Consider the following 140756-nt stretch of genomic DNA (forward strand, 5'->3'; position numbering starts at 1 on the left):
CCGTGTCCTCTGTTTTGACTGCAAAACAACAACAGAACATTACAGTGGTCTTATTTTTAAAGTAGCGCTCACAGCACCCTCTGCTGGACCACATGGGTATTAGTTCAGGCAGCCTGGTGTGCATCTAGGCTGCCGAGCTCATTTCAAAACATTCAAACTTGAACTCTTGCCACTAAGTTCAAACAGATATCCCGTCCCACAGGTCACTGCTGTTTTGTAGAACAGCCAGTAGGAGGTGCTCTCTCGCTCTCTCACCATACTGAGATCACTTGCTTTATGTTATGAGGGAAGGTTATTATGGAATTATTGATAAATAACAACAAACATATCTTACTTACATCATACACTTTGACTTGATTCTATCTATTAAAAAGGTCCAGCGTGTCATTTAGGAAGGTTTAAAGGCAGAATGGGAACGTACAAGCAATCATTATGTTTGTGTGAGTGTTTTTATAATGACTTGGGTAATGGGTATTGAATAGAATAAGCTGCCATCTTGTTTCTACAGCAGCTACTACAGACAAAGCAGAGTTTGGTGGACCATTAAAGCAGCACCTGAGCATGGTCACACTGGTGAAATTCCCATTAATTCCCATGGAAATGTTCCAATTTGGAATATTTCCCAAATTCCCAAACTAAAGATCCCAATCCCATATTCAATTTCTGGAAATTTACCACCCCTTTTCAACCCAATTGGTGTCTAGTGTTCAGTGTCTGTGTGTGTATAAAAAGGGGGCGTGGTCACAGACATGTAGCCAGGATTCTATTGGACAATACCAGCTGTCAATCACACTAGTGATTCCGCTCCATGTGCCGTGCTTTATCGTCTATTTTCCTCTAACTGGGAACATCATGTTCTATTGAAGATGAGATTGAGACATTACCTCCTCAGGAAAATGTTAGGTGTCGCAAAGGTGTGGCAAACTACCAGAACATCCATTTTTATATTTTATATAGTCCAGATGGTTTCACCAGGACAAAAGCAGCCACAGTGGCGAGAAGTTCAGTAGTGAGGAGACGACCATAAGGACTCAACACATCAGCAGAAGAGTCCTCACGAGCTGTGACATTTCCCAGGTAATGATTCCTCCCTACGCGGCTGCAGCCGCCCTGCACTCGAGACACATGATATGATATGAAAACACAGTCCCACTGTACGTGACGCTCTGCCCCCTCCTCCAGGAAACATCCCGACGCCACCGCCGCTGCTGCAGGAGACCCTTCAAATATTTGATTACAGTCCCGAGAGCACTCCTCCTCAGCAGCAACAACAGACGTCTGCTGACACATTTACCGCCTTTTAATTATCCTGAAACATCACACGCCCACTCCTCGACAGCTGCTGCCACCCAGGGAAGCCGTGGCAAAAACATTTCGCCGCATCTTATTATTACTGTGGTGGGAAAATGTCATCCCAGAGCTGCTTTCTCCGGGGGGGGGCAGACGTGTCGAAAAGTCAGGATTCTGCCCTGAAGAAAAAACAAAAAACAACTGAGCTGCTTGGTTAAACAGTGACAGAGGCTGAACTGAGACGTCAAAGGAAGTTTAATCGCCTCGTGCAGTGTGAAACTGTGGCAGCATGATGTGAAACGTTTCATTAATCTTCCTGAACGCCGCCGCCTGCCCTTTGGTCAGCTATCGTCAGCCATGACGGGAGTGTACTCCACATTTCATCATGCTTTCTCCGCCCCCGATCGCACCTCTACAGGCAGTTAACGCCGTAAAGGAAAGCTGACCCGGGACGATTTATCGCAGCTTTGCCACCTCTGTGAACGGAGTCTGTGTGAGGTTTGTCCGAGAACAATCTGAAGAAAATGCCGGAGCTGCACAGGCCTGAGGAGGAAGTTGTGGCCTCTTTTCAACAGAGTCTGATAATTCCCGTGTGGTGTCTGAAGGAAAAGTGGAAAATGTGTTGAATTTAAGTTCAAAGCAGAGCTTTGATTTCCCTCCCATCAGCGACAGCCGCAGTGGAAGTCGGCGTTGGGGTCCAGGAGGAGCTTCTTGCGGTCGACGTGCAGACAGTCTATGTGGTACCAGGCGTCGCACACGTCGCACTGGATCCACTGCACCGTGTCCTGCTGGGGCAGGCGGCACCGCGGCGCCGCGCACGGCTCCACCGCGCTGACCGACGACCCCTCCTCCTCCTCGTCTTCTTCCTCGTCCTCGTCGGAGGAGGACGACGAGGAGGAGCCGGAAGAGGAGGACGAGGCCGAGGAGGAGGAGGACGAAGACGAGGAGGATGGAGAGGGCAGGGAGGGCCGCGGGGGGAGGGGGTGTTTCCTGGGGCGGCCTCGACGCTTACTGAAAGATAAAAAATTAGAACATTAACAGAGGTAGCACTCTTGCCTTTGCAGCCAGAAGACCCGGGTATCACCCTACGTCAGCTGAGATTGGCACAGCACCCCCCGCTACCCCGTGTGGAGGATAAAGTGGTAGAAAATGGATGGATGGATTAACAAAAGGTGTAAAACGTATATGCCATCATCTTCCAAGCAAATGCTGATAATTCCACAAATAAAGTGAGGTTTGGTTGATTGTCTCACCTGGTCTGATGGTGAAATCTGTTGAACTGGACTCTCCCTCTGTCGTCCGTGCGGATCCGCACCGACGGCGAGGCCAGGCTGTAGTTCTCTCCTCCCACCACCAGGGGGGAGAACACTGGAGAGCTGTGAGCGCGTCGCCTGCCCCTCTGCGCATTAGGCGAGCCATGGGTGGGCTTCTGTTGGCGGAACGCGGCGATGTTGCCCTGCACCACCGTCTTGATGCGGTGCACTGTCTCCGCCTCCCGTTTGTGAGCGGCGGCGTTGCTGAGCGACGCCTGCAGCAGGTGGTGGTTCAGTCGACTGTTCGTCATGGCGCCGTGGAAGCTGCCGATGGTTCTGATGCCGACGGGGAACGGCTTGGCCTCCAGCGGTCGCCTGGTGTCGCCGTGGCTCTTGGGCTGCAGCGGCAGAGAAGGAGGAGGAGGGAGAGAGGGAGGAGGAGGGGAGCTGAACGTCTCAGACTCTGACCTGTAGAGACGTCGTCTCTTCTTTCCTTTCACCCGCTGTCCGTCCTCCACGGCTCCTGCCACGGCTGAACCACAGGGACATGGTGAGACAAAAGCAACGATCATCTCCGAGTTAAAATGAAATAACTGGACTGAACCTCACCTCCTCGACTCCTGGGCTCATCTGAGCTGTCGTCCTCCAGAAGCACCGTGTGCGCCGACTTCCTCCTGCTCCTGGAGGTCGACGGGAGGGTCTTGTTTGAAGGCACCGACGCTGCGGAGGAGAGCGACGGAGGGGTGGAGGGAGGTAGCAGAGTGGAGAAGCCCACGGCGAGAGGCGGCGTCGAGGAGGAGCCCGAATCCGAGACGGTTCCCTCGTGGCTGTAGCTCCTCTTGAAGGTCCAGGCGCTGCCCTTCATCTTACTGAGGCTGCCGATGGAGTTGAGGATGACGGTGGCGCGGTTGATGGACAGCTTGGACAAGTCGAGGTTGGGTTCCACCTTTGGATCGGGGTTGGTCCTGATGCGGTTCTGCAAGTCGGAGGAAAAGGTCCCCGCCTAGAAAACAAAATTTAAAACTATGGTTAGACATTTCCTCTCATTCTTTACCATTTTTTTATGATCATATTAGTTTACCAGCTCCAGACTTTTTTTTATCTGCTCACAATTTTGTCTGTGACTACTAATATTACGCCCCCTAGTGGACATTTCACTCACACCCCAAAAGTCTCAATGATTTTTCGTCTACAGTTGTCACCTATATTTACTTTCATTTACAGCAGCAGGATGTTTTATTTGAAATTCACTCAAACAAAAATCCAACATCTTTAACATCTAGAGCTCAAATAATTGACAGTTTGGTAAATTTGAAAAAAGAAGAAAGAAGTTGATATGAACCTTTTTCAGAGACGGTGTAAAAGTTTATCTTATACGTTTACTGTATATGGCATTTTTACAGAACAAACACAAACACTTGGAAATGCTCTTGTTAATTACTTTGTATTGTCAATTGGTATTATTTAATTTTGCAATAATCTTTGCAATGTCAACAGTGTAGAAAACAAATTACAATTATGTAAAATCTATGTTGTGTTAACAAAAATATTTTCCTAATTTGAGTTTCATGTATTAGTTTTATAGTTTTTGTTTTTTTTAAGTTTTGTGGTAAACTGATAGGAACATCTTCAATATGTTTATTTCTATTTCCGTATTTTACTCAGGGTTAGGGTAATCTTACATCCCCCAAAACACCTTTATCTTCAGGCTTTACTTAACAATGCCTACTGTACAATTTAATTCATCATCTCCCGTTGAATATTTAACCATTTAGTCATTGTATTTATAGTGGAAAACCATGCAATGTCTCATCATTGTCTCATCACACAGACATAAGCCTTTCAAAACAAGAAAGTGCAGACTGGTCCTTTAACCAGAGCCTGACTGAGACACACTGTGTTATGAAACGGTACAATCATGTCATCATATCTTCTACCTTTGGAATTGTGATGGCGTCAAAGTCCAGCGGGCGAACTTTGACCTTCTGGAAAAGGAAGTAGAACTCGGGACTCCTCGACGCGGAATGACCACCGAAGGTCAACGTGTCACCGTCTGAGAGTTCCCACTGGACGCCAGACTGGAGGCGGACCTCGTTGACCCAGGTGCCTGGCAACAGAAGAGGATTTATGATTTTTAATACCAAGTCCTTCACAGTTCAAACTAGCACAGAAATAGCTAGCACTATTTAAAGATGTTACAACTATATTCAATGAAATTAGTAAAACTATGCTTTGATGTAGTTTTGTTAAGATTCTTAACATTAAAAAAGATCAGCACTTTATCCCCAAACATGCACAAATATGGACAAAATGTCCCCTAAACTTACAGAATAAAGCAAAAACAGACAATCTGATGATAAAAAAAATTACAAAAACACCTTACTGACATTACTAAAAGGTAAAGAAAAATGTCACGAAAAATTGCTAATGTTACCAAAACATAAGAAATTTGATTGAAAACTAATGAATTTACAAAAAAGAAAAAAGACAGAAAAGGTTGCAAATTGTGATGAAATCACATCACCAACTTTATAAAAAGTAATGTAACTATATAAAAGTTCCCAACCTCCAATTTTGAAAATATCCAGTTTATTCCAGTTAATTCCCATGACAAGTTTCCAATTTTGACAATTCCCAGGAATTGTGAAACCTTAATAACATGACCGAACGGTTTAAAAATATTGAAATGGTGCAAATACAGCTTGTGGCCCTTCAAAATAAAACACTAAGACCATATTTCAGCCGGCTGGACAGCATTGTCTTCATTCACGATTGTCTCGATAAAGGATATTGACCACAATCTGTTTATTTTTAGTGCTTTTTAAATCATATATTGTCTTATTCCTACTCCTAAATTGAGTGAATTGTAGTGTAAGTGTAATATTTATTAACTTTTTTCTCTCTCTCTCTCTCTCTCCCCCGATTATACATGAAAGAAACACTCTGAATGAATGTGTCACATCTGTGCATAATTCAAAAGCTGCTCCAGAGACTCGTTGACACCTGAAACCTTTCAAATGATACTTACATAATCAGTTTGGAGAAGTGTCAAACTTCAACGTTAATTTTAATTAACATGTGGGGAGGAAAATGCTTCTTGCTTAGCATGGAAAATAAAAATGAACTCTGTGTGTGTGTGTGTGTGTGTGTGTGTGTGTGTGTGTGTGTGTACTTCTGGTGTAAAAGTCTGGACCAAAACGTGGTCCTAATGAGGCATAATCTCATTTCTGAGTTAACTGGTTAAGTTTAGGACTAAGATTTGAATTATGATTATGGTTAAAGTTGGGGTTAAACATTAACTGGTTATGGATAAGACTTTGTTTTGGCTGTCCAAATGAACAGAAGTCAATGTTATGTCCTCAGAAGAATAGCAGAAGAATGTGTGTGTGTGCGCGCGTGTGTGTGCGTGTGCGTGTTTGCAGCTGTTTAGCTGGTAGAAAACTGTGTGTGTAGCTGGTGTGAAGACTGCAGGTGTGTTTGTGTTTGTTTGTATCTCCACCACAGCATGAAACAAAAAAAGTCTGTTAGTGTTTTTCAACTGCTAAAAAAAAAAAAAAGGGTTTCCCCATCAGTGCCAATGTGTGTGAACACACACTTTTTATTGTTTCCAACGGTATCTTTGTAAGTAGTGGTAGTTAAGTTAGTGGTGTTTTTGTCTAAATTATTGTTGTAAGCTGGAGCACTTTGCCTCTTCTCACTTCCCTGTCTGTAGAGCAGTGTGTGTGTGTGTGTGTGTGTGTGTTATTCTGTATGATTCTGTGAGCCTGTTTTATGCGCATGTTCAGTTTTCACATAAATAAACTGACTGAAACAAATCCTGAAATACATAAGTCTTTCACACTCGAGGGACAATGCTGGTTAATGGATTATTAGATATTACACCCCACCCCCAAATTGTTCAGACCTATTGTCGTGACTATGTTGCCTTTCAAAGTAGGTATGAGCCATGAACCAACAAGATTCTCAGCTTTTGTATCCAAACACTGGCCGAGAGGATTATAAATTAAAGATTATTTTCATAATCGATTAATCTGTCGATTATTTTCTCAATTAATCGAGTAATCGTTTGGTCCATCAAATGTCAGAAAACGTAAAAAATAATTGTTGATCAGTGTTTGTCAATCCAGGAAATGTTGATGTTCTCAAATGTCTTGTTTAGTCCACAAACCAAAATGATTTAGTTTTTAATGATTTCTGTGTTATATTGAGCTAAGAAATGAAGAAAATAATCACATTTAAGAAACTAAAACAATCAGATATCTTGTTTTAATAATGAAAAAAAGCTACAAACCGATTATAAAAGCCGACGATTCATTTAGTCATCGATTAATAATCGATAAATCGTAATTATTCATTAAATAGTATATTCGATAAATAGTCATTTTTCAGCTCTACACTAATCCTATACTATCTGTGCATCCTATATATCAGTTATAATGAAAATAAAAAAGCTAATTTTGGATGTAGAATAATTGTTGCACTGTTGGATCTTTGGCTTTTTAAAATGGCAGACAAACATCTTCTTAGTTTCTTTAAGTAATTTAACACATTAAAAGACTGTATTGGGCAAATATTGGTATCGGAATATTCTCAATATTCTCATCTTCATTGTGATGAAGATGATGATGATTATGATGATGATGATGGTGGTGGTGGTGATGGATGTGCAACTCTCACCATGACTGCTCCGGTCCTTGACGTGAACCCTCCAGCCTTCTTCCTGCGGAGCCGCGTCCCCTCCGCTGCCCTCCCTCTCCGCCTGCAGCTCGGCGTGGATGCGCGACACCGCCGCGGAGTCCAGCGTGACGTCGCACAGCTCCGCCGCTCGGCCCAGGCGGAACACGCAGTGGCTCAGCGCCGGCCGGAACGTGTACAGGTCCCGCGACGTGTCGACCGAAGACGAGCCGATCCGCAGCAGCTGGAAGCACGGCTGCACGCCGGACAGCATGACTGCCGCGTCTGATTGGCTGCCACCACTCAACCCTCCGGATGGGGCCCCCACCGAGGCCTCACCTGATCTGTGAGTGGCCCTGGATTTACAGAAGGCCACCAGGCTCCATTATAGATTGTCACTATTGTGTATGTGTGTGTGGGAGTGAAATGAAATGTAGAAGTAAAACCCACTGTGGATGTTGCAGACAGGTGCAGCCTACTTAAGAAACAGGTGTTTGCATTGGCATGAGAGCTTGATGATTTCTGCCTTGCTGTGAATACATGAATAAATAACGTGAGCACAGAGAAGCAGGAGTGAGTAAAATACGGAGCCGCAGAGGCTACAAAACTCCAGATTAGAGGAGAAAATAAGCGGCCTGCGCATGTGTGCGTTTCACATGTGTTTGTAAGCGTCTTAAGTGCAACTTTCAGATGGAGTTTGGATGTTTATCAGTTACAGGTGTGAACAGCTGTCAGACGAGTGTGTGTGTGTGAGATTAAAATCCCAGACATCAGAAGACATTAGTAATCTCACATTGACAGCAGCTGTCTGATCTGTAGAGAAAGAAGAAAAAGGACTGTCTGAAAGACATAAACAGCAGCTCACACACGTTTTAACTTGACACACAAAAACCACCTTTAAATTACACTTGAACTAAAATGGCGTCAATGTGAAGCAAAGGTAAATGTAGAGACATTAAAAGTGTCACTGCATGTTCAGGAGACAAAGCAGGAGACAAAAAAAAACGACCGCAGCGTCAAGACTAGTCATCCTACAACTACTTGTTCTGCCATTTTTTGTCACAGCAAACGCCTTTAACGTCAGGTAGCATGCGTGTCTTACTTAAGTGAATATGGATTGACGTAAAAGTCGGATCGGAAACAACAGCAGGAGCCAGTAGCAGCGTGAAGTGGAGTGAAGTTTGCTGACAGGGTGAAAGCAAAAACTGCCACTTACTTTCACACACACACACACTCACAGTGTGTACGTGTGTGTGCTCGTCGTCCCGTCGCTGGACATAAAAAGACGCATAAAAACAAACTCCTGCACTCTCCTTCTTCTCCTTTCTCCTCTCTCTGTTTTTCCTGCATGGATTTGTCGCCTTTCTGCGGTACAGCGGACGCCTTTTCTCCTTCTTCTCCTTCTTGTTCTTCTTCGCCGTCACTCACTCACTCAGGAGGAGGAAGTCCTTTGAAATTTGGCGCGCCCAGTCCACAGGCTTCCGTGCGCGAGATCGTGCGTCACTTCCTGTCCCGCCCTGATTGGCGGAGGGCCAGGGCGCCTTTTGGCAGAGAGAAAGGACAAAACTGTATGGAAGCCCATATGGGGAAAAGCAATTCATAACCAAGTCATAACTGTAGTTTACTGAGTCATACTAATATAATGACATTATGACATACTAAGTCATATTAATGAGATACTAAGTCATTATTTTATTATGAAGTATTAACTCCTAATTTTGAGATTCTAAGTCAACATTTGAGTTAATATCCCATAATTGTGAGATGCTATGTCGTAATAATGAGATACTATTTCAAAGTAATGATAGTATCTCATTATCTAAAATTATGACTTATTATCTCATTAATATGACTTAGTATGTCTTTTTTATGACTTAGAATCTCTTTATCGCTACATAATATCTCATTTGTATGACTTAGTATTTCATTATGATGTAGTATCTCATTAATATGACTTAGTATCTCTTTATTATGACTTAGTATGTCTTTTTTTATGACTTAGAATCTCTTTATCACTACATAATATCTCATTAGTATGACTTAGCATCTCATTAGTATGACTTAGTATTTCATTATGATGTAGTATCTCATTAATATGACTTAGTATCTCTTTATTATGACTTAGTATGTCTTTTTATGACTTAGAATCTCTTTATCGCTACATAATATCTCATTAGTATGACTTAGTATTTCATTATGATGTAGTATCCCATTAATATGACTTAGTATCTCATAATTATTAGACAGTGTCTCATTATTATAACTTAGTATCTCATAATTGTGACTTAGCATGTCATAATAATTAAAAACTATAAAATGAAAAATAGGACTTGAGCTTCATAGAACAGGAACAGAAGGCAGCGTCAGCAACACAGGTTTGGCATATTGCTGGTTGGGGCTGGAAGTGTTCATTGGCTGCTTAAAATTACATCAGGGCTCGTCCAGGATTTAAACCCGGGACCTATCGCACCCTAAGCGAGAATCATACCCCTAGACCAACGAGCCACATGAAGTACTGTGATTTTTCACTTCACTGTGCTTGTAAAAAAGCTTGTGTTTCTCTGAAATGGAAGCAAAACCATTAAAACACACAGACACACATAATCTGTTGAAAATGTATTTAATTGGAATTATTCATTCGTTACAGAAAGAGAAGCTTTAGAAAAGTGTGTGCAGGATGCCCAAAGGTTAAATGTGGTATTAGAATATAAATAAGCACTGCTTTAGTCTTCAAGCACGAGAGGGTATATACTGTATATATGAGTTGCTTGTTCGTGGCAGTGCAGTGAAGTATTGTAAAAGTCGATGATTACACAGCTTTTGGCGAATGATTAAAAGAAGTCGGAGCTCTTAGAGAGTGAAAAAGTCACATGATTTCGTTTCAGATGAAAGCAGCAAATGTGAAAACAAACAAAGTAACCAGACCAGAATTTCAAAATACATGCAGTGACAGCTGAAATGATTATTTTCATGGTGGGAAATGTGGATATCCCTCAAACTACTTGCTGATTTAGTAGATTCATTGTTGCAACCTTTGCCACAATGTACAGTTCAACAAGAAAATAACACAGCACGAAGACAAAACCTTCCTAAAAAATTCACAATAAGAACATTATCGTGACATAAAAGAGACAAATTCAGGTAAAAAATGCAATGTGTTGTTTAGTTGTTTTTGTTGCTGTGATAGTAATATTGACAACGACAATACTTCGACTGCCTGAGTCACACACACATACACACACACGCACACAAACACAAAATAAAACAGCATTTAACCTGAAGTCACTCTGGAGCTGCTGCGGTTTCCCCATAACTAAAACATTTCAGTCGAGACAATATTTGAAATTTCATAGAAACTGTAAAATCACATCGAGTAGATACTGTATATAATATCATGTCATTCAATATTGACTGTAATATTTATCCCACATAATATAAGAAAAGCTGACATAAAACTGGTGGTGTTAAAGGAAAACTTATATTAGATTTTATGGATTTCATTTCACAGAAAAAAACAACAGAAATCAAAAACATTATGTTGTAAAGGGGAACAGTGGTATACTCCTTTAACTTTCAATGGAACACCAGCACGACAAACGGGAGAATGAAAACGGGGGAACCGGAGCCACGATAACATCCAGGACTGACTCAGGAGTCGAGCTGTACAGAAAAGTGCAATTCATATAATCATTATTATGCCTGCCGTCCCACAAGCAGTCTACAGATTAGATTAGCATGCCGCGCTTACACTAACTCTTAGGATTACAGCAGATTTAGGCTATTACTAGGATTATTATAAGAACAAATACTAAGCATGTGAGTAGCAAGAATAAGTCTTTTTGGTGCCAACAAAAAAAAAACATTCTGACCACGAAATGTACTCAAGCACATTCAGTCATTCATTCATTAATCTATTTATTTATATATTTGTTCATTTAATTTTATTTTTTTTAATGAATATCGCCTAAGGACATACAATTGTCCCAGTGTAAACATATTGGTAATATGAAAATTATATATATATATTATTTCTAGTAATACCGTTAAGTTTTTCTCCTGCTATAAAAACATTCACAGGTGCTGGGAGAGTGACAGTGTGGACAGATGTGATGTGATTATAAGACAGGATGAAATAAGGGTCTATAACTGCTTTCAGACATAATGTACGAGATTTTGATCCGGTATTTGATAACTGAAAAAATAAAATGATTGATAAATCCAACAAAGTATTTCTATTGTCAACCACATTTACTCACTTTAGTTTGAATGAACTGAACAGATTTCAGAGTTAGAAACTGAAATGATTATGCTTTTTTGTAGCCTTTTTGTACACAATAAAAACCGTTCTGCGACAAAAAACTAAAGTGGTTAAATACTTAATTTGGTACCACCTACATGAATTAAGTTGCTTTTACCAATTGAGGACTTTTTTTTTTAAAGTTTGTCAACCATCTTATTGTTTTCGATAGAGAAAGAAATTACCTAAATGAATGAATTAAATTCACTAAACAAGGAACATTTTGAGATTCGGTTGTTAGCAGTTGAAGTAGCCGTTTTCTTTTTTAACTTTTTATAACAATTTATTTTGTTGTTACCAACTCAGTAAAAACTGGTCTGCGCCAAGAAAAACGTAAGTGGTTGACTTTAAAAAACACTTAATTTGGTAACACTTACATGGATGAAGTTGTCTTTTCATGTAATTACCAAGTTAATTTATTTACGCGTTATCAATTTAGGTCATTTCTAGGTCAAGTTTGTCAACCTCTTTCTTTCAGAAAGTCTGGACATAAGAGGACGTCGAGGACTCGTCCACTTGTCTGAAAGCAGCTGGAGTAATTCACAACATAAAATCTCAGAATGCAGAGAGCAGCTGACCAGAGATCAGTTAAAGTTGAAGAGAATATGGACACGATTTGACATTGTTGAAATTAAAGGTTTTTATTACAGGAGCCAGTGCTCAAAAAACGAAGTCTGTAGATGAGTGGGTTTCAATTAATCTGCGATGAATCACAGATTAGTCTGAATCAAGTCTAATTGAATCCAGTGATTTGCACCGGAGTGAATAGAAATTAATTGACACGAGTTTCAGAAACTGCACTCACCAGCTCTTTTGATATTTCTCGCTCACCGGTATTAGAGAGTCACAATGCTGCAATTCTTTTCCCATTATATTCTTCATAATAGCGGAGAATAGTAGATTAACTGAAGAGTGAATCAGCCAGAACTGAGAGACAACTCTCTTTTTTTTTTTAATTAAATGAAATCTCCACTGACCCACACATGGATCAGCGCTTCTGCTGCGAGACTCTTTGTGAAGTGTCACGAAAACAGAGAACGGAACGAGCGGATGAAAGGCAAGAAATGAAATGACTTTCATAAAGTTCACATCAGCAGTGATCGCCCCAAACTATGGTTTTATTATCCCCCCCCTGAAAAAGTACCTTTAGAGAAGGTTTTATTATGTAACATTTCAACTTTAGGAAGTTTCTTTTTTTTATTAAACTTTTAAAGTGGAAGATTAAGACGCCATTTGAATAAAATCACTGAATTGTGAGTCGTGTAAACACAGGTTTTAATGTCCTCATTTTTCCATAAATGAGTTTAGTTTACTTTCTCTGTAAATACCTGCACATCATCTGCCATTACATGACTCTCATTTTCAAATTTACACCCAATTTGTACAGTCTTCTCTGTTTATTCTGTGTTTTAGTTGATATTCTGCAACCAGTTAGTGCCACTAGTGGGCGCAGTGGCACCACAAGAGTGACAGGTAGGGAGAGAAGAAGAATAAGAGCGGAAATTGTGTTCATTTTCTGTCAAGACTTAAAAACTGAGACGTTTCAGATCATGTCATTTATACTATGGTGTGTGCGATACAACATGAACGCAGCATCACCAGACGTTGAATAAAAAGGTAGAATTTTCCTTATAGCTTAGCTTAGCACAAACACTGAATACAGAAATAAGGGGAAAGCTAATGTAAATCCATCAACATTTCCTTCAAAGCTGCTTTTCTGTGTGTCAAATGCACATGAAGAAAACAGATACTGGGCCTTAATGCACAGTTAAACCACCATAATGACCCACAACATTAGGGCTAAGTACCTGCACGCATTAATAGGCCTTTCACACATTTTTGTGGTTGTGCTCTGTCATATTTCCCAAATAGAAAGCAAAAAGTGTTGCATTTCTTTATAAATGCGTTGCATGCAATGCATTTTCCTGTCCACATAAGCAGCCTGAACTTGGGTTAAAAGGTTAAAAGGTCTTTTTGACCACAATAGTTTGCCTTTTGATTGTGGGCCTAACTACACTGGTTTAAAAGGGAACTGGTGGTAAACGTGAACTTGAGATTCTTGTAACTAGTCGATGCTTTAGGCTCAACGTTAGCTGGAATATCTGTGCTTATTCCTTCTTTATTTGGACATAAGTCTTTACAGAAATGACAAAGTTACGCCATTACTACCTCGAAGCTGCTGAGGAGACTGAAGTTCCCTCACACCACACTAGAGGCCTTTCAAATATAATAATAATCAAGTAATGTGACTTGACGATCCAGTCAAGACGCAGGACCACACACTTGTGGTGTTTAATCAAACAATTTCAGGGAGGAGATTCCCAGGATTTGGGATCTCACAGATACCGTGATTTAACGTGACTTCAGAATATAGACAGACATGGAGGCGGACTGAGAAGACGGAATCAACTTGTACATCCTTTTCTTTCATCAATTAGTTCAGAATCCACAAAGACCAACTGTTTTCAAAAGATGTGCTGAAAGTTTTGAACAGTTAAATCTCTGCCCGACGCAGACGCCCACAGAAAAGAACGGTGCATTGTAACGGATGTGCATCGTAACAGCGTCGCTCACATTTGTGCGCGTGTCTGTGTGCAAAAGCTGCTGCCATGTGGACAACCTTGTGACATTATTGACTCTGCACTGCCATCCAGTGGACACATTTTCCACTCCCTCCTTCCAAATCCAGCTGAGGCAAACTTTGATGAAAGGATGTCACTGTGATTCAACATGACAACATGACATGAATAAAATGCAGACGTTTGAGAGTATAAAATCTTGCATAAGCCTTGCGGTAAGGAACATATTTCCACACTGTAAACATGCACATATATTAATATTTACATCAGAGAAAAAAAAGGGGGATGGGGGCACTGAGATGTGTTATGTCTGATTCCTCTGTGTGTCTGTGATGTTTCTGGCTGTTATAGCTAATATTGCTTTAATTTAATTGAAAACCCTTTGACCATTTACTTGTCATTAGCCCGTCCAACTGTCACTGCCCTGTGGCAACACTGATCGCTCACCGACTAAAGTATTTTACGCACTCATCATCATCATCCAAACTACTTTTTCCTGAATAAGGGAACTAGTTTACCTAGTCATTTTTTTGCATTATATATACACAATAGCTGCTACTTTTTGTTTTTTTAACCATTTTAAGTACACTAACTTTTTTTTGTTTCTTTGTTTCAACAGGATTACCTGTGTTTTGAATTTGTGCTTTTTGTTTTGCAGGCATCAAACATCTGTATCATATCAAAACACTCAAAGGTCATTAAGGTGATAAATCTTTCACTTTTCCCAAGTTGACATCAGTTGGTTTTTTTTGCAGCATGTAGTAGCCGTACAGGTGACGGCTGTGAGCGGCGACAACAATAACAACACTGACATCTGAATGGAATCCTTAGGAAACTTGTGCCTGGTTGTGAGGAAAACCACTGAGGCTTGACACGTTTTGGTGGGTGAACCCTGTGATTGATGTTGCCATGGATACTGCTCTGCTTACAATTGCACTCTTAAGCCCCTGGTATAGTTCTGTGCACATGGCGTATATCGCAGACCCTGGTATACTCGCGTGTCAGAGTCCTGTAGTATCCCACTTCACCACCCGGTGGCAATACAAGTCTAGACGCAGGGAATAGGACGCATTCCTACCAAAGAAGAAGAGAATGATGCTACAGCTCCCTCGGACACGTCTTGTTTGAGGAAGTATACCAGGCCCCTAAAGCTCAATCCTATTCTACCACTTACCCCTAAATCTCTGCCCTACACCCTCCATTTATATGTTCACATGTGGGCATAGCATTTCCTGACTCATGTTGAGGTAGCAGAAGAGCACAATGGGCTAATTAACTGATTGACTGCTATAGACGTCGATTCCATCACTGCTCCTAAAATGGATCGCAGCCAATGAGTTAACTTTTCAAACAGAGCTTATTTCAGGGAAACACTTTGAACTTCGGGCTGAGATATTTCCCAGATTAACTAAATAAAAGGAAACTAATGTTACAGCCATAAAACTAACACTAGTTAGCATGCAGTGGTTACTGTAGCTACACAACACGCTAATCAATATTAGCTTTTTGACAAATATCGTTTGAGGTCTCTTGTACCTGTTATAAACTGGTTCACCAGTAAGACATTTCCTGACACATCTTTAGTCCAAACTAGTGATATTACAACCGTTGACAACAGGGTATTTTGTTAGCTAGTTTGTTTTTGGCTATCACCACCAACCCCATCGTCAAAGCTTGTGATCTACCGGTCGATCTTCGTTTCTACCCTCATTAATGGTCATGAGTGATGGCTCATGACTGAAAGAACGAGATCGTGGGTACAAGCGGCCAAAATGGGTTTTTTCTCAGAAGGATGGCCGGGGTGAGAAGCTACTACTCAGAGTAGAGTGACTGGGTGCCTCCCTAGGGAGGTGGCCTGGCACATCCAGGGGACCTTGGGGCAGACTAAGGACTAAGTGGAGAGATTATATCCTCTGGCTGGACTGGGAGAGCCTAGGGATCCCCTCGTCAGAGCTGGATGATGAGGCCATGGAAAGGGAAGTCTGGGGGCCCCCTGCTAGAGCTGTTACACTTCCAAGGGGTAAAACTGAGAGATGGGATTGGGCCTTAAAGTGGCAAGAGTATCATAAAAGACACGTATCACAGACTGTGTGACATTGGACAAGGACAGGTTTGAGTGGTGTTTGTTTTTGCTGTGAGACGTGCCTTTCACTATGGTCCTTTGAAATGTCTTCAGCGTAAATTGACTTCCTGTGACCTGAATTAGCCCAAAGGCTCCTTCCACAGCAAGATAAGACAAGTAATTAGTCAAAAGCAGCCGTTTGCGCCGTGGGAGCGGATTTTAATTGAGTGTGTCCCCGCTTCTTTCTAAACATGTTTGAACGCTCTGTTTGTTGGCACTCCCTCCCATGTTTTTCTTTTGTCTGACTTTGAAATGTGTTTATTGCCATTTGAGCTACATTAACAAAAGTCCCTTTCAAAACAAGACAGGCTGGGTTTGTTTTTTTCCCCCTCAAATCATATCTGTTCAGTAATGGCAAGTGATCATATCAGATTTGCAGATAGAATGCAAGGAAAAATAGAAGTGCATCATCTCACATGAGTTTTTCTCGTGCGTCGCAGGGGAATGGTTTATGCTGCTCAAATAAAAAAGAAGGGAGTCTTCTATATCACACGTTCAGTGGCGTGTTATGTGCTGTAGTCACGGTCAGCTTCACTATGATACAAAGGCCCACAATGGTGATTCTGCTATGACTGACCTATTGAAAGATAATGATATAAAGATATGTCAGGAAATCTGTCTGACCAAAGAATCAAAATGGACATAAATGGGTAAAAGGGCAGGATTCGAAGGAGTTACGCTTCATTTTCCTTCTGTCGATTTATTTCTCAGCCAGTTAGATTATGTGGTGTGTGCAATTTTCGTCTGGAAATCTGATGAGATGACTGTTTTTGTTGGTTCTTTCACGTTAAAATATTGATATTTGATGCCCGTGTATCAATTATCAATGAAATTGATACAATGAGTTGCCTCACCCGTCATGACAACGACCTCCTTTTCTACTTTTCATCGGCCAAACAGACCCACACGGTGCGGAACATCTCCTTTGTCTTGCTCTGTAAAATACTCCACACTGCACACACACATACTCATAACCACTTCTCAGGCTCATTCCACCAGCGCCTCATAGGCAGCGGTGTTATCGCAGATTGATCCGACCGAGTCTCTCTCCAGCCTCTTCAATTTTTGGAGAAACAACCGGGCGACAATAATCGGAGTGCTCCAAGAGACGGATGGAGGCTGAGATGAAAATAGGAGGCTTTCAATCATGCGGGCCATTTATCTGCTCTCCTGAGTAGCGCCGTGTTCCATCACTGTCATCGTCCTTTTATCACCGCTCCTCGCTCTATATACAGTTTGTATATATATGTGTGGTGCCCATGAATCTGTCTGTTCGCAAATAGGCTGCGAATCCAATTACATTTTCCGGGAATTGTTCCAAAATTCCTGAAAGTGTTCAGAAACACTCTGTCACGACAACTCCACTAGTACGAAGGAAAAACACTTGACATTTCATCATTCTTGTGCGTGTGATGTTTCCACTTTTTGATTATGTCTAAACGACAACAGCCGCCCAGGACTCGCACAGTCGCGCCGATTCTCGATCTCCTGTTTTTACGGTGAGGGAAGTTTTCGTCGGTGAGTGAGTGCTGAGACAAGCACTTGTATCTGGAGAGACAGAGGCGGCTTTGTTTTGTTGTTTTTTTTGTTTCTGACATGCTTGTAGTGTTAATAATAGAGTCAGTGTGTGGGTGGGATGAAATGCAATCATCGCAGTGTTTATGTGATGCCGTGAAAGCAGACAAAAGTGCTGTCGGAGGCAACACGTCTGGTTTCAACCAGGGAGAGATTGTCTTTGCTGTTGTTGTTGTTGGTGGTCTTAAGTAAGTTGTGTCCGTTCATGTCGCTGCCTGTCAAATCTGTCAAACTCCGCAATAATGTATACATTTACTCGACGTTTTTCGCTAGGTGCTGACATCGTTGACCCCTAATAAGTGCTGAGTGTTTCACCCTTTTCACATATCCGTAACATCTTTCGGAGCCCGCTCTTCTTTCATCACATGCAGTCAATCTACTCTAATGGCTGCATCCTCCTGCAGCTCTGAACTATGACATCTACTTAAATGTTTAATTGAAATGCATGCATTTTACCATATGCACAAAACTGCATTGTTCTTCTTTTGATGGAGCTTTGGGGGTTTTACACTTTGCATATCATCTTCCAGTGCATAGTGCATTAAATTTCGCATTGCGCATTTTGTGCGACAGCCTTTTTGTTATTTTTCTCCTGGGCTGCAGTGACATCCAGCTCCAGGCATGAATATTTGATTTGTGTTGTTGTTTTTGTGACGCCATGATCAAGGACTTGTGGTGGTGTTTGGATATGATGAAGGTTCTCAGAAATGCCAGATGTGGATGTCATTACTGTGTACAGAGACACAAAATAGAAATACACCCTCTCAGGTGCTCTGAGCAGGTTCCTCTTTCAGCTCGGCTTCTCCACTCTCTCCTCCTTCTGTCTTGACTGAATCTGAGCCAGTGGTGCCCCTGGAGGCCGTTCCCGGTGACGCAGCTCCATGCAGGCTGCCGTCGGGGGTCGCGGCTGCAAGCGAGCGAGGGTTGGATGCCGGGCTGGCGCTCATGGCGGAGTCAGGGGTCCGAGTGGCGCTCAGCTCGCCGTCGGGGACAGCGGTGGCCTCCTGGCTGTCGGAGTAAACTCCTTTGGTCACGGCTGTGGGGGAGACGGCGTTGAGGAGTGGTTTGTTGGAGGCGTAGGTGATCGCGGCATCAGTGTCGCTGTCTAGTGGGAGACCAGAGCTGGTGAACTCCACACCGGAGTCACTCATCTCCAAGAAGTTGTCTGAGTTAAGAGCCTGGTAGCGACCTGGTTTGGACACTTCAAGGCCCTGGTTAAAAAAAAGAAAAGTGAAATAAGGAGGGATAGAGTGAAAAAGACACAAGTTTAACAATAAATGGCAAGAAAGAAACAGGGGGAAGAACAAAAGGAGGTGGAAATTATAGTCAGGCAAGAGAAAAGATGGAGGAAAAAACATTCCCCATGCAGACAAGAGGAGATGGAGGAAGGAAAAGGGGGAAAAGAAGCGATAAAGAAATTGAGGTCAGTGAAAAAACAATGTGAATAATTGATGCTCATGTTGCTGGGACATTTATAGATTTACTGTCCACTTACATGCAGCCAACACAACTAATTTCTCTTGTTACGTGGAGGCAACAGGAATGTATGTGAATGAAAAGCATAAACAGGCGTCTAGAGGAAAATCGATCAGATTTGTATAAAAGGTAAACACACACACGCACACACACACACACACGCCTGCTTTAGCCATTAAATATGGAGGCCACATCTATGTACAGAGGATGGATTGAATGTCTATGCTAGCTAGCATCTAGCTAGCTACAGCTTTGCCATATGGTCTTCAGACATTACACGTAAAGTCAAAGCACTCTGGCTAAAACAATTACTCGATCAATTGATTGTTGATCAACTATTTTGATATTTGTGTTTTTTTTTTCCCAAAGAATTAAAACAAGTTCCCAGACTTTCCAGCTTCTTCAAATGTGAATATTTTCTTTGCTCCGTATAACAAAGAAATCATTAAAGCTGAATCATTTTGGTTTGTGGACACAAGAAGACAGAGATCTGAGAAAATGATCATCATTTCCAGGTTTGAAAAACACTGTCCTCAATCCTTCAGTAAGAGCTGTGGTGTGCAGAACTTGACAAGGTCACTTTCTGTGCATTTAAAATTATTGGACTTCTCAATAGCACAATTGATTAGGAAATGATTGTATTGGATGGTAATAGGATGTTAGATTGTTTTTTTGGTTGTATTTACATTAATTTCACATTAAGCGTTTCAGCTGTAGACTACATTATGCATCTGTACTGTTATAAAACACCATTAGTGCAGTCAGCTCATCCATTTAATAGTTGATTCATAGTGGGACGATCTATATAGATATATTTATTAGTTTGCTATTTTATTTTGAAATACATTTTGATATGCATTTCTGTCCATGCGTTAACTCTGAAGCATTAGCTTCTTAAACTATGTATTGACACAGATTTGAGTGTATCTGTGTATGAAAAGTGCGATTGATTCGATCTGACGTTCGGAGCTCCTTCCAGTTAACTGTATTTATTCTTTTTTTTATCACTTGGTTTTTACTGGCTCCAGCACTGACCTTGATGGTGACCTCTGTGCTCTCTGTAGGCTGATCACACACAGACTGCGCCAGCGACTCCTCAGTGAACCTGGTGTACGCATCATGGACGACCTGCAGAGCCACACGTTCACATAGAACACAACACACAAGCACACAGGAGGACAACACACAAGAACGAGAAGAGACTTGTCAAAATCTTCCGTGTAACATTCTGCATTCATCCCATCATCAAAACGACAACGACACTGCTGCAGGGACATAAAAACACACACGCACACATTTAAAAGATCCTACACCTTCACAGAAATACACACACGATACGAGGACGACACTTGTCTGACGCCACCGTTTGAGAGACAAACAGTTTTGTTTGGTCTTCACAGTGAGGCTGGAGGTTGAGAGGAAACAGAGCCTAAAATCGTTTTTTTGTTTGTTTTTTTTCAATGTCGGGTCCTGTAGGAAAGATAAATGAAGGGAGGACAAAGAGGCAGAAAAGAGGAAACTTGAAAATTGAGATGGATAAGCAAAGAGAGTTATTAGTTGGAGAAAAAATGGAAAGAGACAGGCTGCAGATTTGCTTCATTTCAGAAAGAGACACAGAATCGTTCCCTAAAGAGCTATGACCATCATTTACCCTGTAATTACGATTAATAAAATACTAATAATGTGTATAATTTAGTGCTTCTTTCCTCTAAAACATCCAGTTTTTTTGTTGGTTCCCTGTCGTCATTAATTTTATCCTTCCAGTGTTACTTACAGCACTTAAGTAGCAGCAGCAGCAACTATATTACACTGTAAGTGTAAGTGTTTCATTTCTAAAAAGGTAAAATACCGCTACACTGTCTAAGAATCTGAATGGAAGAAGTAGCAGGGATCAAATGAAGCAGGGGAGTATATGTACTAAGAAAGGGTTGGGTATGACAAACATCAGGTGAAAACAATCAGGACGGGGTCAAAAATCAGGCTACAGGAAGTAAATGATCCGATATGAGAGAACAAAAGTAACACCAAAATAAAACAGGAAATCAATGAAAGAATGAATGAATATATAAAGAAAAGAAAAGAAATGAAAACATCAAATATATCAAATATAAAATCTAAGGGCATTCTCTCTAAACTGTGGAATGACATAATGAGCTGTTCAATTTGTATAAGGATAAATCCATAAATATTGGACATGGCTTTCCTGTTTAAAAAGTGAGGACAAGGAAGTCAGAGAGAAGCAGTTAGCCACCAGGGGGCGACTCTGCCTGTTGCAAAAAATAACTCAATGGTCAATGGGAATTGCTCAATCACTTATTTAGTTTCAGGTCATCTTGAATACAACATTGAGTCCGTTTTGTCAATTATGTTCTATTTAGAGGAAAATTGACAAGTTTTTACTGTTGTGGAAATTTTTTCCTAGTATATCGTACCATAGTTGTATCTCAGTATAATTTCTGTTATTTTGATGTTCTTTGTTGGAGTAGAGTATCAAGTATTCTGAAGCTGATTCTGATTTTAATATCTGACTTGTCAAATAGAAACAGCAACATCAGAGACTTCAAATGAAAGGGCCAAACAAGGAAAGCGAAGGCGTTAAGGGAAAGATAGTCAGCAAGAGCGGGATTGAAATCAACATAAGGTGGAGAGACATGAAGATACAAAGAGAAGGACTCGGCAGAGAGACAGAGGACGGACGGTGGCGAGGAGACTGATCTGAGTTTCGTGTCGGTCTCTCGGGTTACGTCCTGAAAGTTTGCTGACACGTGTTTGTCTGAACCTGAAATCCATAACGTGTCAGAGCAACGGACATCAGGGCTGACTGCTGTCATCTCAACCTCCACTGTCGATAAACACACACATACACACACACACACACACACATTATAGACACATGAACACAAACATAAGGTGTGTTGCTGTATTTAAGCATAAACACACACAAACAAGGACACACAAACAAACAGACACACACTGAGTTAGAATCTGTGTATAAACCTGCTGCTTTAACATTTATCCCAGTGTTCAGTGTTAGCCTAACTAGACGTTTGTGCTGTTCGCATGTTGAACTGGTGACAAGAAAAATAAATTATTAATAAGCTGTAGTGTAGAAAAGATTTAGTAATGGTAGTGAAGTCACCTCCTAATTGACAGCGTTTCTGTTGAAAAGTCAGAAAAACAAAACATGGACGCAAACGTGTCTAGGGCTAGCCTCTGTTTGCCAATGTTAGCAATAGCAGTGGATAGCAACACTCTGCACCGCATTCTGCGCACATGCAACATAGCAACATGTCCATGGATAAAACTACGGGTACGACTTACTTAATGTGACACAACATTAACAGTAAAAGTAAAAGTAGAAGAGTGTTTTTACGATTGATGTGACTGGCAGCCATTTTGGAAACCTATAGCTAAATCTGTCACACTCACATGATGAACTTGTGTTAATTTTCGAGTATTATTCTGTTTTATTTTTAAGTAAATAAACATTAAAAGCAGCTTAATTCTGGAAGAATAAATTGACTGTAGTCACTGAAATGTGAATATCTTTGGTGGCTATGATGACATTTGGAATAAGTGTAAAAACAGCAGGTGTTTTCAATGTCAGGTCACATGTTTCTCTTATCTATTTTTTATATTTGCATCATATAAAACATGGAGTACAACCAGACAGAAGGACACACATAAAAACATTGACAGCACATACACAGACAAGTAGTAAAATAAATCTACAAGATATTATGTGAACATCTTAGGTATTTTTGAAATGTGGTTGTATGAGGTACTGACATATGGTTAGGATTTTACAAAAATAAAATCTATAATCTCTCTTCAGTCTTTGATGTCTTAAGAACTTGGTCTGATAATTCATCTTGCTGTTTAACAGCCTTTTTCAACTGGAAAATTGAGTTTGTGTCACTCTGTAAACTGCTCACTCTCCCACACCAAAGTTCATTGCATAAACAAGTGATTTTACATCACAACAGGAGTTGTTGATCCACTCTGCCTCCATCAGTGACTTCAGTAAGTGCCATTTAGTGACTTCTGTGTTTGAAGTCCTTTGTTCAGATTTAAGTCAGAGACACAAACTTACCACACGAGGCAACAGTAGACCAGTTCTCCTGTGTCTCTGTGAGCTAAAAACAGTTTTTTTCTCTATGAACTTTGGTGTGGGAGAAAGGGTTAATGTATAAGGTTTAGTTTACAGCCAGAAAGGGCTGATTAACATCAAGATTAAACACTTAGTCACAGCATTTATGCATCAGTTCCTCATAAAACCATTCATAAAAACTTCAGACGTTGTTTTAACAAACCCACATAAAGCAAGAACGCACTGTACACATTAAATATTTACCCTATGAATCAAACGTCACAATAAAACAACACCAAAGTAAAGAAATAAATGTATTTATGAGCTTTGAGCTGACAAAGCATTACATTATGCAGCAGCTCTGATGTCTTCAGTTACCATGATGAGTAACTGCAGAGCTCGGTACTACTTCTATAGAAGAAGAGAAGAAGAGTCAAAAAAAAAGCTGCTAAGCCACAGAGAAGAGAGGAAAAGTATTGGCACAAATATTTCACTGATCTTGAGAGACACAAAGAGCCTCACATCAGTGTGACTTTCTCAAAGCTGCAGTTATATACACACACACACACACACACACACACCAGCAACAAAGAGGTTTAAACCATCTCAGCAGGTCTTTGCTGTTATTCAAAAAATCATAACTTCTGAAAGCAAGTGAAAAGAACTGACTTCCTTTCACTTGTTTTAACATAAACATACGAACTATCAAAAGATAGTTATTTGCTTGTATTCCTGGACATAAAAATTAGTTTTAGGGTTTGTTGTCTATTGGAAATTGCTGGTTTATCTATTTGAGATAAAATGAGGTGTTGACAGTTTAAAAAACAAGTCAGAAACATTATATAATGCACATATTTGCATGTCACGTTTCACGGTATATTGTGAATTGGGTCACCATCTTCAAAAAGTGGGTCCCCATATTAATCGTTTGGCAAATATGGGAGAAACTGACCAATCACAGGGTAATTTAGCGAGAGAGGGTGCTCTTATTGGCAGTGGAGGGTGAAAGGTCATAATTTCAGCATTTACAACAACTGTTGTAAAACAACCTGAAAAAGAGCAAGAGAGTCACAGTAGATGCAAGTGGAGGCTTATATAGATGGAGTGATTAAATTGATTGGGTTTCTCTGTGCTTACTCCTGTGGTCAGGACAGAGAGACGCAATCCTAAATGTTAGTATTTGATTTTTCCAGCAATTCTGCCGACAGCGGACTTAAGCACCAACATTTAATAATGTTAATGTCCTCTTGTGCCATTAATAAAGGTTTTAACAGTGATATTGATCTGTACATTAGAAAGCAATTACGTGTTTCCTTTAACTACTGCACTACCTTTTAATTTTGTTATCAAAATGATTGTTTTTTTAATTGAATATAACATTAAAGTAAAATTGCACTGCATTTAACGACTAAACCTTTGTTTTCACTTGTTGTGTGTGTATTAAAAGCTGAATTTGAAGTAATATGACCTTAGGTGATATTAAAATACTGTATAATTGTGTATATGTAATATACGTCCAGCAGAGCTCAGTCACATAAATGTTCAGACGTCTGTTAGGACCAGAGAGACAGTTTGTCCCAAGTCCTGGTGCCAGATTCACTTAACATAACTCATTGACTTTTTGTCAAATTAGATCTTTGATCAACTCCTGCTGGTTCATTAAGATTGGCGGCAGTTTCTCCTCAGGGTCCAGGGTTTACTTAATGGATCCGTATCGCCATAAACTTAGAAAATGCTGAGCACGTATTTCCGAAACATGTCGCCAATAATCTTGTCACGCACACAGCAAGTTGATCAAGGAACTGATTTGCCGTAAAAGCAGCACATTTCTCTAGACACCGATACAACGAGGGGAGGAACAGAGAAGCCACACGACACAATGCTCTCACCAAGAAGAGGCTCCGTGTGAGGCACCTTAACATGAGAGGGAGAAACGTAACGCACAGGCAACAGCGTTAGCTGGGCCGACACTCACACATGTCTCTGTCAACCTCTATTCCACAGCAGTGCAGCCATACAGTCAAGATGCACATCATCAAAACATCAGAAAGTGGACAAACAGTTATCATTTCAGGTGCCTCATTATTCAGATACTTAAATATTTAAAGTTGATACAAACACACTGTAGTAAGTCAATATAATATCTTACGAAAAACACTTTAACTCACAATCAGACAGCCTTTTCCAAAAAGAAACAGAAGGGTTTTTTTTCCTGCACCAAAGTCTATTGAAAAAATCTGCATTTTTATCTTGCGTCGACACAGCATTTATTAGTCTACTGAAAACAACTTGCATCCTTTCTCTCCACCCAACCCCCCCCCAAACACACACAAGCAGCCACACACACACCCACCTTCTCTCACACAAACACAGCCTTGCTGACCAACCACCCCCCCACGAACCCTCACACATGCAGCCACACACCCACCTTCTCAGACACACCCCTGCTGACCACTTTGTTTATTTGTTTACGCTGTGTGTGATTAATAGAAATAATGATAAGTCACGCTGTAAATGATGATAATGAGATGAGACTGATTTATCGTTACTCTTATTAAGCTCTTATATAATCAATCTTAGCATATTTCCTATGCCACTTTGTTGTTGTGTTGAACGACTTTCCACCGGTACACAGATCAATACCTGAGCTTGATGTTCAGGTGTCTCCTATAGGTGAGTCATCGGTTTCTAATGGCTTTTAAATTGCTCCATAAATTCAGTTGGTTAACAAATTCCCAACAGGGCCGGGCTTGATGAATGGCTCTGTGTTGACTGGAGGTTTGACTGTCAACTGGTCTAAATTATCCATTCAGTCAGTTAATCAGCAAGTATTGAGCCGCTGTATGGAGCGGCACTATTTTAAAAAATATGACTGAAGCAATCGATGAACATTTAAAAAAGAAGGAAAACCTTCATAATCCATTCAAGGTTAAAGAGCTTCATTGAAAACTGACTGAGTGAGGAGGACAATGTCTCACACCACGCATACAATTTACAAAAATATTAGAATGACAGTCGCTTGATATTTAATTTTAAAAATGAACAAGGTGTTTTCTTATCGTGGAAATATCAATTTGCTCATATGGAAGTAGTGATTTGTAGTTGTATGCACACACACTCTGCTGTGTTTCTGCACTGTCCCTTTGAAACTAGTAGCATTTATGACACAATAAAAAGTGTCAATAATGACACTTTTTAAGTTTGAGTTACTTAAGTAAACTTTTGTCCTTTTTTTGTCAAAAGTATTTTCTTATGTATGTGAGGACAAAAAGAGCATTTCTTTTCCTGGGAGGAACAACAGTTATGTGGACGTTTGTTTTGACATGCTGTTTAAAATTGTCCAAATTGTAACCATCCAGGACAGATCCAGCACTGTGGGGGAAAATGTCAGCCATCTGGCCAATCAGCAGCCACCGCCACCACCTCTCTATCATTTCCCCATCAACACACACACAGGCACACACACACACAACTCACTCTCCTCTCAAACCCACTGCTGCTGTGGCCCAACAACGTCCCTCCATCACAGAGCGATGCTAATGCCCCCCGGTGGGCGTTACCTGTCTGAAGGCGTCGCCGTCGCCCTTGCCCGACTGCTGAGCGATAAGCTCCAGCTTCTTGTTCTTCTCGTTCCTCTTGTGCACTTTGTAGAGGCAGGACAGCAGGCACACCAGCAGCAAGAAGGCGATCAGGCCCAGCATGGACAGGATGCTCACAGTGAGACGTGGCAGACGGTAGGCTGAGAAAAATAAAAACATGGGTTTGTCTCTTTTAAAAACTGAAATCCTGCACAGTACAGCTAAAGAAATTTATATTAAAAGTTGTTGGATAAAACAGCCTCAGATTTAAGAGTTTCCATTAATGCCAGGATCAGACTACGCAAATTCAGGCCGATTTTCAAGCGAATTGGTCAAGACCGACTCGATTATGTACGTTGGGAGCGATGAAGTGTAGTGTAACATATTTGAAGAACAGAGATTTGGCGTCTGGGACGCTCTGCGACACCCTGATGAGAAGTCTAACATTTTAGCATGTGCCACTGTGATTTGATTAATAATCTGACATGGCGACCATTGTGAAATTCAAAAATATAAAACATAATCTGATTCCGGCATAAGTCACAGTAATCATGTCACTCATTCATAAATATGGATGACAGCTTGACTGTGACACTTTTGATCCAAATATATAAAGTCCTTTTAAGTATTTTCTGAGTTCAGGTATTTAAAAATGACACTTTAATAAAAAAAATATATATATATAGATTTAAACGGTAAAGAAGGATTACAAAAGAAAACTCTACAGACCAAAGTCCATAGAGAAAAACAGTTTTTGATCCACTTCCGTCAGTAAATTCAAATGTGTTATTTTGTATTTTTGGTGTTTGAAATCCTTCATTTGGATTAATCTAAGTGACACAAACCGACCAAAGACGGCAGCAGCAGACGAGCAGCTCCTGTGTCCCCATGTGCTAAAAACATAGATTTTTTCAATGTTTTTGGTGCAGGAGAGTGATCGGTTTACAAACTACAAACTGGTTTTCACTCAAAAAAAGTCTATTCTGTGGCGAGATGAAACAGTGAGTATAAGTTTTAGAGCCAAATTATACCACTAACCTTTAGACAAAAACTTAAAACCCAAAAATAATAATAATACATCAAACCTTGTATTGTATGCGGTATGGAACAGGGAGCCAGTGGAGTTTTTTGAGGATTAGACGGCATCTAACGGCATCTTGAGGATTAAAAAACATCTACATACCCTCCACCTCTATGTAGACGTGAGCCACAACAAATCCAGACAGGTCTGTCACTTTGAAGACGCCACTGTCTGCCTCATGGACCTTCTTCATGATGAGCTTGGAGCCATCCACAGTCAGCCTGCCGTCCAGCAGAGGGTCCAGTGGTGTCACCAGAACCCCCTGGTCCAGAATAACCCGGTCCTGATTGTCTGCTTTGGGCCTGTAGACGACGCTCACATTGGTGTAGTGCAGGTAAAGTTTCATCTCCAGGTTTTTTCCATAGCCAAGGTGCTCAAATTCCTGGTGTTCTGTGGACACATTGTGAGGAGAACTGTGAGGCAGTTGGACAGATCACTTTGATGGAGGACGTTTCGAAAACGGTTGATGATTTTGTCCCATAAAGTTGTCCCAAATTGTTCTTGATAGGATTTATCTACAACCTATTCTTTCTTGCGGCACTTTATAGTTTCCCTAATGGCAAGTTTAAATTAATTTTACATGTATTACAGAGGCTTATCACCTCCTGTGAGATTAAGCCTTAATGGAATTTTAAGGGCAATTTGCTTAAGAATGAGATCATGACGTCTGATTAGTCTGAGACACACACACGCTCCACTTTGGCAGAACACTCAGTTAAAGCTTACTCACTCCTCACCTCTGACATTCAGACAGTTCCTCCGCCTGACTTTGCCCTCGCGGTCCAGCACAGTGAAGCTCCCCTCATCCATCATCCTCACGGCGTGCAGTGTCACCCGTTTCTCTGACACGCTGAGGCGTCCCACGTAATCGTCTGCCAACACCCCCGTCTGGTTGTACAGCAACACAGGCGGAGCCTCTGTGGTATGGTGGATCTCCGTTTGATTGACATGAACCGGACTGGGCCTTTCCACAATAAGAAAAACATATTAAATAGATTGGTGAGAATAGAGGGCATGTAAACACCTGCTGAGATGTAACTAACTTGAATAAATGCGAACACTGCAGGTTCAAAATGTCACGAAAAAACACGCAGAGGCTTTGTAGGGTAGTGAGTGACAGCAATAATGTTAAGGACGTAAAACAGATATAAAATGGAGTATAAACACAGGTATGCATAGCTTTAATGATTGATGGTGGGCAGGTCTGAGGTAACTACGGAACTACGTAGTAGTTAACGGAAGCGCCGCTAATGCTGCTAAAGTGACAGCGATGTCATGTTTGTTGTGTGCACTTTGTCTGACAAAAACAATTTGAATAAAATAAACATGTGGATGTAATTGGATTGGCTAGCGCCTGTGCTAGCATATTTGCATAACACTTACACCCCTGCAAGTAACTGACCCACACTCTTTTGCTCTACTGCTGTTATGCTAACCATCTGTTCCAATAGTTCTAACTTTTGGGAAAAAAAACACAGTGCTTCAGATAATATGTAAATCAGAAGTGGAAATAACATCCCTCTCAATTTAGGTACATTCCTGTTTTCAAAGAGCTTCACAGGTCAGCATAATGCTATAGCTAGGTTTGCTAGCAAGTAAACCTACATTGTTTGGTATTTCATACGGTACATAACAACACAGTAGCAGCACAGACATTGTACACACTAACTGGACACAAAAGGACAAAAAGAAAGCTTTGTTCATAAAAACAGTAAAAACTACATATATTTCAGCAGCCATCTTGAATAGTGCACTCAGAGGACAATGAATTTGAACTAGTTTTTGAATTTGTTGTCACATTTGAACTTCAGCAGGCCCTGTGACCTCCAATTACAATTGGAAGCGTAAGACCTGTGTTGCATACACAAGACTTGTATATACTGTATTTCTTCTGGGGCACTTGCACTGTGCCATTGTGCCATACCTGAACTCCAGGCTGATGGGGCCTTCAACATGGTTGAGGTGGATGTAGTAGGTATCTCCATACTTAACCACTTCCTCCAATGCGCAGTCTGATTGACATGGAGAGAGGAAAGAAGTAAAAATTGACTCAACAATGACAAACACCTTCAGTTCAGACCTTTTACCACATAATTAATCAGACATAATCATTTTTGAATGATTTAAATCGATACTTTATTTGCAGTTAGTGTGTTTTGATTTTGTGGTTCATTTTTGTTTGCTCCATTCATAAAGAGTTGTTAATATTGACACAATTTGAATTCCAAAGACATCACTCCCACTTCCGATATAAAAATAAATATAAAAATGTGGCTTTGCATTTGAAGTAATTGCAGTCAACATGGAAGCTGGGCGACACTTTTTCACAATACCACACAGAAGAGTGCTTACCCCTAACAGCGAGGGACAGTCGCTTGACCGGGTGGTTGCTGTTCTTGATGACGTACACGCCCTCGTCCTCTTCCTGCACGTCCTCCAGCACCAGGTGGCCCAGAGAGTTGAGATAACTCCGCGGGCTCACCACCTTGCCGGCTTGCATCAGAACCACCTCATTGGACTGATTGGTCCTGGGTTTGAACACAACCTCGCCGACCTTCCCGGGCGGGACGACCATGTGGATGTCCTCGCCGAAGAACGCCGTCCTGCGTTCCTCTTTGACTGGAGGAGACAAACAAGTTATTCTATTAAATATGACACATGAGCTTTAAAGGTCTTAATTTCTTTGTCTGTCCTGACTCTAAATTAATCACTAACTATTTTGATATTTTGATTGAATTAAGTAGATTTAAGAGAAAAACAGTGATTAATACACAACATTTCTATTTCTTATGCTGTCAAAATGTCCATGTTATGATAAAGTACAAATATGTAATGTTTTAAAAAGTGTATTGAGATAAGAAGATGTAATTAATTGGAATTATAAATAAGCAAATTCTGTATTTAAATACTGAATTTGACCTAATTTATATCAAGGCAGAAAATAACATTGGACATTTGAATGGCATTGATTACCAATAATAATTGGCGATGATGTTTACCTTTCAGAGACGCTGACACAACTGTGAAAGGAAAAAAAGATAAAAGTGAGTGCATTTTCTTTTTAAAACAGTTTTTGTTCTACATCTGTTGACTCAAACAAAGATCTTTAAATAAGTCAGAGTTCCTTTGTTCTACAACTTTACCTAAAAGTAGCAAAGTGTTTGAAATGTAAATGTCTCACACGATGACAGCTAAATATAAAACACGACCTGACGCCATGTAAGCAAAGAGAGGAAATTAAATACATCACAAAAATAATCGGCTGAAGCAAATATGGTTTCACAGGAAGTCATTTCTTTTGTTTCATTTATCCAAGTTCCTCCCAAGTGACTGATTATATTTGTGCTCACCGGTGCAGAACACGGCACTGAGCACTGCAGCGCTGATTACTTTCATCTTCAGTAGTTCTCTGACAAAAAGAAGAAAAAAGAGACACAAATAAACCAACAATTTGAAAAGTTTTTTTACAGAGGGGTTTTGTTTCCAAAGGCTGAAAACTAAATAAAAAAGACATATATAAAATAATAAAAAAGATACATAAAAGAAGTTAGATTACAGTTCAGTTCAGTGCTTAACTGAAAACTACAATCACCATCTCACAGCCAACAAAAAGTCAAGTCACAAGAAATACGGTCTTCACTTCTGTTCCCAATGTTGAACTATGACCACAGCTGTGTTTTTAGAGAACATAATGAGGTCACTTTGACCTTTGGGACATAAAATGTCACATTTTCATAACCAAGTCAGACATTTGAATGAAAATGTGCCACAATTAGTGCCGCAAAATCGGGTCGACATGAGCTCTAAACACAGCAACGCTGAGAAACACAAAAAGAGTCGTCTGGAGCTTAATCACCGTTGTGTGAACTCATTTTGATTAAATAATTGGTTTGTAATTTTTGTAATTTGCTCGTTTTACAGTTTGCAAGGTCATGACAAGTGCCCTCCAGGTTGTCCTACAACTTCACGTCCAAGAGAATAAGTCATATGAAGCAATGTCGCTGTCAAAACCTCCCTACAACAGTGCATATACTCACACCAACAAATCATTGTACTATTTTTGCCTACAAGCCAAACATTTAGGGGCTGCTTGTCACAGCAGAGATGCTTATTACAGCACATCGCCAGCACAGAAGCAGGAAAATCTCTGCAGGGCAGAAAGCGTGCCAGCTTCATTCTTTGTCCTCGAGTTGAGAGATTTAAGTCCCCCCGCCCACTGCTCTGCAGCACCCTGCCAAGCTAAAGAGTATATCACATATTAGCCCTTCAAATACCTGAGGGAGAACACTGCTGTAAGTCTATGGTAAGACCCTGTTGAGACACAACGTTCAGCTAAAGACCTACTACGGCTCCTGTGGCAAACACACATGACCACAAACCATGATGAGGCCGGAGTGGTGGTGCAAAGAGAGTAGCAGACCTTGACATTAACATGCAAGAGTGCACGGTCATCACTTTGGGTCGGTGTGTGTGTGTGTGTGTGTGTGTAATGGAGAGGAGCCAGCTGGCCTGAGGAGGCACTGACCTTTTACCAGCTCCTGCACTGGATTAGAGTAAGCAGTAGTAGTAGGCAATAAGATATTTAAGTGAATATAAACAATAATAATCGTAGGCCACAGGAGCTTAGCATTTTTTGCTGAAGGCAATCACATGGTGTCAGATTGCAGGGTCCCAGATGCTGCATTCACATCAAAGTTTCAGCCTGACTGATCTATTGATTAGATCGGTTAGGTTTCTAGGAAGGTAGGTAGGTATTTAGTAGGTAGGTAGGAAAGTAGGTACGTGGGTATGTAGGTTTACAGAAATCCATCAGTCTCTACTTTATATCAACACCAGCATCCTCAGAACAAATCATCATGTTAATGTTACACTCACACAACCAAAGTCCTTTCTAACCTCACCACAGATTGGACAACAGTGGTCCTAATGAAGAAGAACGCTACATTACACCGCAGACAAACTGGTTCATGAACCTACAGAAGATGCTGAGTGAAAAAAGCCTTTATATTTTTTCCTGAACAACACAGGTTCGACGAGCATGAAGACCAATATCCCTGCTGACTTAATTTCACGGAAATGACAGAACTTCCCATGTGTGTTTTATAACTGACTACAAAGAGTTATAAAAGAGAGATATTTTCTTGTTTGTATCTGGCATTACGGGACACATGCCATGACACATTGGATCTGTACACTCTGAAAGAGAGAACAATAAAAAGCCATTGAATTCTCAGCAGCTTCTAATGATAAAAGATTAGAGTGCTATTTAAAGGGGGGAGAAAAAGCCCATTTATTTTCCTTCTGCACCTCAATAGACACAAAAGTCATTTCAAAATGACGCCCTAACATTAAAGTGGGCAGGAAAATTGCTCGAGAGGCTCTTAGTCCTTTCGTGGAAGACAGTAATCATAGCATATTTTCTAATTGCTGCCCTGTGAAGTGGGTTTGAATCACCTCACTTTAATGTTTCACTGAGCCATTAGCTTATTGTATGTGTGAGTGCTCTTCGTGGGGAGGGGGAAAAAAAAGACATAACTGAGAAGAAAATGACTGTTGTCAATCATATAAAAGTCCCACTGTATGTCACGGAGAAGGCACATAACACAGTACATGAAAAATGTATTTAAGTAAGTTTAAGTAGAGTCAGACAAAAAGCAGTGCTCACACTGAATGCAACGGAACTTTCTTGCTAAGAGATTAAAAAGTCATTGCAAAGTTGAGTTTGGAACCAAACTTCTAGCTTCCATCAAGCAACACAAATCCAATGAATTGTACCCCACAAATGCTGTGACCTTCACCTAAGTAGATCAAGTTTAAAGCAGAACTATGCAGGATTGTTTACTCTAATTTAACAGCTTCAACAGAGTCATTTTGATGGTTAAATGGCTTGTGTGTGGGGAGAGTGAGGGCTGTATGTTAGCGGAAAACCAGCCTTGCAATGTCATCCACTGCGGACCCAGAGTCCTCAGAATCAGGAGTCTCGCAAAGTCACGGGTCTTGCGAGGTACCACCTATAAGACCAAAGCAGCGGTAGCGTTACTTCATTCATTCATTACGGCAGAGCCGGTGAAAAAGAGGCAGAAAAAATTGTTGTTGGAGGAAGCAAGGAAGAGGACAGAGGGGTCACACGTAAATAAACATCAAGAATTGAAAAACCGATGCCGACCGGCACGGACATGGCTCCACGGCTCACGTTTGCCAGCTCTGTTGAAAACAAGTGCACATGGCCAGGAGAACAGTGAGGATAAAGGGGTAGACAATGGATGAATGGATGGATGTTTACGGTGGTGTTGTACTCCCAAACTGTAGGGGGAGCTTCATAGAGAAAAAAGCGACCAAACTCCGCTTAACTTCATATTTGGGTCACATGGTGGTGCAGTGGCTACCACCGTTGCCTTTAAACAAGAAGATCACCACTTCACTTTGAATCCCAGCACAAACGAGGGCCTTTCTGTGTGGAATTTGGGTCCGCAGCAGATGACTTTGCAAGGATGGTTTTCCGCTAACATACAGCTTTAACAATTTGCATGTTCTCACCAGGTACGCACTGATTCTCTCCCTGGGTTCTCTGGTTTCCTCCTACAGTCCAAAAACATGCAGAGGTAAATTGGACACGCTAAATGAACCATAGGTGTGAAAGTGAGAGTGAATGTGACCTGTCCTATGTCCGCTGGAATCGGCATCAGGCTTGAAGTTTAGATTCTTACGGGGGGAAGTCACAACCAGTTACCACTTGCTTTGAGCACTTTATTCTGTTCACTGTGTAATAACATTTTTTATTCCACAACATCTCAGCAGCCTGAGCAGCAGATGTTAATGTTGTCCTTCAGTTGAGGGCACTACCTTTTCAGATGTGTGACTCTAAATGGGGTCAGTGCTCTCCCGTCTCATGCTATCACCAATTACATCACTCAAACAAATTAGGAGATGCACTGACTGAGCCGAGACGTCCACCTCCTCTTCTTCTCCCATCATCTCTCCATATGAATCATCCGAGTAAAGATCTGTCTCTGTCTGTTACTTTTCTGGGTCCTTATTCTGTCTGCTTTTATCTCTGCCCTCTGCAGAGCTGCTGTTATATTAAAGCTATAGCCTGCAAAGTTCCTCTGCTTTATTTCTAGTGTTTTGATTTATTTGGAGGGTTGTGTTTTTGTCCTTGTTGTTATTTTTCTAGATTTTTGATCCTGTCCTGCCATAATTAGTTTTACCTGTGTCTAGTTGTCTCTACCGGTTCTATGTTGGATTGTCAGTCTTCCTCCCTGTGTTGCTTTTGCCATTTTTTTTTACTTTATCCCTATGCCCTTTTTGCTTTAAGCCTGTGGTATACTGCCACACACATTACGCACACATCACATATCACGGACCCCGGTATATTTACACGTCAGGGTCCTGTAGTATCCCACTTCACCATCGGGTGACAGTACAAGTCAGAACAACAATGCTACAGCTCCCTCGGACACGTCTGGTTTGAGCGGCTCACAAACGAAAGGTCCGTCGGGCAGGGGCGTCGCAGTGTCAGCTGGTTCGTGGGTCGCCAGGTCATGGCTCAGCTGACTATCCTTGGCAACAACTTCTTCTGTTGTCGAAATGTTTTTTCTGCTTGGTGAGTGGGGCTTAACTCTCCACCTAGCGGTGGGGCAGAATTTCAGTTTGCGCATGCACTGTCAACGCACGGGTAAAGTATAACAGGGCCTTTAGTCTGTTTTCGTTTCGTTCGTAAAAACAAGATTTTTACCTGCACATTAAGGCGGGGCAGATAATCAACGGGGAACTCAAACCTAACAAGGTACACACACTAGGAAGAAGTACAAAATAAAACAGGAAACCAGACACAAAGAACCAAAAAGCCCAGAGTAAGGAACACTTAGAGCAAGAAAAGGTCAAAAGACAACTGTCCAACAAAAAGTGGGGTTTGTGTCACTTGAATATGCGGTCCTGGATTAGATACTGTATACTGATACAGTACTGGTACTGTGTCCTGGACAGTACTGGCCCACTTTAAAGCCTGCAATCTCTTATTAAAACACAGAGTGGTCTCACTAATATGACGTCCGTTGTCGGTGATGACGCCTGCAGGAGGGTATTTACGTGCGTTCTGATGCAATAACCCTTGTAGTTGTAAATGAGTCTGATCCGCAGTGAACAGTCTGGAAATCCAAACTTGGCCTTTTGTTTGTCAAAGATAAATGACATACCCTGAGTTTCTGCCCTGAGTGTGCTGAATCGCCATAAGAGTCAAAATTACAATCTACAATCTTAAATCTAAAGATAATGAAATCAATACCACCCCCTCCTGCCCCCAGCCATCCCTCTCTCTTTCTCTGTCTCTCCCTCCTCCTCACTTTCTTTTTTTTTGTTAATGCAGGAGCACCAGCTGCTGGTGCAAAAGGGTGTGTCATGAATGGATGAACAGGGGCTGTCCCGTTACGGCAGCGGCGGTGTCGGTGGTGGAGGGGGGGGATGTCCTGATGGAAGATGGAGGAAATGAGAGCGAGATAGTTGAATGAAGAGTAGAGGAGAGAAACACCCTGACGACACAGGCTGTGCATGACACGGAAATCAATGCAATTTCCTTCATCTCTCGTGTCTGATTTGTCATTAAAAAACCTCTGCTGTCATCATTTATTGTCATTTAAGTGAATGTTGTGTGTGTCAAACTCTTAGTCAGAGGCTTGGGATGTGTGTGTGTGCCAGTACATTGTGTAACCATTCACACTCAGAGTATGATAATGCAGCACTCATACTGTTCTATATGATATGTTCCGCCTTTTGTCTTTAATTGTGACTGCAGATTATTTCCAAGATACAATCTGGTACAGCAGTGTGATGAAATTAAATGCCATGGATTCACCACCAGCATCAGATCACATGCCACATGAGAGAATATAAAGGATTATTTAGGCCTGGGATTAACCCAGAATTAATATTATTGTTATTATTATAAAACCATGCTTCCTCCTTTTCTTCCTCCTCCTCTTTATTGTTTGATCCCTGCCTGAGGATGCCTGCTTCGCGCCGCGTTGCCGTGGGTAACACGCCCTGAACCAGCCTCCCTCATCAACACCAGCAGAACCAGCAGCAGCACGAGCTCATTTCATTTCAGTATAAAAGAAAAAACTGCAGGATTTAACCCTCTGCTGCCTCCCTGCCCCTGTCCCAGTTGTCTCAACCCAGAAAAAATGCTGTATAAAAAATTATAAACATAAATTAAATAAGAGTGAGTGGGTGGTGCGATAATTAGCCTACCTTTCTCACGCCTCCAATCCCCAGGAAAAAAAAATAATCCCAGGTCTTCTGGTTCGGTCTGGTCAGGGAGGGGCTGAGGGTTTCAGGAGAGAAAGGGAGAAAGAAAGAGAGGAGATCAGCGCTCTCCTCCTTTAACTCTCATTTATCTGCTCTCAGGCTCGACACACACACTTCACTGACATCAGACTTGAATGAGGAACAGCTGAAGTCACAGTTTCGGTTGGTGTCGGGGGTTTTTTGTGGACCATCTGAGTTCGGCGGTACTCGGGCCGCACTCGGGAAGAATCGTCAAAATCTGGCTCAGCGCCAGAAGACGAAGAAGAAGAAGAATCCCCCTCATTAACACATATACGTATATACTCATGTTACTATTTACCTTGTTTTCATTTGTTGTCTGACATATTTAATAGTATTTATTTCCTTATCTTATTTCTGCTGTTCTACATTCAACATTTTTTGGTTGCGGAAACGTTACCTGAAGGTCCCCTCCACTGAGGCTCTCCTATGGTTGATATGGAAAGTTTTCCTAATGTTCCCCTAGCGTTAGGTTTTGGTTGTACATTTGGTTCACATAACGTTCCCCCTAATGTCACTTTTAAACAGCCTTTAGAGAACAAATTGCATAAAGCAACCTTACTTTTATCCCGCTGTAAACTCCCTCTTTTTCCGCCCAAGTTTCACTCACTCATCTGAACAGCGCCGCCGCGAGGAGACATGAAGTAGCGACGCCCGGCGAGCGAAGCTGGCAGAGACTGTTTGTCAAATATCGATATTTTCCCTGACGTATCGATTATCGTATTGCACGAGGAAGGACGACGATATGTCGCCAAAATTGATATTTGTGTCCCACCCCTAGTTTAAATGTTTTTTTTCTATTTTCTATCTGTATAATTTTGAACTGTTACTTCAGACTCAGGGTGGATATGTTTTGACTGTAATTAACTAAAGGATAAACCCATGTAAACATAAAGAGAGTAAAAATAATCACTGACTACAATACAAATGAATGTATTGAGGCGATGTTAGATCGTAGAACATCTGCTCTGGTGCACATTTATGAGGCACTTCTTTATTTCATTAGAGTCAGATGACAGTTTGGATGGCAGGTGTTTTATTATTATTATTTTTTCCATACAAATCCAGTTATAAATTCTCAGCGCGAGGAAACAAAAATTAAATTCTCCTCCCCATATCACTGCTCAATGCTGTGCTGTTGATATTTTCCGGCCAAGACCCCAAACATATTTCCCATAAACAAGTCACCAGAACCACTGGGGCTCAGGGAAATTTATCACCAGTGTTAACACAGTGGGACTCACAGCCAATGTAATTACATATCATTTTTTTAAAAACTTGTCAGATTCATGTTTCTGTTCCAACAAAAGCAGAGAAGCTGCTGACTAAAAGGAACTCCGCGGTCTCCAGCACTAAATGGAGACCAGGTTTGGTTAAAGCTATGAATGTAGATAATTAATTTCATCTCTTACACTAACTGTCCTCATATCCTCCTTCACAACATCCATGGACCTTCTCTGTGGTCTTCCTCTTCTTGTTCTCCCTGCCCAGCAGCTCCATCTTGACACTCTTAATTTGTAATCCCGTCCACCCTGGTCACTACCAACGAAAATCTCAGCATCTCGGGTGGAGCCTTTCAAGAAACTCTGTCCAAGTACATCTGATGATCCCAAAATGTATGTAGATCTGGCATTTTTTCCTCACGATCCTTAAAAAAATTCTTAAACCTGAATAAAAGACAAACACAAGTTCCATCTCTGAGAATGGTTCTTTAATTAATGATCAAATGTAACACTGAATGCAAAAGATTTTAACACTGATAACAGGCAGAATTTTTCACATTTTTCATCTTCATGTTCACACTTTCACATGCCCTGGTTTCCACCCCCCCAACAAAAACAACCAACTCAGGCCACGGACACTTATTTAAATGTGGAATAGAAACATCTAAAGTTGACTGTGATTAAAAAAAACATCATATGCTATTAAAAGGGATTTTGAGTGCAATAATATCAGCTTTTAATCCATAAATTTAAACATTTAACGCAGCATTTGTTCAAGGTAGAAATCACAGTATGAAGACAAATGTTGAATTGTGGATTTGATACAACACTTTACTTTGTTTTGCCGTAAGTGAAACCATTAACCATGGCACTTGGTCACGTCAGTTTCGTCCATGTCCATCTTCCATTCATGTCGTCACGTCGCTATTCATGCTTCTTCTGCTTCTTCTACGTCTTCAGATCACAGTTGTTGCTAGTTTTTCAGGCGTCCTCTTCCACCTCCTCGTCAAACTCGCCCTCCTCCTCGGCCGTGGCGTCCTGGTACTGCTGGTACTCGGACACCAGGTCGTTCATGTTGCTCTCGGCCTCGGTGAACTCCATCTCGTCCATGCCCTCGCCGGTGTACCAGTGGAGGAAGGCCTTGCGGCGGAACATGGCGGTGAACTGCTCAGAGATGCGCTTGAACAGCTCCTGGATGGCCGTGCTGTTGCCGATGAAGGTAACGGCCATCTTGAGGCCACGTGGCGGGATGTCGCAGACCGCCGTCTTCACATTGTTGGGGATCCACTCCACGAAGTAGCTGCTGTTCTTGTTTTGCACGTTCAGCATCTGCTCGTCCACCTCCTTCATGGACATGCGGCCACGGAACACGGCGGCCACCGTGAGGTAGCGCCCGTGACGGGGGTCGCACGCCGCCATCATGTTTTTGGCGTCAAACACCTGCTGGGTGAGCTCAGGCACCGTGAGGGCGCGGTACTGCTGGCTCCCCCGGCTGGTCAGAGGCGCAAAGCCGGGCATGAAGAAGTGCAGACGAGGGAAGGGCACCATGTTGACGGCCAGTTTCCTCAGATCGGCGTTGAGCTGCCCGGGGAAACGCAGGCACGTGGTCACGCCGCTCATGGTGGCTGACACCAGGTGGTTGAGGTCGCCATAGGTGGGCGTGGTGAGTTTGAGAGTGCGGAAGCAAATGTCGTACAGGGCTTCATTGTCGATGCAGTAGGTCTCGTCTGTGTTTTCGACCAGCTGGTGGACCGACAGCGTGGCATTGTACGGCTCAACCACGGTATCTGACACCTGCAGGCACAGAGAGAAGGAACATGTGAATTCTTTTACCTGATGTTGATTACGGTGTACAGCTTATACACACTGTACGTTCTAAACAAACAGGAAATGTGTCCTTCAATTGATTAAAAAGCCATATTTAGATGGTATTAACCCTTTAACACCGAGGTTTTCGCTGACGACACGCACAAGCGCACTTTGCGTTAGTGTAGTTACGCGACGCATCGGAAAAATTGGAAAAAAGCTGAGAAGTTGCACGACAAAGCCAACGTGTGGATATTAAAGTAATTTCACTTGCACTGCTTTAGGAAGCTGGAAAATATCAGTGACACCATTTTTTGGCCTGTGCAGATTGAGAGACTCAAAGACTGAAAAAATTTTATTGTAAATTGTTTCATACTGTTCAAATTTCAAATTGAACACACAAAATCTGTTGTTCATATACAACTGCAGTGTTTTCTTCATTTTAAATTGTTAAAACAGTATTTTAACATTCAGTATGTCGTAAATAACTGGAATTATTCTGGAAAAAATGTGCAAAAACACTTCGTTACAGGACATTAAGCAAAAAAAGTCAGACATTTTGAGGGTGAGGTTAGGGTTAACATCCATCCAATCCAAGTGGACAGCTTTATGTTTTGTTTAATTACATCTGCCCCCTAATAAAACATGCTTAAAAACCCTCATTTTCCAACATTGAGATAAAGAGACAAATATATTCTAACGATATCTTAAGACTACATTCTATAGCCTTTTGTTAAGCAGCTAAAATCTATCAATTTTCCTAAGTGTCTCATAAGTCACGCCGTGTTTCTATCTCTGCGTTATGCATTCTTTATCCATCCGATGCATTAGTAAACACAAACACAAAGATATTCATTACTTGTTACAAGTTTTGGAAATGAAATCAATACCAAATTCGCTATTGATGGCAAGAACTGACACAACAGGGCAATTTATTAGAGATAAATAAACCGCTCCTGCTTGATGTCTCTATAATAGCAGCATTAACGTATTAATATTTTATTTTGATGACAACAGCACTGACAGGAGTCATCAATAACGGAGAAAAGGAAAAACGCTTTTGGACAGTGATGCGTCACCTTGGGAGAGGGCACCACACTGAAGGTGTTCATGATGCGGTCGGGATACTCCTCTCGGATCTTGCTGATGAGCAGGGTGCCCATGCCGGAGCCCGTGCCTCCTCCCAGTGAGTGCGTGAGCTGGAAGCCCTGCAGGCACTCGCAGCTCTCCGCCTCTTTCCTCACAACGTCCAGGACCGAGTCCACCAGCTCCGCCCCCTCTGTGTAGTGACCTTTGGCCCAGTTGTTTCCGGCTCCACTTTGACCTGAGAAAATGAAACCACAATCAATTATTTTCCGTACACAAATAAGATTATTGATTTTTGGAGACATGAGCAGTGGCAGCTGATCCCCATTTCATTTAGTTATTTGAAAGAAAGCAGCAGCTTTCAGATGTCCTCCTTCAGATGCTCAAAAATAACCCTGATCTGAGGATTTAAAACCTTCAGCGACACTCGACATCCACACATTTTAGCTTTAGTTTGGTGACGTGTGTTAGTCTGAACAAACAGAAACCTGGTCCACTTTAACTTTTAAATGACAAATACTTTTATAACTGACTAATCAGCATGAGTGAGTTTTGTGATTTCAGCTTGTTAAATGTGATATATCCCAGTTTATTTGCTCCTCTATGACAGTACACCAAACAATTGTGGTTTGTAGACAACACAGAATATTTCAGTTTGTCATCAATCTGAGGTTTATTACATTTCATGCATTTTATGCACACAAAAAAAAAACAAATCGCAAGAAATTCATCAAAAAAACAATTCAATGATTATGAAAATGATTGTAAGCTGCAGCCCTAAACTCAAATACGGCAAATTCTTACCAAAGACAAAGTTATCAGGTCTGAAGATTTGCCCAAAGGGTCCAGAGCGGACTGAGTCCATGGTGCCAGGTTCCAGGTCAACCAGGATGGCTCTGGGCACATACTTCCCACCTGCACACAAAAACACACACACACACACACACACAGATTAACACAACATATCACAAAACATTACACACACAACTATAAAACCATAACAAATGAGGCGTTAAAAAAGACAGAAATCTGATGTCTCAGAGACAGTGATTCACCCTGAAGACTGGAAATGCTGCTTCAGGTAGGCAGAAACTCTTTTTTAAAAACAATATAATCATTTTTGGAAAATTGCTTTTGTCTGGTTTACTTTAATTAAAGTCCACAGGGAATTTCTGAATCTCTGGCAGGGGTTTTTAATAAAGGGTTTGCAATTTAAGTTTTAAAATAAAAATCATTCTTTCTGTAGCTTCCCGCTGTGTTCCTAATGGTCAAATAATGATAGAAAACCAAACAAACAGTGTAATTATGTCTCTTATTTTATCTAAACACCACATAATTTAGATATCTGACATTTGAGCATCAATTGATATATCTCTTAGTGCAGTTCATACATTAGTAAACAAACAGAAACTTGACAGAAAGACTCCAGACTTTTTGTTTATTTTAGTTCAAATACAGGAGTGCAACTGACAACCTTGACTTTATGTACATAAAAATGCTTGAAATTGTTTTGGAATTGTTGAGAATAAAGAAATGAACCAAATGTGCTTTAGTTTATTAGAATTCAAGAACTGGAATAAAATGGCCTGCAGTACAGTGTAGTGCCTCAAATGTCCAATAGAAGGATGCATATATTTGAAGGTGTCCTGCTGCTGCATTAAGACAGTTTCTCCACCAGGGGGTGGTGTTCTGATTTGAATTTTTTTATTAAACCTCAAAGCACATGATGTTTCTTTGAGATGTCAAAATCACACACTTTAATTTTTATTTAAGTTTATTTCATAAAAAACTGCGGGCAATTCCCTGCATAAATGTTAACTTAAAGTGAATAAGAGGGTGGTGGGAAAGAGTTAAACCCTCACTGACTTTTGAGAAAAACAACTGGTCTCTGCATCTACAACATGACAGTATGTCATGTATGACCGCATGTTCTCACCTGAGGCTTCGTTGTAGTAAACACTGATCCTGTCCAGCTGTAAGTCACTGTCTCCATGGTAGGTTCCTGTTGGGTCAATGCCGTGCTCGTCACTGATCACCTCCCAGAACTAAACAAACAAACAAACAAACAAACAAACAAAGGAAGAGGACAGATAATTAAAAAGTACTGAACCTTCGTGTACATTAATATGGAAGCAGAGAATATAAACTCAATAAATAAAAAGGTTTGTTTTGCTCGCGATAATGACATAACTCGATGTGTTATCACGTGATAACAGGTGTCGTACCTCGTGATAAAGAGACAAATAAATACATTCTCTTGACTAAGATGCAGGCTCATTTGCTACACGGCATTTTCCAGTATTCACATGAACTCCCAATCATAGAAATATGCCATCGTTTTTTGTGAGCGCTTTCTTTGGTTTTCAAGTGTCGAGGCTCGGGTATAAATGTAAACTTTCACTTTCCAACCTGTGAACATCTGATAAAAAATAATGTGTAGTGTGTGAAGTTGTTGGGTCATGTCACATGCTTCCAGAAAGAAGCATCTGTTTGTGCTTATTAACGCTGTCATTGCAAACTAATTTCACAGTGAATGGCTCCTCTGTGTGTCTGCCTGTCATGTGACCGCGTCTTCAGCAGGAGTCACAGGATCGTCACCTGAAAACGACATGTTCGCTCACACACACCTCCATTTCTTCTCCTATTTCTAAATATAAATATATATCGTCAACATGTGGTGAGCAGCTATAATTCATGGCTTGACACGCTGAATAATGTGCACAGAAACACTGTCAATGTCCTGTCACAACAAGTCCACCAAAGGCTGTTTTGATTCACATCACAGCCCCGAGGTTTGATAGAACAGCTAAAAACAGACATATGATGTAAAAATAAACATTTGAACATGTGTTCTTTCTGCTCTTGTGGAAATTATCAAGAAGAACAACTAACAATTTAAAAAAGTAATTCAGTGTGACAGTATTTCACAGCCACTGCAGAAAATGTACATATTTACACAAATTCAATCCGATTTTTAAAAAAAAGAAATTGGAGTACTTTTATGCTCAGGTGTGTTTATATAGTTGGGGAAATTATATAATTTCATCAGACTGTCTATAGGTGGTGCTGAAAAAAAAAAGATATACGTCACTCTATATTACACATTCTTATCGCCACTGTTTATTTGTTTTAAAATAGTCATGGAAAAAAGCAGCCTAAACGCTCTGTGTTCTAAAAATTAAAAGGAGCTGAATTCAATGGTTTTACGAGACTCTGTTTTAAGACGTCAGAGAGTGAGAGCAGAGCTGGATTCGGTCGACCTCGTTTCTCAACGGCGATGCCAAACTCCGTTAAGACGAGAGCACAGACTGTCAAAGGAGCTCAGTCAACTGGCTGTAATCTGTGCGTGAGTGTGTGAGAGAGAGAGAGAGGGCAGAAAGAAAATCCATGATCATCTGTTCTTTAATTCTCACCATGGAGACCAGTGGAGTTACAACATACATTTGGTTGGAATAACAAAATGAACAATTCAGAAAATAAATAGATTATTTGTGCTTTGAATGTGAATCATACGTGTGGAGAAGTTTTTTTTATTAGTAACACACAGTAGAAAATAGTGTGGTGGAGCTGAATTGAGGCAGAGTTAATCTGTGTTGGACGACCTCAGCCTCCGTAAATACACTTGTCTCTCTGTGTTTAAGGCCACTGAGTGGTGTCTGAGTCACTCCATATGTTCCTGCTGCCTCATGCTGCGTCTGACGAGTGAATAATGTCCGGTCTTTTGTTTTAGTCGTTGTTATTGTGACATTATTTTGAACCTTTTATTGTCAAACACAAACGAAGCAGATTCCTAATGTGAGTTATCAGCAGGGCCGGCCCGAGCCTTTATGAGGCCCAAAGCAAGATTTGATTTTGGGGCCCTTTATCAATGCCAACAATAAACAAGTAACTAACCTATGATTAGGGCTGCGATGATTATTCAATTATTAATCTATTACTGGATTAATTGTCAACTATTTTGATAGGAGTGTTTTTTGATTTTTGAGCTTTCTGATTTTTCAGCTTCTTAAATGTAAATATTTTACAAAACAAGACATTTCCAGGTTTGGTAAATACGAAAAAAGTTCTCGATTAAATGAGAAAATAATCGTCAGATTAATGGATTATCAAAAATAATGGTTAGTTGCAGCCCTAAATATGCTTAGAAACAGTTGCTATTTAGTTGTTTACAGACTTGTATGTTTGTAAACGGGGACGTCCAGCCTGGTGGTGCATGTGATCCACTGACTAGATAAGGGGCCATTTAAATCACCACATCTCAGTGCTTTCAGATGACAAACACACTGAGCCACTTGTTTTCTCCCATCCTCCCTTCACCCCTTCACGTTCCTCTCCTCTGCCTCAGCAAAGTTCTCTTTTTTTCCTCCTCGCTTGTTTTTTTCTTCCCTTTTTTCTCTAGCTCTTTTCTGGGTGACTCTTCTCCAGCTCAGCGGGCGGTCAAAGCAGCAGCTGGCTCTGTGACTACTCATGTCTGGCCATGTTCATTCATTCATTCATCATGGCTCATTTTATTGTGTTCATTTGAGTTTTAACAGTCACACAACCTCCCTTTATAGTGCTTGTATCAAGACTTAAAAGTTTCACTCTGTTCTTGTGCTTACTTTAGTGTTTAATTAAAGATAGACTTGCTTAAACAGAGGACCTGTTTGGATACTGGGCTATTTTTATCTTAAAGTGAACTTTGGCTCACTTCAACAGGGATTTATGGCACTAGTTGCCAATGTAAAACAGGATTAAATTAAAATGTCCTACAACTTTCCCATTATTTCTGGGGGATATTCAGTTTTAACAAAACATGTGTGCAATGGGGATTTAAAACACATTCAAACTGTACAAAATGTACATTTTCTTCCAATTAAAGTTGAATGGCACACAATATACACTAATTCAGTGCTGTTTAAGTCAAAAAGTAACTTTAAACATATTAAAATGTCTGTTGTCCAACTTTAAAAAGGTTTATGGGAATATAAAAACACAACGGGCATTTAAAAGTGTTTATTTGTGGCATTAACGAATTAAAGATAAATAGTTGAACTGCGTCTTTGTAAATGAGTAATAGAAAAATTATATCTATGTATATAATTGGAACTGAGGAGAACAACAACTAAGGGAAAACAATTATCTTGACAAATAAATTACGATTTAAAAAACGAAAACAAAATGTCGGCCTTTCTTCTTACCTTAGCACCAATCTGGTTGCCGCACTGTCCGGCCTGAATATGCACGATCTCCCTCATATTTTCTGGCTGTAGACGGTCGAGGAGGTTTAGCCTGGAGGATGGAGGATGAAGCGGAGCTGCTGGAGCTTCTGACGCCGACACGGAGAGCACGTCATACGGATACTTTGCTAACTCACTGCGCAGCTGCAACTCCAGTGGGCGGGAGAGAAACGTTCCCGGAAGCCGTTCGCAATTAGGATTGGATGATAAACCCATAAATCCCCTGCGCTGATTGGCTTATTTTTCTTTTCTCTCTAAAGGGGGTTTTCTGATCCAAAAATCAAGGACCGGAAAGGGAGTGGGAGTGCTGTGTGCAACGTCAGGACTGCCCTGTTGGAGCTTCGCTGAGTTAAACGATATTATATTAAATATTCGCATTTTATTCAAGTATTTCCTTTTTCTGTTGCTATACTCTCCTACTCTGTAACCATAGTGGTATAAAGGGTACTTTTATTTAAATGTCCTATGCGTAAAATGTTAGTAGATTATTTCAACATTGAGTTTAAAATACTATATTTACTCTTTTCACGAGTGTACAATTTTGATTTTACATGACATCAGAAGTGGCCGTATGCATTTTTTATCAGGAGCAGGGTCATGTCTAATGAGGCCACCATTTTGGTCATGTTTTTTTGGGTTTTGAAGCTAATTGAAGGTTGCATAGTTCCTCCAATGCACTTGGAATACATACTACTCATATGTCTTTTTAGAAATAATGTGTAGTGTTCTATTGTTTTTATTTATTTATTCATATGCACAATGATAAAAGAAGAATTATATTTCATAATAGGAAGGCAAATATTTGTGCAGGAGAGGAAAAGAAGCCCAAAGGGCTTATATAAAATCCTCCCCCTCAATACAAAATCACTAAAACAAATTAACTAATAGAAAAAAGGTAAAGAAAAGATTGTTGAAATTGAATTTTTTACCAATAATTTGAATTAAGTACAGTAAGTCCACTATTTATTTCTTGTGGCCACTAACCACAAATATTAAGATGATACATAGCCCAAAGGAAAGGAAAATGGAAATACAAAAGTAATATAGTCAATAAGTTCAAAAACCTCAAATACGATTCACATCAGCTGATTTAGGACCACAAAACGTTTAACTACTCGGTAAGGAGGACGGTGCGGATGTTTGCCTATAACATGACGCCTACTGGTGACAGTTCCCCCACTGCGCCACAAGATGGCGAAGTCGTGCCGTTGGATGAATGGGCGTGCTGGAAAAGAAGCCGCAGAGCTGGAGTCCGTGTTGTGTTTACTGACATCTTCATCATCAGCGTCATCAGCGTTAGCAGGAGCAGCAGCCTGACGGGAAATAATAACCATTACACCGAGGAACAAATTTACATCCAATTCACTCATTTTAACCAACAAAAGGCACGGTTTCGCCACTGAATCCAACTCCTTTTATTCACTGACAGGTAAATATGTGGCTGTCACTTCACCGAGTATACACCCATTCACTGATGTGTGCGTTTAATTGATTGTTTTAATGGGCAGATAGTGGATTTAGCCGCTATCTTTCCTCATGTATGTCTGTATTTCGTGTTATTTTACTGCTTTGTATTGATAATTTGACTGCTGCGCAACGTTTGATCAAATTAGATTTTCGCTATGTGGTGTGGTTCCTTTAACCCCTCCCTCTTTGTTTTTAAATTATAGGGCATAATAAAACAGAAATGTGACTACAATGGCGTCATTATAAAAAAATAGCAAACGTAATAACAGATTGTTTACACGTATGATGCTTTAATCTACCACTTCTGTTGGAATCTTTGAGAAGGTTCTTTCATTATATGTCCTGTCTTTCAATTCTGTATTCTGTATACACATATAGCAGCATTCATGAAATGTTTGACAGCAGAAATGTGTAAACATGCTTATATGAAGAAATAATGAGCCTCGTGTAAGGAAGTGGGGGAAATGGGGAAAAGACAACCCTAGTCAATTAAGTTTTTGAAGAAAATTATAGAATTGTTCATTTAAATTACCCCTTAAACTGCCATGTACCCTTGTGGATCAGAAACTATTGTACTTTTTTGTCTGAATTTATATGGGACACTGCTGTGGACATATTTTGTGGGATTAAGACTTAATTAAGATTAAAATTAATGCTTTCTCCATCAACAAATATCAGATATTAAACAGTTAGTACACAATTCACATGTAATAATAATAATAATACAGCATATTTAAATAGTGCTTTTCTGGACACTCAAAGACGCTGTACAAACACAAACCAAAACAAAGGACAGGACTGAAATAAAAACAGTGGTAAATAGACAGTTAGGTGTAAGCAGTTTTGAACAGGTGGGTTTTGAGTAGTGATTTAAATGTCTGTAGTGAGTCTGAGTTCCTGACGAGTTGTGGGAGTGAGTTCCAGAGAGTGGGGGCAACTGCAGCGAAGGCTCAGTGAAGGCTCGGTGAAGGCTCGGTCCCAAGATTAAAACCAGATAAATTATGCAGTAAAATGGTTGCAAGTCTTTGCATGATTGAGTATCAACCTTTTTTGTTTTCTTTTATTTTCAGTCTGAAGAAGAAGAAAAAGAAGAAGCGGCAAACATGTTCTACACCTGTGGTCCCAACGAGGCTATGGTGGTGTCAGGTAACATGGTGGCCTGTTTTGTATCCCTGTCATATACAGCGCCATATTGACCACCTTGAGTGCCATATTGTTGTTGCTCTCCACTCATTTGTATGTTTGAACGAAGTGCCCGAAATATACCTAATATGTAAATATTGTTTAAGGATACCAGAGGCCCATTTTCCATAATATCATAAAATGTGATTGTCGTTGAAAAGTGTGTGACCAAAAGAATGGACACTAATGTGAAGCCTCACTTGGTCTCTAATCTCGCCCAGGTTTTTGTCGTTCGCCTCCCATGATGATCGTCGGAGGTCGAGTGTTTGTCTTCCCCTGTGTTCAACAGATACAGAGGTAGGTGGCTAACATCTGGATATTTACTCTTTTTTTCATTTGTGCCACCTTATTGTACATTCGATTAATCTGTTGTTTGGCCCATAAACCAAAATTATTCAGTATTAATGATTTCTTTGTTATTTAAGATGCTGAAAAATCAGAAGGCTTGTTTTAATTATCTAAAGAAACACTGAAACTGATGAATTTCGGTCGATGAACCAATGAGTCATTGAAATCCCAGCTTTTATCATTTCCTAATAATATGAACAGATTTGTGAGTATAGAACACATAGAAACATCCACCTCACTTGAGCCATTTTATTTCCATCTCCCTGTCAAATTTATTTTATTACTCCGCAAACAGAGCAGTGCAGGATACATCTGCTCTTTAATGCTCATGCTGCTCCTCCTCCATTTATCCCTCAGTTCCTTTCATGGCACCACACTTTAATTGACTTAATGCTTTTTTGTCTCGATTGAAGTTGGCATTGATCCTTTACCTTGATCCTCAACCCCTACACTCAATGCCTGCAACTCAACGTGTCAAACAAACACAGAAGCGGAAAAGACTATACTTATCTGCATACACTGTTAGAGTGGTTTATAATCAATCAGTGATTTCCTGTATGTATGTATGTGTGTATGTCTCACGCTGCCTCTCTGCAGGATTTCCCTGAACACTCTGACTCTGAACGTGAAGAGCGATAAAGTCTACACACGTCATGGAGTCCCTGTCTCTGTGACAGGTGTCGCCCAGGTCAGTGTGCGTCAGTGATTGTGGAGACACAAAAATCATACTTTTGTCATTGGTTGCCCTGATTCCTCAACACTGGCATCAACCGTAGTCAACATTTGCTTATATTCGTCATGGACATGGACAGTAAAACCCTGTGATCACATCTGTGTTTGGGTTTGGTGTTGAAATGAGTTGTTGTTTTCTTCTAGATGAAGATCCAGGGTCAGAACAAGCAGATGTTGGCTGCAGCCTGTCAAATGTTCATGGGGAAGTCGGAGGCGGCGATTTCCCAGATCGCCTTGGAGACACTGGAGGGCCATCAGCGAGCCATCATCGCTCACTTGACTGTTGAGGTGACTCACTTTTTTTTTGAGAGAGAGAAAAAAAACAGTCGATTCAATCGATGACTACATTGATCACCCATCGAGTTCTGTGATTTCAGCTTCTTGAGTGTGAATATATTGTGATTTCTTTGCTCCTCAATGACAGTAAACTGAAAAGCTTTGGTTTGTGGACAAAAAAAACAAACACGTGAGGACGTCGTCATTTTGAGGTTTGGGAAATATTGATTGACATTTTCAACTAATTGATTAATCAAGAAAATGTTAATCACGTTACTCTACTAATCAGCAAAGTCAATAACCTTATAGTGTTTTCAGTGTTGTTGTTGGGAGTCGGAATTTTTAAACTGCGGCGTTCATACACTGTGCTGTTTAATGTTTATTTGTGGACATGTTTGGACTGTTTGACTTCTCAACTGGAACACGGTCAGCTCGGTTTAAGGTATATATATATAATACCTTAATAAGGACCAACAAAATGGGTTTAAGTTTGGTTGATAAAGAGTTGTGATTATCGTGTAGAGTGTGGGATTGTGATTTATGAAATGTAATATGCACAAATATAATTTTAATAACCACAGAGCAGACAAAGGTCTGCGCCCCCCATGTGATCTCTCGGACCCCAGGTTGGGAACCCACGGATTTACAACATCGTATGACTGTAAACTTCTTCCTCTAATTAGGAGATCTACAAGGACCGTAAGAAGTTCTCGGAGCAGGTTTTCAAGGTGGCTTCCTCTGACCTGGTCAACATGGGCATCAGTGTGGTCAGCTACACGCTCAAAGATGTTCATGACGACCAGGTACAACAGGAGACATTCTACTCTTGTAGATTCATGTTTTTGATATGTGTGTGGCCAGCTGCATGATTTTCAAAGTTGGTCCTAAAACTGAATGAATGTGTGTTTTGTTTTGTTTTTCTTTGTTTTTAACAACAGGATTACCTGCATTCACTGGGGAAAGGTCGCACAGCCCAGGTTCAGAAAGACGCTCGAATCGGAGAGGCCCAGAACAAGAGAGACGCTGTGATCAGAGTGAGATATAAATATTTTTTTGTTTTCGGCTTGTTCATGAGTCTCCACGGCAGAGGGTCCACACATTTGATTTTTAAGCCGGATACCCTTCCTTACGCAACCCCATCCTTTTATCCAGGCTTGGGACCGGCACTCAGAGTACACTGGATGTATGGCTCTATGGCTGGGGTCTATTGAGTGTGTCCAATGAACAATGAAGCATAGTTGCCAAACCCTCATGCATGTTTTTAGCATCTTCACTCTGTTAATCTCTTCATGGGTTTCTTGTTGGGGCCAACACAGTGGTTTTCATTGAGTTTCTTTGTATGTCGTCCCCGGTATTGACTCCAGCTACTGCCATGACTCTCAAAAGACAAGATGTACACATTAATGGATGGATGGATGTTTCTTACTGTTCCATACTTTCTCTCTCTCTTTCCCTCTGCAGGAAGCCCATGCAATGCAGGAGAAAATTTCCGCTCAATACAAGAATGAGATCGACATGGCAAAGGCTCAGAGAGACTATGAGCTGAAGAAAGCAGCCTACGACATCGAGGTCAACACTAAGAAGGCTGAGTCAGAGATGGCTTACCAGCTGCAGGTACACATCTGGACACGTTTAGAGCAGTGTCACGGTCGGGGTTAGCAGGAGCTTTTATCAGCATCTTATGAGTCTACAACTACACAGGCTGTTCACATGTGTTCGTGTGACTCATCGTTAACAGGTAGCTAAGACAAAGCAGCGGATTGAGGAGGAGAAGATGCAGGTGCGGGTGGTGGAGAGGACGCAGCAGATCACACTGCAGGAGCAGGAGATCACCCGCAGGGAGAAAGAGCTGGAGGCCAAAGTGATGAAACCGGCTGACGCTGAGCGCTATCGCCTGGAGAAACTGGCCGAGGCTGAGCGGTGCGTTGCCTGTTCTGTTGTTTTTTTCTTGTTCCGTGAGTCTGGGTCTTTGGTTCTTAGCCTGAATGTATTCTGTCTCTCCATTCAGGCTGAAGTTGATCATGGAGGCTGAAGCCGAAGCAGAGTCCATCAGAGTGAGTCACAGTTATCTACTGCAGAACTATAGAGTCAGCAGGGCCACTGACCATTTAATCTTCACAAATAATTAGACACACAACTCTGTCTCTTGTTGGGTTTGAACCTCATTTATGTATCTGAGGCGAGTGTGTTTTCTGGTCAAGAAAGATCGTCTTCTTGTCTCCTTCAGGTCAAAGGTGAGGCCGAGGCGTTTGCAGTGGAGGCCAAGGGTCGTGCTGAGGCTGAACAGATGGCAAAGAAGGCCGAGGCCTTCCAGCAGTACCAGGATGGAGCCATGGTGGACATGCTGCTGGAGAAGCTGCCTCTGGTCAGAAACACTGTGCTTTAAAGTCCATCACAACCTAATGATTGATTTTTGGTCACATTTGCCTTGACAATACGCTAGTTCGTTTAAATTTGAAGTAATCTAATTACATAAATGTATTGCTCCAATGTGCGTGCTGTGTGTCTGCTGATCTGAGTTTTGACATGTTTTGGTATCTACCACCAGATGGCAGAAGAGATCAGCAAGCCTCTGTGTGAGGCCAAGAAGGTGACCATGGTGTCCAGCGGCGGCGGCGACGTGGGCGCCGCCAAACTGTCAGGAGAGGTTCTGGAAATCATGACGCGCCTCCCTGCGGCGGTGGAGAAACTGACTGGAGTCAACATCTCCCAGGTAAATCTATGAGCGTGTCAGTCTTACCGACAGCCTGATGGTTTCTCCTGGGTTCCTGTCTTGCATCAACTGTTTTGTCCACTAGAGACCAGGATACATCACATGTAATGACTTTTAAAAGTGTATTTATTACCTGAGGAGTATAGTCAAGAGAGTTTGGACCAGTCTGGGTCCAGTTGAGCGTATACAGGAAATAGCAATTCACCTCTCAATCACATAATCTGTGTTTTTGAACTTTGGTTTTAGTCCCACTAACACAATAAACGTCATGTTAACATATTGACTCGCCTGCCACAACATTAAAAACCAGTTATCTCTTTTTATTGTTTGGCAGACGGATGTAAACCAGATTAAAATGAAATGAAAGACACGTCTCTTCTCCTGCAGGTGACATCTCGCACAGGCTGAAGAGAATCCACCAAAGTGGCGTCCAGGCAGATCCACTCTGCCGCCGTCTTACCGTCTGCCTGGACTCTGTGCATGAGTCGACCCTAAACATAAATGTTTCCTCTTAACCAGCCCACTCTCACATCATCTGTATCTGCCTCCGTCGCCATCTTGCTCTCATGTTCCTGTGAGGTGACCGTGACAAAACTGTTTCATTTTTTGCTATCAGATTTTCTCTTGTTCAAAGTATTGTCCTCGTTCGACTACAGTTACAGTTATTTCTTATTATTTATTTGTATATAATCTTTGTGTCCCCCAGTACAGCAGTGGAACAGCGTTCTCTGTTCAGTCAGATTTTAAAACGTGTAACTGTAACCCTTGTGTATCTCCTCGACTGTTGCTCTTTCTTCCCCCACTTTCTGCTTTTCTTCTGCTGTCACATTATGTGTGTGTTTGTGTCACATGAATAACAAAGTCTCCTGTCACTCCTCTGTTTGCGTCTCTGTCTGTAGCTGTCCATGTCCACTGCCTTGCTGCCAAACCTTAAGTGCATCTTAACATGAAAGTTTTAATGCAAACGGTTCATAACCTCCATTGACTAATGTCACCCACGTTACACAATCTAAGACTAAAACGTGCAGCTTCTCACATCATGTGTTTATGTCTGAATTCATATTAACTCTACATTTGACATTATCATGGATGCTTGCAGACTTAAAGGTAATCAAATTTATAATATCTGCAACATTTTAGTGGCTAAAATGTGTTTATTTTTTATTAATTTGTCATTGTTTTTGCTATCTATATGTATGTCTATGTGTTTTCCACTCACGATTTCCCTATAGTCTTGTTTTGCTGTTCTTTTTCTTTTGTTTTTGGAAAATAATTAGTTTTAGGACCCTTTACTTGAGGTAATCCAGTCTATGCACTAAATAACAAATGTGTATTCCTTCATTTAAGGTTCTTAAATTGCAACCTCAATATTCTACATTAATTAAAACATTTGTCCCTTTCCCTTTTCCTGGAAGTTTACCTTAAGTAAAGTGGTGCCTTTTGTCTTATTGCTGGAGAGCCAGTTATGTAGCAGTTCTCATACTTGTGTGACTTAAAGTTTGGAATTGAAGGTGAAGGTAAAGTGTTGAAAATTAGTCCTTAAATCATAACCTTTCCACTCTTATCGCCCTCTACCTCACTGTGACATCTGGAAAACCCATTTTTTTAATGTTTTTTCTTCAGTGTAATTTCTTGTAACAAAATTAACTGCATGTCTTATTTGAATGAGCTGTGTTTGTTTTGTTTTTTTGCCTTTTCCTCCATGTCAGTGGCCCTAAACGTCTCAGTATCTGCTCGTAATCTCACTGCACTGCCACTATGGTACAACCAAATGTATTCAGAATGGCTTTCTTTAAAAAAAAGGTGAATTTATTTATATCTACTGTTATTATACAGGCATTGATGCCTGTCACACGCTTTGATGATTAAAATCTGCAAACACGTGTGTTTTCAGGACATGTTGCTTCGCTGCTTCACTGTCAGATTATCGTAGATTATTTATTGACTAGCTAAAGACACGGAAAACGTAACCTGTGTGTGTGCTTCTCTGATGGAATGTCTCAAGTGTAATGAAGTGACACTATGTATGGATGTAGAAGTATTTATACGATATATACAGTATATATTTGATAGTTGGGAGTATTAGTATGTCGCACTGTTTGCTTCACAAATCACCATTAACAATTCGACTAACATTTACTAACTGCGGTCCCCGTGCTTTATTTATAAATGTGGCGAATCTAGAGTTCTGGGTGTTCTCTGTATAATTTCAAGTTACAGTGTAAAAACGAAATGGAGGATAATAGTGTGTTGCATTTTAATTAGTCTGTTTTCAACTGTGTACACAATATGCTCGTCATTAAACTGAAAAGGGAGAAAAACAGATGTTTTTTCTTTTCTCTTTCTGATAACAACTGACTTTGAAGCTGTATTATTTTACATTTAATAAGGTCATCAAATTCTACTTTTCCGTTTTGCATAATATATGTATATTGTTTTTAGAAAGACCACAGAAGGTAGGGTCCTAATAGCTTTAAAATAAAGTGTAATGAGCGGAATTCAGAAATAATAGAAATTGTAGTTTTGTTTCACTGAAACAAGCATTTTTACTCTATAATTGCGTAAAATGTATTATTCCATGTATTCTGCTTCCAAATATAAGTATTGTAAACACCAAAACATGTTTTAATAAATTTGCATTTGCAGTGTAATTGTAGAGAAGTCCCTCATGTGCACTTAGATAAATACAGTCAACAGTGTGTTTTTGTTTCACAGAGTGAGTGGCACATTCACTTGTGTGTTTTTGGTGACTATTCTGATCAGTTTGGAAACTATGCTGAAGCCATTATAACCACACCGGAAGGCTCTATTTGCAGCCACGTCAAGTTAGCTGTAAAAAGCCAAACTAATAACAGGAAGAGTGTCTATAATAGTTGACAGTTAAGACAAACACAATGACAAACAAAACAGGCTTGAGTTAAAACATGTTATTATTCATCGTCGTATTTTTTTACTTAGTTTAATAATAGCGTGGCATTAAGTACATCGTATATTAGTTAATATGTTATTTGGGATGCTTTTATTTTGAAAGACATGCGCGGAAACGCAACCATTGACTCTTGTCCATCTTGACGCGGACGAGAGCTGGAGGGAAAAAAAGGAAAAAAAACCTGAAGAAAAAAAAGGCACATCTGAGGGTTTGAGGGGCGGATTTGGACAAAGTTTCCCAACTGTCCCGACCCTAGGAAGCAGCGGGGGGGTTGAAGGGGAATCGACTTCACCGGTAATTAACGCTGGAGTTCTTATTTGTCTGTAAATGAAGTGTTATTTTCACTGTGTCTGAGAGCTCCGTCGTCCCGACCCGCCGGAAGTCTGCATGAAGCTGCGTCTCCCACAGAGGCAACGGCGTCGACGTTTTTCTGCCTTCGTTTTTATTCGAGACTTTTTTTTCTCTTTTTTTATTTTCTCTCAGTGAGATGAGCAGGGAGTGAGGAATGGAGGCGTAGGGAGCGCGGATGTTTGTGTTTACTCAGCGACCAAAGCTAAAGCACATGAACACACAGGCCTCCTTGTAGCTAAAGCGAACAAAAGGAGGAAAATTAATGGAGGCAAGTTAGCTAGCGCCCCTTGTCTTCTTGCGCTAAAGAGCTAACGCTAGCCATGTTTGTGTGTGTGTGTGTAAAACCGCCGACGTCTCATTTTAGCCACTGTCAGCTGCTAAAGCTGGAGTGTAAACACATCCTGCGAGAACGGGCTCTTCTGCGTGTGTTCTGACATTTGCATTTACGCGACTTCTTTAATTAGCGGCTAACGTTAGCACGAGGCTAACAGTGGCAATAGTTTAGGGCCAGATTGTGCCTAAAGATAGGACAAAAATACGATATTATCGCACATCGCGATAATATCGTATCTTTTACATAGGTAGTCACAGAGCAGTTGTTGCTCATTAAAAAGAATTGTATACACATAAAGTAAAAAAGAAGCAGCAGATATACTGTAAGAAAAGTTACTACACCTGTGGGGAATGGAAATGATAACTTATTGACAATGCTGCAACTGCAACCTACCATTATTTTCATTATTGATTAATGTGTCAATTATTTTCCAAATTAATAAAATAATTGTAAACTGTAATAAACATAAACTGTTTGACTAACCTTAAAATTATATCTCGAAATAAAAAAATTCAGTTTAAATGTTTTCTTTGTTAATATTCAGCAAAGAAACCAGAAAATATTCACATTTAAGAAGCTGAAAAATGTGAAAAGTTGTTTTAACAATTCAAGAACATTCCATCCTATTAAGTGATTATAGAAATGTGTTGACAATTCGTTAGTAGTTGATTCATTGATTAATTGTTAACCAACCTGGTTATTATGTGTGTTATTGATTTGTGCATTAAAACACTGGATGGAAATAGACATTTTGAAAAGGAAAATTTATTTTAGGATATTGCTCAAAAAGTCTTTACTCTTGAGTTGGAAGTAGATAAGTGTGTTGTTAAAAAGGTAAATGGAAATATAGTACATCAGCCTGTTTTTGTGTACATGTTTGATTTGTGCATTTATAAAGCCCCAAATGTAAACATAGAAAATAAGTAAAAAATATAGGCACTGGCAAATCAATAAAAGGTAAAAGCAAATAAGACTCATCATTGAAAAATGCAGATGACAGGAGAAATGTGTGGACTGATAAGGAAACCACAACAATCCTCAACTAAGTGCAAGAGGCGAATACGACCACAATAGTAGACAGAAGCAGTGACAAAACACTTTTCAATCATGCCCAGCATGTCACATGATCAGGTAGTGCCTTCTTATCCTTCTGTGGTGACACGACTTCAAATTGTGCAGTGCCTACTGTTTGTCTTGGTAAATAAACTCCCTAATAATTGCATAATATCAGCGGACAGAAACAGACATCAGCGCATATTTTCTTTTTCCATATTTTTTAAATGTTTTAAAGTTTGAGATGCACTTGAATCCAAACCAGCCTAATGTGTTGATTGTGGTGTATTTCCATTGATGGTGAATAGTGAGAATGGTTAAAATTCCTCATGAAAGAAGGGGAGCCTGCAACTTTTCACCAATTTGGGGGGGAAAATACTTGTATTTTTCATTCTAAGACACCCACTTAAATATGTATCTTTACTAACATGTATTTGAAACATCATAGCCTTTATTTTGTCACATATTTTAATGGCTCTCAGAGCATTGAAGCTTTCAACTTTACCCTCTGAATGGCCCCCGTAATAACCTTTCTGGTGCTAAGTTGTCAGCTCGCTATTATTTAATCTGCCATTTGAGCTTGCCCCATCATTTATTAACAGGTTTGCAGGAGAATAGCCTCATGAAAAATAACTTTGAACATGCATTGAGCAATGCACGTTCTAAGTCAGTCTTGAATGAGATGTGACACTCCCCGACTTTTTTTTTTTCATGTACTTTCCCAAAATGGTTCAACAGTCGCAGTTGCATTGAATGTCAGCTAATCTGTACTAACATGTAATCACATGCATGCTTCCCTTGGTTTGTGTGCAATATGGCTATGCATGGCATATACATATTCAGTCTCCACACATGCTTAATGGAAAGCCAAATGCATGTTACTATGGAATTACAACACTTCCTTGTTTGTGCTGCAGAGACCACTTTGCCTTAATGTCAGTGGGAGATGATGATGATGATGAGAAAAGATCACATGTTCAGTGATGAAAATGTACAAAAGTAGTCTTTTAAACTGAGGGTGTTGTTTTTCACAAACCATATTATGCACCAGGGCTGCACGGTATTGGTAAAACGTGCACAGTTGAATGTTGCGAGGACTGTATGACAAATACTTTATAGTATAGTTTAGTATAGTATTCCGTGTTAATATAGTTATTCTGCTTTGGGTTTGCTGTCAACAAATAAAACCTAAATGCATTGTTTTCCTTCCAACACCGTGGACCATTGGAAATATCTCTTACTACCTGCCTGGATTGTTGGATTAAACAAATAGAATTCTGAAAGCATATAGATTTTTAAACAGATGTAAACCTAATTATTCAAATCCACACTGCAGTGTCTCACATTGCAATCGTTAAACTCAGCCTATCCCAAATAAAAGAAGGTTGTGCGGCCCATTTTATATTATTCATACCATAAAATGTTTCCATTTTACTGACTTGTATATAAAAAGGTAAATAATTGTAAAAAATATGTTTAAGTTTATTCCTTTAAGCATAGGGATATGAGGAAGTTGCAGTGTAAACAAAGAACATTTTAGTGTAAAGGGCAACATATTGTGATAAAATGTTAAAAACAAAACAATTATTTAACTTTATTTTAAGTAAAAACATGGAGAAATACCTTTTATCGCCATTCAAGAAGACTTCAGTACTCTGTATAATGCATATGATGAGTTTTCCATATTGTTCAGCCTTATTACACACTCTTTATTTTTCTACACGTGCTGTTTGAGAAAACGTAGCTGCGTCATCTTTCCAGGCAGTAAACCAGTTAACAAACATTGTGTTGGTAAGTCAAAATTAGACTTGATTGTGAATTTCGTTAAGAGCAACACATACCGTGTAAGAGGTGTGAGGAAGTACATGGGCTGTTAGAGAGCGTTAGAAAAAAAGCCTAAAAGACCTGATTACGATCAGTGTTTTCTCAACTCTTGCCTCTTCTGTCATGTAGTTTTTTTTTATATCCATCCCTTCTGGAATTCAACATCTTTACCTGATTTCTTTCTGCATCCTCTCCTCTGTAAATCTTAGCAAAATACGCATGGAAAACCATCCCGCCAGGACGAAATCTTGGAAGCATTTGCTTATTTACAAGAGCCACCACAAGCTGACAAGGCTCTGAGTTCCAAACCGATTCTTAAACCTGTGACACGTTGAGTGTCTCAGCCTGTGGAAGGGAGCGTATGTGGAAAGGAAACAGAGTGAGATGATTGAAATGCAGCCATGCATGATGGTTCACAGCAGATCACATTGAGGAGGAGGACGGCGGGTGTTTTCTAAGTGTGTTGCTTTTTAATTACAGAAAATATGGACGATTCCCATTTCAACTCATCATACTTTTGGTCTCCCGTCCCCACTGTACAAGGACAGGTAGAGACAACCTTATTGTTGGAAATGTCTTGATGTGCTATATGGGAAAAAAAAAGAAATACTTGACATAATAACAATTGACCCTGAACATGTTTGTAATGACACCATGGAATGATGCTCGCTCTGTTGGTGAAGTTGGTTTAACATCACATTGACGCTTGTTTTGAGTCCTTGACAAGAGTGGAGCTTCTCTGGATCACGTGGTCACTCCTGTCCCTCTCCTCTCTCATCTCTTTGACCCCTCTTTGCTCTTTTTTCATTTACTTTTTTTTTGCATCTCACCATGCTTTCACTCTCTTTTTTCTCCCTCCTTGTCTTCTCCTAACCTGGATCTAACCCATCGCTCCAATCCCTCGTCCTGCCACCTTTTCATCAACCTTTTATTGTCCCTCTCTCCTCTTTTCACCTTTTTGCTTACTCCTAAACAACTTATATCTTCCTCATACACCCCCCATTTCTTCATTTGTTTTGCACTCAATGTCCTGACCCTGTTCTCACCCGAACCCCAAATTTGCCCCCACCATTGTCATTCATGGCTCCTCGTCACCCGTCCCGCACACCTTTCCTCCTCACCCTCTCTTTCCCTTCCTTGCTCTTAACACCACCCCGCCCCTCCACTCGCCCCCTTTCTAGATTGAGAACGCCATGTTCCTGAACAAGGCAAAGGAGCAGCTAGGCCCGGAGAAGGGCAACGGGCCCTCTTTCCCTCATCCATCTGCGTCTTCCACCTCCTCCCCACACTACCCCACAGCTGTGCTGGCCATTCCGGGCTCAATGGATGCAGGGGCTGGGATGCGAGTGGTGCCCAAACAGGAAGCAGGAGGTGGCAGCAGCGGGCACATGCATCAGACGCACACCTCTCAGAACGTCACCGTTGTACCTGTTCCGTCCACAGGCATCATGACTGCAGGTGAGTGCTCTGCTCTGACCATCTTCACTCCAATCGTGTCGGTATCTTCATGTCATGGTTGTTCGGTTGTATTTGCTGATAAGAGAGACGTGCGTTGTGTTAAAGTAGTAGTTCAGGTTGCGTGAGTGTGGCGTATTGTTTGAGCTGCCTGAGCTGTGCGCACATCCCTGCACCGAGGACCAGCATGAGTTAAGCATGGTTTCTCTGGGTCAAAACATGGCTGTCAGCAGGCACGCTAGGAAAAGAGATTACAACAAAAGACTCGCTTCACAAAATCTATGGCTGCTTAAGTGTACAATATTGTTAAGAATGTTTGCTACTTCATCTTGGAGTTAGACATTTGTTAAGTTGCGACATTAAGGTGAATCCAAATGGAGGCAACGTGGATCGACCACTCCTGTGTACAATGACAGTTGTTCTTAAAGTTTTTATACCATTTAAGTAGCATTATTGCCACCGTTAATATATAGTGGTGTAAATTGACTGAGCAAAGTCAGCTGCAGACTTTTCACAATTCACAAATAAGATCATTTGCTCTGTCATCATAGTCCTCTTCTTCACACATACTTCACACTCTGTTGTAGCAAAATTAGATTGAGATGGAGCAAGAGATAAGGTGACACCTATTACACACTCACAGTACCACCAGAGAGGAAGCTCATGTAATACAGATTGAGAAACACGGTACTATTATGTAAAATAACTTTTAATTTTATCTATGGCGTTTGGTGTGGGGAGTGAGTGGTTTGCAAATGGACACGCCCTCTGTTTCCTGTAGGGAAAATGTTTTCTTACGGGGAGATAAAAGTACTTATCACTCTTAACATTCCTGACATATTGTAGACCAGGGCAGGCATTTTCTGAAGTGACTCTTTTGTTCTTTGGCCCTTATGTAAAAGTATTGTTGTGACTTTAATGTTACTTTTAAAATATATTTAAAATGTTTCTTTTAAATGCCTAGTCAACCAGATCATCGTGTCTTCTTCCTTGTTTTCTTTTCTTATAGCGGGGTTAGTGATCACCACCCCTCAAGGCACACTGGTCCCCACGGCCTCCACCCAGTCCTTTGTAGCAGGACATCCTACTGCCACCACCATGATAGTGTCTGCACTTCACCCCTCAAACACCGGTACAACTCTCTTCAATCATTTTGACATGTCAAATAAATCAGACTAGGCGATGTTATTATTCTGCCTCTGTTTCTCTAGTAATTCCTGCTTTTCAATCTTAATTTATTTATTCCTGCATATTTTTTTTACCTGTTGTTACACTAATGCACATTCGGGCTGCAATGATACGTTGATATAAATTGATGACTACGTTGAATTTTTTAGAAGAAACAAAATACAAATCTTGTGATTTTCAGATTTTCTTAATTGTGAATATGCTCTGGTTTTCTTTGCTCCCCTTCGACAGTAAACTGAATATTTTTGGTTTGTGGACAAAACAAAACATTTGAGGACTTCGTCATTTTTGAGGTTTGGCAAACACAAAATCAACATTTTTTTCAGCATTTCTTCGACCAAACCACAAATTGATTAATCAGAAAAAAATAATTGTTAGTTGCAGCCCTAATGCCCATGGATTCCACAATCGTGTTAAAGCCTGTGTACGCTCTTGTAATATTTGATTTTGCTTACGATTAACCAACGCTCAACTACTCAAGTGTGTGCGAATTGACTGATTTTTTCATTTTCCAGTAGATTCTCTCTCTCCATCTTCTTCATTCATCACTTCCCAAATTCAACCTTCCCATTTTCCAGCTCGTTCATTAAAATTTTTCTCTTGTTTCCAGATAAGAAGCAGGACCTTGCCCTCCCTCCTGCTGTGGTCATGCCGACGCCATCAAAGCGAGGCAGGAAGAGCAAGCAGTTGATGGGCAGACTGTCTGGAGTAGGCGGAGTCCTCCCTCCAGGAAGTGATGCATTGATATTAGCACATCTAGCTGCTGGTGGACAGGTGCTTGTGTATATGTATATATGAAATATGCATGAATACGATGCTCATCGTAGTCATCATTTTTTGCATCACATTTATGCTGACATTGTATTACAGCATCACTCTGCCGACCCATATGACCTGTCAAACGATGAGGATGATCATCCGAGCAAGGACGGCCCCAAATCCTACAGGTGATGGACAGACAAAAATAGATTTTTTTATATAAAAACTCATCATTGTCAGCTAATGCAGACAGTAAAGGCTCATCTTCTGTTGGTTGTTCTTCAGTTTTGACTTAAGTGGTGGGAAAAATCAGGTATTTAAGATGTTGATGTTGATTTAAGTTCCCTTACGACCGTCTTTCACACCTTGACTCAGGTGACACCAACAAACTAAAACTGAACGTTCTGCATTGTTGAACTTCAGGTTCCGTCCTCGGAAAAACCTGGTTCTTCCCACCACTTCAGTCAGAACTGAAAAAGCCTATTGAGTGACAGGTGAAATGTCTACAACTGAACTCAAGTTACAGACAGTAACTGGGTTGGTGTTTTTTTTGCATTTTTAAAGCATATGTCTTATTATACCATTAAAGAGAATAGGCAATAATGTCTTCATCAGCTGTGTTATGCGTATTATTTTGGAGTGTGCCCACGTTCTATGTAATGCCGTAAAGTTGTTTTGACAAGGAAAAGTGTTAGGCCATGTTTCCACCAAGTGGAACGGTTGAGGTTTTTTTGCGTTTCCATTAGGAAGGACGTAGGGAATAAGGTAGGGTGATGCAGCAGTGGTAGGAGAGTTGAGTTAGGCCGATATCACAATTATGCCATTAGGCTAACGATATCTATTTACACCTATGCTTTCCCTGATGCCTGTCAAAATGGCGGTGATGGCTTACATCAAACCTCTGACATTTTCATGTGCCATAAATGTTATCTCCCGTCTCTCCCTCATCCCTTGCCAAGGTGCCGGATGTGTGCCGTGACGTTCTTCAGCAAGTCAGACATGCAGATCCACGCCAAGTCCCACACTGAGGCCAAGCCCCACAAGTGTCCCCACTGCTCCAAGTCGTTTGCCAACTCCAGCTATCTGTCCCAGCACATCCGCATCCACAGCGGAGCCAAACCCTACACCTGCACCTACTGCCAGAAAACATTCAGGCAGCTCAGTCACCTACAGCAGCACACACGGTACTGGGATGCTTATTTTTTAAGTGTGTTTGATGCATGTGCATGTTCACACGTGTGTGTGTGTGAGCCTGTGTATGGTGACGGGTGAGTTACGGATTTGTGTGCTGACGGTGTAAAGCTCTTTTTGTACAGTCCACCAAACCAGGCTTGAATTACATCATGGTCCAAAGCTTCACATTATAGTCCTTCATTAAAAGATGTCTTCTTTTTCATTTACTGAGTGATGACCAGAAGAGGGAGCCACTTTCAGCTCTGACATTGATCTCTCATGAGCTTAACTCCTCTGAGAATGAGCTGCTCCGGTGTTTGGTGGAGGTATTAATTTCACCATAACAGTTTCTCCAAAACATACCAGTGTGGTTTCCTCATCCTGCTTTGTGTTCACAACATTACAGTCTGTGCTTTGGCACGGCTCGCACCTTGCTGTGTCTTAAACGCTATTTACACCTGCTATTAACATCTGTCCAATGAGAGCTGATCACAAGTGAACAGATATCACGTGCGTTTCCAGTTGTTCTTCCGGTTCATAGTCAGAAATTTCAATTGGAACACCCCCCTCAAGTTGGATTTACAACTTTCAAAGTCAAGGTGACCAGAGAATTTGATTCTTCTCTGTTTTTTGTAGTTTTTTAAGCTTGGCAGTGCCTTCAGTGGAGAATCTCTCAGTCGCCCTGCCATGTTTTCCAGTTCTCTCTCATGATCAAATCTCATGAGATACACGGATACCAATGAGTAAAAGGCATATATTAGAAGATTGATATAGGCTTTAAAAAATGTTGATTTGACGAGCCATTTATACTGCAATGACTTATACGCCATGATCAATAGCTGCTAATCTCACAGTGAGAAGATTTGGAAAATCACGTCTCAATTTCGTATTTGACCTTTGACCATCATTCGCCTCCTTCATGTTGTCACTTCTTTAGTTGCCATTTATTGGTTTTAGGCCATTATTTTCAAACAGGAAATTTTTTTTATATATATTTACATATTACACATTATACATCCTTACCCCACTGAGCACACCAGGGGAGAGACTGCGAGAGAGAGAGCGAGAGAGAGAGAGCGAGAGAAAGAGAAAAGCGTGACTGTGCCTGCTGTATGTTTTTGTTCTGTGTTTTCACAACTCAGATACAGCACAAAGAGCACACTGTCAAACGTAACGATCGACGATCAACACCAGTGATCTCAGATCCTGCTTACTTAAGCGCATGATTTGGTCTTCAGTTCCTCATGAATTGTGGTCATGCTGCAGCTTAAAAATCTCTCGCTGTTTCTCTCTCTCTCTCTCTTGTTTCTCTCTCTCTCTCCAATCCCCCCCACCCTTCCTCAACCCTCCAATCCTGGCTCTCCCGTGTTAGAAACCACACTGAGGCCAAGCCCCACAAGTGTCCCCACTGCTCCAAGTCGTTTGCCAACTCCAGCTACCTGTCCCAGCACATCCGCATCCACACTGGGGCCAAGCCCTACTCCTGCTCCTACTGCCAGAAAACATTCAGGCAGCTCAGTCACCTACAGCAGCACACACGGTACTGGTCTGGGCTGGGCTGGGTGGATAATATGAATGTTTTATGTCTGCATGTATGAGAGCAGGTGATAAGTTACTTATGGTGTTGTGGCTGTTTGCAGATATTCTTTTCATTTTTTTAAATATTTTTTAATTTATTTGATAATTTTTTAAAATATTTTTACATGAATATACATGTGTTTATACACTGTAATGTTCTGGAATCGTAGTGCTTGTGTGCCATAGATCCGTCCCTCGCTGATTTGCCATGTGGTGACACGTGAATCAAGACAAATTATGTTATTTATTTATGTTAATTATTAGTTTCCACAACTCAAAGCACATAAAAGTTGATCAAACTGACTGATTACTGTTACTGATCCCATTAATGATGGCTCTGTTTAGTTCGTGTAAGTCAGGACAGTGTGACAGTCAACCAGCATAGAGGCCACCATCTTGTGCTCCCAAATGGACAAACCAGGCAGAGCGGGAGTTTCACATTTTGACACAGAACCACAGAACAGCTTTTCTGGTTACATTAGTTTGCTGAAACGCTTGGTGAAGAGAGTTAAATGAGTTCTCCGTTTATTACAATCTGCAGACTCACGATTAGATGTCACCAATTCTGGACACTGGACCAATAAAATGTGTGAAGGCAAGGGACTGAATTACCAATTACCATTAAATTACACCAACATCACAAATGTGAATTCCCTCTTTAATGAGGGACATGAGTAAATAATTAGAATCACTTGACATCACTTACATTTCTATCGTTTTTATGCCTAATTAACTAACAGCGTTTGTAACTCACTCATCTTCTTGTAGGATTCACACGGGTGACCGACCGTACAAGTGTAACCACCCTGGCTGTGACAAATCTTTCACTCAGTTGTCCAACCTACAGGTAAATTTGTCCGCCACCCGATGACGATTTTCTCTTGTAATGTTTCTTTGTTTGTTTATGTCATATGTTTCTCGGTGTCTCCTCCGCGCAGTCTCACCGTCGGCAGCACAACAAAGACAAGCCCTTCAAGTGCCACAACTGTAACCGCGGTTACACAGACGCTGCCAGCCTGGAGGTGCACCTGTCCACGCACACTGTCAAACATGCCAAGCTGTTCTCCTGTGGCCTCTGCAATCGATCCTACACCTCGGTAAGCTCGCAGGAAAAATACACGTAGTCAAAAAAAATGCAAGAGGAGAAATGGCTTGTCTACAGGTGGGCCGCAACATTTTATTGTAAATAAAGTAATCATATTTAATTGTTCTCTTCCTAATGTCTTTCCGTCTTCAGTTTTAATGATTTCTTTGTTATGTGGGGCAAAGAAACCACAAAATATTCACATTTAAGAAGCTGGAAAATCTCTTAAATCTCTGTTATTCATGTGTCAGACCCCAGAAATTTGGTGAACTCACATTTCTGTTGTTTTTACCATGCGTTATATTGTCTCTTCTGTGTCTGTCCCCCCAAACTCCAGGAAACGTATCTAATGAAACACATGAGGAAGCACAACCCTGACCCACTAACCGTGGCAGCGACAGTAGCTGCTCAGCAGGCTCAGGGCCTCACACCAGGCAGGGGTCGCGGGCGTGGCCGGGGGAGAGGAGGCCGAGCGAATCAGCTCCAAAACCAGAACAACCCAAATAACACCAACCAGAACCCTAACCCGGGACCCCCTGGCAGCTACCAGTCATCCCAGCAACCCACAGAAGCTGTGGTCCCATGTCCTTTTGACCTGCATCAGTACAAGACAGTGTCGGCCAGTGAGATCCAGTACAAACCGGTCTCGGTGGCAGACCTACCCGTGGTCCACAAAGACCTTTGCCTCACCGTCTCCACATCGGCCATACAGGTGGAGCACATGAACTCGTAGGCTGCATCTTCACACTCTGTTTGAGGATTGACTTATTATTATATCTGCAGTGTGAAAAAAAAAGAAAGAAAAATCCATTCAAACAAGTAGTTTAATGAATTCAATGTTGTTGCCTTTTTAAATCAAGAGAAAATGGCAGAAATGGTGGAAGTTTTTATAAAATAAGAACTAAACTGACTCTGAAAACAGAACAAGGCACCAGTATAATCAATTTAGTTTCACTTCCTTGTGACTTGGAGTGGCATTGGCTCTGTTTAAAATATTGAGTGAGATTTAATTCACTCTATGCCATTTTTTTCCCCTTAGGCTTCAACATTGAATCCAACGTAAAACAAAGTACTTGTTTTAAACGCAGATATTTTACTACTTAATTCATGGTTCCTGAGCTCACTGTGTTCAACGCTGGTATAAAAAGTTACAACTTAATCTAAGATTAATTTAGTCAAGAAATTTAATCCATACTTTGTACAAAAGAAACCCTCAAACCAGCACTTTATCTCTGATTGTCTTCATCTGCTCTTTTTTTTTTTTTATTGCATTGTTTGCATTTAAAACCCCAGTAGGTTGTAACCCACAATCCCATGATGATGCAACACTCAGAACCAAAACAACAGCCATTTTTAGCAAGAAAACCAGCAACTTGTCTCTTCGATGTTGCCTGTTTTCATATAAAGTGAAGATGGTAGGGACAAGCAAATGGGAAAAAACATTTTCCCAGATCCCCAATGATCCTGAGATCTTGGATCGCTGGAAAGGAACATAGAAGAAGTAGGGATGGGAAACCACAGGCAGTGATCATTTCCTATCAGGTGTAGAATGCAACGCTAACCATCTTTATTATCTTGTTCATATTACATTTTTTATTGCTATATATAAGCATTTTCCGGAGTAAAATGACTTGGAGTTCATGAGAAAGTTGGAAGATGTTTCCATGGCTCTGGATGTGAGATGCTGAGTAAACAAACTCATGTGAGTCATGTGACGGCATCATCTGAGGATTAAGGTGTAAAATATCTGTGAAGTTAAAAAAAAAGAAAGAAAAAAGAGCATTATTCTCTGCACATTTATGGTCCAAAGAATGATGTCATTTTAAAAAACAAACACATATTCAGATCACATTAATCTGAACATTTGCCAGTATTTAGTTCAAGCCAAAACATGGAAGTGATAGAAGACCAAGGTTTCAATCATGGAGAAAACTATAGACATTCACTCATCACTGAGATCAACTGAAACAGTGTGAGGAACGAGGATGAACCGAGTTTGAGTTTGAATGACACTGACGCAGTGGTTCGAGGAGCAGGGTGAAGAAAAGGGACGTGGAATCAGGCTGGATTTCTGTCTTTATTTTCACAATTTGAACCTTAGACGTCAACGAGCAAGAGGAACCCGTTTCTCTTGTCAGAGCCCAAAGTATTGAACAGGTCACGACTGCGCTAAAAGCGAGGAATCCTGCAGCAGGGCGAGATGTAAAGACGAGAGACGGATGGGTTCGGTGGAGAGGGAGGGGTCAAAAAGAAAGCACTTGATGAAGCTTATACTTCATGCCTTTTTGTTTGTCATCATTGTACTTTTTTTTTAAAAAATATATCATGTATGTATTTTTCTACCAATACAGGAACATGTGAACTGAGGAGAGAAAGTCGAGAGATGTGCGTGAATGTGATGGAAATGGGAAAAGAACGGTTGTTGTTTTTTCTGTTGTTTTTTACTTACTGTTCTCCAGGGAGTAAAATCAGCCCAACGTTGTCGTCGGAGTGTTTGCTGGAGGAAATAATGATTGTGTGATTAAAAAAAATGGCTGACAGGTACTGTTATCAATCTTTTTTTTTTCTTTTTTTTTTTTAAAGAGACTTTTTTTCATACATATAATTACTTTTTTCATTATGACTGTACTGCAAATATTATCCACATTATTATCGAAACTGAGGCATTATTGTATTTCAGTATGCTGTACATAAAATAGATAGAAAATACTCTTCTTTTTTTCATCTCTAAAAGGGAACTATGTCCTGTGTAAACCATATACGGGAAACTAAAGGAACTCCAATTATTAAGAACCAAATCTTCAGCTGTGTCCTGGGTCAATTTTACGTGTTGATGACATTACAGACATGTACAAGAAGGAAAAGTGACTAATTCACTCACCTAAAAATATATGTTTCTCTTTCTGGAACACTTGCAGCCACAATCTTCTGTTGAACTCAGCGATATTCACCGTAGTAGTTTAAAAATATTTACTTAAAAAGCCTGTTTATTTGATTACTGGATCAAAAACTGTGGTCTGCAATCCAAACAAATAAAAATGTAAACATTGCTCTTCCACAGTTCCTCCATTACCACTTAAACAAATCATTCAAAAATTATTAAATACATGTAAGCACACTGCTGTGACATCACTGACCTGGGACACGGCTGCAGAGTGACACTCGACCCAATCACAAGGTTGAAGCAGATTCTTACACTGGGCTGATGTCTTCATATATATATTTACTCCTCCTTCTTGTGTTTCATTGTGTCTTTTTATGTAAAAAAAAAAAAAGAGAAAAGAAATAATAATAACAATAACCCACTGTTCATGGTTATTTCCAAGGCTCCTGATGATAATAATACATTAACTGCCCTCTTGCGCTACACTCTTGTGTACTGTGCGCACAGTTACACCTCCTGCTCATCTGAACAGACTGTTTCTTCCCTTAAGAAGAATAAAATTCAACAACAGTTTATGATGAAAACACGTCATTGTCTTGTGTTTCTTGAGTTTATGAGGAACCACGACTACATTGCACTGAATGTATTTATTTTGTTATTATTTATCTCTCTCTCTATCTATTTATTGACAAATAATTTACAAAGGAGCAATGTAAAACATCATCAAAGTACAATTCATCTTAAGAAAAAAAACTCATCTAATATCATGTGTTTTAAAAATCTAAAACAAATCTAAAAAGCACATAACATTTTTTCTATCAGTGCTTCCCAAAGTGTGGGCCAGGGCCCACTGGTGGACTTATGTGGTATTTCAGGAAGGAAGGCTATATAAATATATCTGGTCTAGTAATCTAATAATAATAATAATCGCAGTCGTGCAGTCCTAAAATATGTATGATAAAAGTTGTTATCCAAATGTTAATGATATACGTTAAAAATGAACTAAACATACTGTGTATCAAGGCTTCTTATAGTAATCAATTTTATGATAATTTTTCCATAATTTTAATTTCAGGTTTTTTTCAATTATCTTTCGTGGTAATTTACCGAAACGTTTAGAAAGTGATGATTTAAATTACTTAAATAAATAAAAATAAAAAGGCAAACATTACTATTTTGTACGCGTTGTACGCGTTTTCTAAAGGAAATGAGGAAAACAAGGTTCGTTTTATTTATCAGCTTATCGCTACATGGAGGCAGCTGTGCGAACAGCGTGTATCCCGCCCAAGCGGGACGCTCGTTGCAGTGTGGCAAAGACACTAAAACACGGAGGTGTGTCTTTGCCTTGGCTGGACCAATCACAGCCGGTTGAGCGAAGCGCCCACCAAAACAGCCCAGTTTGAAATTCAAACGGTTTGAACACGGCGGAGGATTGAACCGCAAAAAATATAGAGAGCGGAATCAACGTTAAGGTGACTGTTTTTAATAGATTAAAGTTGATAATCTCGTTTATCTCCCTATAAAGCGCGCGTTGGAGACGATACGAGTAACAGGTCCAGTCATTTCGCTAAAATCGTAAAAGTTAACTTTAACAATGACGTGATCGTTAGCTTGTTTTGTTTTACGTGGCTAAGAGACAAGACAGTGCAGTCAAAGTTATTTTACTTTTACAGTAAGTTTAACAGAAATTGTTGTTGTTTTTTTTAAATTGCTCTGTGCTCAGTTTATTGATTATTTACAGTTAACTGACCATTATTTCTACTTATTTTCTGGATCTAGTATGTCTCGTTTACCCGTGATGTCAAGCAAACGGGTTCTTACGAACAGCAGCGGCTCAGAGAACGGACAAGACATGGCTCCAGCTCAGGTTTGTATTAAACACATCTTTGTTTCACTCTGGTTTAGTTGACTACTACTATTACTACTACGACTGCTGCTGCCACTACTACTAGTTAGTTGCAATTCTAGTGTATATTAAACTTTTGTTGTTTTGCATTTAAAGAAAGATATATTGTGATTATTGAGTAATTGCCAAAGCTGTAGCATAATAATAAGCATTGCTGTGCAAAAGAAAGCAGTGTAAACAGATTCATGATATGGGACTTCTTTTTAGTCACATTGAGTGATCCTGGTATGTAAGCCATGTTTGAATAACACATTTTAAAGCCAATATTAGCTACTTATGCATCCTTATGCAAGTATGTCTTAAGCTCAAGAAGTTATATCATCTTTCTTTCTATTTTTACACTGGTGGTTTGCAGAAAAGGATTCGTAAGGACCCAGAATCTGCCAAACCTCAGGCAGCATCTACAGTCGTCGGAGGCAGGCGGCCTCCTGCTCTAGCAACCAGGGCACCTCTGTGTAAGTTCTCTTGTTTCATAAAAGTCACAATGAAGGCTTTGCACTGACTGTGAAAGGAGTAAATTTATCCTGACGTTTGTTTGTCTGTCATTACACACTGATAATATGCCTATATACTGTATACCAACAATATTTTGGAGATAAGATATAATAAATCACATGTTTCACATATATCCTTTTTCCATCACACAGCAAAGCCAGTCAGGAGTGTGGGAGCTGCCACTGTGGCTGTTGGTCCTTCCAGAGGTATGAAAATGATCTGACTGCTTGGTGACTTTGGAGCAACAGGCATTTTTAATGCCAGAATCAGAATACTTTTATTATCCTGAAGGAAATTGTTTCATTCATTACATGCATTGTAATGACTGGCCTTTGATTTAAGCAGTGATTGAGAATTACAGAAAGAAAAAAAAACAGCTAATTGGGCTGCAGTGATTAATTGGACACTCAATGAATCCCCAACTATTTTGCTAATTGGTCTTAGAGTTTCGTTTTTAATGATTAAAATAAAGTTTCTGATTTTTCAGCTTCTTAAATGTGAGCTTTGTCTGTTTTTTTTTAAATGTAACAAAGAAAATTTTAAAACACAATCATTTTGGTATATTTGAGAAAAAAACACAAACAACTAATAGATTAATAATGAAAATAATTGTTAATTGCAGCAATAACAGCTAATAGTAGATTATAAAAAATCATGTGATATTTTTAGAGACAGATGTGGGTGATATATAAACATGCTTGATTATTGTAATGTCCCACCAGGTGTCCTGAAATCATCAACAGCTGCAGCAAAGGGAGGCAACGTGAAACAACCAGTCGCATCCACTGCACCAAAGACAGGTGAGAACTCCATCATCCATTTGTGCCCAAACACATGAGAGTGAATTTAGGAGAATTTGCAAAAGTTTTGTATTGTATCTCCAATTTGTCTACACAGCACCGATGTTTTTGGAGCCCTAAAACGTTATTTTGGAAAATGGCTCACATAGTGAAAATAGAAGAATGGAAATGATTGTACCTCGAAAGCTGTGTGCATAAGGAACTTGTCTTTGTTTATGACTAGCACAGAACTAGAAAAACCAGCCTCTCTGACTAGTTACAAACTGGTTAGGGAGGTTTAGCTTATTATTGATAGTTGTCGGTGTTCTACTGTGGTATTTCTGTGTAAAAGCCATACAGTTTCTTTTGTCCTGACCCAATGAGGTCTGAACAGAACTTTTCACTTCACATGATGGTTCTCTTAGTCACAGGTGGGGGCGGCAACACTCGACGGCTTCCATGGGACCTGAAGGGTAAGGTCTCTGACATGGAGGGAAAGATCCGTAACTACCAGACCAAGTTTAAATCTGTCAACCAGGAGAATGAGGATCTGAAAGGCTCCATGGTCCAGACTCAGTCAAAAGTGGGTGCTTTGCAGAAAGAGCTAGAGAGCCAGAGGAATCAGATCAGGTACAAAGACGAAAAGAAGAAAGGAAATGTTTGAAATGAACATTTTACCCTCATTAGATTGTAGCATGAACTAATGTGTCTGTTTGTGATCCATTCAACCGATTTAAAGTGAGTATGAGGAGGAGCTGCAGGTGCTGGCTGGAGTCCGGGATGAGTTGGAGAAAGTGTCCAGTGAGAGGAGCACTCTTCAGAGGGAATTCTCCAATTTAGAGGGCAAATACAAGGTCATGGAGACTCTGCGAGATAGCCAAGAGACGGAGCTACAAACCCTCAAGGTACAAAGTCAACTGCCACGCAGCAGCTGCATTATTACATACATTTAACATTTGGAAAAACTTGATCTACCAGTGGTGCAATTGCCATCTGATACCTGTAAATTATTATTACAACCAAAATCACACGGCTCTCCTGAAATCCAATCAAGAATTTAAGAAACGGGAAACCGGGTGGTCAGATTTTGGAAAATACAAGATGTTCCTTCCTTTTTCCACCCCAGATGAAACTTTCAGTGCAGGAGTCGACTCTGACTCGCGTGCAGGCGAATCTCAGAGACCGAGAAGAAGAGGTCCGCTGTCTCAAAGAGACTGTGGCCCAGCAGAAGGACGAGCTTCATGGCGGGGAAATGGAGCGCAGGCGGCTTCACAACACCATTCAGGAGCTCAAGGTGAGTTATGTTGTTTATTAGGCCTTTTAGCTGAACTGTGTGATTTGATTGGGTTTTGACACTTGATATTTGAAGCTCTACAAAAACACAAGTTGCATGTTGTTTTGTTTCTACTTAATTGTGAAAATAGTCACTGGTTACAGCCCTATTGTCAGCATTTTACCACCAAAGCTTTCTCTCTGACAAATGAGACTAACCTGACCATCACCTTTCTCAAATAGGGTAATATCAGGGTGTTTTGCAGAGTGCGCCCCCTGCTGACTGGAGGCCTGACCAAACACATCCAACTACCAGCCTGTGACAACAAGTTGATAACGCTGGCCAAAACAGAGGAGGTGAGAATCACAGCAGACCTATTAAATGTGTGTTTGTGGTCAAGGATTTTAATGGTTTTTGATTTCCTCTGCTGTACAGTCGCACACAGGCAAAACTGCAGACACCCAGAAGAACTACAACTTCAATTTTGACCGTGTGTTTGGCCCCGGGACTTCACAACAAGAGGTAAACGATAAAATCAGAACCTTCAAAGTCCTGAATAGAAAGTACCAACATCTTCTGAAATGTATTTTTGCTTTGTCCCGTCAAAGCAGGAAATGTCATTAAGACATGTCACTTTTTTTTGTCTTTAGGTCTTTGAGGAGATCTCTTTGCTGGTGCAGTCAGCACTCGACGGCTACAACGTCTGCTGCTTTGCCTACGGCCAGACAGGAAGTGGAAAGACATACACCATGGAGGGAGATGAGTTTGATGATGCCAGAGGAGTCATCCCCAGAGCCGTGCAGCAAATCTTTAAAGCAGCAGAGAAGCTTGGAGCTCAAGGCTGGGAGGTTAGTGTGTGCGCTTGTATTTGTTGCTTATTTAGGATCCTTTCCTGGCAGAACCTAATTTCTGAGGAACTGGTTAAGAGGAAAATCTGTGTATGAGGGAAAGAACACATTCAGTATGTTAAAGGTTGTAACACCTTTTTCTCTTAAGCTGGTCATTTTAAGCTAGGGTGAATCACCAACCTTTACAGAACAGTAAGGCATCAGAATAATTCTGTTTCCCCCTCAGTTCGCCTTCACCGCGAGCTTCGTTGAGATCTACAACGAGACCCTGCGAGATCTCCTCTACACCGGCAAAGCCAACAAGAGGCCCGAGCACGAGATCCGCAAGTCCACCAACAACGAGGTGACCATCACCAACCTCACCTATGAGAAGGTCGCCAACGAGGACCAGGTACGACGGGGAAAGTAGTGGTGAATATTTGACCTGGCGAAGGAAGGTATGAGTTCCATATCTAATAACTATGCTGATCTCCTGCAGGTTCATGGCCTGATTGCACTGGCCAATCAGAATCGCTCCACAGCCCAGACGGCCCAGAATGACCGCTCCTCCCGCTCACATTCAGTCTTCCAGCTGGATATTGAGGGAGTGAACACCGGCAGGGACATCAAATGCAAATGTGAGTATAGTCTCATTCTTTTAGTGCCACAATCAGGACGGTGCCTTCACTTAAACCTCCCTAATAAATATGTCTGTGTATGTGTGTGTGTAGCCACTCTGTGCCTGGTGGACTTGGCTGGCAGTGAGCGAATGATGAAGAGTCAGTCTCAGGGTGAGCGCTTCAAAGAGATGACGGCCATCAACGGCTCCCTGTCTAACCTGGGCATCGTTATCGCGGCGCTGGCTAACAAGGTCAGTGACCAGGAGCCTGGAACTGTGTGTGTGTGTGTGTGTGTGTGTGTGTGTTTGTGTACACATATATAATTTATAATATAGTAAATATAATTTATTTACTCTTAATTGTGTTTGCCTTCCAGGAAAGCTATGTTCCGTACAGAAACTCCAAGCTCACCTACCTTCTGCAGGGCTGCTTGGGAGGAAACAGCAAAACGTGAGTTAATTGTAATGTTTACTTGTTTTTTTTAAATTTGAAAGTACTACATGCCATGCTTAGAGTTGTTTTGGTGGTTTTTGTGTCTTGAAACAATGCCTTTGATTTACACTGGCTGTATTTCTGTCTTCCTTATTCCATCCAGCCTGATGTTTGTGAACATCGCTCCAGAGACGGACAGCTTTGGAGAAACTCTCAACTCGTTGAGGTTTGCCAGCAAGGTCAGTGGCATCTCTGTGTGTTTAGTTTAATAACTTCTTGTTAAGGTCCTTGGTAGTTAGATAATACCAGTACAGTAATTACATGGTGTGAAAGTGTGTTTCAGAAATACCGGGGTACTTAAATCCCAATGTTTAATCAATGTCTGACCTGCTTTGATAAGAGTCTGAAAAGTTAATTTTACAGCACATTGGATGAGTCTAACCTATACCTCATTCTTACTCATTATTTTAAATATGTAATATAAGTTTTTCTGTCTTCCACAGGTGAACGACTGTGTCATTGGGACTGCAAGTGCCAATAGGAAGTAGATTGAAGCTCGGAAAAAAAACCTTCTTTCTTTTTCTTTTTTTTTTTAAATCATCATAATCACAGCATGAAACTGAGTCTTCACTAACACACATTGGTACCACTGTAAAAACCAAAAACTCCATTTTGAATATTCTCAGGGCCTTAAACTAGTGGTCGCTAACCAAGGCTTTCAAAAATTCTCACACCTTTTCGTTTAAATCAAGTGGTTGTTTATATGCATATATCAATGTCTTTTTTTAATAGAAAAATACACAAACAACTCTCTATAACATAATCAGTCAAGCATGTAATTCTGATTGATTGCAAATAAATGTAGTACAAGTAAACTGTCACTGTCACTTTTTATGTTACACTTTTATTAGTAAGTAGTCATTGTGTGTATTTTTGTTTTTTGTATATATACATTTTCCATCTGTACTTTCAGAGCCAACATGCTGAATAAAGACATTCAGGTGGGATATAGCATTTCCTTTGCCATCTTAATGTTTATTTGAAGATGACAAAAAGCACACAGCAAAAAACATATTGTTTCTGTGACTGATGAGGATTTGCCAAAGTTTACTGTGGTGTTTCAATCGTCAAATATACAGTGAATCAAAATTACATATTAAAATCAGACTATGGATGACACTGACAACTGTTTGGTGCAGTAATACTGATGTAATATACGGACGGCTTAATTCATTCACTATCAACATTAGCAACTTTCAACATTTTGACTTATTAACTTACTACAATTTTGTCTTAGGATGTGACAACTTAAGTAAAAACTTTTTTTACTTAAAACAAAATATTGATTTACAATCTCAACATTTTTCTGTATCTGTATCTCAAAAGTAGCGATTTACTGTCTCAAAACAACACATTGATATCTCAACATTTAGAACATTATTATCTCAAATTGACTATTTCAACATCTGTGACTAGTAAGTAAATTCTTAGTATTCACTTGTAACAATGTAACAAAAAAATGATTTATTACCTCATTTTCACTTTGTTTTTGAAAATAATGGATTTTTGTTTCAAACTAATGACTTACTAACTGAAAATGACGTATCTCAAAGATGATGACTTATTATGCGCATTTTCCCGTCAAGTCATTATGACAGTGATGGTGTTCCATAATCATGCAGTCACAGATGTGTTTGTTTTAATTTGCATTCGCTGAACAACATCGTTATATAAGTTTTAGAGCGCGTGCAAATGGCTTTTTGTAAAAACAACATTTCACTGTTTGGTTTTCAATTAAACGAACGTGGCGTTTCTCAGTGTATTCTATAAGCGTATTTTGTAACGCTGGCGTTATTTATTTATTAAGGTTGTTTTTTTGTTTTTTTTTCTGATTTTCTGTCGGCCGAAGTCTGGCTCGTCTGTCTGGCAGACTGTTAAAGGCGACGCGTCGCTGTCTGCCGCCGCTCGGGGTTAGATGGAGAGAAGAAGAAAAAGAGGAAAATTGTTTTAAAATGGATGACAAACTTCGGGACAAATAGGCAGGACATCGTGTCCTCGGCACTGTCAACCGCTGCTCTGTCCACTGAAACGGTGAGTTTAATGTCTCGGGTTTTTTTGTGATTCTTGAGCCGGCCGTGTGAGCTATAGCTAGCAGGCTAACGTCACATCTGTAACGGTATGATGATGATGATGATGATGATGGTGTGTGTGTGTGGCAGAGAAGAGAAGCGCCAATAAATCGCAATAAAACACCTTCATCACAACAACAACATCAGCACTTACACCTCCTACATCACATGTCCACTGCTCTGCTCGTGTAGCAGCATGACAACTACAACTGTGTCTGTGCTCCAACTGTTCATTTGCACTAATGACAGCTACAGGAAAGAGTGTGTACGTGTGTGTGTGTGTACTTGTACTTGTATTTGTTGCCTGTTTAGGACCAGACATAAACTCCACTTTTCAGGACCCGTAGACAGAACCTGGACTGAATGAGGCAAAAACTAATTTCTGAGAAACTGGTCAAGTTTAAGGCTAAATTTTGCATCATGGTTAGGGTTAGTCATTAACTGGTTATGGTTAACCTTTAGAACACAGACCAATTAGGTTGCTTTCCCCGATTACTATGTGAAAATGTATGGGGTTCGGAGGCTATAAGACTGTGCAATATAGTGTCTTATATACTTTTTTCATTTTCACCAACTATATGAACACACCTGAGCAAAATAGGTTGGCAAAATAAAATTGGATTGAATTTGTTTGATTTAGGTTTAATTTTTGATTTGAACAACAATAGAGATCAAACAGTTTAAAAGCTTTAAATTGTACAAACAATTTTGACACTGTAAATGTAAAGAAATATATTATAATTTTGTCTAAAAATCCTAAAAAAGACAATCAGGGAAACTGGGCGGAAGTTACCTGGCCTGAGGAAGATGGCGTTTACAGCAGGATAATGGTAGAGAAAAGTATCTTAAGAGATGCTCCATCCACGTTCAATACATAGACTTTATGCACTTTGTTCTCTATGATGTGAATAAACAGAGAAATCCTAAACTTTTAACTTTCCACGGACATTTTTTTTTAACTTAGACAGATATTGTGATGTATCGTGATGTGATTGTGGACCATGGACCATGTATCGCGTTTCGTATCGTATCTACAAAAATTCAACCCATTTAAACTACCAAAGCTTTTGGAGTCATGAAAGTTTTTCTACCATCTAGATGCAGTCTCTGCCCATGGAGGTGGGCAGCAGCAGCTCGGCTCCTGGCGATACACTGGGCTCGATGGTGGAGGTGTGTTTCCCCAGCGCTCAGGCTTCAGTGCTGGACAGCCTGAACCGGCAAAGGGAGGACGGCCAACTCTGTGACCTCTCCATCCACGTCCAGGGACACGTTTTCAAGGCCCACCGCTGCGTCCTGGCCGCATCCTCACCCTACTTCCAAGACCAGGTGGGGATTTTATCTGAAATTTGAAAGCAAGAAATTTGAATGTTAAATTAATTTTTCAGTTGTGGTCAGAAGCATTATGTGTCCAGGTTTGTCTCTCTGTCTGTCTCATTTTTGTCAAGAATGTCATTAGGGAATCATTTCAAAATTGGCTCAGACGATCTCACATCTGCAGATTAAATGCTTTGAGCAGAGAATGTTGCATGATTTTCCATGATTTTAAACCTAATTTTTAAACACTGGTGGTCAGTGATACGTTGGTCACTTTACATGGTCTTAAACATATGTATTGTCCTTCATCCTTCCCCAGGTCCTACTGAAGAACATGTCCACAGTCTCCATCCCTGCAGTGATGGACCCGCTGGCATTTGAGAGCGTGCTGAGCTGCGCCTACACCGGTCAGCTGCGCATGCTACGCGACGACATTGTCAACTACCTCACGGTGGGAAGTGTCCTGCAGATGTGGCACATCGTGGACAAATGCACGGAACTGCTGAAGGAGGGACGAGCTGCAGCTGGAGGAGGGAACAGCGGAGGAGGAGGAGGCGGAGACGCTGTGCAGGACAGGGGCAGTGTGGGAGGAGGAGAGGTGTCAGCTAACCCCGGCTGCAGCAGCAGCAGCAGCAACGGGGACGGTGTCACAGCAGGTGGTAATGGAGCCGGTGGCGACGTTGGTGGGGGTCAGTCTCACGTCGCAGGCTCAAACGAGCCCCAGCGCGTTTCCCACACTCCCAGCCACGCGACAGTGAGTGAGAGTCAGTCTCCCAGCAGCACCAACTACTTCAGCCCCAGAGACGGCAGCAGTTTTGGGGGAGGGGGTGCGGCCACAGCTGGGGCCTCAGTGGACGGTGGCAGGGCCAGCAACACCCCCAGCTACTGCACGCCATCAGGAGGGGAGGAGGCCTTTCTCATTGAGGAAGAGGAGGAGGAAGTAGAGGAGGAAGAGGAGGAGGTGCTGTACAACCAGAGGAAGAGAACAAGAGGAGGAGGAAGCAGCGGGAGGAAGAAGAAAATGAGCTCAGTGTCAGAGCAGGAAGTCGGGGTCAGTGACAGCTTTGGAGTCTCTTCTTATCAGGTGAGGCTCCTCCTACTTTAAATTCATCACTCATCACACACAATTTTGTTAGAAAGTTTCAAAATCAACCTTTACCTAATCAAGTTACTGTGTGTTTTAGTTTTGGTATTTGTGTCTTACCATTTTTTCTCATTATAAGTATGCTGAGTCAGCATTTCTAACTCGAGGGTTATTGTTTTCTTTATTACTGTTGTATTTTTTGTATCCTTCTCTTATCTGTCGCTGCTGTCTCTTCCTACATTTTTTCATCTGGTCATCAAAATGTTACAAGTGTTGTTACGTTTTTTCAAAAGCTGTCATTAGTTGTTTTCAGATATGAACTAGAGAAAATGTTTGGAGAATTAAGTCCAAATGTTATCTTACGTTCATAAATGATAAGTGGCACAGCAGTCACATCCAGAGAATGTACAGATCCACTTTTGAGGATATTTGTGTTCTCTGGACACTCTATGGAAAATGTCTGGTCTTCAGTGCATGTCTGAAAGCAGCTTCTGACAACAGAGACCAGATTGTCTCATGAGAACTTTGAAACATCTAAACTTAAAGGACGGGGAGGAGCAGGCGTTGCCACTGCAGAACCGTCCCACCTACAGCCAGCCAAGCATCATGCCACGTAAACAGTGGGTGGTGGTGAAGAGCGAACGTCTGGAGGACGACGACCTCATCGTCGTGTCCGGAGAGGAGGGTGGAGAGGACGAGGAGGACGAGGACGAGCGGGAGGTGGAGCTGGCCAGAGAGAGGGAGAGGAGTAACTTCAACATCTCCAACGTGAGGAGCCTCTCAGGTGAACTGGGCGGCAGAGCGGAGAATGACATGGACTCACAGGTGAGGTGAAAAACAGTCTGTGTAGCAACAAGATAAAGCATCCCAGGAATCTTGTTATCCATTATATTTAAATTTGCATAGCTAGAAAAACAGCGATTAATTCTAGTTCTCTCCCTGTCTCCAGATGGACTACTGTCAGTCTTCAGAAGACTACCTCAAATTTGAAGGCAGTTTAATGGACCAGACCTTAGCGCAGCACCTGCATGACAGCGCTGCAGGTCAGAGCCAGAGTGCTAACCGTGCAGTTTCAGCGCTGCTGGGTCAGGTTCAATCTGCAGCTTCAGCCCGAGCTCAGCTCTTTCCTCTGGACATGCAGGGGAACCAGATCCTCCTCTACAGTCAGGCCTCTGGACTCTCTCTGGACGCCACGGCGCCCTCTCTGGGGATGGCAGGTGGTATGATCGGGGCAGCCTCTTTTAAAGGTCCCGGTCTTGAGCACGGTGCGGTCCATCTGTCGGGCGGCCTGGGAATTGATGGCATGGACAGCGGTGGGATCGGAAGTGGCGGCAGCAGCAGCAGCGGTGGAGCTTCAGGGAAAGTGTTCATGTGTCACTGTGGGAAGACGTTCACCCACAAGAGCATGAGGGATCGGCACATTAACATGCACCTGGATCTGAGGCCGTTCCACTGCCCTGTCTGTGCCAAGAAGTTCAAGATGAAGCATCACCTGACGGAGCACATGAAGACGCACACTGGCCTGAAGCCGTACGACTGCCTCGGCTGTGGCAAGAAGTTCATGTGGCGCGACAGCTTCATGAGACACCGCTCTCACTGTGAGAGGCGCAGCAGGCTGGAAGAGCGCGGTGAAGGAGGGAGCGGCGGCGAGGGAGGGAGAAGAGTGGGAGGCGGAGCTGAGGAAGGGCCGGATTTGATTTCCGCTCCTCACCTCCTCCTGTCTGCAGGCGAGGGAGGGCAGGGTAATATTCTAGCTGGAGGAGGAGGAGGGAGAGGAGGAGGAGGAGGAGGAGGAGGAGTGTCCTCGCCGCATCTTCCACCTCAGCACAGCAGCGTCTCGGCCACAGGAAGTGGCAGCACTGCCACTCTGAGTAACAGCATGGCTGCCGCAGGCACACTTGTCGGGGTCGTGTCTCAGAGTCCAGGTCAGGGGTCTGGGATGTTTGGAGCTCTGGGGTTGAGTCGCAGTGTTTGCGGTGAAGACGTGTGTGAAGTCAGCGCTAACGACAGCAGCGTGACCTAAACCAAAACTTGTTTGTTATGTCCATCAGGCGCCTCCTGGACAGATGACGTTCCTGGTTTCTGCTGCTGTTTAGTTTTCTTGGAAGAAAGGGTGGAACAGCTCTTAGGAAATAAGCTTAACTGCCAACACTCGGACGCAACCTTAGCTATTGACTTCGCTGAGACTTGCCGACATCACCTGATGTTCCTGTTCCACAGAAAACTTAACAAAACCTGCCTCCGAAAAGTGGCCTCACAAACAAATGGACTTTTTTTCAGTGAGTAAGCTATTGTTTTAAATGTAAGTGGGTACTAAAGTTTGTTATTTTTGTGGAAGGATACGTACATGTCGAGAGGAAACCAAATACTAAAAGACGGCAGCACTTCATGACCTCTCACCGTCTGTGGCAACATTGTTGTCTCAGTAGAGTAGAAGAAAAGTGGCTGTTTTCTAAAATTGCTGTGATTTTTTTGCAGTGTCGTAATTGTGATTTTATTGCTGTAATCAGATTTTTAAAAAAACTAGGAGATTAGCCTCAGCCTGGTTTCCATTAAGATGTATCGCAAATTTTATTTCAAGTTAATTTATGAGTGTTTCCATGCATCCATCGTAATTCATCAGGATGACCAGTAGGTGGCCCAGGAAGGATGTCTTCTCTCATCTGTTTCTGTTTTGGTTCAAAACGTCATTCTTTATTTCACAGAATGTAGTTTTTCAGATTTACCTCTTATCATTTCTCCAAATTTTCCACCCTTCTTGTAAACTGTAAAAACTTTTATGCGATATTTCAAGATCTGTTTCCATTTACATTCCATTCCAATTGAAAATGCGGATAAAAATTGTTTTATTTCAAATCAAACTCAAAGAATGGAATCTTGCAGATCTGCGATGTTGTATCACATGATACTGCTGCGCTGCTTCTGCCTTAAACTCATCGTGATATACACTTTGTTGTCCTCGTCGAGAGAGAATCCTGAAATCTGATCCTGGATGTTTACTCGTTCACCACCACTTCTGCTGCTCTGAACCTGCTTTCACTTTCTTACTGTGTTGTTCACAGAGTTCTCGTGCTTTGAGTATATTATTCTGACTGTAAATACTTTATATATATATATATAGATATATATATATGTATATATATATATATATACAAATACAAATAGATGTATATGTTATCGGACCTTAAAAAGTGGACAAATCAGGAGTTAATTATTCTGAGAAAGAGAACGTTTTTCTTATTGTTCCACACTGAGTTTTCCCTAAAGATTTACCCATGATGCATCCCTTCCGGAAGTGTTGAGGAGTTTTTTTGTGAAACCTGCTGATGGATGGATTGTCATGACTTCCATACCTGAAACCCGGTTTGTTCCACGCATGTGTGAAGTGCGACTGTGAAGAAGGGAGGAGTTCAGCTGTAGCTGCAGCCACTCCGAAAACACGCCCACTGAGAAAACACACCCAGTAAGAAAACACGCCCCTTAAATGTTATCATTAAAACGTAAAATGTTATCATCATAAAAACTAACCACTAATGTTTTAGATGATGTCTTTTCTGTGATCCAATCAGCATCAAGTGGGCGTGTCTTTCCAGGGGCCCCTGCAGTTGGACACATTTGATTGGACACACATTGGCTACTTCTTTGCTTTTCAGCAGTTTTGGGGATTTTAAATGAAACAATGTTATATTTTGTTTCAGGAGGTATTCTTTAAATATAAATACACATTAGGGGTAATTAGGGGTGTTTGTTTGTTTTGTAGCAGTAACAGGAAGTAGTCGCACTTTCACATGGATTGAATTGGGTTCCTGGTTCAGATCGGGGTGGTGACAATCACAACTAAGCTATACAGTGTATAGAGTGTTTACCTCCTGTGAATGGCTGGACCCAATGAAGAGACCACCTCATTCTTTTTAGTAACTGTGATGCACAAAAACAAGTTTTAAATTATACTTAACTTTTTTTACTCTTTGAACAGTGTTTTCATGTGCACTGGTTTTGGCCTCACACATGATTGGATGAGATTCAATTCCAGGTCGAGTGGAGTCGTGTCTGCAACGTTTTGATTTTATATTTCAGAAATGTCTTAAAGGAAATGATTTGGGGCGATAATCATTACCATTATTGTGTGAAAAAAACAAACAAGATATCACTGAGATGGAGCAAGCGGCCTGGCCCCTTGTTTTTGCGAGTTTCTGCTTCTGTATGACAGCAGATTTTAGGTTGTTTTTTTTTTAAATCACAAAATTGTTATTTGTGTAGATATTATCAGTCTCTGGTGGTGATGGCCGACCCTGTTGCAACAGCCCCAGAACAGTGTTCACTGCAAGCAGGCTTCATTGTGACGCCCCCTCCTGGCCTCAGCTCATACTGTTAATAAGAGATTATAATATTAATATGAGCCACTGTGGCTGTGTTATTGTTAAGTGTTTTACGGGGTGTGGTGTTTAACATTCCCAATTTGCATAAAGCAAAGTTGACAAGAGGATGTGAATGTGTTTTCCTTCCATGAAGGATGAGGCGCGTGAGGATGTTTTTATACGCAGATCTGAAGCTCATGTGAAGTGTAAGGGTTTTATTTTGTTTCCTCCAGGACTCCAGGCTTCACGTTTTGTGAGTCATTTTGTTTCTGTTCCTGTTGAAATGCAGATTTATGGAGGAAAACACACTTTATTCGTGAGAATTTTGTCTTAAAAGCGTGCGGAGCAGAGACATTTTTGTCTTTATCAGTCTACTAATCATCGAGAAGAATTAATAATTAAAAAAAAATAATAATAGGTCAGTATGCCAGTGGTTCATGTCTTGTGAATGTAAACTGACACAGACAGTAGTCTTTCATTTCTGAGCAATATTGAGATGTAACCGTACGTTCTCTAAGAGGAATTAGATTTGTATTTAAGTTACAGTTAAATGTCTTATGTACGCTCTACAGGAAAGACTAAATTATAAAGATTAGTATGACTCAAAGATCCACATATGAAAACTGAATATTATGTGTTCTGCTTAAAAGCACAGAATATGTGAATGTTCAAACTAAGAAAAGTATATATTTTTATGACGTAGAACATTTGCTTCAACAGCCCACGGATGTTAAAAGGAGGTTTAATGACAAAAATATGAACAAACACATTTTATTCTCAGTCACGGATAATTCTGTTTTGTTTTTCCAAGATAAATAATACGAATTTAATCCCAGAACAGAATAAAGACACTAATGTTCTGCTTTTTTCCCCCCATTGACTGTTGAAAAGTCATTAATCAAGAGAGAAATAAAAACAAATGTGGAAGAGTCAGTTTTGTTTTCATCATAAATATTATTTTTGTACATTGCAGTGTGTTCCTCCTGATTGACCAGTTGATTGTTGAACAGAAAACTACAGACATGTTCATGTAAATCCTTGAGTGGTACTAACAATGTACGAAGAAACTACAGTAAATACTTACTCACATCTGACCTGTAACAAAAAGTAATAGATTAATAATAAATTATTTGGTGCAAATGACTCACTGTGTCTGCTTTTTATTCTGTTTTTAAGACTTAAAAATGATGAAACTTCAGTTTTATTGATTGTTTGTTTTTCATTTCAGAAACTCTGATGAAAATTGTTTAGTTATTCAATGAAGTTCTCAGACATTCTGCTCCCAAGGGGAGGTGGAGACAGAGGTGTACATACAAAGACTTGAGAGACTTGTTTTTCCCCAAAATCTGCCAACAATACATCGAATTTGAGGGACAGCCAGTGGACAAGAGAGAAGAGCAACTAACCTACTGAACAGCTACTCTCTGTATTTACTACTCATAATATGTGTGTTTGTAAAGATATTGTACATATTGTATATAGTGTAAATAGGAGTGTATGGATATATGCTTTGGCAATTTAAGAGGCACATTACCATGAAGATAAAGACCCTTTTGATTTGATGTCCAGTCCAGCAGGTGGCAGCATTTCCTACAGCATTTTTTTTTCTCTGTTTTAGCAAAAATGTTTTGAAATAACAACAATTTCAGCTGCCATTTTTCTTGTATTTGTCCAACGGGGACATGAGCGTTGATTAATTACAGGGGGAGCTGTCCCTGTACAAAGACACACTGATCTAAAAGACTTTTGAGTACTTTCCATGACTTGGTACATTCCACTCCTTCCCTCTGAGTCGATCTATTTGGAATGTTCCACTTCCTTTGTTGGAGGCGGAGCTTCTTCTACCCAGACAGTCTGTAAAACGGGAGGAGATTCGAGGAGCAGCGGGAGCAAACATGTGGACAAACGTGTGGTAATTGCTGCTTAAAAATGACCCACACATTTCTTAGATTCTCTGTTGACGCTCTGTACACACCTGCTGTTCACATCCGACCACAGGTGTTCAGATTACACCTGCTAATGCTAACGTGACGTCACTGCTCCGCAGCAAACACACGGTCAAATATGGACTTTCCTACTATAGTATGTCATCAAAAACGTTAAAATATCAATTCTCCACATGTTCTCAAAGAACTGTCCAAAACGTCAAAGAATGTCCTCAACAAAAAATGTCAATAGACCATTAAAACTGTTCAGAGTGACTATCTAGTCTGGCCAGTGGCAGGTTAGCTGCTGTGACGTCACTGCTTCGCAGCAAACACAGTTTGTGTTTTCAACGCATTTGTTTTAAAAAAAACTTACTTAGTGTCAAATATATAATTATATAGTATGGCGTTAACAACTGCCTTCATACTGTCAAAAAGTGTCCTTATGTATGTTGTAAAAACACGTATATTATTTAGTAAACTATCCAAAAAAGTCACTATACCATTAAAACTTTTAAGAATGAGTATCTAGTCTGGCCAGTAGGGGGCAGGTTAAGTAAAAAAAAAACTGTTGCGGAGCAGTGGTTTAGTAGAATTTCAAAATAAAAGTGTTGATGTGGACCAATATATAGTTGACAATAAAATGGTTTTCATGTATTTTCCTCACATTTGTTCACTCATTTACTGCAGTGAGCACATTTGAACACTTTAAAGTGGACACTGCTTTTTCTCATCATGTCCTCTGACTGAACATCTGCAAACAGCTGCAGTTAAAGGCACAGTGCATGTGCTTTCAAGCATGGTTGAATGAGGTCATTATCATCAGAATTTAGGGCAATAAGAAAAAAAACAAACAAGCCAGGACTTTACAGTGAGGAGCAAAAAGAGGCTTTCAGCAGCGCTGTCACTAAATACATCAGAATCCTCTGTTAAATATTGAGATTTTACAAATGTTTACAGGATTTTTAAAGTCTTTGTAACTGATCTACAGCTTTGTTTGGACCAGGACCAGGAGCCAGGAGCCAGGACCAGGAGGAGCTGGAGGAGGACGAGGAGCGGCGGGGACAGGTGTGTCGTAACTGCTGCTTAAAAACCATCCACACATTTCTTAGATGTTCTGTTGACACTCTGTTCACACCTGCTGTTAACATCCGACCTGAGGGATCCGATCACTACACCTGCTAATGCTAATTATTTTTCCACAAACCAGAAAATATTCAGTTTTAATTATTTCTTTGTTATGATGTTATATTGTTATAATAATAATAATAATGATAAGCCCATATATCAGAGTGCAGTCATTAGTCATATCGGCAGACCTCGCACATATCCCATAAAACTTTTCAAAGCCAATATCTGCTCATAACCATAATATCGTGCATCCCGACACATTTCCATGTCAGGTGTAAACTAACAACAAACTATTGTTTTTTAAAGAATTAAAACAAGCTTTCTGGTTTTACAGCTTCTTAAACGTTTTCTGTTTCTTTGCTCCATAAAAACAAAGAAATCATTCAAACTCAATCATTTTTGCTTTGTGAACAAAACAACACGTTTGACAACATCATTTTCACCTTTAAAAAACACTCATCAACATTCTAGCACATTTTATGGACCAAACCATCACTCTTTCACCTGCGATTTCATCACCTCACACGGACGTTAACAGCACTTGTCAACAGAGCCTCTGTTTAATGTGTTCACATCATTTTTTACATTGTTAACAGGTGAGAACTGTGGACGAGTCAAAGTGGCAACATTCAATCAATAAATGCACCATTAAATAATGACTCAAATGTGTCTCACATTCATTCACATTGGAATTAAATACATACACGTCTTATTAAATGTGTCATTCATTCAAATACCAAATTCATTTAATGTAAAAAAAAACATATAGAATTACTTAAATACTATTTAGTGAATTATTTCATGATTTACTGCAACACAGGACCATGAAATAATTCATCACATTTAATAATGAGACATTTATGTATTTAATTCCAATGTGAATGAATGAATGTGAGATACATTTGAGTCATTATTTAATGGTGAATGTATTGATTGAATGCTGCCACTTTGACTAGTCCATAGTTTTCACTTGTTAACAATGTAAAAACAATGTGAACACATTAATCACACAGAAGTCTAATTCATGTGCTCATCATTTTTAAGCAGCAGTTACTGGACACCTGGACCCAACTGTGTGGTCAACGGTCCAGGGAGTGAACCCCTATCAATTTTTTTTTTGTCCTTTTATGGCTTTTTTTAGGGAAGAAAAAAATAAAATAAAATGGTATAACCCCCTTCTGTTATCTTTGTGGGAGGCCGGGGGAGCACAGCCCAGCCCCAACCCCCCACCACTACAATCGCAGTGAGAGCGCGCGTAGTTTGGCCCCGGCGCCGGGGCCAGGTATTCGGAGCATGCTGGATTTGAACCAGCCACGGCCGGACTGGCACAACCTTGCGGTTGCAAACAAACCCACCACGCCACGAACCCTTGTGATAATTGGGGGACGTTTTGGTGGTTTTCAGGCTTCACTTTGGCTGTGGAACCTTCAAGTATAAAGGAATTGAACCGTCAACATCAGGACTGAAGGGCAGCTCTCTAACCAGCTGAGCTAACTGTGCACACTTTTTCTCAGACCAATTCACTCTCTGTGTTGAATATTGTGCTTAAAAAAGTTGCTTCATCCAAGATTTGAACCCCTGACCCCAGGAACTCTAGTCTTTGACTATACCATGGGAGCTATTTGTCCTCACATAGAGTTTCTTAAACGTTGGACGTCTTTCAACAACAGATGACCCAAAAACGCCAAAAAAAACCTCACACTGATGAAGTATTTAAGAATGTCTGTGCGGGACGCTGGGCTACACGGCTGGTGTAGTGGTGAGTGCTCTTGCCTTTGCAACAAGAAGGCCTGGGTTCGAGACCCAGTCGGAACCACAATCTTTCTGCTTGGAGTTTTTCATGTTCTCCCCGTGTGTGTGTGGCTTTTCTCCAGGTTCTCCGGCACAGTCCAAGAACATGCAATATGGGGATTAGATTAATTGGTCACTCGAAATTGACCAACTGACCTGGTCAATCATGGGTAATCTAATATTGAAAGACTTCTTGTGAGAGTGAATGTGTTGAGTGGTTGTTTGTCTCTAAAAATCCATGCAGAAAGATCCAGGTTCCAACTGGGTCTCGAACCCTGGTCCTCTCACTGTAAAGGCAAGAGCACTAACCACTACACCAACCATGTTGTGGGCCAGATGTTCTTAAATATGCCATCAGTCTGATGTTTTTTTGAAGTTGTGGGTTCTATTATTGAAAAACTTCCAAATTGTGCAAAAACAAAGCATACAAGGACATGTAGCTCATGTGGTTGGACGAAAGACTGGAGTTCCTATGGTCAGGGGTTCGAATCTTACATGAAGTGAATGTTTAAGTATAAGAGCGAGGAAATTTACCTAATCTGCCTATTGCATGTTTTGAATGGACTGGTGAACAGTCCAGGGTGTACCCCGCCTATCACCCTATGACAGCTGAGCTTGGCACAGCACCCCCTGTGACCCTCCAGTGGAGGACAAAGCAGTAGATGATTGATGGACTGTGCCAGAGAATCTGGAGAAAAGCCACACACACACGGGGAGAACATGAAAAACTCCAAGTAGAAAGATTGTGGTTCCGACTGGGTCTCGAACCCAGGCTTTCTTGTTGCAAAGGCAAGAGCACTCACCACTACACCAGCCGTGTAGCCCAGTGTCCCGCACAGACATTCTTAAATACTTCACCAGTGTGAGGTTTTTTTTGTCATTTTTGGGTCATCTGTTGTTGAAAGACGTCCAACGTTTAAGAAACTCTATGTGAGGACAAATAGCTCCCATGGTATAGTCAAAGACTAGAGTTCCTGGGGTCAGGGGTTCAAATCTTGGATGAAGCAACTTTTTTAAGCACAATATTCAACACAGAGAGTGAATTGGTCTGAGGAAGAGTGTGCACAGTTAGCTCAGCTGGTTAGAGAGCTGCCCTTCAGTCCTGATGTTGACGGTTCAATTCCTTTATACTTGAAGGTTCCACAGCCAAAGTGAAGACTGAAAACCACCAAAACGTCCCCCAATTATCACAAGGGTTCGTGGCGTGGTGGGTTTGTTTGCAACCGCAAGGTTGTGCCAGTCCGGCCGTGGCTGGTTCAAATCCAGCATGCTCCGAATACCTGGCCCCGGCGCCGGGGCCAAACTACGCGCGCTCTCACTGCGATTGTAGTGGTGGGGGGTTGGGGCTGGGCTGTGCTCCCCCGGCCTCCCACAAAGATAACAGAAGGGGGTTATACCATTTTATTTTATTTTTTTCTTCCCTAAAAAAACCCATAAAAGGACAAAAAAAAATTGATAGGGGTTCACTCCCTGGACCGTTGACCACACAGTTGGGTCCAGGTGTCCAGTAACTGCTGCTTAAAAATGATGAGCACATGAATTAGACTTCTGTGTGATTAATGTGTTCACATTGTTTTTACATTGTTAACAAGTGAAAACTATGGACTAGTCAAAGTGGCAGCATTCAATCAATAAATTCTCCATTAAATAATGACTCAAATGTGTCTCACATTCATTCATTCACATTGGAATTAAATACATAAATGTCTCATTATTAAATGTGACTTTCATTCATTAAAATACCAAATTCATTTCAAAAAAACATATATCATTTCTTCACTATTTAATGAATTATTTCATGGTCCTGTGTTGCAGTAAATCATGAAATAATTCATTAAATAGTATTTAAGTAATTCTATATGTTTTGTTTTTTTTACATTAAATGAATTTGGTATTTGAATGAATGACACGTTTAATAAGACGTGTATGTATTTAATTCCAATGTGAATGAATGTGAGACACATTTGAGTCATTATTTAATGGTGCATTTATTGATTGAATGTTGCCACTTTGACTCGTCCACAGTTCTCACCTGTTAACAATGTAAAAAATGATGTGAACACATTAAACAGAGGCTCTGTTGACAAGTGCTGTTAACGTCCGTGTGAGGTGATGTAATCGCAGGTGAAAGAGTGATGGTTTGGTCCATAAAATGTGCTAGAATGTTGATGAGTGTTTTTTAAAGGTGAAAATGATGTTGTCAAACGTGTTGTTTTGTTCACAAAGCAAAAATGATTGAGTTTGAATGATTTCTTTGTTTTTATGGAGCAAAGAAACAGAAAACGTTGACATTTAAGAAGCTGTAAAATCAGAAAGCTTGTTTTAATTCTTTAAAAAACAATAGTTTGTTGTTAGTTTACACCTGACATGGAAATGTGTCGGGATGCACGATATTATGGTTATGGGCAGATATTGGCTTTGAAAAGTTTTATGGGATATGTGCGAGGTCTGCCGATATGACTAATGACTGCACTCTGATATATGGGCTTATCATTATTATTATTATCATAACAATATAACATCATAACAAAGAAATAATTAAAACTGAATATTTTCTGGTTTGTGGAAAAAAAATTAGCATTAGCAGGTGTAATCTGAACACCTGTGATCGGATCCCTCACGTCGGATGTTAACAGCAGGTGTGAACAGAGCGTCAACAGAACATCTAAGAAATGTGTGGATGGTTTTTAAGCAGCAGTTACGACACACCTGTCCCCGCTGCTCCTCGTCCTCCTCCAGCTCCTCCTGGTCCTGGCTCCTGTCTCCTGGTCCTGGTCCAAACAAAGCTGTAGATCAGTTACAAAGACTTTAAAAATCCTGTAAACATTTGTAAAATCTCAATATTTAACAGAGGATTCTGATGTATTTAGTGACAGCGCTGCTGAAAGCCTCTTTTTGCTCCTCACTGTAAAGTCCTGGCTTGTTTGTTTTTTTTCTTATTGCCCTAAATTCTGATGATAATGACCTCATTCAACCATGCTTGAAAGCACATGCACTGTGCCTTTAACTGCAGCTGTTTGCAGATGTTCAGTCAGAGGACATGATGAGAAAAAGCAGTGTCCACTTTAAAGTGTTCAAATGTGCTCAATGCAGTAAATGAGTGAACAAATGTGAGGAAAATACATGAAAACCATTTTATTGTCAACTATATATTGGTCCACATCAACACTTTTATTTTGAAATTCTACTAAACCACTGCTCCGCAACAGTTTTTTTTTTACTTAACCTGCCCCCTACTGGCCAGACTAGATACTCATTCTTAAAAGTTTTAATGGTATAGTGACATTTTTGGATAGTTTACTAAATAATATACGTGTTTTTACAACATACTGTACTAGGACACGTTTTGACAGTATGAAGGCAGTTGTTAACGCCATACTATATAATTATATATTTGACACTAAGTAAGTTTTTTTTAAAAACAAATGCGTTGAAAACACAAACTGTGTTTGCTGCGAAGCAGTGACGTCACAGCAGCTAACCTGCCACTGGCCAGACTAGATAGTCACTCTGAACAGTTTTAATGGTCTATTGACATTTTTTGTTGAGGACATTCTTTGACGTTTTGGACAGTTCTTTGAGAACATGTGGATAATTGATATTTTAACGTTTTTGATGACATACTATTGTAGGAAAGTTCATATTTGACCGTGTGTTTGCTGCGGAGCAGTGACGTCACGTTAGCATTAGCAGGTGTAATCTGAACACCTGTGGTCGGATGTGAACAGCAGGTGTGTACAGAGCGTCAACAGAGAATCTAAGAAGTGTGTAGGTCATTTTTAAGCAGCAATTACCACACATTTGTCCACATGTTTGCTCCCGCTGCTCCCCGAATCTCCTCCCGTTTTACAGACTGTCTGCGTAGAAGAAGCTCCGCCTCCAACAAAGGAAGTGGAACATTCCGAATAGATCGACTCAGAGGGGAGGAGTGGAATGTACCAAGTTATGGAAAGTACTCAAAAGTCTTTTAGATCAGTGTGTCTTTGTACAGGGGCAGCTCCCCCTGTAATTAATCAACGCTCATGTCCCCGTTGGACAAATACAAGAAAAATGGCAGCTGAAATTGTTATTTCAAAACATTTTTGCTAAAACAGAGAAAAAAAACCCACCACCTGTAGGAAATGCTGCCACCTGCTGGAGTGGCACTCACACACGCACACACACACTGGGCTGCACTCAGCTGGGATTTCACTCTAAATAAAGTCTCAACTTAAATTCACTGTGTTTCGCTGCTTTTTTTCTCAAAGACACTGATATGTGTCGTCACTCACACGCAAAAAAAATAAATAAATATATATATATATTCTTAATTAATTGCTCGTGGCGCCCCCTGGTGGTCACGGGACCCCAATCAGCCGCTGAGTTCGCTTATGCCTTGGGCCGGCTCTGGCCTCATCTCTTGTCATATTTAGCTGTGAACACTGTTTTGTATTCCTCACTCCTCCATTCAAACAAACTGCTCCTCTTGGCTGAAATAAGCAGCTCGCGATCGCAGCTCAGGTACTGACACGCACTCACACACTCAGCTAAAATAATAATAATTATGTATCACGTTCTCCCAAAACAACCAGCTGTTATAGTTTCACTTGACTAAAATAAATGTGAACCATACATGGCCGTAGAAAGAGAACGGTAGCCTATAATAGTGTACGATAATACGCTTTTTTTACTTTATTATGCATGATAATAAGGCAGCACGCTACTTTTATTTTGAGGTCGTTACATGCCTTCCGCTTCCGGTCTGTCAGCCGTCATATTACAGTATAAATTTGCAAAAAACAAATTTGGGCCGTTATTTGGTTTTTCCGTTTTTTGATGCTCATTGTGGGGGTAATTAAAACAAAGCATTAATTAATGTAAGCACAATATATAATCATTTCACCTAAATTTTACAAAGTGCACCTCTCAGTAGAAACCAGAAAAATAAACTTTATTTTTACATTTTTGATCTCAAATGGCAAAACAACCTGTAAGTGAGAGAGCAAAAAAAACCCTGCACATTTGTATGAAAGTGAATCACAGTGAGTTCCTGTTTCACCGTCAGTGAAAAGTTCTTATTAAGTTGATTTATTGAGTGTTTTTATTCTGTGTTCAGTGAAGACTGAATCTGAATCTGACAGAAATGGTTTGACAAATCAAAAAAAAAGATAGAAAATAAAGACTTAACTTAATTCTTCAGAAAAAAAAACTTAAGAAAAATAAGTAATTTGATCTATTTTCTCAGATGTTAAGATTTAAGTCAGGAAATACAATCATGATCCATCAAGAAATGTGTCTTTCATGGTAAAAAAAAAAAAAAATTAAGACAAGAAATAGAAAATATAAACCAGTGCCTGCATGAGAAAAACATTTAATTTCAAAAGAAAAACACGTTTTTTAGGGGAAAAATAAATGTTAAAGCTCCTAAGTTTAAAACATCTCACACACATTCGCTCAAAACACATCCTAAGTAAAACAATGTCATCCAAAATTTGCTCTACAACAGACTGGGGCTGCAACAATTAATCAATAACTAAACTAATGGGCAAATGACTCATCCATTATTTGGTTTGAGTGTTTTAAATAATAAAAACAAAATAAGAACATGATGATGAATTGATTGTGAAAATAATGGTTCGCTGCAACCCACGACTACAGATCCACACCAACAACACACGGGAAATAATGATCGACGGTAGGTAAAACAACAAACTCATATCAACATTTGCTCTTATACAGATCCACACCTCCCACTAAACTTTATGAAGTTTTTAAAAAAATGTAAACAGACTGACGGCGGGGGCGACAAATGTCCTCGGCGCTCAAGTGTTTTTGTGAGAAACGGAAAACACTTCCGTCACCCGAAGAAGAGCAGAGAGTTTTCAGGCACTGGATTCTTCCCTAACACTAAAGTGTGGACAAGTGAAGTTCAAGATGTTCGTCCCCAAGAAAGTTTTAGTTTTGTGCTCGATTAAAAAGAAAAAGAAAAAAAAAAGTCTCCATCGCCAGCACAAGCCAGTAGAAAAGCAGCGTCAGTGTCCGTGACCTTTCTCTGCCTCTTTCCCAAAGGAAAACAAAACATCCTGTTGATGCTCTTTTGTACAAATGTTGGTTTATAATTATTTTATTTGATATGTTCACACAAACAAAAGGTGCCATTTTTTGTTGTGACACCGGAAGATAAAAAGAGTCTTTTCCACAGCTGGCTGCAGGAGTTTATTCCACAGCGAGGACAGTAAGGTTCCCGGGGGGGGGACCAAGAGCTTGACGTACGTGGTTTAGGTGTCCCAGGGTCATTTTTAAGGTCAATCCGTGTCTGACAGGACGATGATCTCGTCTGGGTCGCACTGGGTCGCTACGTTGACCTGCGAACACGCAAAGTGAAGAGAATGTGTTGACGGCAGCTTACGATTTAGGAAACGACTCTTTTCGACAATTTTTTTCACACATCGCAATAAAACATGGTGATTTTATCTGAGACACATCACACGCCGGCCTCTTGACGTGTTGACACATCTCTCATTTCCTACATAAAATATTTAAAAGATAATAACTACTGGAGGGTCCACCAAAACTAAACTAAAAAATACTTCTACTAGTTCTACAACTTATGTTAAGTTATGCGTCAGTTGTGTGTCTGAATCGTCTACTGTGAGGATTTACCTTGTTTTTCTTGGGAGGCGGCGTTGTGGGCGAGCTGCTGACCTGGTCCTGGTTGTTGTTGACTTTCACGCGTGGAGGAGAAGTGCAGCAGACGACGCCCATATCCAGAGAGACGTCAACCTCACTGAGGAACAAGGAGAGGAGGAGGAGTTTACGTTACGATAGTGTTAACAAAAATTCTAAAATCTAGAGTAATCCTGAGTTCTCCTACTGAGTTCTGAGACTATCTTTGAAGGATTAGTGTGTCGCAAGTGACTCGTGCAACAGACTTACAACTAATATGACAAATGAATGACTGTCACCAGCGAAGCCTCACAGTACCTGTCGATGATGACAGGTAGCGAATTTGACAAACTCTCCGATCCGTCTTCCCTTTTCCTCTTCCGACTCCTCGTCAGCCAGGGCCCGGGCGGCGGCGACGTGCCATTGGACACGTGGATGACGGCTTGTTCTAAGATCACGGCTGACGACAGGGGTAATGGCGTCCCGTTGGTTGCTACGGCGGCTGGCACTTGACTGGAGGAATCCACGGGCTCCTCCGGTTCTTCGAGTTTACCGTTGGTCATCGGTGTCGGGTCGTCGGTCTGCATGGGCTCTGATTGGCTCGGGGTGTCTCTAGGGGAGGGGATGTCGTACGGGGGGGTTTGGGACTTGCTGTCATGAGACAGGGGACTAATTCCACTTGCGCCCGCCTCTTCTTCCTCATCATTAGGATTTACCGACAGGTCGCCTATCTGATCGTCCTTGTTGGCGTCGTCCTCTGCTTGCTCGGCCTCGTTATTGTTCTCCTCCTCATTCTCATCCTCGTCTGGAAGAAAATGGAAAAGTAAAGGAATTAAATCCCTCCTGACCGTCCTCACTCAGTGCATCAAAAACAAACTTCTACACCCTCACCAGCTCCACCCTGCTGAGTGCTGGCCTCGATCTCCTCCTCTATGTCTGGATCTGAGGACTCATCTTCTTCGTCGTCGTCCTCCTCCTCCGCTTCTTCCACTCCATTTACATTTTTACTTCCGTCCGCCTTTTCTAACGTGTTGCCCTGAGAACCAGACGTACGGGGGTCAAACGGGAAATCCAATCCAACTTTATTCATAAAACAATAAAAATAGTAAAAGCCAACACCTCAAACAGTTAAATAGAGGACTTAAAAACAGGAAGTGAGTCACCATGAGTCACCATGCCTGGTGTTTAAAAGCAACTCATTCCACAGTTTAGGAGCAGAATCTGGTGGGAGTTACTGTCTGTAATCTGGTTTGTTGTGTCAGTGGCATTTTTTAAGACTTTTAAAACAGCAGATTTTAACGACTAAGATCAAGAGTTCACTCACGAGTGTGTTTCAATTTCATCATTAACTGTTAAATTGACAAATATGTCCTTTGCACTCTTTGGTACTGCTTCATCATCGTCTCTGTGGCCACATCTTTTGTTGCAGTTCAGCAGAAAAGCTCTGCAATAAATTCTACTTTCACAACATTTTGTAGCGAAAATAAGGAAATGGAGTGGATACATACATGAGGACGGCAGAATATTAGGAACCTCCCCCTCGTTTGCCTGACTGTTATTAAGCATCAAAATGTATTTCAATACATAACACCACACTGGATTTTACCACCTTGTTGTTTAGTTTAATTCTTTTTGGTTTATTGTTCATAATTCATTACTTTTGTAACATAACGCAGCATTTATTTGTACAGGTGTTCCTAATAAAAATGAACATTTACGTACAGGCGTCTGTGGACACCGAGCAGATGCGGTCATACCTCTTTCTCCTGCCGCTTGCCCCTCTCTTGCTCCTCCGCGTCATCTTGTTTGAAGGCGTACTTGGTGATGACCTCCTCCAGCCGGGACAGCGCCACCTCTCTGTTCGACCGCAGCTTTCGATGCAGCGTGGGGTCCCTGAGAGCCGGGTCCGTGGCTTCAGAGAGGGACGGAGAAACAAGACGAGAGTGAGACGGGCTACATCCACCCACTGTTCTCTGATTTAGCTCTGATCTGATCAATGTTCCTCAATCTTTGCTTGTACGAAGCATTTGTAAGAAGTAGTTCATTGCAGTTTCACTGAGAGTGAGTGAGAGAGTGATGAAGGTATGTATTTAATAATTTATTTTTTATTTATGTAATATAGCAATTGCTTATCACGTAATACTACTACTTAAAAGCCTTACAAGGTTTGTAGGAGTCGGTGATAGGCGAGCCAAAGTTGTACACCAGGTCCAGGTGACGTCGCTCTTGCATGCGACTCCCGGTCTCCCTGAACGCGTCCAGTGCCATCTGGTTCAGCTGCTTTCTGCTGAGGTGCAGGTTGTGGCGCTCGTTGGCTCGCAGCACCTGCTGGAGGATGTCCTGGTAATCCGGAGGGGTCCTGTGGGCCTCTGGACTATTGATGAAACGCTCGATCTGAGATGGAGGAGAAACGACATTTGAGTCCTGTAACATACGTGCCGCAAATCCCGTAATGTCTACCAGAAGAGCAGAGCTTAGTTGTTCGATGGTAGCAATACGTGTCAGAGCATTAATATTAATACTTAAGGTGTACCTGAGAGTATTAGAGGTACTAACTAATATCTACTACGGATATTATAGTAGTAGTAGTGTTTACCCACTCGGTCGTTTATGAAACAGTTCCAGTGGGGGTTTTGTCCAAGGCCTTTGTGAGTTTGTGCCTCTGTCATGACTAAAAACCTGCTGCAGCCTAATTACCATTACACTAAATTACATGGAAAAAAAAGAAAAAGAGCAAGCAGCAAGTTGCTGTTTGAAGTGTGTGGGGGAAAGAAGAAGAGGAAGAAGAAGAGTAAACAATGTGTACATCCCCCGCCCCCCTTTGCCAACTGATTCAGGAGCTTCGTCTGAACAATGGGGGGTTCAGTTTATTCCAGAGTCAACAAAGACCGGGATGACCTACTTCTCTGCCCCGAGTGTCAAAACATACATTGCATGCACTCAAAAAAGTTTCAAACAAAGCTCACCCTTCTGTTGATCTCAGGATAACGAGTGCTCGTGTAGGGAATCTTCTGCTCGATGACTCGGCCCGTTAGCGTGTTGCAACCCTTCAGTTCACACAGCTTTTCATAGATTTTCATCATCTGCAGGGAAAGAAAAGAACGAAGACGTCCGATTACCTGTCACACAACCCCGATGGCTACACGACGTGTCCTGAACTACGCCGAGCCTCTCACTGACCTTGCGTTTCAGCTTGTGCTCCTGGATGTATAACGAGTCCTCGGCTTCCATTTCGTCCAAACTCAGCTCAGTCTGCTGCAGGCGGCAGATCTCCTCGTGGTACACCTTCAGCAGGTTCTCCAGGTACGCTATCTGCGAGAGAAACAGACAACAAACAGTCAGGTGTGTTTCTCTACACAGTACAGTGTTAAAGCTCAGGAATGAAGAAAGGAAACCATGTGATGCTAATTATGAGGAAGCAATGAGAAAATTATTTAAATCATATCAGAGTTTAGCCATTATATAACTACGACACATGCACTTAGTGAATTAAGAAACGTCCCATCTTATCTGCCTGATAAAACGTTATTAATTGAATCATGACTTTGTTGAAACTGACATTCACTTTTCTCTTCAATTATTTTATTTAGCCTTTATTTAACCAGGTTAGTCACAGATCTCTTTTACAGGAGAAACCTGGCCAAGATAAAATCAGACAACAAATAATTAGCCAAATAAAAACAAACTTAAAACACTTGCATACAGACAGCAGCCTAGACTCCAGAGTTTTCACCAGTTATTTAAAATACGTCAGGGTTACTAGGTGGTGCTTAGGGCTAGGATAGATTTTGATAAAAATCGCCAAAATGTGTGTCAAATTTCCATTTTTCGGATAAAGTATTGTCCTGACCTATACACATCATATTCTATAGGCATGAAGAGAACATCTTTGATTCTCACAGATCTGCACAAATATATCACAGTAATGATTTCCTAAAATAATGGCAATTTTATATTTATTCAAAATCGGTCTGGCAAAATTGGCTGGAAACCTAAATGCTTTCTTTCCCAAATCTGTCCTTACTTTTGGAACAGCCAATTGCAAAATGTACACTGAGTGGAGATTGTGACCTCCTTGTTTCCAAATTTAAAGTGAAGATAAGTAAAAAGGAATATTACCCAACATGGCTTTATAAATAAACCAAGGTGACCGATTTACTTTAGTGTGCGAGAACCACCTTTGTAATAAATCTCAGAGCCCCATGATACACACTATCCAACATATGAAGACACGTAGCAGATGCATTTATTGCAGCATATCTCCGTAGTCAACAACTCTTCCCGTTTTACATAAAAAAAGAAAAGCAACATTTGTTTCTATAATAAAACCCTAATATATTAAGAGATTTAGCTTTTTGAATGTGCTCTTAAAAAGACAAGCAGTCATCAATTAAAAACATTCATAAGTACAGTAGGTACCAACTCTATTTGTTGACCAATAAAATTTTCTCAGACCGTGTTGATCTTCCCGTTTTTGGAATGGTTAAGAAGATACGTTTTGTTTTCTCTACATTTAAAACAAGTTGCAGACGAAAAATATGTTCCTGTTCTCGTGTCAAAAGCATGATTAATATAATCCAAAGCCTCTGCAGGAGTAATAATTAGTATAATCAACATTTCAATTTGTCATCAACTAAAAATAATAATAATCACCCTGATATTTTTTCCACACTAACCTGTTTCCTAGACGCTCTCTTTGCCTTTCTCTCTGCTTCTTGCTGCTCTTCCTTGTTCTCCCTGTTCTCCTGCAGCACTGAGGTGGAAGGTTGCTCGTCTTCCACTGCTGGTTCTCCTGCTACTTCCACCTCATTGTCCTTGTTACCTTTAGTTTTGTCTTTACTTATAAGATTATCAAAAGTAGGTTGGAGAGAGGTTGATGCTGAGGTAGAAGAACCAGGCTCAACCCTGGTGAGGACCTGCCTCTTCTTCACAGAATGCTTCCTGAGCAGAGTGCACAGTTCATTGATGAAGACAAACGATTTAGTGCGGTTGGACTGAGCGCGCGTCAAACATCGTCCCAAAGTGTTCCTGAACTCCACAGATGACAGATAGTCGGGGGAGGCCTTGGTGTACTTGGCTTTGAGGAAGTTCAAGACCTCCGGACAGTCCACGGTGACAGTTGAGCAGTGTTCGACAAACTGGGGAGGGAGAAACACAGGGAAAAAGAAAATGAATGACACAAAATGGTCAATAGCTCACTTGGCATACAAGCACACAATATACCGCACCTGCACAGGGTCATTCAGGTTTTTCCAGTTCACATGACTCTTAGCTAAGATGGTTATTTGCACAACTACAAAAACGTTACACGTGTCAGGTACCGTGACATACATGCACGCATGTGATATAGTTTTTAAAATAACATTAATGCAACAATTTTACCCTTACGTGATAATTCTTATGTTTTAAAGTGTGGCTGTACAATTTTTAAAGCTGAAATTTGAAAGGTTTTGTCTTAAATGCATCATTACGATGTAAAAACAACTCAATAATGTTTATGGACAAACAGCAGCAGTCATGTTTACAAATGATACCACCTTTTTGTGCCCTATAAAGATATCACAAATATCCGATCCAGTGATTTTGACCGATACTGGATACGGGAGAGAGAGAGAGACCACTAACAGCAAGAATAACATACTGTGTGTTCAAACTGAACCCAAGTAACACTTTTGCCATCATTGTCTGAAATGATACCTTAATAAATTATAAGTTATAACCAATTATAACTTACAACGTAACTTTGCACCCAAAACAATGCAGATCATTTAATTTACTTGCTATCAATTGTATGTTTTTAACGAAGGGTACCTACTGACCCTGTTCAGAGGTGGCATCGACATCAGTCCTGAGTGAAACCTCAAAACTACCTTTGGAGTACCTCCACACTACATTTGGGAGATTCATGTGGTCAACATTCTTTTTATATGTATGTACTCAATCAGTCCTCACGACTCATCAACTGACATCCTCCGACCTGGTGCAGTTGTCCAGTTACCGGTGTTGTGTGCAGTCACTGTGCTCCTGATCACAGACTCACCTCTGAGAACAACTTCTCATTCTCGGCCTGTAGCACATGGGTTTGCTTCTTTGCTGTGGCGAAAGGTGACTGAGTTATGTGGGTCTGGGCCGGCTGCTGAGCTTTGAGCGACGATTCGTGTTTGGCTCGAGAGGTGGAGCCAGTGCGGGGAGGCTGAGGACTCTCTTCTTCCTCATCATCGTCATCATCCAAGACTATGATCTTATCCGCCATCCAGGCAGGTGCCACCGCCATCCAAAATGTTACTTGTTTCTGTTTTCAGGAAAGTCACACAAAAAGAATGTTGATCAGTGAATCTGATGATACAGGATGATACACAAAAACACACAAGGGCGTGAAAAGTTTATTTACTACTTTCAATTGACTTACCTGCTTAAATAAAATAAATTATATCCGCTATTTTTCCATTAGTTTAAGGGATTATGTTTTGTAATCCCTTTGTTTATGTTTGGCAACTGCCAAACCTGTGACACTCAACAAAAGCACCTGTCACACAAAGGAAAGCGGCAGTATACTTTGTGAATTGCGAGACTAGCGTAACGTAAAGTGTAACTACTTAGTGAAGCTCCACAAGGGAAACAACACAAAGAGTGAAACAGACCAACGAGAGACACTAAAGTTCAGTGACACATTCACACGCACGTACCTGCTGTTTATAAACAGTGCTGCTTGAAAACAAACGGGGAAATCCCGTCGCTGCGACGCATCATTCAGAAACACTCTCTTACAGTTAGCTTAAATTAGCATTGAGCTGTACGTTAGCGCTGCCTGGGACTTTGCTAAGTGAGAAAATAACCAGCTGGAATTACAGTCGGTATGTTATTACTCAACTGACAGCACTAAGAAGCTTAACGAACCGGAGATAATCCAAAAATATCCAGTTTTCAGTCGCTCGGACCTTCTATTTACCAAAACAATGCCGTCAACTTGGCTGCGCTGTCGGCTCGCGATCCACAAGATACGCGCTAAAGTCCTGTCAGCGTCGGCTCCACTGATTGGTTGAAAGGTTCAGTAACGACCACTCCCATTGGACGCTTTGATACCATTGACTACCAGCAATGAATACGGAAGCCCTGAAGGTCAGCGCTGTCCAGAAAAGACTTGAACATCCCACAAAATACTACAACATTACAGTGGACAAAACATTTAACACATGAAATTATGTTTTAGAAAGAAAAAAAGTTACTTGGTCTCTCAAAAGTAATACAGAAGAGGATTAGGGCCAAATGTACACAAAAAATATAATAATTTGGAAATCACCCTGACTTCTCAGATTATAGTCAGATTTCTAGGGAAAATAGTCAGAATTCTGAGAATTTGAAGACTTTATTTCTCTAGAATTCTGAGATTAAAGTCAGAATTCTGACTTTTTTCCTTTATTTAAAAATAAATAAATAAATTGTGTCCAATTCCCCCTGCTCACCACCCCTATTGGATGCTAGGCTAATAAGTATGTAAACACTGTACAATTATTGTTTTCTTCATTGATTTATTAAGAATGTGCAAATTATAATGTATGATTGCAATTTCGATTTCATGTTTAAAATTCATAAAGCTAAAAAATTCATATGTGTATATGTATATGTGTATATATATATATATATATATATACATACATACATATATACATATACAAAGGCACACACACACATACAGTATATATATTCAGATACATAAATAAGCACATGTGTGGTAACAGTGTCAACATAAAGTCCAGAATCCAACTTCACAAATACTGTTTGTTCAACACTGGGATCAAACGGTGATAGACTATAATTTATAAAACTTCCACTTCAGAAATGAATGCAGTATTATTCTTTCGTTTAGTACAATAAAGAATATTAAGGAACACATGACTGCAGAACCAACACATCACAGAAAAAAAACAATCTGAATATATATTATCTTGGCACATTCACATTTGACTTTTCAGCTTCTTAGTATTTGTTTTTTGTTTTATACTTGTATGTCTTCATACTTACATGTTAAGAGCTGCTGGACAATGTGAATTTTCCCCTCTGGGGGATCAATAAAGTATCCATCTATCTTAACCTTATATGATTGTCAAAGGCAGTGATTCCCAAAGACTGGATCGAGACCCACAGACTGACAGTGGGAGGGTTTTATTTTGGTAAAAAAAAAAAAAAAAAGATTTAAACAACATGCATAAAATGAAGTTTTCATCTCTTGGAAATTATTAATTCACCAACATCAAAATGATATTAGGAGATACAGATATGGACGCAAATTGTTCAGAATATTACCCACAAAATTTGCTCTTGTCACAAATTATAGTGTTTGGGAAACACTGGCTTAAGGTAAAAGGCTGAAATAGGGGAAACATTTTCCTCAAAATCAGCTTATTTTTAATTAAAAAAAAAAAAAATACTAGTTAGGCAATACTGGTTAAAAAAAATAAATGAAAAAGAATAACAGAAACTCCAAAGTTTTAAAGAGCGGTTTGATGGTTCAGTCTACCATTTCCACATTCTTCTGTTTGTATCGACAGTGCAAATGAACAGCTCTTGTTCTCATTTTGATTGTAGCACAGATTTTTTTGTGGTTGAAATTGCAATTGCAAAATAAATTTGAACCCCCCCACCCAGAATTCATAAAAAAAAAAAATTCAGTATCTCATTTCAACTTAAGTGTTAACTTTAGGCTTCTGTGTGTGTGTGTGTGTGTGTGTGCGCGTGTCAAAATTTGTGGAATAAGATTCCACCGTCAGGTTTTGGGTTACTTTCATAAAAGCAACTGCTGGCTGAAAGGTGGTTAAAATTCAGGCGTGGAAGACATTCACACTGTTCAAGTTGAAGTACAACTTTTTTTTTTTTTTTAAATAAGAAGATTGACTAAAAAATACACAGTATTTTATCAAGAGTACTTTGAGAAAGGGATCTTAAAGTGTCAGTTCATCATCCACTCCAATGTCCGTGATGGCTTGCAAGAGGATGACGTCCTGCTCGTCTGCCTCCAACACATAGTGTACGGGCTTCAGGTTGGGCTTATGGCTGGAGCGATTAATTCTCCTGCTGAACGTGTCAACATCGGGGTGGCACTCGCAGGGAAACGTATGAAAGTCAACGCAGAGGTCCTTGAAGAAGAAGAGGCTGTTAGCCTGCACTTGGCTCTGCTTCATCAGCCTCCTGCCCTTTGCGGCCGAGATTATTTTCCCATGATAATCGCAGACTATGCTGCCTTTTGCGAAATGGCGCGTTGCAACCACTCCTGTAAATCCAGAGAATAGGACGTTAAAAGTGTAAACTCAAAATAACTAAACAAACATTACAAGACAACACCACTCATCATCGTCAAAGTGATATTTATGTTAAACCCCAAGTGCGCAAATTAAAGGACCAGTTCCACCTCTCATTTGAACTTCTAGAATTGAGTCATCAATAAAGAATTGGGGACACCATATGTCTAATTAGAAAGGCAAATGTAAAGTGGGTTTGAACCAAAGATTTTCTTACCTACTCGTTTCTGGTCACCAAAGGTCTTGACAGTGAGACCTTTCCACGACTGATTTTTAATATTGTTAACAAGTTCAGTTTTATCCATGGTGTTCTTGGGAGTTGGTTTCCACTTCTGGACAACGGCCTTCAGCTTAGGGTGGTTGTTCTTCCACCCCTCCTTCTTTATCAGCCGAGCTACACTTAAAACTGATGGTTTGCGCTGTGTGAAATGTGCTGAAAGAGAGAATAATCAAGTCATGCAGACAGACTAAATGATCATTACCGATTAAATATTGCAGCTTGGTCCTTGTGAACTTACAAAGCAGGTACGCCTCTCTCACTTTGACCTGGATAAATCGCCACTTATCGTAATAACCGCGCTTAACTGGAATCCCAGCTTTGATCAACTGCTTTGGACTGGGCGGCCGGCCCTCTTTAGTAACAGGGAACTTTTCGATTATGGCAGCAAACCCTGCTGCTGCCTGCTGCCGAGAGTCTGAAGGTGAAGGCAGGACCTCTTCCTGAGGAGTCTGTTCTGTAGAAGAGCTTAAAAAAGAAGGGAATTAAGGGTTAAAATAGTGTATTGTAAATTAGGACAACTTGGCAAACCTGTTGTATTCATTTATGATTTAAGAGGAACAAATACTTTTCCAAAGCCATCTCTGTGGCCACTGGTTTCTGTGGTGTCAGCACCGTGTAGGGTTTAGTTGCCACAGGAGTGGATTGAGCCAGATAATCAGCCACAAAATCCTTTCGAGTCTCCGTAAGAAATTCTGCTGCCTGTGCCTCAACAATCCTTTGGACAATCCTGTTTCTGGCCTCATCCAATTTGTACCTGCAGAAACAAAATATGACATGAGAACAACTGTGATGTAATTGTATCAAGCAACAAGATCCAATAAATCAAACGCTAATGTGCTAGCCTGGGTGAACACAGCCGAGTCCGCTGAGGTAAGGACGTGGCCAACTTCAGAAAACAAAAACAAGCGAACCAATCACAAATGGCTTTTTTCCCCTGGTGCACTAGAGGCAGCCTTCATCCGATAACAGAGAGGTGACGGCTGTTTGTTTGTTGACAGGTTTTCTGTTGCTCTGCATATGTCATCTGGATCATTGGTCTGATTGGTTGTTGGTCTACGTCACGCCTCCAGCAAGTGGGAGGGGTCTACACCGTTTTCTGACTTTAAAGAAAAAGCACATTCAAATATATGAGTACGTACATCTTATGAAAACGGATGAGGTCACTGTAGGTAGATATGTTGGCTTTTCCAAAGGCGCTCACAAAGAACGTCTCGCAGTCGCTGCTGCCGATGTGCCATGGTCGAATATACTTGTAGTATGCCTGAAACCACTGTGACAGGCAAAAAAAACAACGATTAGTTGTAAAATACATGATTAAAATGGAATCTGGTTGTTAAAGAACTTACAGATTCCTCCTCCTGTGTGATAGTGACTTCTACAATCATCCTTCCTGTCATCCTATGAGACTTGGTGCCAATCATAACTCTGCCATGTGCCCTGGTCCGGTTAACCCACTCTCGAACCTGGAAAACAATACGACACCAGAGTTCAGTATCAAATACTTTTCCAAACAACCGTGAAACGAGATTAAGAAGAAAAAAAGATGCAATTACAGTCAAGTTTGTCACAGTTGTTGGACGCTGGAAATAACGAAGTATGAGAATCGCTTCCAGGTAGTAGCGGTACATCGTTTTCTCCTTCACAGAAAGCATGGTGTCGCTGCTAAGCTTGTTAAAGCTGTTCATGAAGTCTTGCTTCCCGAGCCTCAACACCTCCTGGCAATCCTTGTCACTTATAAATATTTAAAAACAAGGGTTAGTAAATACTACCAGACAATAAAAACAATAGGAACATGTAACACGAATAGTAACGGTGAAGAAGAACCTGGGTTTGGAATCCTTCTGGAGGTCTGAATGCCGAAGCGACCTCAACATCATCTCAGTGGTTGCTAACATTGTTCTGAGCTGTGTGTCTTTCTGCTTCAGATATGGATGGGTCCTCAAAAATTCAAAGAACCCGATGATGCTCCTGGTATGGCTCACCAGACTTTTTGTGGACAAGCCCATGCACTTCAGTTTCTGCAGGTAGCCTGTGGTCTCCGCTGACTTTGTGACGAAGTCCAGAGTTAGGATGTCCCCGCTTGGCTGTAAGTAGCGCAGGTACTTGGACACTTGGTCCACCTTTGAAAAGGGATGAGGTAAAAAATAATGTGAAAAGGTGTTTGCCATGTGTGGTGTGGAAACTGCAGCGCTAAAACTAATGCCTATAGAAATCTCACCTCTAATCGGTAGTATGGCTTGTGCATGCTCTCGACAAGGTATTTTTTAAAGTCCTTGATGATGTTTGTGTCATCGGGAAATTTTGTGTAGAGACCAGCTTCTTTCATTTGAAACCGCTTGGTTGGGGGCTTGCTGTTGCTGAAAAAGACAAAAGATAAATTCAATTATTTAGTCAACATTCATACTAGACTGCAGACAAGGGGTGCAATGATTAATTGATTAAATTTTTTTAATAATTAAAAAGATTCTATAAATTTTTCGGCTTCTTAAATGTGAATATTTTCAGTATTCTTTGCTCCATATAACAAAAAAAATCCTTTTGGTTTGTGCAACATTTTTCAATATTCTGTGTACCAGACCACTAACCGAATAATCATGAAAATCAAAAGCCCTTCTCTAGATGAAGCTGTTGTCAACACTACCTGGATGTTTTAGAGCCCAGAAAACAGAGATGTTAAAAACAGAAAACACAGCTGGCTACATTTTTCATTTTCAAAATTACAAGGCTGTAATTTAGTCTGAACAGACCGAACCTGCCTCAGACAGCATAAAAACAACAATATTTACTACCTGCCGTGACCGAAAAGCTCCATTAAAAGCTCATGTGCTTATTTTTCACCTTTTGTCTTACAAGTTGTACTAAATATATAAACATCGTGATATAAATGTTGCCTCAATACCAGCCTAGAAGGATAATTTTAGACAGGCCCCAAAAAACTTTACAAAAAATGCAATGTCGTCTGAAATCAGAAATGTATAAAATGTGTTAATTTAGTGTGCATACCCTTGAAAGGAGCGGTTTCTTAACCTCCTATACTTGGATGGAGAGGCAAAGGCCACAGCCGATGCTTCAGCCTCAGCCGGCCGACATCCCGACGGACGCCCCAGCCGACATCTCTGGGGAACCACCGCCGACATCTCTGGGGAACCGTTGGCCTCTAGGGAATCAGAGGGGTCAGTAACAGTTCCTGAGGTGGAGGCTGTGGAAGTGGCGGAGGCCGTGGAAGCGGTGGCCATTGCAACATCGCATGCTTCAACCGTCGCTTCAGCCGACGCTTCAGCCTCAGCCAGCTGACGTCCCGGCGGACGCCCCAGCCGACACTTCAGCTGACATCTCTGGGGAACCACCACCGACATCTCTGGGAGTCCATGGGTGCTGGTGGCCTCTAGGGAATCAGAGGGGTCAGTAACAGTTCCTGAGGTGGAGGCCGTGGAAGTGGTGGCCATTGCAACACTGCTTGTTTCTTCTGCGTCCATGTCCAAGTCATCGGGCAAATCCATAATGAAGAAACCTCGCCTAAGAAGGTCCTTGATCACTGCAGAGCGACTGGGCCTGTGCGGCACGAGCTCACAGATTTTGCTGTAATACCAAGTCCTGTTGGCATGGACCCACATACTGGAAGAGGCCTTGGCCTTCCGACACTCGGCAGCTCTCTTCTCCCGTGTGCTTGTTTTCATGCACACCAGGGAGAGGTGAACAGAGATGTTGGACTGGGGCTTGTGGCAGATCAAGCAGTGCACAGTGCCACAATCAGCATACCTTAAAGATAACAACAACAAAAAAGACCGAACAGAAAGAGAAGTTCACAATTAGAATTTTGAGGTGTAAACAATTAAAACAAGTATGTTGAGCAGACAGAGAGGAAATTCTTGTCCTGGTTCTAGTGAATAATAGAAGTAACCTATAATGACTCACAGCAAAGCTACACCACATAACAAAGATGAATAGATAAAATTGTCTTCTTAGTATGACAAACAGTCGCATTAACAATATATGTAATAATCAAAATTCATGCTGAACCCTACTCGGAATTCTGGCAATCCTGTGATGTTGTTTCTTCCCTCCTCCTCTTTCGACTGCTCGGCTGGGTGTCAGATTGTTGTAAGGTCTCCACCGACGATGGCACTAAAGACGTCCTGTCGGCCACTACTGGTGAAACATAACTGGTGTAATTCACAGCCTCCTTTGGTTCTGTGAGTTTTCCATTAGACAAGTGCTGGTCATCAGTCTGCATGGGCTCTGACCAGCTGGGACTGTCGCTAAGGGAAAGAGTTAATATGGAAGTATGTAACTTCACAGCATAGGAAGTTTTTTCACTTTTTTCCCCCATGTCATCTTGTTTTTTGAATGAGTGAATTAAGCAATAAAGTACATGTTCAAGAGCTTTACAGCTACGATGACACATTTGTAGTGGATTTGTCTCCAGTAAGGCCTCACACTACCTGTCAATGATGATGTGCTTTGATTTTGGAGAATCAGATGATGTTTCTTCCCTGTTCCTCTTCCTCCTCTGACTTCTCATCGCTCTAGGACTGAGTGGCGGCGACGTGCCGTTGGCTACTACAATGGCTGAAATGCGCCTAGAAGAACGCACAGGCTCCTGCGGTTCTGCAAGTTTACCATTCGACAAGTTCTGGTCACTGTACAGTGTGGACTCTGATTGGCTGGGGCTGTTTCTAGGGGAACAGGAGACAATGGAAAGAAAAGGAAAGATTGAATATGGAAGTATGTGAATTTGGAACACAACATTGAAAGTTTGACTTCAATGCACAATGGTTGCATCCACACACTGTTGATTTCTTGGAGACTCAACCAATGAAGCAATAACACAACAGATTTACACCTACTATTGAAAATTAATTCTAGGGCCTGTAAGTGGAGAAAAGCAAGAAGGTTACACACTGAGATTCATCCCCTCCTGTCGGCCCTCGGGTCAAAGCAACGGCCCCACAACATAGAGAGTCATCGTTTGTAGTGAATCTTTCACCACTGAAGCCTCACTCTACCTGTTGACGGTGTGCTTTGAAATTGGGGAGTTATTTGATGTTACTTCTTTACTCCTCCGTGTCCGGATCCTTGTCTCTCTGGGACCAGGTGGTGGCAACGTCCCGTTGGCCACTACTGATGAAAAGTTTGCAGGGTCTTCTGATATGTGACTGAAGGAACACACAGTCTCCCCTGTCTTTACAGGGTGACCATGTCCACTTATGACTGGATTTTCTTCCGTGTCTTTGGTGCTTCCCGAAAAATCGCCCATCTGATCTTCCCTGTTGGTGTCATCTCCTGCTTGCTCCGCCCCATTACCGTTGTCCTCCTCGTTTCCATCATCGCCTGGAAAATGGAATGTGTATGGAATGAGTGTCCACGCCATCTTTATCTGGAAACTAATTTTATCATACAACTAAACCTCAAACAGATGCATATTCAGATTGTAAATGAATTAGATTATTCTGGTATTTTTTGTAATTTCAAGGATTTTCAACCAATTGAAACTCTGGAGAAGACAAAACAATATCCCCTCCTTCCCCAACCAAAACATCAATACTTTCTCACCAGGTACATTCTGCTGAGTGCTTGCCTGGATCTCCTCCTCGATATCTGGGTCTGATGAGTAATCTTCCTCCTCCTCCTCCTCCTCCAGTTCTTCTTCATCCTCTTCCACTCCATTCATATCTTTTGTTCCTTTTCCCTTTTTTGATTTGTTGTCCTGCAAACAAGATGTGTTACCTGAAGATAAGTAATCTGCTTATAAAACACATATACTGCGGGACCTTATACGTGCAAGCAATATGGATTTTATTCCCTTTATTCCCATACAAAGTGTCTCAGTGGTTAAGACCGGTACCCTGTGTCGCAAGTTCAACTCCACCCCTGGTAGGTTGTACTCAATTCCCTTGTAAGTCGCTTTGGATAAAAGCGTCTGCTAAATGACATGTAATGTAATGTAATGTAATAAATAAAGACATCTTTGTTTCACAGCTCATTATGAAATCACAGTATCGCTCTACTAAAATGGATCACAATGTACACAATGTTCTGTTCCAACATCTGTCACCTGACACTAGTTTCACATATGAATGTGAAATCAAAAGAAATATGTGGACAATGACTGCAAAAAAAATCAGTTCCCAGATGCAGTCAAACCTTTATCTTAAGATGGTTGTTCCTCTCCTGCTCCTCTATGTCGTCTTGTTTGACGGCATATTTGCTGAAGACCACCTCCAGCTGGGATATTGCCACTTCTCTGTTCAATTGCAGCTTTCGCTTTAGCGAGGGGTCCAAGAGAGCCGGATCTGAGGCTTTGGAGGGGGTTGGAGAAAAGGTATGGGATTAATTGTATGAAACGTGAAAGGAGGAGAGGGACAGATGATGGGAAAAGAACAAAGGAGCGGGTGAATGTCAGAGAAAGGTGCTCTGTGGCTGAGAAGTTCACAAAGCCTTACCGGGTTTGTAGGCGTCGGTGAGATAAGAGCCAAAGTTGTACACTAGGTCCAGGTGACGTCGCTCTTGCATGCTGTTCCCGGTCTCTCTGAATGCATCCAACGCCATCTGGTTCAGCTGTTTTCTACTCAGGCACAGGTTGTGATGCTTGTTGGCCTGCAATACCAACTGGAGGATGTCCTGGTAGTCCGGAGGGTGTATCCGGACCTCTGGACTGTTTATGAAATGCTCAATCTGACAAGAAGAACGAATCAGGGGCAAGCTTTATTCACCCACAGTAATCCACTGCTACTTGATTCATATTGCCAAAACTTTGCTTTTGCACAAAGTTCCTCTAATTGTACTAGAAAGTGCAAGTTCTGCAACATATCCGCGGCAAATCCAGTCCATTTTCATACATTGCAAAGTGCTTCACATGCTCTACTGTCCTTTTATTCACAGTGTTCTGACATTTGGCATCATCTGCTGTTTGGAAATGCTTTAGAAGCCCAGAAAAACTAGGTCAGGTTTGCGAACGTGTCCACCAGTTTGTGGTGTCCACTATTAAAACTTAATAAAGCAACAAAGCTTACCCTGCTGTTGATCTCAGGATAACGAGTGCTTGTGTAGGGAATCTTCTGCTCGATGGCTCGGCCTGTTAGCCTGTTGCAACCCTTCAGTTCACAGAGCTTTTCATAAATTTTCATCATCTGGGGAAAGAATGAAGCTTTAAAGAGCTTTAAATTTGGGATAAAGAACATCGAACTGTGTTGGGCAACACTACACCTCTCAGTATACAGCCTGCCAGAAATTAATATTATCAGAGGAAGAAGAGGAGGAAAGAAATGAACTGTTACAAAACCTGATGGCTACTCATATGGCTCTGTGGACAGGAGTCTTTGAGTCCTAAACAACATCAAACCTCTCACTGACCTTGCGTTTGAGCTTGTGCTCCTGGACGTATAACGAGTCCTCAGCTTCCAGGTCGTCTAAACTTAGCTCAGCCTGCTGCAGGCGGCAAATCTCCTCGTGGTACACCTTCAGCAGGTTCTCCAGGTACGCTGTCTGAGAGAAATTAGAAACATACACAAACAGTCAGATGTGTTTATATTACTGCTGAATTACTTAAAGGTCATTCTCTTCCAAACATATTAGTAGTCACATACACACTAACCTGTTTCCTGGACCTCTTTGCATTTTTCTCTGCTTCTTGTTGCTCTTTCTTGTTGTCCTCTGTGTTCTCGTGCAGCACTGTGGTGGAAGGTTCTTTCTTTTCTGCAGCTGGTTTTCCTGTTTCTTCCACCTCATCATCTTCTTTAACTGTAGTCTTGCCTTTACCTTTAAGCATAACAAAGGCAGACTGGAGAGAACTTGAGGAAGAGGAACCAGACTCAACCCTGGTGAGGATCTGCCTCTTCTTGGCAGCACGATTCCTGAGCACTATGCACAGTTCATTGATGAAGGCAAATGTTTTAGAGCGGTTGGTCTGTACACACGTCAAACATTGCTCCAAGGTGTTCCTGAACTCCACAGATGACAGATAGTCAGGGGAGGCCTTGGTGTACTTGGTTTGGAGGAAGGTCAAAACCTCAGGACAGTCCTGGGTGAGAGCTGAGCAGTGTTCAACAAACTAGGAGGCAGAAAAGGAAACAATGAGATGACAGGGTGAAGGAAATACAGCATTTCAAGCTGAAGGGAACATAGGAGAGCTGCTGGTTTAACTGGGTTGGCAAATTTATCTTACTTGAGTAATTGAAATGATCAAAAAAAACAAAGTCACAAAACAACACATTTGAAAGTACTGGTGCCATGCAGCAGTGAATTAACAACTCCTCTGTGGACTTTGCTGTGGGAGAGTGAGTGAACAGATGTCAGATAGATGTCAGTTTTCTCCTTATCACAAGCTCACCTTTGAGAACAACTTCTTATTCTCTGCCTTTAGGATATCAGTTTGCTCCTCTGCTGTGGTAAGAGGTGATTGAGGTATGAGGATGGAGGCCGGCAGGTGAGCTCTGTGCAGCAAGACACGTATGGCCTTACACTCAGTGAGCGAGGTGGAAGCAGTGAAGGCAGGCTGAGGACTCTCTCTCTCTTTATAATCTTCCAGGACTATGCAGTCATCTGCCTTTGACGCAGGTCCCACTACCATCTTAGACACTGGCTGTTTCTGCTTTCAGAAAACACACATAGGATGAGTGTCTATCAGTGAAACAGGTGCTATAGGATAATACAGATAATCACCTTCTATTTGGAGGTCTTCTTTCAGGTAAGATCGAGATGAATTGTTGACAAGTAATGAAAGACAGTGAGTGCAAGAAATAACCTTCCACCTTCCCTCTTTATAAGCTTACCTTTGAGAACAACTTCTCCTTCTCTGCCTGTCGGACATGGGTTTGCTTCTTTGTCTTTGATGTGGCAAAAGGTGACTGAGTAATGTGGTTAAAGGCCAGCTGCTGAGATTTGCGCAGCGAGACACGTTTGGATCGACGCTGAGGACCCCCCTCTTCATCATCACCCAGGACTACAATCTTATCTGCCATCAAGGAGGGTGCCACTGCCATCCAAAATGCAAGATGTTTCTATTTTCGGGAAAAACAAACAGGGAGTGTTGGGTCAATGAAACTGATGATAGATAAAACAATCACCAGATTACTGAAGTACCTGTAAACTACTTTGAAAGACAATTTAAATAGGCTTGATTGAGTTATTCGAATGTATTTAGAAGCTTCTTAAACATGAATATGTTTGGTTTTCTCTTCAATGACTGCATATGTTTTTGGTTTGGGGACACAATAAACATTCATGGACTTTGTCATTTGTCATTGTCACTGGTGTTACACAAGCTTCCTCTGGTGGAACTTTGGAATGTGTGTGTAGAAAACGAAACAAGTGACAAAAAAGCTAGAATAAATTAAATAATAATTCAAGTCATCTTATCTCTCTAAATCTAACTTCTCTATACTAGTGTGTGAAGCGTATGTGGGGAAGAGGCGGATGACAAGAGAGCAAATTATGTTACTGGGAATAACTCCTGTGTAAAGTCCTTATCTGATTTTGCTCGGACTATTTACACCACTGTATTTAAACGAAGGTGATAATGGTGTTACTTCAAGAGCTTACTGTTTTTTCAGGTGGTAAAACGTTTGAGAACCACCGTTATAAAGAGATGTTGTAGTGGCAGTAGCATGGCTTTAAATGTTAGAACAGACTCGCATTTATACTTATTCTTAATTCCGTGTGAATAAAACTGTTCGCGTTTCAACACGATGTCTTGCTTTGGTCTGTTGCATTGCAGCGAGACATGCCAGCATTTTCCCGAAAACTCCCCCGATTTCTTACTGTGAACTTCGCCGCCCTGCTATAACTGCAAGTGGCTGCGCAACACACTTCAGATTAAACAAAGCAGGGGGATAAGATACAAACAGACGACGTGACACACTACGCACCTGGTGTTTGGGAGAAGTTTATCGCGAAAACCAGAGGTTTATGCTCCGATGCGACGCATTCCTACAAGACTGTTAGCTAAAATTAGCCTGGAGCGGTTTGTTAGCGGCGCTGCTTTGTTGACAAAAATGTCGACTTGGACGAACAGTCAGTAAATTACATCACGAAGAAGGTAGTTGAGCCCGGTGTAATCGCGTTTTTATTCGCCCGTACCTTCTATAAAACAATGTAACTGGGTAACGGGGCTTTTTGGCAGCGCCATGGATGTTTTGGGTCCTATATGAAGCTGCATGGAAGGCGCCTGAATGTTTGTAGCATTGTACATATTCTATGTAATTATTTGTTTTGTTGTTACCTTTATATGATTTACGTTTTTTGATAGTATATTTTTAGCCCTACTTACACTTTTAAACGGACAGTATTAGTTATAGTCGTCAAGCGACTGTGGCGTTCACTACATTTACAGGCATATGTAAGGACGGACGCGCTGGTCCCGTGTGGTTGTTTTTATTTTGGCTGAGGTGATTCTCTGCAATGAGTAAATAAGTTATTTTCGGTTTGTTGAAACATTAGAATTAGTTCATTATAAAGATTAGTTCAGTAATTCCTGCATGGACTGAGCTCAGACTCCGTCTGACACAATCACTGAACTGAAAACGGCTGAACAGGTTGTGATTCGACTCACGATCGCCGGCTTTCGGCTATGCTCTCGCTAAATACACCGGACTTCTATGTTAAATATTGAGATTTAAAAAATAAATAACAATCCGTACTAAATGTTTTAGGTTAGACCACGTTTTCGGTATTTTTAAGTGATCTACAATTCGTCATTGTTCGGTCCGATTACGGTTTGTCGAGCCGAGTCGTTCTTGATCTGTATAGCAACATTAGTCCAAACATCAGTTCTGGAGTATCAGGACGAAATTTCAAATTTAATATTGTAAGTTTATCTTTAAATCAACATGTCTGCTTTACAACTGTCCTGTTGGACTAAACTCCAGCTGAGATCACAGAATATGAGGACACTTCTACGTATTATTTATCCACACAAACACTCCAGGCATCACAGCTCTGAAGGTCAGAGAAGGAGGGTTGTTATCACTGGCATAGGTATTGTGTCTCCTCTGGGGACAGGGACTGCACTGCCCTGGGGGCACCTGATCAAGTCCCAGAGTGGAATTGTTGCCCTTGACCCTGAGGAGTACAACACTGTTCCCTGTAAAGTTGCTGCTCTGGTAAGCAGAGGGACTGAAGAGGGTCAATTTAACGCGGGGAAATTTGCTTCACGTGGAGAGATTAACAGCATGTCACCAGCCACGGTGATGGCTCTCGGAGCTGCTCAGCTTGCTCTGCAGGACTCAGGGTGGTACCCCACATCCCCAGAGGAACAGTTCAATACAGGGGTGGCTGTCGGCATGGGCATGGTGTCACTAGACGAGATAGCTCGCACCTCTGCGGCCTTCCAGGACAAAGGCTACAGTAAAGTGAGCCCCTTCTTTGTGCCCCGCATCCTCGTCAACATGGCTGCCGGGCACATAAGCATCAAACACAAATTAAAAGGTCCCAATCATGCTGTGTCCACAGCATGCACCACAGGAGCACATGCCATAGGCGATGCTGCCAGGTTCATTGCCCATGGTGATGCAGTTGCTATGGTAACAGGCGGAACAGAATCTTGTGTGGGGCCTCTGGCAGTTGCTGGGTTCGCAAGGGCACGTGCCCTCGCCACCAAATGGAATGACACACCTGCGCTGGCATCAAGACCCTTTCACCCAGAGAGGGAGGGCTTTGTGATGGGTGAAGGAGCCACTGTGCTCCTGCTGGAGGAGCTGGAGCACGCAGTGAGGAGAGGAGCCAGGATCTACGCAGAGATCCTGGGGTACGGCCTCTCAGGGGACGCCAGCCACATCACTGCACCTACTGCAGATGGGGATGGTGCCTTCAGGTAATAATTAATAATTAACTAATTTCAGGATGTTGAAAAGCTCTTTTCTTTTTCACATTTGAGAGTCAACGTTTTTGCTTATATTCAGTATATGCTTATAAGGAAATCACAATTTCATAGGATTCCACATTTATTCTGGCTATCAGATTGTGATATGTTGCATTTGCAGAATGGAACAAGTTAGAATGAGATCTATGCTATAGCCACATTTATAGAAAATGCCTGGTTTTTAAGAAAGCAAACATTATATCCATCTTAAGGAGCATTTTTGTATTGTTTTGTTTCTCATAAGCCCATATGAGCTGGGTATGATTGGCTGCACTTAAATCAACCAATCAGTCAGTCAATAATCAAAATCATCCGCATCAGCATCTATTACTGTGTAAAGATTGACCTTCTGTCAGCATTCAAATCTACATTTTCTGTTTCTGTAAAGGTACCCATTGTAACTTTCAAGTTTCAGAGTTTTCTTACCCACTCACCAACCTGACATAGCAAGAACAGAGGTCCAGGTGCACAGAGGAAATGAAAGAGGCTCCATTTTCTCCATGAGCCATCAACACGATTTTGAAGTTGCTGTGTCACAGTGAGAAAGTTGTACATTCCTGCTTCAACTGTGTGCTCCCTGTCTTCGCAGGTGCATGTCTGCTGCCGTCAGAGACGCTGGCGTCTCACTGGCAGATGTGACGTACGTGAACGCTCACGCAACTTCCACGCCGCTGGGTGACGCGGCAGAAAACACGGCCATCAAAAGGCTCTTCAAGCAAAGCACTGAGAGCCTGGCTGTCTCCTCCACCAAAGGAGCCACAGGGCATCTGCTTGGGGCCGCGGGGGCTCTGGAGGCAGCGTTCACAGCTATGGCTTGCTACCATGGGATCCTGCCCCCAACCCTCAACCTAGACCGCACAGAGCCCGAGTTTGACCTGAACTATGTTCCCTGCACGGCACAGCCTTGGCGGACTCAGGGCCGCAGGGTCGCCCTCACAAACTCGTTTGGATTCGGTGGCACCAACGCTTCACTGTGTCTCAGCAGTGTATGAGGACACGCACAGGCTAATCCTTGACCTTTTTCTTAATTAGAAATCACATCTCTAATCACATTTCTGCTATGATGGAGGTTCAATGACAGAATATTTATTAATCAAGCTACTGGTTGTTTGTTCTTGAGAATAAAACTGTGAATCGAAAGAATTTTTAATACAAGTTTCAATCCTTTCTTTTCTGAAATTTAAATGAAAAGCTATAAAGGGATAATTCAGCTTTTTCAGCATTTACAAAGCAGTGTACGCCGCCAACACGCTGCTGTAGTCGGGAATCGACCCGTGAAACTGCCAGTGGTTCCACAAGGATTGTCCTGCTCATACATATGTATATATATATATATATATATATATATATATATATATACATATATATCTACATTTGTGTATATATATATATACATATATATGTATATATATATATATATACATATATATGTATATATATGTGACCCTTGTTGACCCTTGACAAGTGACCCTAGTTCAATTCCACTCGTCAAAGATATATTAGGTGAGCTAAAGTCTATTTTGCCTTGTGACCCTGTTAGCAGCTAATTTATCTTGGAATAAATTATTTGAACCTTGATACAGAGCAGACCTGATCCTGGCTGGTCTAGTTCCTATTATCTACAATGTGATCCTCAAAAACACTGCTGAATAAATAATCAGTGTGAAACATCTGTGCATAAAAACCAGCAGATGGCGCTGGCGCACAGCAAGCAACTCTGTTGCTCTCAGGTGCTTTTGTATTTTTACTTGGATCAGAATCGTTCATTCATTTATCCTCATCATGAACACAAGTGTTCTGAACAAAGTGCTCTTTGTCTGCAGTTCCCTGCATTATCAACTGCCTCTGTCACAGTAATCCTAATGTATTCCTGCGTTGAGGAACGACACAGATGGCAATCAACAAGATCAGCAAGATTCTCGACTTTGAAGAGAGCTTTGAGAGAGAGAAGGGACGAATCCAGTAGAATGAAGGAACGAGGATCAGGATTAAAGAATGAAGATAATTATGAAGGAGGACTTCAAACTGTGATCAAGAACATTGCACTGTAGAGGGCAGCATTCAACTCTGTGTACAGCCTGCAGGAAGTCATTAGAAGAGATGACCGCATTCCAGTTGAGAAGTTGGAAAAACCATGGATGCAAACATATCAGTCGGGATTGTGAGGTTGCTCTGATTGTCTGAGCTGCAAATCAGACTTTAGCTCTTCAGTATTCAGAAATTCCAACTGAACACACTGTTAGAAATGAAGAAGCCTCTTGGATAAGAGGAAAATGGTCTTCAAATAAACTCATGCAAGTCCAGTTGTCTGTATCTAAACTCTCGAAGACTACATCTTTACAAACATTTTGTGAAGATAGAGTGTTCAACAGTTTACATTTCATGTTAGGATGCCATTTTGTTGTCCGGGCCCTTATACGTAGGTGATGTAACTCTTTATTCTTAGTTTGAACTCCGCTGTATTTAACTTGATGAATATTGAACCACTGACAGTGAATTTTTAGGTGATCTAAAGGCCAGATAATGAACGACCGTACCGGGGAACATCTCTCCAGACCCATTTTTAGCCGGGATTTTTCATTAACTCTTCTCAATGTCACGTGCAGCTAATGGATAAATAAATTATTCATCCATTTAGAAGTATCTGACAGAGATAAATTCAAAAGTATAAGCTTTTTTTTTGCAGGTCAGAAAAAGGAACACCCAGATTCTGTGACCAACTTGCACTATCATAATTGACAGTCAGCCTGTATCAATTAAATGCCAATATGACGGAGTGATAGTATTCATCTGGATTTAAGATTAAAGGACAAGTTAATCTAATAATAATTTCTGGCAGGATGTACATTGAGGGGTGTAATGCCGCCCTCCAAAGTTCTTTATTTCAGTTTTTATCATCCTCTCATCTCCTCAGTCTCATCCTTTCCTCATCCTTCTTCATTGCAGTTGCCCCCATTTTTTCCAATTTAATTTTATATGACAGTACAGCTTGGGACCAACACTAGGAGTAACCTGGACATGGCCCTCCAGTGGCTGCGGTCAATTAAGACTGTTTTACTGATCAGATAAGCTTCTCAGAGGTACCCCAACCATGTATCTGTCAGGATTTGAACCAGCAACAAGCCAAGTTCATTTTCCACTACACCATGGGCTGTCCATTTTGGATTTATCTTCTGTTTCGAAGATAAATCTTCTGTTCATCTGATGGTAAAAACTGATTGGAATGAATTGGAATCCAATGGGATTTGAAACAATGTGGCAGTTTGGGAAATCCTACCTTTTAAATGCAACAGAAATTAACTGTTAACAGTGCAAAAATAATTATCTAATACGAATTATAGTGTGTTATATATCTTGGGCTTGGACCAGTTCCAGTGAGCTAAAAAAACTTCAATCCTAGAATTCCTTTAAAAAACACGGACTAAACCACGATAATGGTCATTTCTAATGAATGAATGGCCAGAGAGAAAGAGGACGAGAGAACGAGAAATACAGAGCCAATTTTAGAACCTGATGATAAACGGTGGTCCTTGTGGGACAGGGTGATATCAAAGGAATGCATGCCGACTCTGTTGCCATGGCAATCACAATTCATCTCGGATATCTTCTAATTAGATGGCAGGGATGTAGAGAAGGCATGAGAAGGGAATAACATGAACCAAAGTCATCATTACAGGAGCAGGAATCGATAGTTCCTGTCCAGATAAGGCTGTGTTTCTACAGAGCGGCGGAGTGTGCGCTTCACTCTCACAGTTTTCTTCTTACAAAGATGTCAAATTAGGAGAAAAGTGATAAAAACAGGTGGAAAAACACCAGCTCACATGAACAGGTCACAAGATCTGAGGATCAGGCGGTAGACCGCGGATGGTTTGTAGAAGAAAAAACTGAGAAGAATAGCTGTACAAACCTGTGTGTTTTGAATACATGAGTTAATTACTTTAAGATTTAAATGATGTGAGAGGTTTGTCGCTTTCTGGGCCCCCGTCCCCCAATGAAATGTCCCTGCTAGGGGAGTTGGTATTGACGGAAACAGGATATCATTGTATTTGTGTCACTACACGTAAAGTTTGCTGAATAAAAGTTGAAACACCCACCGTACACACATTTTAAACGCTGTGGTGCACTGGGTAAAAGAACACAAGATCTTCGATGGTGATAAATGTGGAGAACCGTCTTAGCCCTTATCTGATGATGAGAGTTTCTTCACTGGAGAGACTTGTCACATTATGCAAAGTGATACTGCAGTACTTGACTCTAATTGCACACAGCAAAAAATATATTCCCCCTGGATAAGAACTACAGCATAATGCAGTACAAGGCTAAAGACTGTTCACTTGGCGTGTTGCAGTACGGGGTCCTTAAAATGATTGATAATCACAGAAAATGATTACAGCTTGTAAACAGCTCAGGTGTTTGTCATTAGGCCTGTAATTGCCACTGTAACCATGTAACAGTCGGTCAGGTTAAAGGATTGTGTTGCATAGATGGCAGCAACATGGTAATACAATGGTAATACGTATTTTATTGGACATAATGGGCTTTTTCTAATGGAATTTCAAGCTGGGCGATAACAATGGCAATAGTGTGCTGATAAGGAAATAATATTACTGCAATACTGTGTAATATCCAGGTACTATGTATTAAAATCCTCGCTTGCATGTACTTTTCACATTGTTATTACATTGGTGATTACTACAGAAATAAGTTATTTTACTGTGACGTGGAATGGCCAATGTATGAATGAATGGTCAAAGTGACCACAAGGATCATTGGAGTAGAATATACTGGTAGTTTTACAGCAATGTAAAAAAAAACAAAAAAAACACATTCTGCAATGGGTGACACGCCTTAAATTAAACATCATAATTTGTTTTTTTTACAGGGAATGGAGTACTATGAGTTTCTGAAAGTTTCTAAATTTCCCATGGGAATGAACGGGGAGTGGTCTCAGAAATGGCTGAATCTTTAAATGGCCCATTAACCTTGAGGAGAAGAAGAAAAATCAGGTACATTTAAATTTAAATTTAAAAGAAGAAGTGTTAAACTGTATTTCCATCTTACGGTACGGTTCGATTAGTTACATACAGTATAGTTTGGAATGGTAAAGCCCTGGGTCAGGCTTGTGTTTCAACAGAGAACAGTACCTTTACTTGGTAGGCGGGGTGCAGGTAATGTCAGCAAGATATAAGTGTGACGTTGTACCGGTGTGACAACAAAGAATGACAACATCCAACACGACACAACTGACATTAAGCTTTATATGAGAAAAGACTGCGGGCATTGAAAAGACACCGGCCACAAGGGACGGAGTGGCGACTGTTGTGGGTGGAGCCAGTCTAGCGCCGCCCTGATCGCATTGTACCATTTTGCCATTTATTTTGGTTCTTTGGTAATGTGTCATTAATTTGGTGGTGATGTCAAAGTGAGTTCACTGACAGAAACCTAGCAACCTGGCAACAGCTGTCCGTCACCTAGCAACTGCAGTCTCTTGGTCACCTAGCAACCGCAAACCTGTCTCCTAACTGAATTCACCTGCATAACAAACCACGGTGTGATTTTGATTGGACGCCTGGGCCACTGGATCGCATGTCAAAGGGCTGCTCCTTTGATGTGCCAGTGACATCATTTCGCAAGAAGAATTTAGAAGGTGCTAATGTAAAATTCTGGATTCCATCTGCCATCAAACACCACGAACAATCAACTCAGCAGTTCCCTGCAACAGGGATATTTTCAAGAAGAGCCACAGGAAAGAAAAAAACATTTCTCACTCTGTAGACCTTTAGATTCTCATTGACACAGTTTTCCACCCTTGGAATGGACTCATATGATGGATATAGCCATGAATGTGATAGCGAAGTGAATGAATCTGGTGAGTGTAGCACCACAGGGAAGCCACCACAGGGTGAGCTGGTGGAAACAGCGGTGGATGCCGGTGAATGTAGTCATGGGCCCGAGGAGGAAGAGGACTATGAATTTGAGGTTTTAGATCCCGAGGAAGTCCACCAACATATGTTGCAATGTATCAGGGAGATAAATGAGGTCATCCAAAATCCTCCAACAACAACGCGCATCCTTCTCAGTCACTTCAACTGGGATCAAGAGAGACTTTTGGAAAGATATTTTAATGGTAATCTGGACAAGCTTTTCTTTGAGTGTCATGTTATTAACCCCAGTAAAAAGGTTCTGAGGCGTAGTCCAGTAACAACCAGGTCATTGACACAGGGTGCGGATTGTGACATATGCTGCGAAAACTTCCCCAACTCTTATTTTACAGGCCTGGGGTGTGGACATAGGTTTTGCATGCAGTGCTGGGAATTTTACCTGTCCAAAAAAATCATAGAAGACGGAACAGGACAGACTATTTCTTGTCCTGCCCATAGTTGTCCCATTTTGGTCGATGACGACACAGTTATGGGTCTCATAAAGGACTCAAAAGTCAAGTTAAAGTACCAGCATTTAATCACAAACAGTTTTGTTGGGTGCAATCTATTGTTGAAGTGGTGTCCTGCGCCAGACTGCTGCCATGCTATCAAAGTCCAGTACCCAGACGCCAAGCCAGTGAGGTGCAGGTGTGGCCATCAGTTCTGTTTCAACTGCACACAGATATGGCATGACCCTGTTAAGTGTAAGTGGCTGAAAAAATGGATAAAAAAATGTGACGATGACAGTGAGACTTCGAACTGGATTGCAGTCAATACAAAAGAGTGTCCAAGATGCCATGTGCCCATTGAGAAAAACGGGGGCTGCAATCACATGGTTTGCCGAAACCGCAACTGCCAAGCGGAGTTCTGCTGGGTCTGTCTCGGTCCATGGGAGCCGCATGGTTCCGCCTGGTACAACTGCAATCGCTACAACGAAGACGATGCCAGAGCAGCCAGAGATGCCCAAGATCGCTCCAGGGCAGCCTTGCAGAGATACCTGTTCTACTGCAACCGCTACATGAACCACATGCAGAGCCTGCGCTTTGAGCACAAACTCTATGCTCGGGTCAAAGAGAAGATGGAGGCGATGGAGCAGCACATGTTCTGGAACGAGGTGCAGTTCCTGAGGAAGGCCATGGTTGTGCTGTGCCAGTGCCGCTCCACGCTCATGTTCACGTACGTCTTTGCCTTCTACCTCAAGAAGAACAACCAGTGCATTATTTTTGAAAACAACCAGGCAGACCTGGAAAAAGCCACTGAGGTCCTGTCCCGATACCTAGAGCAAGACATATCCCACGATTGCCTGCAGAATTTGAAGCAGGAAATACAAGACAAATACAGATACTGTGCGAGCAGACGAGAAGTGCTGCTACAGCACGTTCATGAAGGATATGAGAATGACCTGTGGGAGTACACTGAGGATTGAAGACACATCCCAATGCAACAGACAATCGAGCATCTAAACCAACTAGAGTGTGGATGCAATTGAACAGGGCAAAAGGGGGGCCTTCTGCTGCAAAATCAACCATTTTAAGGCAGATACCAACAACCAATTTTAATGTCATTTTGTATTTGTGTAACCGTATTGACGCTAGCTGCTGTAAAACACCACTACCGAAAAGAAAATGTGCTACAGTATAGTTAGCAACAGAGTCTTGAGAGGGCAAAAAACATTGACTTATAATGTAAACCTCCCCTGAACAATCTCACTTTCCCATTAAAATGTGTTGAGACCGTTGTCTCAAAGGGGCGAAGAAAGTTTGTCCTACAAGGACAGTTTTGGAGGATTGTTGGTAGAAAGTTATTTCATCAGTCAGATCATTTGAAAAATGTATTGGAAGATGAAAATAGTCTCTATTACATTGTCACTAAGCTCCAGGGTGTTGTTGTTGTGCACAGAAGAATGGCACAATCAATAAACGTGTTCTAACTCTTGCAGATTAGGAGAGCCTGTGTTGCAAACATCTTTTCTATGAATGCACATTCTTCCTTGGAGCACTGGCAAGAAACATCTTCTTCATTTTCTCTGAGGATAATTTGACTTAACAGATTGCAGCGAGCAGAAGGAAGGACGAGAAGTCACATCCATCTGCTCCGCTTCATAAATGGAAGAATCGGGTCTCGTGAGATGATGCAGAATAGTTAAATGCTGGCCGTCTGGCGGCAGTGCATGTCTTATTTATATGTTTCACAAGCGCCAAATGAGGCAAAATGTGCCTATGTGGGAATAATAATGGGCTTTTCACAGATTGTTCATAAGAACGCTCTAAACTATTGGAGCAGCACCATTGTAACAACAGACACTTCTCACACATTGACAATGAAAAATTACAATTCACTCTTCGGCGAGAGACACATTCACCAACAAAAACATCCCTGTTACATACTAATATTGATTATCCTACACGACAGCCATAAGTGTGTGTGACTCAAGGGCGCCATCTCTTAGAGGTAGTAGGTAAATGTCACAGGTGCACCCGACCAAACCATCGCAACCATAATTCTCTTTATCTCCAATCTGTTCAATCTGAGCTGTCCCTCAAATATTCTCATTTCTGACCCTGTCCATCCTGGTCACTTCCAATAAAAAAGCTAGCCTTTGTGCTAATACACAGTCAATTCTATTTTTCATGTCTGACCAATACATGTTCTGTTCACTGTACAGGCTACACAAAATAGAAACTCTTCTGCTGATTATCTTCCTCTGTATTAAAAATAGCCAATGACAAAATGTGAACGCAGTAGTAGTAGATACACATGTACACTGGCTTTCACTTGAAAAAAGTGCCAGACCACACCCCTAACCACTCCCTCCTCCTATATCTCACTCAGGGCTCAGCCCACTTCTTTGGCATTGGGGCAGAGTTAACTGCAGATGATTGGGTTTAGTTACAGGTTTATATATATGAATACTACAATCAGAGAGAATTGAGATATAGATAAATTCATACCCTATATATTTAAGATCATAATAGATGCAGCTCAGTGTAGTTTAATATATTCAGACACTAATTGCAAAAACACTCAAATCTGTATTTTGAAAAGAAGATGTATTGATTTACTTGATAAGTACCTGTGTGTGTGTGTGCATGTGTGTGTGTTTTAAGGCAAAGCCAGTGTGGTGTGTACGCTTGTCAGGTGTTATTAATGTCTGACTGGGGAGGGCAAACGCAAGATGACAGCTGCAATTGTCAGTGCAGGCGATGAACAGGCATGTACTCCAAGCATGAGGGGGAAAGGGCAGCCTGTCCTGCTCACCATGAGAACCTGTCTGTCAGTCCCGACGCAGCTCCATGAAGCCACAGTCCTGCTCTGAATAGATATTCATCTCACTATATCCAGATTCAGTTCAGTCTGTTTTCATAAACATGAACCGGAGCTAATCCAAAAGGCACATTTTTAATGACCTTGACCTGCGTTAAAGTGGTTGTTCAGGTGTTTGTATGACACACCGACTAGAACGATTTGTTTACATATTTTTTTGCATTGTGCAAAAATAACCGGCCCCAACTGTTTCCTTCTTTGGCACCAAGTTAATGAAACATAGTGGGATTACTATTGCTCTTCCATGCCAATGTGAAAACTTTATTTGATTTGTTTCTCTTGCCTAATCTCTCTTTGCATCTTGGAGTTGTGTGTTTCCACCGGAAATCGAACAGTTCCGTTTGGTACAGTATGATAAATGTGTAAAGATAAACTGACGGAATCCAAAATAAGCAGAAAAACAGATTGTTTTGGAGAAAAAGGATAAACTTTTTTTTTTTCAAAAAACAAACAAAATCAAGCCAAAGGAAAAACACAACTAAGGGGTCTGAGCGTGGCTAGCTTGCAGGCAGAGTTCTGAGTCCAGGGAACTGACAAAGGGGAAAAATAGGTAATTAGGAAAAAAAGGAACAAAAACCTAGAGGTACACATCTTGGAGGATCACAGAAATAGGGTCATTTACCACGCAGAGTAGACATGACACACTGGATCCAGAAACCAGAGTCTAAATAGCAGAAGTAAACGAGGAGATGAGATGCAGGTGAGTGGCTCAGAAGCTCCGTCCCCGCCAACCAGCCCAGCCTCCTCAACACAATACACACAGGAAGACAGGAAACCAAGAACTTTAATAAATTAAAAGACAGGAACTGACCCTCATGACACCATGATGGAAACACAGCGATAGGGTGTAAGATTTGCTTGTGTTAGGTTTCAAACAAAACCCAAGTAGGTCCAGTTGCCCTGCGCTCAGAACCTGGGACATGGAGGTGTGCTATCACTAAAAACAAAGAAATGAGAAATGCTGTCATTTCATCTTTTATGAACAAACATAAAAACAAGGTCACTCTGTTTCTAATGAGCGGCTCCACTGTCGGAACACTCCACCGACGATCACACTCTGTACATATTGACCTGTGAGTATCTCCTGAACTACTGCATCAGCGTGAGGGCAGCTGACCTTTCCCATTCATCACAGATCAATGAAGCTTTGTTTGATTTTTATGGACGAAAAGCGGCAGCAGCGAGGGGGCCAGTGTATGTCTATAATGAGTCATAAATGATTCATGATGTGCCTCCTGTGAGGATATATATGTGTGTGTGTCTATACAGTATATGATGAGTTTGTGGACCAAAAGTCCTTTCCTTTGTCAGGTTCACGTCTGTGTAAATGAGTGCATTCACACCAAAATCACCACTTCTGTGTGTGTGTGTGTGCTTTCTTTGGGTTCTCCGGTTTCCTCTCACAGTCCAAAAACATGCAGAGGTTAAACACAGTTGTCTGTCCAGGGTGTGACCCCACCTTTGGCCCTGTGTCAGCTGGGATTGGCTCCAGCGGCCCCCGTGACCCTCATGTGGAGGATAAAGAGGTTGACAATGAATGAATGAGATCTGTTTTCAGACGGCCTTTGTTTGTTTTTAAATGTACTTTTAGTTAGAAAGGATTTACTATTTTTTTTTATGAGTTTTTGTTTTTTGTAAATGCTTAGTTTTCATTAGTTTTAGTTTGTTGTAATATGGAGTATTTGCCAGGTGCACAGACTCAGAAAGATGCAGTTTTGTAAGCGCGCAGTTCGTTATCGTTTTATTTTTAAACTCTAGTTTTTATTTCAGTTAAGGAAAATGTTATTTCATTACTTTTCGTTACTTAAATCACGTCATGCGTATTGTCTCACACTTGTGTGAATGACATCCCGAGCTACAGGGCACTAAAATATGTATGTATGTATATATATATATGTACAGCCTCCAGGATACAGGAAGACTGACCACTTAACAAGGGCTGTCATTAATCACACACTAGTTTCCTGTAACTTTCACAGACTTAATGCTTTGTGTCTACACAAATACTCTGAAAGCTTTGGAATGGCCCTCACACTCCAGGATAATGACTCATCTCCCACTAATGAACCTGCTTCAGAGACGCACTGTCACAACAGATGCAGTTGAAGCCGAGCAGATTTGGTTTTCTTTGTGACTTCTCTGGGAGTTTAAGCACAGACGAACGCTGTCATAACCCGTCTGTTGTCTCGCGTCTCCTCCTCCTACCGAGGTCAGAGACAGAGTGTTCACAATGAAACCAGTAGTTTAGCCATAATCACAACAATAAAGCACATAAACACAGTAATTATCAGCCGCGATTCTTCTTATTATAATGGGCTGGTGTTGTTTTCATTGTGTGTGTGTGTGTGTGTGCGCGTGTGTCTATGTTAATGATGACCACAAAAAATGAATAAAACAAAGGAGGAGAGGACATTTTGAGACAGTGAGGACGTCTGGTTGGTCACGTTCTGTGATACCTTAAAAAATTATGTTTATGGTTTAAGACTTGGTTTAACCTAAGCCTTGAGTTAGAGTTAGGCTTAGGTTAAGGTTAAGTTAAGGATCTAGTTGTGATAGGTAAGGTTAGGTTACAGGTTACAGGAATGCATGACAGTGTCCTCACAAAGTTACTTCTTTAGGACCTCTTCAGGCATAAACACTGACCATGTCAGGACCAGTAGTCCTCATGGAGACCAAGGCCTGGTCCTGATGAGGCAGAACCTCATTTCTGAGTATCTGGTTAAGTTTCAGGTGTGTGGTTGAGATTTTTTGGAATTTCCATGACATGGCTTTAAAAAACTGTTGACATCTCTTATCTTTACATGTCCACATGGCGTTTGGAGAACTTTGGCAGATGTTTAAAAAAATTGTCAAAGACGTGAAACTATTGTGTGATTGAGACCATGAACTCCTTTAGGAAAAATGTTTGACATTATAAATCAAGTGAGAACTTACTGGTCAACACCGCCGGACCAAGGCATAAGCAAACTAAGATATATTTGAAATATCTAAATGGTATTGAGTTATTTGGTTTTAATTTGTAGTTGAACTGTTCTAAAATTAATATGAGGCCACTTTTGTGATCTTACTGCTTTTAAGGCAAAAAAAACAAAAAAAAACAAAACAAAGAGTGAAACTCATGATTAGTGCAATTTAGAGGCTTGAGTCGGCTCTGGTTAAACCTGAAGTTATCCAGCTAATCTTGGATAACTTTAGGCCCCAACAATAACAACATAATAATAATATGACCACACACACCTGCACAAACACACATGTAACACGAGCTGTCGACCAAATCCTGATTCTATTTTGTTTTGGCTGTTAGCCACAACAGCAACAGGAAACCAGGTGAGTGTGCCTTCAAATTAAAAGCACGGTGAACATGCACTGTGGTCCGAATTGCAGCTCAGGTTGCCTGTTTGAAAAAGCTGGAGACAAATGAGCCAAGGGGCAGGTGCAGGTTGCATGTTTATTTTGAATGGGCTTGCCCAGTCTTTCGTGAGACAGGCGGTCAAACACAAAGTCCAAAATGGACAAAACACACAAAGGGAGAAAAAACCCACAACCAACAAAGCAAGACCTAGAAATCAAACATGTAAAGAGCACAGAGACAAGAGAGAAACTGGAGAGAAACAAAGAATGATTCTTTAATATAATATGTGTGTTTACTCTATCCTGTTATGGCACCAATTATCTGTCTGTTTGGTTAGCTTTCCCTTTAGTTATCTTTCTGGTTAGTTGTCTTTTGGTTTAGTTAGCTTTCCGTTTAGTTGTCTTTCCCTTTAGTTGTCTTTCGGTTTAGTTAGTTTTCCGTTTAGTTGTCTTTCCCTTTAGTTATCTTGCTGTTTAGTTGTCTTTCCCTTTAGTTATCTTTGGTTAGTTGTCTTTTGGTTTAGTTAGCTTTCCGTTTAGTTGTCTTTCCATTTGGTTATTGTTCTGTTTATTTAGCTTTCTGTTTAGTTATCTTTTTGTTTAGTTAGCTTTCCATTTAGTTGTCTTTCTGTTGAAGTTATCTTTCTGTTTAGTTGTCTTTCTGTTTATTTATCTTTTTGTTTAGTTAGCTTTCCATTTAGTTGTCTTTCTGTTGAAGTTATCTTTCTGTTTAGTTGTCTTTCTGTTTAGTTATCTTTCCGTTAAGTTATCTTTCTGTTTAGGTGTCTTTCTGTTTAGATATCTTTTTGTTTAGTTAACGTTCTGTTTAGTTATCTTTCTGTTTAGTTATCTTTCTGTTTAGTTATCTTTCCGTTTGGTCATCTTTCCATTTAGTTATCTTTCTGTTTAGTTATCTTTCCGCTTCCATTTAGATCAACTTTCCATGTATCTTTGTGTTTATGTTTAGTTATATTTCGATAAAGTTCTTCTTTCCACATCATCATCAAGACCCCAAGCAATTCCCTGAATAATAAAATGCTCTACATGACAGTGTTTGTTTATACTCTCTTTAAGTCTTTTTTTAATTTATTTTTATTGTTAAACAAGAACAATATCTATCTACATTTTTTTTTTTTGACTAATGGTAAATCACATTCACTGACACCGCCACATTTTCTCCTCCTCCCAACAAAAATGAACACATTCCCTTCCATTTGCCAACTTCTCTGGTGGAAGCTGGTTGGTTGATGGGAAGTGATGTTGTCTTCAGTTGCTCGGTGACTTCATAGGGTGACCCCCCTCCACCACCACCACCCTCTCTCCATTCACTGTCACTGTGCGGTGTTTCACACTGGAAGAAGGCAAAGATGCGAGTTCACACTGCGACTTGTGCAGCAGCAGCAGCAGTGAGTGGATCATCATACTCCTGCAGCAGCAGCAGCAGCAGCAGTAGGAGACAGTCTGCTCCCACGGACACAGCTCGTCTCCTCACCATCACCTCCATGTGAGATGAACACTGTCAGTGTGACTGCAGCTCATCACTGTGACCGCTGGTGAGTCACGCACTCATGTGTCGCCTGTTGCTTCTGTGTCTGTGATGTCTGTGATGTCTGTGCATCTCTTCTGCTGCTGCTGCTGCCGTTGTCTCACTTCTTTATAATCCCACACGCTGTGTGCAGAATACGTTATTAATTCATTCATTACGTTTACTAAATGGGATTATTGTTGAATAGAACATTTTTTTCCTCCCCTGACATTCAGACAGTAGTGAAGCTCAGGTAGGGCTTGGTGCGTGATGTTTTCACAAGCGACGTGCCTGCCAGACGCCATTATAAAATTCATATGTAACGATTATTTTGGGGCTAATTTCCCAAATGACAGCGTGTCAAAACATTGGCGTCTACAGTTAACAAAGATAATCACGCTGCCGTTGATTCGGCGTACAATTAATCCACGCTCCCGTGTTCCTTCAATGCGTTTTCCAACTTTATTCCCGCTTCGCCTGCAGAATTTTTGTTCTCGTTTCCCCATTGAAGTGCACGGCGTTGGGCGGCAGCTGCTGGCGTGAAGCACATCTACAAGTTAAAATATCGTTAAAATTGCGGAGGCTGGGTGCGTTTATTGATTGCCGAATTAAAGTCACACATTTTTTGGTGAAGAACGTGCGACTGAAAACACAGTTGGCGCAAACGTTTGGGATCACTAAAGACACGTTATAAAAAAATACGATATGATAAAATGAGGTTTGGTTTGTTGGACTGAAAATGCTGATGTGAAGCATATCTATAAGTTAAAATATCATTAAAATGGACGAGGCTAGGTGCGTTTTTTTAATTGCCGAATTAAAGTCACACATTTTTTGGTGAAGAATATGTGGCTGAAAACACAAGTGGCACAAACGTTGTGCATCACTAAAGACACATTTAACAATAACAGGATATTATAAAATGAGGTTTGGTTTATTGGGCTGAAAATGCTGATAACAAAGCGTTTGTTTAGGGAGCTAAAATACTGTTTAACCACTGTTTGAAAATAGAGACAACAGATTCAATGCATGCAGCTACTGAATATATATATACTGAGGTAAATATGGTTATTGTATCATGTGTAGTAACAAGCGGATATTCCAGGTGGCGTTTCAAGGGACTTTGGGGACCCTGGGCAAAAGGGTCTGGATGTGGGGGGGGTACTTTATTAAAATACAGCAGAGGTGTCAAACATGTGGCCCGCGGTCCATATACGGCCACCCCAAACATCTTCATGCATCATAATGAAGTAAATTTAAACGTGACCTTGCTGACCCCTCGGGTTGATAAAACAGCTGAATCCCTTCGACTACCCGGGCCGCCGTCCTCGTTGGCCGAGCCTCAGCAGCACAGACAGGGAGATGCGGTCAGAACTGGGGTGGGGGAAGATGCAGCCAAATATAGAGAGGTCGTCCCTGGAGTCACAGTGTGCGCGCACATGACGTGACACTGGAGTGACAGCTCGCCTTTCAGCGGGACAGTGACAGGACGTGTACAGCAGGACAGTGTGGCTTAAAGACAAAGTTTCTGTCCATGTGCGTTTGAGGAGGCGTCAGACGAGGCCAAGACACAGTAGGACTTTTTTTTAATTCACAGGAGCAAATGTGTTCTGTTGAATCGACAAATTGCGATATTTTAATGTTAAATTTATATCACAATCAGAAACAACATACATTCATTCCTTCCTCAGTGATGGTTAGGTTACATTGAGGATGTTTAATGTTTACAATGTGTCATTTAATGTCTTTTTATGTCTGATTTGGCTTGTTTGTGACCACGGTTTGTCTCGTGCGACCACGGTGCGAGACAAACTTCTGTGCAAATGATGGAACAATAATGTATTATCTTATCTGGTTAAGACTGCGATGATTACTCGATTAAGCGATTCAATTAGCTTCTTAAATGTGGTGTATTTTATGCTTTCTTTGTTCCACAGAGAAAGAAATCATTCAAACTGAATCATTTTATCCACTCAATTAATTGAGAAAGTATGGACAGATTAATCGATTACCCTATATCTCGTCTTATTATAAGCAAATTTGTAAAGGCTGCATTTTGCAGGTCTATTTTTCCTGATTGTTTTCTACACATCTTTAAGTTGTCATCCGTGTGCAGCGCTTAATATTATGGGATGGTGCCCTGTGGTAATCAGGTTTTAAATGGATTCCACAGTGATGCTGAAATGAAACTCGATCCATGACAAATCAGAAATATGAGATTTATTCTCATCCAGAGTGTGTGTGTCCACCTTTCTTCCCCGTGTGTTGTGGTGTCACTAGTGTTCGGTGAGTGTGTGATAGTATATGACAGGTGGTCTGCAGTGTGTGTGTACAGTCTGTGCCCCCGAAAAGAAGCCGCCTGCTGTGACTGGAAGTGATAGTGACGACGAGACGAATCCAAACAGAGCCACAGCAGATTGTGGAGGAAAAAAAAAAGAAGAAAATCTGCAGACAATTCAAGAAACCTGGCATGGTATGAAGCAGAAGACTGCCCGTGTTTTAAAGCCGCAGACCGCCTGCTGCAAAAGTGTAGGCAGACAAACTGCGCTTTTGCCTGCTCACATGAATGCAGTCATCTCGCAAACACACGGGAGGAGACGTGTTCTCTCCGTGCGGATATGAAAACTGCAGTCGTTAGCGCTCGTAATCCGCCGGCACCTGTAATTGCATTTATGGAAACCTGAGGAGTGTTTGGCAGGCGAGCTGAGATTTTCACCTCACTGATTCTGTTTTTTTCCCGCCTCCATGATGGATCAGTACAATCAAAACATCCCCAAAAAATGATTAAAAACACTCACACAGACAAATACAAGAAAAATGGGAAAAAAAGGGGAGAATGATAAAAGACCATCACAGTCCAGCGCAGTTAATAAAAGCTGATGCTGCACGGTTCACGTTTACCCTGTCCCTGACATGCAGCTTGTTACCATGGTTACTGCTGGTGTTGTTTACAGACATGTGCAGTGTGAAAATATGCACATCGACTGGGGAAATAAAAACATATATGGCGTGAGAACACACTTACGCCGGCTGACCCAGACCCAGTGAGACATGCATGCGCTGTGTTTCAGCGTTGTTGGACGTCTCTTAACGAGCAGCCACACTGTCCTCCACCCGAGTCATGGCTACGTCTCGCCTCACATTTGTTTCTTCTTCTTCTTCTTCTGCTAATTATGGCTCCGCTTTGGTTGACTGCTGGTATAAATATCAATCACACAGCATTTTCCAGAACAGATTCATCCACCTTTTACAGCTTTAGCTTCCACGTGAGGGTCACAAACAGGGCAAAAGGCGGGGGTCACACCCTGGACACTTCGACTCTTGACGGTTTGTGTTTGTTTTCCATTACAATATAGTACCTCCTCAACATGGGCGGAGTCAGCACTGAAACAATTACTTGAGTAATCGATTATGAATCGACTACTAAATGAATCGTCAGCTGTTTTGATAATCGCTTTGAAGATTTCTGATTATTTCAGCTACTTCAATGTGAATGTTATTATATATTATATATATATATATATTTTATTGACCAAACGATTACTCGATGAATCGAGAAATTAACCGACAGATGAATCGATTATGGAAATACTCGTTAGTTGCAGCTCTAGGCGGAGTCATCACAGCACGGCTGCGTAAAACTGCCGTGACTTCGTTTTAGTGACTTGTAAAGCAGCTGTTTTCGGTGTAACTGAATTGTTAGAATCAGTTGATTAAAAAGACTCGTTAAAACCCTGCTAAATGTTGGCGATTAACGCGAAATTGAGAGGTGACTTTATTGTCATCTGCAAATGTCAAACCAGGGACTTAAAATGTGATAGTATTTGTGACCCACGACTGTCGTAGCTGTTAATCAGCTCAGTAGTCTCCTCCCCGGTGACCGTACATGTTTCTGCTGTGGGAAAACAGCATTGATATTTCAGCCTGTTCACTGACAGACAGCATGTAGTCCCTGGGTGTTTCAGGCGAGGTGAGCAGATGTGAAACTGTCGTGAAGCAGCTTTTCTGTGAGGTTCGGGGGAGGGTGGGGTGGGGGGGTGCGACAACAACAACAACAACAGTTGCGAGCAGAGGGACGGTGAGTGCCTTTGGTTCGGCAGGCTAATGATTTTTTGATTGCGAGCTCCTTCAATCTCAGGGAGAGCACAAACATACTGATCGTTGGCAATTTAGATGCAGGTAGAAACGGGGCTTTATTTTCCTTTTAAATGCAGAGCCATGCCAGTCCACTGATAGACAGACAGGCAGACAGACAGACTACACGAATCATAATATACTCATATATGCATGAATCTGGCCTCTACGTTCATTTTAAACATGTCGTGCCAAGGGCTTATTGGCAATTTGATGCCGTAATCCTGCCGCCTGTAATCCTGCTTTATTGTCCTGTCAAATATAGTTTATATTTTAATTACAGTTGGAAACTTGCCATGGAAATTAATGGGAATTTATGGTAGGGCTGCAACCATAATTCGATGATTTGATTATTAACCGATTGCTAAATGAATCATCAATTATTTTGATAATCGATTTGAGTGTTTTTTCAATAAAAAAAAAAAAAGGCTTTCTTAATTTTTCAGCTTCTTAAATGTGTATATTTTCTGGTTTCTTTGCTCCATTTGACAAAGAAATCATTAAAACTGAATCATTTTAGATTGTGGACAAAATAAGACTTCATTAATCGAGACAATAATCGACAGATTAATCCATTATGAAAATAACCATTAGTTGCAGCCCTAATTAATGGGAATAAACTTGAAATTTTCAAAGTTGAAGATTGGGACCATAAATATATTTGGTAAATAAAAATACTGTAGCACAATCTTGGCTGAAACAATTGATTTGATACTCAAAACAAGTAAAATGGATGTTTTATTAACACTTACGTAATCTATTTTCATGACCTTTGCACTCATCGTTAAATAATTAATAGGAATTCCCCAGAATGTCATGCATGTCAGTGCCAGCTGATATTTCAGTCCTCCAACAGTCTGCATGGCATCTTGTTTCCCAGGATTAAATTGAGCGAGTTTAGTTCTGACGTTCCCCCGCTTGCTTTCTTAATTACTCCCTTTCACCTTAATTGACTGGCTCATAATCAATAAACGAGTAGGAGGCATTGTTTGAGCACCTCTGACCTGAGACCAGAGACATCTCATTAGCACATAGTTATAGAACAGCTCTGTAGAAACACGTTAGAAAAATGTTAACTTCCTCGAGTGTTGCACAAATCCTCGTGTTTAACCAATCCATCGCTTGGACTCCCCGCATTGAATTTGCAGCTTGACCAGATGCAACACGAAGGATTTCAGATACTGGACCGCGGAGCGGAAGATTTAGTCCATTTAGCTCGCAGATTGGACAGAATGGGTCTGTGGTTCAGATGAATTACTTGCAACAATACCACAAGGGAAGGCAAACAAGAACACAGACAAATCTGCACCCGCAAGAACGGCCTTTGTCTTCCAGCACAGCAACAGGATTTTTTAATGTCAAACATCAACTGCACAGTGGTGAAGGATCCTGTGGAGGTTGTGTTCTCTTACAGTCGGCAGTTTCTGAAGTTCCCTCAGTAGAGATTTGCCTGCTTCAAAACAACATTTTGATCTAATGCCGCTTTTCCACTACATGGTCCCGGCACGACTCCACTCTTTTTTTAGTACCTTGCTCCAGCGAGGTTCCAAGCGAGCTGTAATAAGCTGCTCTGTCGATTATTTTCTCCGTTAATCGGGTAATTTGGTCCATAAAATGTTGAAAAATGTTGATCAGTGTTTGTCAAACCTGGAAAATGATGATGTTCTCAAATGTCTTGTTTTTGTCCACAAACCAAAACGACTCACTTTTAATCGTTTCTTTGTTAATGTGGAGCAAAGAAACCAGAAAATATTCACATTTAAGAAGCTGAAACAATCAGAAATCTTGTTTTAATCATGAAAAAGCTTGAAACCAATGAATCAATTATCAAAATAGTTGATTAATTTAACGGTGGGTTAATAATCGAGTAATTGTTCCAGCTCTACTAGTTTTTTCTGCATTGAATGTACAAAAGTATATACAATTTTTTTACTCGATAGTAGAATTGTTGGTTCATATACTAAATGTTCAAGAATATGTATCATGGAATTCTATTGGTTTCTTAGACGTCAGCATAAAATAGGAGCTTGTTCTAAAACGAGGCGACTGGTAAAAAAAAAAGAAGAAGACTTGCACAGCAGCACTTTCACGTCATCTGGAAGCTCCAAATCTATCTGACACCAGTCTTTTCCTTTGTTAGTCACGGCAGCAGCAGCGAGCAGGCTCCGAGGAACAGACGTGTCAGTCAGTTAATCACTTTGGTTCAGAGAGGAATATCTTATGAGCTACTGGATGGAAAGCCGTTTTTATTTATTTTACTCTGAAGAACCATAAGCAGCAGGTCAATGTTTTCCCTTAAGTATGACAATGAGTGTGACATTTGTAATTTACACTGACATATCTCAAATCTGTCGTAGGCTGGACACAGACAAAAATTGTTTATTTATTAAGTCGATTTCATCTCCATGTCGGTTTGGACAGAGGTTCTCAGTCCTGAGTCCGTCCCACCGGAGGAGCATGGACAGATAACCCCCCAAGCAATCTCACCATCTCTGAAATCCATCACTCATATTGACATATTGTGTAATTGTTGCTTTACAATAATAGGCTATTGTTACCAATGCTGTAACCCAGATAGAACAGCCAATAGAAGCTCTCTCTCTTTCTTGATTTACAATATGCTGAAACGTTATAATGGAGTCATTCATCAATTATGCCAGAGATGCCATAGTCAATAAATGTCACTGAGTCTAGAATAAAACAAATTATTTTACTCACATGGTTGATCCTGTCTTTCTTGATTGTCGTTTCAGGCAAACCAGCATGATAATATCTGTTCACGCTCCAGTATCTCCAGTGGACAGACAGTGAGGACCAGCCGCAGCAATGCGATGTGTGTAGGGGACCAGCGGCGGTGTTGTGGCCCCAGGCGGGATGCTGCTGACGGCCAGTCAGCATGACTCTGCTGGACTTGTGGCTGTCGCGCTCCATCCCCATGTGCCTGCTCCTCCAGAGCCTTGTCCTCATGGCCCTGTGCTTCCCCTCGGCCAGCATGTGTCCAAAGGGCTGCATCTGCCTACGCGACCCCCACCTCCACGGCCTCAACGTTACCTGCAGCCAGTCGCGCCTCAAGGAGATCCCGCCCAGTCTCCCGGTTGACACTGTCCTGCTGAGGCTGGACCACAATCAAATAGGTGCCGTGCCAGATCAAACCTTCCATGGACTCCGGCTTCTGAGGGAGCTCAATCTTTCGTACAACGCGGTGGAGAATTTAGGCGAAGCGGCCTTCAGTGGCATTGAGGGGACGTTACAGGTGCTGGACCTCTCGCATAACCGTATTACTAGCGTACACAAGGATGCCTTTGCTCGGCTCAAGGCCCGCATCATTGTGGATGATAACCCCTGGCATTGCGACTGCGCCCTCCAACAGGCCATCAGTGGAATGGCCCACAACCACGAGGCTGCTGCCCGGGTTCTCTGCAGGAGCTCAGAGCTTCTGGACCAGGAGGGAAGACCTTTCTTGGCGGTGGATACTGACCTCTGTAACCTGGCTAAAAGGACCACAGACTACGCTATGCTGGTGACCATGTTCGGTTGGTTTGCCATGGTCATTTCGTATGTAGTCTATTATGTCCGGCAGAACCAGGAGGATGCCCGACGTCACCTGGAGTACCTCAAGTCTCTTCCTAGCAAGCCCAAGAAACCCGACGAGGCTGACGACATTAGCACTGTTGTCTGACGCTGTGTCATAGTCAACACCAAAATGTTTAAGGTAACAGGACCCACTTTTAATGTGTTTACTCTTTGTACTTCTAGTTATGTGAGCGTCAAACTGCTGATGAACCTTTGTATTTTGGAAATGTTGTTGTACGTCCTTTAACCAGGGTTTGTTCCGTGACTGATCTGAGATGAGACGAGAAGGGGTTGGCCACACAGTTCTAAGAACCCTGTACTGACTCGGTAATCACGTCTGTCCTGAGTGGTCTGAGTGCAAGTGCGGACGCACCCCCGATCCAATCCTGAGTGCATCCTCAGATACCATCTAAAAAAGCACAGTCAGAGTCATTAGAGGACACGTGTCTACATTCCTGAATATGTATGAATGCACTTTGTCCTCAGAACGGATTGTTGTTGTCCGATTATATGAGTAAGTGTATTAAAATACAGGGTGGTTGAAGTCAGAGATTCATCCAGGATACATTTGAACTCCTTTTCGGTGTGGGAAAGTCGTTCTTGGTGCTGCCCACATGTGATCGGATCACTGAGGACGGATGTTAGTACGCGGTCTGATTGGGGCCTAATGATGCATTCACACCGAACATGAAGCGATACTCGTGCAAAGCCGGCCCAAGGCATAGTGGAGATGAAGAAAATAAACATTTTAACTTATTAAAGAAATCTATATATATATATATTTAG

The 140756-nt window shown here is 41.1% G+C and overlaps 12 protein-coding genes across 26 annotated transcripts in view; 7 read left to right on the forward strand and 5 right to left on the reverse strand.

Annotated features, from left to right (window-relative positions):
* The window catches only part of tcf19l (transcription factor 19 (SC1), like), a 9726-nt gene extending 1076 nt beyond the window's left edge, over window positions 1-8650 (reverse strand). The window contains exons 1-6 of the mRNA XM_044053482.1: window positions 8434-8650; window positions 7221-8030; window positions 4481-4650; window positions 3153-3546; window positions 2544-3075; window positions 1-2301 (exon numbers count right to left, since the gene is read on the reverse strand). The exon at window positions 1-2301 is cut by the window's left edge and continues 1076 nt beyond it. Coding sequence (XP_043909417.1) covers window positions 1953-2301; window positions 2544-3075; window positions 3153-3546; window positions 4481-4650; window positions 7221-7491 — 1716 coding nt within the window. The 5' untranslated portion in view covers window positions 7492-8030; window positions 8434-8650 and the 3' untranslated portion in view covers window positions 1-1952. The remainder of the gene's footprint in view (window positions 2302-2543; window positions 3076-3152; window positions 3547-4480; window positions 4651-7220; window positions 8031-8433) is intronic.
* An 8374-nt stretch (window positions 8651-17024) lies between these two features.
* Window positions 17025-37535, reverse strand: LOC122786156. The gene is made up of 10 exons (XM_044052215.1): window positions 37262-37535; window positions 31366-31424; window positions 31015-31035; window positions 30368-30634; window positions 29940-30027; window positions 28753-28979; window positions 28118-28405; window positions 26917-27095; window positions 20302-20394; window positions 17025-19001 (listed from the first exon to the last, which is right to left on the reverse strand). The coding sequence occupies exons 2-10, from the start codon at window positions 31409-31411 to the stop codon at window positions 18555-18557; spliced, it is 1656 nt and encodes a 551-aa protein (XP_043908150.1). The 5' UTR covers window positions 31412-31424; window positions 37262-37535; the 3' UTR covers window positions 17025-18554.
* A 1495-nt stretch (window positions 37536-39030) lies between these two features.
* Window positions 39031-46785, reverse strand: LOC122786158 (tubulin beta chain-like). Its single transcript, XM_044052217.1, has 5 exons — window positions 46632-46785; window positions 43388-43496; window positions 42256-42366; window positions 41445-41689; window positions 39031-40353 (listed from the first exon to the last, which is right to left on the reverse strand). The coding sequence occupies exons 1-5, from the start codon at window positions 46686-46688 to the stop codon at window positions 39541-39543; spliced, it is 1335 nt and encodes a 444-aa protein (XP_043908152.1). The 5' UTR covers window positions 46689-46785; the 3' UTR covers window positions 39031-39540.
* A 1122-nt stretch (window positions 46786-47907) lies between these two features.
* Window positions 47908-55742, forward strand: flot1a (flotillin 1a). Its single transcript, XM_044052216.1, has 13 exons — window positions 47908-48099; window positions 49208-49283; window positions 49541-49616; window positions 50265-50355; window positions 50544-50687; window positions 51359-51478; window positions 51614-51709; window positions 52137-52289; window positions 52414-52595; window positions 52684-52729; window positions 52903-53040; window positions 53224-53388; window positions 53776-55742. Exons 2-13 carry the CDS (start codon window positions 49241-49243, stop codon window positions 53794-53796), a joined length of 1275 nt encoding a protein of 424 aa, XP_043908151.1. The 5' UTR covers window positions 47908-48099; window positions 49208-49240; the 3' UTR covers window positions 53797-55742.
* A 724-nt stretch (window positions 55743-56466) lies between these two features.
* znf384a (zinc finger protein 384 a) lies at window positions 56467-70586 on the forward strand. 6 transcript variants are annotated; one of them, XM_044052618.1, is made up of 11 exons: window positions 56467-56611; window positions 60360-60427; window positions 61061-61337; window positions 62344-62466; window positions 63133-63296; window positions 63393-63469; window positions 64241-64465; window positions 65827-65994; window positions 66801-66879; window positions 66971-67129; window positions 67454-70586. In XM_044052618.1, exons 2-11 carry the CDS (start codon window positions 60365-60367, stop codon window positions 67847-67849), a joined length of 1731 nt encoding a protein of 576 aa, XP_043908553.1. In that variant the 5' UTR covers window positions 56467-56611; window positions 60360-60364; the 3' UTR covers window positions 67850-70586. The 6 variants fall into 6 exon arrangements, with proteins under 6 accessions (XP_043908553.1, XP_043908555.1, XP_043908552.1 ...); XM_044052617.1 differs by lacking the exon at window positions 56467-56611 and adding an exon at window positions 56763-60258; XM_044052619.1 differs by lacking the exon at window positions 56467-56611 and adding an exon at window positions 56763-59846.
* An 815-nt stretch (window positions 70587-71401) lies between these two features.
* On the forward strand, window positions 71402-77346 carry kifc1 (kinesin family member C1). 3 transcript variants are annotated; one of them, XM_044052893.1, is made up of 17 exons: window positions 71402-71472; window positions 71780-71867; window positions 72262-72361; window positions 72554-72607; window positions 73124-73201; window positions 73606-73810; window positions 73920-74085; window positions 74307-74474; window positions 74696-74809; window positions 74889-74975; window positions 75104-75301; window positions 75528-75692; window positions 75780-75918; window positions 76012-76151; window positions 76277-76350; window positions 76496-76571; window positions 76836-77346. In XM_044052893.1, the coding sequence occupies exons 2-17, from the start codon at window positions 71781-71783 to the stop codon at window positions 76878-76880; spliced, it is 1896 nt and encodes a 631-aa protein (XP_043908828.1). In that variant the 5' UTR covers window positions 71402-71472; window position 71780; the 3' UTR covers window positions 76881-77346. The 3 variants fall into 3 exon arrangements, with proteins under 3 accessions (XP_043908828.1, XP_043908830.1, XP_043908829.1); XM_044052895.1 differs by having other exon boundaries at window positions 73612-73810; XM_044052894.1 differs by having other exon boundaries at window positions 71468-71672.
* Window positions 77347-77421: 75 nt separating this feature from the next.
* Window positions 77422-84574, forward strand: zbtb22b (zinc finger and BTB domain containing 22b). Its single transcript, XM_044052892.1, has 5 exons — window positions 77422-78423; window positions 79560-79787; window positions 80095-80859; window positions 81406-81684; window positions 81809-84574. Exons 1-5 carry the CDS (start codon window positions 78349-78351, stop codon window positions 82880-82882), a joined length of 2421 nt encoding a protein of 806 aa, XP_043908827.1. The 5' UTR covers window positions 77422-78348; the 3' UTR covers window positions 82883-84574.
* A 10403-nt stretch (window positions 84575-94977) lies between these two features.
* Window positions 94978-103716, reverse strand: daxx (death-domain associated protein). 2 transcript variants are annotated; one of them, XM_044052204.1, is made up of 11 exons: window positions 103396-103716; window positions 102750-103001; window positions 101386-101847; window positions 99890-100021; window positions 99676-99792; window positions 98872-99103; window positions 98467-98621; window positions 97601-97745; window positions 97028-97514; window positions 96707-96830; window positions 94978-96408 (listed from the first exon to the last, which is right to left on the reverse strand). In XM_044052204.1, the coding sequence occupies exons 2-11, from the start codon at window positions 102981-102983 to the stop codon at window positions 96349-96351; spliced, it is 2148 nt and encodes a 715-aa protein (XP_043908139.1). In that variant the 5' UTR covers window positions 102984-103001; window positions 103396-103716; the 3' UTR covers window positions 94978-96348. The 2 variants fall into 2 exon arrangements, with proteins under 2 accessions (XP_043908139.1, XP_043908141.1); XM_044052206.1 differs by lacking the exon at window positions 103396-103716 and adding an exon at window positions 103119-103357.
* A 987-nt stretch (window positions 103717-104703) lies between these two features.
* LOC122786145 lies at window positions 104704-116427 on the reverse strand. 6 transcript variants are annotated; one of them, XM_044052199.1, is made up of 22 exons: window positions 116363-116427; window positions 115057-115284; window positions 114615-114875; window positions 113880-114335; window positions 113639-113770; window positions 113299-113415; window positions 112729-112960; window positions 112430-112584; window positions 111839-111992; window positions 111292-111616; window positions 110728-110961; window positions 110311-110544; window positions 109289-110044; window positions 108504-108642; window positions 108110-108405; window positions 107839-108016; window positions 107632-107748; window positions 107425-107555; window positions 106851-107039; window positions 106524-106750; window positions 106223-106438; window positions 104704-105977 (listed from the first exon to the last, which is right to left on the reverse strand). In XM_044052199.1, exons 2-22 carry the CDS (start codon window positions 115264-115266, stop codon window positions 105649-105651), a joined length of 5088 nt encoding a protein of 1695 aa, XP_043908134.1. In that variant the 5' UTR covers window positions 115267-115284; window positions 116363-116427; the 3' UTR covers window positions 104704-105648. The 6 variants fall into 6 exon arrangements, with proteins under 6 accessions (XP_043908134.1, XP_043908135.1, XP_043908133.1 ...); XM_044052200.1 differs by having other exon boundaries at window positions 114615-114872; window positions 116152-116409; XM_044052198.1 differs by having other exon boundaries at window positions 116152-116409.
* Window positions 116428-116444: 17 nt separating this feature from the next.
* oxsm (3-oxoacyl-ACP synthase, mitochondrial) lies at window positions 116445-119285 on the forward strand. Its single transcript, XM_044052207.1, has 2 exons — window positions 116445-118094; window positions 118732-119285. The coding sequence occupies exons 1-2, from the start codon at window positions 117112-117114 to the stop codon at window positions 119132-119134; spliced, it is 1386 nt and encodes a 461-aa protein (XP_043908142.1). The 5' UTR covers window positions 116445-117111; the 3' UTR covers window positions 119135-119285.
* A 4671-nt stretch (window positions 119286-123956) lies between these two features.
* LOC122786870 (E3 ubiquitin-protein ligase arih1l-like) lies at window positions 123957-125489 on the forward strand. Its single transcript, XM_044053384.1, has one exon. It carries the CDS (start codon window positions 123957-123959, stop codon window positions 125487-125489), a length of 1533 nt encoding a protein of 510 aa, XP_043909319.1.
* Window positions 125490-132060: 6571 nt separating this feature from the next.
* lrrc3b (leucine rich repeat containing 3B) overlaps window positions 132061-140756 on the forward strand; it is a 9224-nt gene continuing 528 nt past the window's right edge. The window contains exons 1-2 of one of the 2 annotated variants that reach the window (XM_044052153.1): window positions 132061-132291; window positions 139151-140756. The exon at window positions 139151-140756 is cut by the window's right edge and continues 528 nt beyond it. In XM_044052153.1, the coding sequence (XP_043908088.1) occupies window positions 139294-140076 (783 nt within the window). In that variant the 5' untranslated portion in view covers window positions 132061-132291; window positions 139151-139293 and the 3' untranslated portion in view covers window positions 140077-140756. Of the gene's footprint in view, window positions 132292-133801; window positions 133837-139150 lie in introns of those variants that run through there. The other variant, XM_044052154.1, reaches the window with a different exon arrangement.

This window comes from Solea senegalensis, linkage group LG20 (genome assembly GCF_019176455.1).
Source record: "Solea senegalensis isolate Sse05_10M linkage group LG20, IFAPA_SoseM_1, whole genome shotgun sequence".
Taxonomy (NCBI): Eukaryota; Metazoa; Chordata; class Actinopteri; order Pleuronectiformes; family Soleidae; genus Solea; species Solea senegalensis.

Coding starts and splice junctions, on each gene's coding strand:
- zbtb22b (XM_044052892.1), top strand. CDS start 78,349: ATGACAAACTTCGGGACAAATAGGCAGGACATCGTGTCCTCGGCACTG. Junction 78,424..79,559: donor CTGCTCTGTCCACTGAAACG/GTGAGTTTAATG, acceptor TCTACCATCTAG/ATGCAGTCTCTGCCCATGGA. Junction 80,860..81,405: donor TTGGAGTCTCTTCTTATCAG/GTGAGGCTCCTC, acceptor CTAAACTTAAAG/GACGGGGAGGAGCAGGCGTT.
- LOC122786156 (XM_044052215.1), bottom strand. CDS start 31,411: ATGAAAGTAATCAGCGCTGCAGTGCTCAGTGCCGTGTTCTGCACCG. Junction 30,635..31,014: donor TGTGTCAGCGTCTCTGAAAG/GTAAACATCATC, acceptor TGTCTCCTCCAG/TCAAAGAGGAACGCAGGACG. Junction 27,096..28,117: donor CGTCTACATAGAGGTGGAGG/GTATGTAGATGT, acceptor TATTTTTCTCAG/CCTACCGTCTGCCACGTCTC.
- kifc1 (XM_044052893.1), top strand. CDS start 71,781: ATGTCTCGTTTACCCGTGATGTCAAGCAAACGGGTTCTTACGAACAGC. Junction 72,608..73,123: donor GGCTGTTGGTCCTTCCAGAG/GTATGAAAATGA, acceptor ATGTCCCACCAG/GTGTCCTGAAATCATCAACA. Junction 74,475..74,695: donor ACACCATTCAGGAGCTCAAG/GTGAGTTATGTT, acceptor TTTCTCAAATAG/GGTAATATCAGGGTGTTTTG.
- znf384a (XM_044052618.1), top strand. CDS start 60,365: ATGGACGATTCCCATTTCAACTCATCATACTTTTGGTCTCCCGTCCCC. Junction 61,338..62,343: donor CACAGGCATCATGACTGCAG/GTGAGTGCTCTG, acceptor CTTTTCTTATAG/CGGGGTTAGTGATCACCACC. Junction 66,880..66,970: donor CTCAGTTGTCCAACCTACAG/GTAAATTTGTCC, acceptor TCCTCCGCGCAG/TCTCACCGTCGGCAGCACAA.
- flot1a (XM_044052216.1), top strand. CDS start 49,241: ATGTTCTACACCTGTGGTCCCAACGAGGCTATGGTGGTGTCAG. Junction 51,710..52,136: donor AGAGAGACGCTGTGATCAGA/GTGAGATATAAA, acceptor TTCCCTCTGCAG/GAAGCCCATGCAATGCAGGA. Junction 52,290..52,413: donor AGATGGCTTACCAGCTGCAG/GTACACATCTGG, acceptor CATCGTTAACAG/GTAGCTAAGACAAAGCAGCG.
- LOC122786158 (XM_044052217.1), bottom strand. CDS start 46,688: ATGAGGGAGATCGTGCATATTCAGGCCGGACAGTGCGGCAACCAGATT. Junction 42,367..43,387: donor TTACTACAACGAAGCCTCAG/GTGAGAACATGC, acceptor TTTTGTGTGCAG/GTGGGAAGTATGTGCCCAGA. Junction 40,354..41,444: donor GTGTGGTGCCCTCTCCCAAG/GTGACGCATCAC, acceptor CTGTGCCTGCAG/GTGTCAGATACCGTGGTTGA.
- LOC122786870 (XM_044053384.1), top strand. CDS start 123,957: ATGGACTCATATGATGGATATAGCCATGAATGTGATAGCGAAGTGAAT.
- LOC122786145 (XM_044052199.1), bottom strand. CDS start 115,266: ATGGCAGTGGCACCCTCCTTGATGGCAGATAAGATTGTAGTCCTGGGT. Junction 110,045..110,310: donor CAGGATTGCCAGAATTCCGA/GTAGGGTTCAGC, acceptor GTTATCTTTAAG/GTATGCTGATTGTGGCACTG. Junction 108,643..109,288: donor AGAAACCGCTCCTTTCAAGG/GTATGCACACTA, acceptor TGTCTTTTTCAG/CAACAGCAAGCCCCCAACCA.
- daxx (XM_044052204.1), bottom strand. CDS start 102,983: ATGGCGGTGGCACCTGCCTGGATGGCGGATAAGATCATAGTCTTGGAT. Junction 101,848..102,749: donor ATGAGAAGTTGTTCTCAGAG/GTGAGTCTGTGA, acceptor CTCCCTCCCCAG/TTTGTCGAACACTGCTCAAC. Junction 96,831..97,027: donor CTACCTGTCATCATCGACAG/GTACTGTGAGGC, acceptor CTTGTTCCTCAG/TGAGGTTGACGTCTCTCTGG.
- oxsm (XM_044052207.1), top strand. CDS start 117,112: ATGTCTGCTTTACAACTGTCCTGTTGGACTAAACTCCAGCTGAGATCA. Junction 118,095..118,731: donor GATGGGGATGGTGCCTTCAG/GTAATAATTAAT, acceptor CTGTCTTCGCAG/GTGCATGTCTGCTGCCGTCA.